The sequence below is a fragment of the Lygodium microphyllum genome, chromosome 26 (assembly GCF_053477565.2).
Source record: "Lygodium microphyllum isolate KBCC chromosome 26, Lygodium_microphyllum_v1.1.10, whole genome shotgun sequence".
Classification (NCBI taxonomy): Eukaryota; Viridiplantae; Streptophyta; class Polypodiopsida; order Schizaeales; family Lygodiaceae; genus Lygodium; species Lygodium microphyllum.
Window position 1 is genome coordinate 53,310,218 of NC_141160.1, and position 144,179 is coordinate 53,454,396.

The following is a 144,179-nucleotide window of genomic DNA, read 5'->3' on the forward strand; positions in this document are numbered from 1 at the left end:
GGTTCTTAAATTTAACTAGATATCTAGAATATCTTCGACCAGTTCTAGTGGTCATAAAGTCAGTATCTATAATAGCTTCTGGTTTAAGTATTTCAGTCTCTTCCTCTAACAAAGGTGGGTTTTCATAAACAGGGTGTACAGGTAATTGGCCTCTAAATGGTCTCAATAAACTAATGTGAAATGTGTTGTGAATTTTCCAATGAGGTGGTAATTCTAACTTGAATGCATTATCATTAATTTTATGAATGATCCTAAATGGTCCATAGAATCTGAAAGCTAATTTGACAACTGGATGTCTATCTACACTTTGTAGTCTACGTTTTTCTATTCTCAACCAAACATAATCATCAACTTTGAAATTCATTGCTTGTCTTTTCTTATTGGCCTGTTTGGTATATGATTGCTGGGCTTTAGCAATCATATCTTTAACCTCATGAAAAATAGTATTATGCATACTAGCAATATCATCAGCACTCTGAATTCTATTAGATAAAGATGCAACAGGTGTAGATAATCTATATCCATAAATAACTTCAAACGGTGCTTTCTTTGTAGATGTGTGGGGTGTATTGTTATATGCAAACTGTAATAAATGCAAATGAGTGTCCCATGTCTATGGTTTAGAAATAGTATATGCACATAAAAGATCTAAAATTGTGCTGTTAGTGGCTTCTGTTTGTCCATTAGTTTCTGGATGAAATGCAGATGAGAAATCAATCTTTGTGCCTAGGTTAGCAAACAAAGTAGTCCAAAAGTTATTACAAAATCTAGAATCACGATCTGAAATAATAACTTTTGGCAATCCATGGTTAGTAAAAACAGTTTTCAAAAATAATTGTGCTGCCTGTGATGCTGTTAAAGTTTTCTTACATGGAATGAAATATGCTTGTTTACTAAATCTATCTACAACTGTCCAAATCATATCATGGTTAGATTTAGTATTAGGTAAACCAGTAATGAAATCCATAGAAATTTGTTCCCAAGGTTTAGATGGAATAGACAAAGGCATAAGTAATCCATATTGTTTACCGTGATGTCTCTTAACTCTTTGACAAATCAAACATTCAGAAACAAAGTTAGATACATCAGCATCCATATGCGGCCAATAAAAATCTTCAGTTAATGTACGTAAAGTAGATATGATACCTCTATGACCTTGATATGGGGGACAATGAATTTCATTCAAAACAAAAGATCGGAATGGAATTGTAACACACAATCTCTTTTCATAAAACATAAATCCATCATTATATGACAATGAATCGACTGGAATCAAATTATTTTGAACCAATTTATTCCAATCAGCATGAAAATTAATATCCTAATGATATGTATCTTTCATAGCAATCAAAGAATCAAAAGATATGACAGAAATATTATGAATGGTAGGTCTTCTACTCAATGCATCAGCCACTACATTTTCTTTTCCAGGTTGGTATTGAATGATAGGATGAAAACTTTGAATAAAGGAAGCCCATTTGATATGTCGGTCAGAGATTTGAGGTTGGCTAAGTAAAATGTCTAATACTTTGCTGATCGGTCTTAATCATAAATTCTGAACCCATTAAGTAGTGTTTCCACTGTCTTAATGCTTGTATAACTGCTAATAGTTCTTTGTCATATGTGGAATATTTCAGTTTAGAGGGTTTCATCTTACAACTAGAATAGGCTATAGGATGATTGACTTGCATCGGTCACTACTAGAAAGAATGGTCTATTAAAATCAGGCAACTGTAGAACAGGAGCATGGGTTAATGCATGTTTCAGTAAGTCAAAGGATTTCTGTTGATTTTGGGTCCAATGATAAACAATTTCTTTCTTCAAAAGTTTGGTTAATGGTAAAGCAAGTAATGAAAAATTACATACAAACTTCCTATAGAAACTAGCAAGACCAAGGAATGAGCGTAACTCATGCATGTTTTTAGGTACAGGTCAATTCAATATTGCATCAATTTTCTTAGGATCAACTTTAATCCCATCAAATGATACAATATGACCTAAATACTCAATTTCTGTTTTAAAGATTTCACTCTTTTCAGGATTTGCATACAGTTGATTTTCTTTCAATAACTGAAAAACCAATGACAAATGCGCATAATGTTCTTTCTCATTTTGACTAAACACCAAAATATCATCAAAGAAGACAATTACACAATACTGATATTTCAGAAATATATGGTTCATCATTCTACTAAACGTAGCAGGTGCATTAGTCAATCCAAATGGCATGACTAAAAATTCATAATGACCAAACTGTGTTCTAAATGCAGTCTTGAATATGTCAGACTTATCTAGTCTCACCTGATGATAACCAGACTTAAGGTCGATTTTACTAAATATAGCAGATCCTTGCAGTTTGTCCATAAGGTCATCAACTCTAGGAATGGGATACCTATTCTTTACAGTGATCTTATTTAAAGCTCGATAATCAATGCACATACGATAGGTATTATTCTTTTTCTTGACTAACAGAACAGGTGCACCGAATGGAGAACTGCTAGGTCGAATCAATCCTCTATTTAGTAATTCCTTAACTTGACTCTGAATTTCTTTTTGCTCTATCTACTTATGCCTATATGGTGCTTTGCAAGGTGGTTGTGTGCCAGGGATCAAATCTATCTTATGGTCTTCTGGACGTGAAGGAGGTAAACCAAGTGGTAGGTCTTCTGCAAAACAGTCCTTAAAATATGCAAGAAATTCTTTATGCCTAGGATGCATATAATTTTCTTTTACTTGCAATTCATTCACCCAAATAAGATAAGATTTACTACTCTTGCGTAATGCACGTTTAGCTTGAGTATGCGAAAGCAGTGGAAAAACATTAGATGCATGCATACCATATAATGTAATAGATTTTCCTTGAAAATTAATATTCATTGAGCGTGTGGAATAATATATATCTGGGTTATGCTGGTGACGCCAGGGCATACCTAAAATAATGTCACTCGACTGTAATGGAACAACTAAGAAATTTCTTCTTTCAGTGTATGAACCAATTTGAATCTCTAAGTCTTGCACTTCCTGTGTACCATTATACCTAGTGCCTAAGAATGCAGCTTTGATGCGATAATGCGTAGGTACAGTCTGTAACTTCAATTCTTTTACCAATTTTGCTGAAATAAAATCATGAGTACTACCGTCATCATGCAAAATAGTCTTTTCCTTTCCATGCACCAAACATTTCATAGTCAATAATGAATGTGGAGTAGGCATACCTGGTAAAGTATCGAAAGTAGTAGTAGTGTCGTCCTCATCTTCAGTGAAGTCAGGCATATCTTCATGTTCGTCTTCGTCCATTGCTCTAAGGTAGTTGATATGAGCTGGTGGCTTCTTTGAATGACAATTTGCTGCTAGATGTCCAGGTTGGTGGCATTTATAGCATACTATTGGCTTGGCTTTGGTTACATTGTTTGCAATAGCGGGAAGTCTAGGTACATTAGGATTTGGCTGTGGAATAGGCTTAGGGTTTTGATTGACATTGGATGGTAATGCAGGTGATTTTGCCCAATTTTTGCGGAAAGATGATGAAGAGAAACAACCTAGATTAAATCTTCTAAAATTGAAATTGAATTGCTTAGATCCATAGTTACCATTGGCTTGGAATTGCTGTGGACGTTTGTCTCTACCTCGTAGCTTATCTTCAGTGTCGTGAGCTAGTGAAATGGCATCTTCAAGAGTAGCAGGCTTGAACATGTTAACTTCAGCGTAGTAATGCCCAAGGAGTCCAGACATATACTTGCGCTTATGTGTCGCTTCTGGTACGTCTTCAAGCATGCGTAGCTGGAGTAATGCATTCCAAAAACGCTCTGTATACTGAGGTATAGGCTCACGATCCCGTTGTTGGAGAAGATCCCATTGCTTAATAGCTTTCTCATAAAATTGTGGAGGAAGGAAATTCTACATGAAATTCTCCCAAGTATCAGGACAATCTATGCTCTTGCGTACTACAGTCCACCAAAGAGATGCTCTGTCTACTAAATGATTAGTGACACACTTGATTTTATCTTTTTCTGCATAGGTTTCCTCATGGAAATAGTCGTCAAACTGACTAATGAATGCTAGAACAGTTTTTCCTTCTCGTATGCCATTGAAAGTACGAAATTTGAAACTTCGTTTACTTATCTTTGATTCCTTGCGGATGGTTTGAGCTTCGAGAGTTGCGTCGATGGTACGTCGAATCAGATCTTCAGCTTGAGGTTCTTCTTTGTCGGTAGATGCTCTTTGTAATTTTGCCAGTTGCGCTTGCAATACTTGCCTAGCCCTTCGTTCTTCTTCCAATTGCATCATGATTAAGTCGAGCTTTTGCTCCATCGTAGGCTCAGGTAGGTTGCCTTCAGCCACATAAGATCATCCATATGCGGTTCCCTCATCCTGCAAAACTCAAAAGACCTTTCTCACTCAAAATCAAGTTAGCGGGATGAGCGTAGCTCAAGTTCGGGAATACAAGGCTTATGTATTTTTGGGTTTAGCTTTCTCAATCTTCGAAAAATCTGCGATTTATCATTCTTCGTATGTTGAAAATGGTTCAGCAAACCTACATATGGGTAGAATACCTTCCAATGAATAACTTTGCAGTTCGGAGTTTCTGCGCAGGAACAGTCCTTCTAGGAGTTTTGAGCACAAGTCTGTTCTGACTCCAGTTGACTTGTCTGACTTGCAGAGTTGCAGACTTATGTGACTTGCAGAGTTGCAGACTTGCAGAACTTATTCGATTTACGAAACTTGCAGAACTTGATAGACTTGCCAAATCTGACTAACTGTGTGTGACCTGGAGTTTATGACTTGCAGGATTGATAACTTAGGTAACTAAGCTTAATTGATTAAGCTTAGAGTTTAATAAGAATGAAAACGGCGTAGATCGAGGGGGGGGGGGCATTTTTTGTGCCGTCGCGCAAATTTCGGAGGTCTTTCGATACCTCACGATTAAATTCGAAGCTGAAAGCTTCTGCTAGGGTCTCTAAGCTTTAAAGCTTGAAGCTTGAAAAGTGAGAAATTGATGACTTATCTCTGGTTGTCCACGACTTGATGAAGGAGATGAAGGAGTGGTCCTCCACCTCTGTAGCCCGGTCCTTCGCGATCTAATGACAGAAACAGGGGTTCTTGATCGCCAGAAGTCTGCCTGTATCAACGGTTCGTGACGAGATTGACCGTAGAGCCCGATCATTCCAGGAGCTCCGCCTTCGCACGAGATGGATAGCGATTGGAAGCTCTTGATCTCAGCTCCGCTCTGATACCACTGGTGCGCAGATCGGACGCTGTATGCTCGCGTAGTGAATGCCGGAAGGTCCCCAAGAACAATGAACTCTACTTTTTGCACAAGTTACAAGGTAAAAAGCATGAACGACAAGAGCAAGAGACCAATTGGGTGCAATCTCCCCCCATGCCTTGTGTGAGCGCTTCATAAAGCATGTATTTTTATGTATATTTCATCTTCATGCTCAATAATAGCCCAATTTACAAAAATATCACAAGCTTTTAGCTTTTGAGTTTGCTTTTACAAAAATAGGAATAAAGCTAATGGACGGTGCCCAAAGAGTCTGGCACGCCCAATACAATGTCCAAATAGAAATAACATAACCGTGCGCCCATGCGCATACAAAATAATAATAAATAATCGATGCCTCAATAAATAGGCATGACAAAATATAGGTGTGGCGCCTATCAAAATATAATCCATAGATCGAATACTCGCTATCCTCCAATGCTTTCCTCCGCCACTGCTGCTATCTCTACACATCAACTGAAGCATTCACAATCGTTAGTAAAATAATACAATTAAACCAACAAAAGTGAATACCTAGTAGTCTTCTACTACATAAATAAATCAACTGGTTAGAAATAAATCCTAACCTTAATTTATTACGAGTGCGCACTCTAAACTCATAAACGTTTATTAATTTAATATGCATTTTGCGGAATCACCCGCTATGGAATCACCCATGTACACACTAAATTAATGAAATGCCCGAAAAGGACAGGCGTCCCCATCAACTTCTCGCACAAAGAATCCACTTTGTGTATGAGCCCCGGTCATCAAAGTTTACGGAATCCACCGTAAAACCTCACGGAATCCACCGTGGCACGGAATCCACCGTGAAATATGCCTCCTGGCATCAGTATGTATGTATTTATGTGTGTATATTAGAAGTCTTAACACATGCACACACACATGTACACACATATGATTAGTTCAAAGAACTATACTATATTTTATAGCATATGAATATTAATATTTCAACAACATTATGTCAACTTAGTAAAGACATGCACAATGAGAAACCAAGATGATGGTCTCTCTCTCTCTCTCTCTCTCTCTCTCTCTCTCTCTCTCTCTCTCTCTCTCTCTCTCTCTCTCTCTCTCTCTCTCTCTCTCTCTCTCTCATTAAGCATATTGACTAAGCATCGAATTTATACTTGTTTTCACCAATCAATATACCTTCTTGCCACCACAATAAATAATCCAAAATGTGCAAGCTTTAATAATGAGTATTTATTTTTTAAACAACATTTAATAAGGTTGCTAGAGCCATGTATAAAGAAAAATGTTTAGTGAGTATTTGGAATGGATGCAAATGTAGATATGCTTACACATAAACCCATGCTTACCAAAGAGAACTTACATATCATATTTGGAAAGAGAAGAACTTTTCCAACATTGCACATAGTGTGACCAACAAAGCAAAGACTTTGCTAATTCTTAGAGTAAATGCATTTTATTTTGTTGAGAAAATATAAACATATCTCGCTTTGGTTAGCTATGATTAAATTTATGATAATATTTTACTATCATTATCTATCAATTTCTGAAACAATAGCACACTTGCCAAAGGTCAATGTAATATGAATCTAGATTCGGATTACTTGCAAAAATTATTTTCTATTGTAAATGTGTGTGTGTGTGTGTGTGTGTGTGTGTGTGTGTGTGTGTGTGTGTGTGTGTGTGTGTGTGTGTGTGTGTGTGAGATAATTACAAGTAAAAAATGAACTATTTGTTGCAACACATGTCATAATCCAATGTAAAGCAAGTTCTATCAAACCTAGAGTACTCACACAAATACTTTTGTATGAGAGAGAGAGAGAGAGAGAGAGAGAGAGAGAGAGAGAGAGAGAGAGCTATATATCGGTAAAAAGAGAATTTTTCAGTGGAACACATGTCACAATCCAATAATGTAATACAAGTTTTATCGATTTGGAGTGCTTGCACAAATATTTCTATATTGCAAACATGAGAGAGAGAGAGAGAGAGAGAGAGAGAGAGAACTATTTGTTGAAACACCTTTCATAATATAATATAATATAGATACTATCAATCCAGAGTAGTAGCACAAATTATTTTCGGGTTGCAAAAGAGGGAGGGAGGGAGGGAGAGAGGGAGTTGTGATGGTGAGATCGGTGGCATAATTTGAGAGAGACAAAGATACACATACACACACACAAACATACTAAGAATGTGTATTGTGTGAGAGAAGAGAAAGAGAAAGAGAGAGAGAGACAAAGAGAATGAACTACTTACATGTAGAGAGAGAGAGAGAGAGAGTGTGTGTGTGTGTGAGTAAGTGAGTGAGTGATTGAGTGAGTGAAGGTAGTGATAGGGTGGTGGTGGTGGTGGTAGAGCTAGCAACTATGGCAGTGGTGGTGATGGTGGCAGTGGCAGCAGCGGCAATGGTGGTGGCAGTGGTGGTGGTGGTGGTGGTGGTGGTGGTGGTGGTGGTGGTGGTGGTGAAAGTGGAAGTGAAGGTGGATACATCTAAGGTTGGAATAAGTAAACTATGTGGAATAAGAATAGAGGGTTTACCAAAAAAACTCGCTCAAAAGCTCACTCAAAAAACTCGCTTCTTGCCCTTCCCCCCAGGAAAACACAAAAAGTGACAAGTGAAATAATAAACCCTACAATCAAATTTGTGTTTCACATGACAAAGCTTCAAAGCATATGCCAATGACTCAAATTGTGATGTTTTTCCTATCAAAAATAATGACTTGAGAGAAAATTTATGAAGCACGCATTTGTTACAGTGGAATTAGAAACTAGACAACAGTTCTTGCGTTTCATACAACATTGAGATCTAAAGCAAGTGACAATATGACACACAGAAAAAAATGTATAAAATGTGATTCTAGGTTAATGGAATTAAAAGAAATGTAACTAATCTCACATTTCATATAATATTAGAAGGTCAAGTAACAGAGGATCAAGACCAGGAAGAAAATGGATGAAACGCGAGTCTAGGTCAATGGAATCAGGAGGATAACTAATTTTGGATTTAATACGATATTGAATATCACATTCTAGCATAACAATGAAGATAAGTAGTCAAGAAGCATTTAGTATGATAATTTGTTAGAAAAGATTCCAAAAATGTAGATTTATGTATGCAAACCTATATGAATTACTGAAGATTTTTCTTTGGAGTATGAATTCCTTCCAATAGAAGTGGTTGATCTTGATAGAGTTCTCTTACTATATCTCACTAGCCCACCCTATTCCAAATGAAGTTGTCTTGCAATGGAAAGATGAAAATGATTCTTTACTGGAGGGGCTAGGTTTAAATCCTGAGTTAGCATGGTAATTATTGATTAACATGGTACTTGATAGAACATGGACTCATTAATCACCTTTTCTAGGCCTAAATAAGAGTTCTCATGTGTTAAAAGTAGCTTCAAAATAGCAAAAAGGTAAGCACACTCTCTTTTTAGATGAGAAATGTTCTTTTCAACACAAATTTTGAGAAAGATGATTATATTATTAAATACCTTTTTGGGAGTCCTCTAAAAGCAGCATCTTGCAATCATTAACCATTTTCACATGTAATCTCTTCTATCTCCATCAAAATGAAGCTAGGATCTCCTTGCTCTATTGAAGGAAAAGGAAACCATATACAACCAAATCAAACACTATAAGTGACTAAAACAACTCATTTTCACTCTCATAATAAATGTTGACTCCTACATGCTTATAAAATTGTATTTCCTATGTCAAGCCTCCAAATCCTGATTAAAAATTTGATTTCAATCACCTATGATTGTAATATCAAAATTTTCGTTTGCCACGCTATTGTCATATGAAATGTGAATTTAACTATTTTGGTGTCTCGTGCTTGCTACTTAACTCATGTTTCATATGTTAGGGATTAGGTTTTTGGCATACAATTTAGTTATTCAAATTGTTTTGCTTATTAGGGGTATGTGTTCATATTTTTTTCTTTTGCAAGGTTTAGGGATATCAAAGAGAAAGCTATCCCTTGAGGAAATGGAGCAAGAGGAGCTTAAGGATAATTGTGATAATAGACTTTTTTATATCCATGAGTAAGACATGAAACTCATTCAAATTTTTGTACATTAGGGAGATGGTCAATGTCCCTTTTGATTTGCAAAAGCTACTCAGAGATCTTAATGAGAAGCTTAGGTAGTATAGAGAGTTTTATTCTAGACATGCAAAGTCCTTAAAGAGTCTCTCTTAGTTGAAAATTATGTATATTTTAATGATGCAATCCAAGTAACCAATGCTTCAAGAAGAGCTTTGATTACCAAGTATTATCTTATTGATAAAGAGTTTAGAAGGCATGAAACAAACTGCTTTTTTCATAGGGATTAACAATAGTGGATTTTGATTCACAAAGACATAGGTTTTCTTGTGTTTCTCCAATATACGGGGCTTTTCCTTTAGAGAAAGGGCAAGAGAGCAAGGGTAAAGATGCTACATATATGGATAAGGAGGTTGAAGAGAAGGTAGACATGTTTCAAGAGGATGTTGAGAACCAGTTGTTGGTGCAAGGTTTTGATCCTACTAGTGTGTTCAAGAGTCAAAACATTACAAAGGTAGAAGAACAGGAGATGGAATTGAGTACAAAGATTGAAGAAGGCTCCATGGATTGTATCTCTATATTTCCTACGTACCTTATCAATCATATTCAACCTCTTTTTGATCTCATAAAAGATTAATACTTAGCCATACTAGCATCATGGGGCCAAATTGATAAGGATTTCATAAGCTATGAACCATGCCCATTAGCAGCTCCTTACTCCCATGTGGGAGATGCAAAATATTTGAAGCTTCTCTCAAGCTACCAAAAGCAAGAGTTTTTTAAATATAGAGATCTTATTGAGTGAAATGAATCCAAGGATTCCTTTGCAACAGAGATAAATTGAAAGATCCTAAAGAATTAAGGGTTTCTTGAAACCCATATTTTTCCTTCTCTTTGTTTATTTATAACCATTCTAAAAATCTTTGCTTTTCACAACAGTTTAAATATCTCACTTTCATTTTTTATATAACCATTCGTATGCCTTTTACCAAAGATGATGTATTTCATGATATGATTGTGTCTTTAAGCTTAAATTTATGCCAAATTTGTCTATAAAACCATTGAAAGATCTCTAATATTTTTTTTTATTTGACTCTTTCTCCTTCATGTCTTGTGTGACTAAAGTCTTTTGTTCTTGCTTGATATGTGAATTTTCCATGCCACCTTGGTTGATCAGATAGATAAACTTCTGTATTGTTTGATAAAATATGGAGCAAGTTGTATAAAATATGTTGCACAATTAAAAAACAAGGTTGGTTAAAGATCTTATATGAGTTAGACAATGAAGAAACATAGCAACTTTTTACTGTACAAACATAAGAATTTCTTACCATATGGTGAGTGAGATGTTGGTTACCCCAAGCTTCTGTCATTCCCTTTTTGAAAAGGTTCAATTGGCCTTTGAATTCTTTGAGACCACCATCTTTCCAATCAATCTTATTACAATAAAAGAAGATTTTATCTAGTGTTTTCCAAACTTTTGCTTTTCTGCTTCGAGCCTATCCATTATTAGCATGATCCTTAACTACATTATGTAGGCATTTCCATTGATTATATATAATGGTTGAACCCCCAATTCTAGAGTTAATATTGCCAAGCTTTCCAGGAAAGCCTAAGAACCTCCTAATCTTTACCCCACCAATAGATGGCTTTTTGGGGATACAATTTCTATCCTTGGACTTTTGAAGATCTGGTTCAATAACAACATTACCTCCATGTAAACCAATTGTATATAAAACTTGCTCAATCTTTGTTATAGCATTTTGTTTAGTTAATGAGGGTTTTAGGTTCCAAACAAACCCTATGTAAAGATGAATGAGCTTTTCAATTATTTTGTAGAGTGCCTAAAGTGTGCATATATGAGCATTAGCCAAAGGAATATCTAAAATTGGCTTGCATTGTGGATCTTTGATACGCTTGGAGTGGGCTCTATTCCAATTGCTTGAGCTCAATTGTATAGCTAGAGACATATAATATAGAGATGAGGAACATCTAGAGTTTGCTCCTTTAGACACATATTTTGCATGCATTTGAGTATCTTTAAGTCACTAGATATGTGCCATCTGACCTTATAGTTCCCAAATGCCTTGAAAAATAGCTCTTCTTCTACTTGTTGGCTCTTAATCATATCATGTATTGAAGTTTGATTTAAAAATCCAATACAATATATCAAAATCCTTTGTGTCTACTTCAAAAGCTCCTAACCACCAGATATTGTGTTCAGACTAAATACTAAATGACATTGAATCATTACAATAACTTGATGAAAGTGCTCTATTCATCAAAGTAATGGACACACTTTCTAATTTTTTATACTTTAAAATCTCACTTTCATCAAGTTTAATCACAAATTTGGCTACTCCTTGTGCATCTTCTAAAGACAAATCATAGAATATAATCATCAAACATTGCAAGGTAGGCATATCAAGGAAAGTGTTATTAAATTCATTGTAAACAACCTCTTTTTTTCTCTCTCTTAAAATTGTCCTTGATATAGAAAGTTTCATCCAAAACTTCCATCACCTTGCCATTGACTCTTTGTCTAATAGTCTTTCCACAAATTGCCTTAGAAGTAAAAAAATTCGTATTTGATTACATTTCATATTTGATTGTAATAGCTAGAAAAATGGTGTATATACACCCCAAATAATACTAATACCATTCAAAGTCTTCTACACCAGCTTAGAATCCAAAGAATGATACCTAATAAAAGAATCGAACTAGTGTTGTCTCTTTACTTTTTTGAACTTCTTCTTCCCAAGAATATTATTTGGCATTACTGAGAGTAAGAGATGATAATAAGATTGAGATACTTTTGAAGCATCTCTCTCTCTTATATTTGGTTGAAGAAGAGACCTAAACAATGTCAACATCATGACTCAGATAATATTGGAAGCAAAGTTATATTCAACATTGCTTGAGTAAAAAAATATACATTGCTACTTGGATTCTTTTACTACAACCACCTCCTTGTTTGAGATGCTCAATTTTCTTAAGAGATCTTTATCAATTTCGAAGGCCTAAAATAGTTTGTTTTCTTTGGTATGCTTTGATGCCTTTCTCAAATGAATTATTCTTATGTTGACAATCTTGTAGTTTTTGCAACAACTCATCTCTATGTTTTTAGCAAGTGATTCTCCAATTTAAGAACATTCTTCTTTGCAATAAGATTAAATGTATAGCCCAAAAAATCCATTATAACCATCACCAATAAACCACATTAGCGAAGAGCTATTATAAAAAGGAGTACTATTTTTTATAGGATCTTTAGGGCATAACCTTCCATCCAACTAAAGATCAAGATTTTTTTCCCTTCAAATCGAAATACATGTCTCATGGACTCTAAAAAAATGTTTTGTTTTTTTCTTTTTTTAATTGGTTCATTCATACTTACGTTCTTGCTCAACAAAAAGGTGATAGATAGCTCTTTTACCAATGTACAAGGATTATTGGATGACTAATCCATAGCTAAAGATGTAATTTGTAACTCTTAATAAGATTATTGTGTAAATTCAAAAAAGTCAAAGAATGAGTAAGTAACCAACAACAAGAAGAATAAGGTAAAGAAATAATGAGGATATATGGAGATAATGAGATGTAAAAAGAATTCAAATTGAATACTCACTTTCACTTGTATTAAGGCAAGTTAGGATCCTTATTAAATCAATCATCGTCATCTTTACGGTGGCCTATACTTTTAGATTCAATATGCAAGCCACAAGAATATTATGATACTGACCTTTTAACCATTTTAGATATGTCTATTTATCATAATATTAAAAAAATTAAAACATCATTTCCATCTTTGGGAACTCTTATAAGGCATTTTTGAGATCTCAAATCTCCCCTAATGTTTTCGACGGGGATTCCCTACACTTGATCATATCTTCACCTTGAGGAGAATGATTGAGCAAGTGAAAATGAGATAAACTATTACACGAGATAAACTATTACAAAGCCTTCGATACAGTTCCACGAGATAAACTATTACAAAGCCTACAAACATGGGGAATCCCATTGGACATGATTGGGGCATCTATACACTACATGAGAGGGCGGTAGGCCAAGTGAGATGCCTAGGAGGAATTTCAAGCATGGTCTCTAACACCATTGGAGTGAAGCAGGGATGTCCTCTCTCCACTACACTTTTGGTTTTGCATCGACAAGATAGAAGATCACATCACAAGAGGAGGAGGTAATGGGGTGGAGATAGTAGGTATACTAGTAGTCTCTATCATGCTTCATGATGATGATATTATTTTGGTCTCTGAATCAAAGGAGGGTCTACAACAACATCTCCATGCCCTTCATGATTTTTGTACACTATGTGGATTTATAGTTATTCTTGGGAAAACCAAGAGCTTGATATTCCACACATCAACCGTGGTAAGAGGAGATTGATCTTCACCCTAAGAGCTAGAAAAGAGGAGGTTGTGGACTCGTATATCTACTTAGAGATCACTTTCACTAAATCTGCTAGGAGACACAAGGATATGCAACATTGGCCATGGTGGAAAGACACTGCCACAAGCCAAACTAGCCAAAACGTCGCACATGGAGATGGTTATTTAACATACTAGTCACACTAGTCATGATGTATGGTGCACCCATGGCTTGGCTACATACCTATGGACACAGATTGAGAGACCACAAATCATCATGCTCTCATGGATGATCCACAACAAACCATCACTCCCATATGAGATTATTAGAGTCTAGTTTGCTACACCTCCCATGATGATGGATGCCCTTTTTCATGCCACCAACTTCATATATAGAGCATGTGACATCTACCTTGATAGACTACCTAGGAGAGCCTTTGAGCTCTCTAAGCAGTTAGCTCAAGCACGATAGAAAACTTCATGGTATGAACAAGTCGAGCATTGGCTTATAGGATATGGCATCAACATGGACCATCTACCCCCTTTCAGTATGACAATGACTCACCTTTTATGTACATCTCCCACACATAGTGGAACTTGGTCATGTAGCAGGACCTTTACCAATTGTGCATATAGCATACATGGATTTCACCCAAGTAGTCCCTTCCCTCAAAAGATATACTACAGAGATCACTCAAAGAAGACTGCCATGGATGGCTTCATTGAGAGACATTGATACCTAGATATATACATGCCACATAAGAGGCCAATAGCCATTGGCCAACTCTCAAGGTATCTCTCACTAGCTTGAGATCGAGATCGGGAGGGTAGTCCACATCACCAAAGTTGAGCGGATTTGCAAATTATGCTAGGAAGAGGTCAAGAGCGAGGAGCACTACATCTACACAACAGCTGCAGAGCCTATAGCATAGTTCAAGCTAGATAACTTGCACTATTTGGAGAAGACACCTTCCTGAAACTAGTCATGGAGTTTCCACACCAATGCCAATTGGGCCAGTTATTAGTTGAGATTTAGAGGCTCTACACATCAATACTATAGGTTGGCACCACATAGAGAGGGGGCGTTTGTCACAACTTATTGATTTCTTCCACATAGTGACACACAGATGTTATATCAGAGAGAGATGAGGGAGATCCACCACCAACATGAGAAGTACCTAACAGAGTTGAGGGCCCATCCATGGTACTATTTCATTTGAGATGTATGACATAATCTACCCCACCAATCCTGAGTGGGTGGAACTAGATATATGAATATCAGTCACACAACTAGACATATACCACTTCATCCTCACATTGCATTCATATATGGTCACTATTTTGTCATGTACACTGCATTAGCTTCTTTTACAATAATTTCATGAACCTTCTTTCAGCACACCACGCTTTTATGTCTAGTGACAATCAACAATGTACATGGTTTTGTCTCACATGGCAATTTTGGCCTTAGAAGATGTGTGTGTGTGGGTGTGTGCGTGTGTGTGTGCACACCCACACGTGTTGTTCATGGACACACACAAAGAACTATGCTCCTTTGTGTGTGTGTGTGTGTGTGTGTGTGTGTGTGTGTGTGTGTGTGTGTGTGTGTGTGTGCGTGTGCGTGCGTGCGTGCGTGCGTGCGTGCGTGCGTGCGTGCGTGCGTGCGTGTGCGTGCGTGCGTGCGTGCGTGCGTGCGTGCGTGTGCGTGTGTGTGTGTGTGTGTGTGTGTGTGTGTGTGTGTGTGTGTGTGTGTGTGTGTGTGTGTGTGTGTGTGTGTGTGTGTGTGAGAAGAAAATTATGTGCATAGGAGACCGGGGGGGGGGGGGATTATGGTGTTGTTGGAGGAGGAGGAGGAGGAGGAGGAGGAGGAGGAGGTACCAATGGTGGTGGTGGTGGTGGTGATAGTGGTGCTGCAACTTTAGGTGGAGGTGGTTGCATCTAAGGGTGGAAGAAATGAACTACGTGGGGGAGAACAACACAAGGGGTTTGCAAGAAAAAACTCACTCCAAAAACACACTCCTTGCCCTTCCCCATTCTTTCTTTTAAATCTCCAAACATAAAAAGAGTTAGATTTTTATTCCCCATGAGTAAAAATATTATTGAGAAACCCTGATAAATCATCCAAAACCTTAGTAACTAAGATGTCATCTAGAATTATAAGGTGCTTTCTAAATGTCCTAGGTTTTTATTAAGACTACATTGACTTATTCATATACTTGAAATCCAAATGTTCAAGCAAATATGCCATTTGTGTCTCAGTACACACCCAACGCAAATTAGCAATTGCATCTCAAACTCTCACTTTTGCATTATCGAAGTGTGAGACATAATATCTATTTTCATTTATAGAAGTAATTATGAGCATGCACTTTGTATTCCACATAGACTTTCTTAGTTGGCAAAATTTTTGTCAAAATTTCATATAGCCTAATCATCCACTCAACTTGAAAGAAGATAACAAGTGTCACGAGTGATTCTAAATGCTTCTAATTTTAACATCCATAACCCATTGATAATTAGCACATGTTACATCATGTAAGACTGCAAAACACGTGGTCCCATTAGGATTTATTTCAACTTATAACATGTTGAAAACATCATTATTCCCAAACTTCTTGAAATCTCAAATGCACCACTCAATTTCTCAAGCTTTACTTACATAGCAACCTAAAATCACAAAAGCAATGTATCTACCTTCAATTGTGAACAACCGTTGGATTGTTACACTTGTATCGCAAAATAAAAAATCTTATATAGAATAAAGAAAAAACTATCTATACTAATTTAAGATCCAAACAAATATTGGACTTTCATCTAATCTACATGGGAGTCAAAGGATGAACACCAATCCTATAAAATCATAGGACAAAAGAGGACACCTTTTTATTATGACATAGTATATTGTCAAAATTCACAAAAGCCCATGAGCTTGAACCCATCTGAATTTCAAAAATACTTGGATAGAAGGCCAATGCATTTTTCTTTTGAAGTATTGTATTTACAAAGGTAGTAGGTGAGAAGGTGGGTAGTTCATCTTTTGGAGCATTATTACATTAAATGTGGTTGGAGAATTCAAGGTGGTTGGAGGATGCCAAAAAATAGAGATCTTTTTAGGTCAATGGAAAGAGAAAGCAAGCGATATTTTGTAGCTTCTTTAACAAAAGGATCCATAAAATATAACCACCACCTACAAAGGTGGTGGTTATATATTGCAACCTCCTAGCCCAATGGTCACCTAGAGGTATTTGTAATGACCATTAGGCTAGGAGGATGCAACATATTTGTAATGACCATTGGGCTAGGAGGATGCAACATATAAGCTATATGCATGGCCTCACATTATGTGTGAGTGCTTCCGTTCGTCCCTTTTATGGTCCTTCTCAATTGCAAAGGTCGGCAGTCTGCTTCTATCGCATTCCGTGTCTTGTTTTATTTGCTCCATTTTGCTTTCCATGTCGTTTTTACATGTTCTGTCCCACACAATGAAAGGGATTTCTCGCTCAACCAAAAAGGACTGGAAATGTCTCCTTTCCATGAAACATGGAGGAAATCATGGTGCTGTAGTAGGAAAAAGAGTAGTGCCACAGCCAAGGACTAGAAGCAGAAAAATTTGGAGAGCAGAATTCAATCACATTGGCACATTCCTGACCATCCCTACACCTCTCTTAGGGGCTCGAATGTGCTACTTTGGGAGGTTGTGACCATAGCAACCCCTATACCCTACCAGTCCCCTCCCTTAGAGAGAGAGAGAGAGAGAGAGAGAGAGAGAGAGAGAGAGAGAGAGAGAGAGAGAGAGAGAGAGAGAGAGAGTGTGTGTGTGTGTGTGTGTGTGTGTGTGTGTGTGTGTGTGTGCGTGCGTGTGTGAGACAAAGAGAGAGACAGAGAAAATCAATATCCTCTAAGACAACTCAAAGGCATATAACATAAAGAGATATGCATCCAGATTTTATACATCATGACCCTAAAGAAACTCAATTCTTAGGTTTTATAAACTCCTCTATGATGGCTATGCTACCTCAAAAAACTACCTATCTATCCTTATTTCTAGTTATCTTCATCTAGGAAATTTTACATGGTCATTCTTGGAGTTGTAGTGTATCAAGCATCTCTGCCAAAGAATGTCACTACTAAAAAAATGGAATGACTATGTTACAAGAGCAAGGGTATCCATTTAGTTGACTTAGTTGGTCTTCAACTCTCACCATACATCATTGTGGTTGCAACATTCCTCACAATATTGCTTCAACTTGATTTTCTACCTTAATTATTTCACACTTTTGGATTTCGAATTCAAGTCAATGAGAATTTGTTCTCAAGAACTTAGTAAACTACTCATGTATCCATCTCCAACACATAATTTCGGTAATCACTATTCAAAATCATTGGACCCCTAATTATGTGTATGGATTGTGGATTACACATAAACATCATATATGTGCTTTATTATTCATGTGCGTGATTGTGTCAATTTTTCAAATGACATGAATTGTAGGTAAATTTGTTTCCCTTTTCTATTATTTCATCATATATGAAGGTAGGCAACTGAAATGTCAATGCTTGTGAAGTTAAAATGAATTGTGTTGTTCCAAAAACGATAACACAACCACTTATCTTCAATGTGAGATGCGACATGCCAATGCTTGGAAAGTTAAGATTGATTCTAGTCTTCAAGTCTTGTTTAATACTACTTCCAATGTACAAAGAAGCATTCATGAACTATTCCAACGTACAAGTTTTCACAAATGAAATAATTTAGAAGTATATAAGAGATGCTCTAGGGTGATGCGAGAAGGTTGCTAGATGGAGTTGCCAACTCCATGTTTAAAGGTACAGATTGACAAGATTCAAGATAGGGATCATTGACATCAAAGTATAACTAAGCCATCTTATATTGACATTGTATGATAGGTAATGAAGCTACTGGTATGATCAACAAAGCTATCACTCTTAGGTTAGTGAAATAGTGTTAGTCTTAGGGTTGGTAATCATATTGTTGGCCCTTCTAGAGTTTAACAATTCTCTCTCTCTCTCTCTCTCTCTCTCTCTCTCTCTCTCTCTCTCTCTCTCTCTCTCTCTCTCTCTCTCTCTCTCTCTCTCTCTCTCTCTCTCTCTCTCTCTCTCTCTCTCTCTCTCTCTCTCTCTCTCTCTCTCTCTCTCTCTCTCTCTCTCTCTCTCTCTCTCTACTAAACTTTGAACAATGTTATGCTTCAATCTTAAATATTTTTAAGTTACAAGACTAATAAATGCAAATATCAATGCATGAGGTTACTCCTCTTGAGTACAAGAAAATTGGTCTTTCAACCTAAAACTATATAAGATTGAAGCACGATGCAAAGATGTTTCTATTTTTGCATGGAATATGGTTTACCATTATAAAGTTAGTTGAAGTCACAATGCTAGATTTTGGCACAACATGCTAAGGCTTCATTGAGGTCTTCTTTCATATCTTAAGAAAATAAGAATGTTAAGTTTGATTAGGTAGGTTCTTCCTTTTATCTAATATTCTATATTCAAAATTATGCTTCCATTGTCACAATGAGTGACATGATTGTAACAAGTGATAGAAAGTATATTGTTACAAGTAATGCTATTAGAAAGCATATCAGTTTTCCATCCTTGTCCTGCATGATGTACATGCGGTCCAACCGCGACCATGTAGTTGCATACTGCGCCGAATGGAAAGTAAACCCTGTAAAAGAAGGGTGAAGCTAGGACCAGAGATCTTGCTTAAGTACAGCAAGAGCAAACGCATTCCACAGCCGACTTTCCGGAGCGTCCATCACCGAATGCCCTAATGTGGACTGTGAAGAATCAACACACATATTAAAATCCCCCATCAAAAAACCCCATCTGCCAAGTGACAAGGAGGTCTGCAAAGTATTCCAAAGATCCCGACGGGATAAAGGGTCATTCGGAGCATAGAGACCTAGCAACCATAAGATCTCTCCTTCAAATAAAACTTCAATTACCACAAAGCGGCCATGTACATCATTTTTAATAAAAACAGGCTGATATTTCTTGTGTACAATCATAAGCACACCATAATAATACATGGCATGTGTCCCTGCATAAAACAAGTGAAACCCATGGTAATCCACAACTTTTCATGCTTCTTCCCAAGATATATGTGTTAACTATTTCAACCTACCATGGCAATTATATGTAGCAAAGATAAACCTAACATTAGAGAAAAAAAAAGTGGGCTCGAAAATGAGCCCTTCAAGGAGTTCAACTCACTCTCTATTTGCAAAAATGGAATTTTGCAAACAAAATCAAAACTTATATGACCTTAGATAGTTTAAATACGCTCTTTAAGCTCTTCTATTGATCTATAGCACGCCACAACATTCATATTTCAAAATATTCATGATTTATGTGATCCTTAAGATAGCATCTATAACATAGATACTACATCAAGGGGTCACATCAAATCACATAGAAGTCCCATCAAGGAGTTGCAACAATTTGGAAGTTTGATTTACAAGAATCTCACTGCATACTATAGAACCTTAAATAATACATTCTAACTATCAAAGGCTTGACAAATTCTAGGTTTATTTGCAAAAAATTCACTATTTTTAAGGAGAGAGAAAGAGTATCAAACTCCTCAAAGACCCCACTTTTTAGTCACACTAGACATTTTTTCATTTCGACTGTCTTGAACAATCTTTGCTTCACAACTCCACATAGGAACGTAACATCCAACACACATTTTATTCATTCCTCCTAGATTATATACTTCTCGATCATGGCAACAATGATCTCTTACCTTCTCTTTACTAATATCTCTACTCTTTTTCAAATAATATTATAGAACTAGTTGCAAAATAGTTCCTTTACTATTCACAAAACTTCAAATAATTATTTTTCATCTCCATTTAGGATTATAATTAACTACGTTTGCAAAAACACAATGATTGACATGATTGTGCTCACTAACATCTACTAGAATTACTAAGCATCCAAAGATAGTGCTACATCTACTATTGGACTATTGTGTACAACCATTGTGACAACCTTAGCATCAACATCTTCAACAAGAGCAAAGGCAATGGTAGATGGCCTAGCCTTGAAATTATGACATCAAAATCATTGAGTAAACTATTTCCTAGATAACACTTCTCTATATATTATTCTTGACAAGTTTGATGCTCGAGAAAGGATGCCATGAAGTCCTAACAATTGATATGTGCTAATTTTCTTCTTTACGAGCTTGTCACTTATTTTTCAACATTTTTGCATGCACATATAAGTGGATCTTTGCAATCAAGACATTGCTATCATTTGTCACTCCAAAGTAAAACAAAAACAAAGTATGAAGCTTTGCAATCAACACCATAGTCATCAAGGATATCCCCCCAAGATTAAAGATGACACTTACATATCAATTATGACCAACTGTCAATCATTTTCTTTCCCATTCATTAAATAGCTTAAAAACTTGCGACAAATTGTTGTGCACCATGCACTGTTCATTCTCCATAGTATTGACCGCTCTATACCCTCTTTGTAGCCGTCTCCATAACAATGAGCTTGGACTTTGGACCAAACTTTGGACCAAGCACATATTCTCTCCATGTGTATTCCCCTCTAGCATTAAGCTTGGCATATACCCCTTCCTTCCACTTCATACTTAGTCACAAGGTCAAGCATGCAACCTACATCTCTAGCATTGAGCTTGGCCCTATGGCCAAGCATGCACCCTACATTCTCCATAGGAGTGCCAAGCAAACACCTTAGCCAACCACATTCTCTTCATACCTTCTTTATAGCATTCAGCTTAGCCTTGTGCTAAGCACACTATTGTTAAGCAGCACATCTCTATTGGAGCTAAGTCTATTTAGAGAACATAACAACCTTATGTTGTTCACACTAAGATGAAACAAGCTTGTAAAAGAGTTTGAAATAGCAACTCTACTATCCATGCTCACACCAATATGTTTCATGTAAAGTATGTCATCTTGCAAGATTCAACTTTTCAGTGTAAATAAAAGTCCCTTAACATTCTAGTCGGAGCTTCTCTTTCAAAAAGCTACAAACATATTTCTAATCAAATATCTTGTATCACTTAACTTTGACGCAAGTACATGGATAATTTGTATTTTTTACATTGACACATTTCCAAATACACTATTGCATTGTGAACTCATTTTATTTTAAAATATAAATATGATTTTAAATCAATATTCACATCAAGATTATCTCTTATATAGCAATATGAACTTTTTCATAGCACCACATTTATCACTCCAAATTAAACCCATTAATCACTTTTTAAAACGCGAAAATATATATGATGAATAAATAAATGACCACAATTACCAAAAACAAGCCTACCATAAAATGTGAAAATGTGACATTTTTCTAAGTTGATTGATCAATCGAGAGGTATAGATGATAGCTATACAATATTAACAAAATTAGGAAATAGTTTATCCTTCAAAAAATAAAAGTTCATTAAAAAATATGAACAAATTTGATATCTACATAGTAAAACTTTCAAAAGTGTGAAAATCCATTATATTCAATAATTCTTAACATCATAAGCATATGTAAGCAAAAAATCAACTCAATAAAATTCTTGTAAGATCCAACAACTGTAGAGAAACACTTGCACACGTCAAACAATTCTATCTAATTCAAAACAAACAAGGTCATGTCCTAACTTACTTTTTTTCATGTATAACTAGCAAAGGTGAATCCATTTGACGGTATATTTGAAATATGTCCCAAGTCACCAAAGTCAAGTTATTACCTCACCAAAGGAGGTGTATAAATTTACGAATATCCAAGGTATGGTACCTTGAGCATTTGATATCTATGTTGTACCTTGTAAGCCAAAATCTTTTGGCCAAGTAACATACAAATGGAAACCCCTAATTTAAGAGGCCTTACACATTTGATAACTTCGTTCTACCCTATAGGGCAAAACCTTTTGGGAGAGTAAAATACAGATTGAAACCTCTAAATTAAGAGGCAAATACAATGTTCAAAAGCATAAATAATGAATCCACTTAGTCTTGTATTTGTTGATGTTTCATATAAACTGTCATTTTGCAAGGTTTAACTTTTTAATATGAAATAAAAGTCGCTTAACTTTCTAGTTGGAGCTTCTCTTTCAAAAAGTTACAAACATCATCAAGGACCTGTTCAGAGGTAGTGTGCTCAAGTCTGCAATTTTCAAGACATATTTCTAATCAAATATCTTGTATCACACTCAACTTTGACACCCACAAGTACATGGATAATTGGTCTTTTTTACATTCATGCATTTCCAAACACAATATTGCATTGTGAACTCATTTTAAACATGGTAAATTTAGGAGGGTCATTAGAAGCAAGAAAACAATGGAATGAAGCTCTAACCTATAAATTTAAGGCATAAACAGCACTTTAAGCATCAAATAGTTAAAAACATTTTAGTTTCAAATCAAGCCAAATAAGAAAAAGAAGACCTTTAGCTAGCTATATAAAGTTTGTATTTACAAAGGTGAATTGGTAATACGTGTTAGATCCCTTTGTAGTTGCACCATTCAAGTAACCAAGCAAATGAAGATACATGCATGGTCGTTATACATACATACATGTATACAGCACACATGTATACATGTACATGTACATGTATTTATGTATGTGTGTGTAACTAGGGGTGTATGTATGCATATATACATGTATGGAGGATTTTATGGACGAATGGACCAATATGAAATTTGAATAAAAAGCTTAAAAGTATCTAGCTATATAGTAAAAATATATGCATGTGCGGATGTATAGCACTTGATGTGTGTGTGTGTGTGTGTGTGTGTGTGTGTGTGTGTGTGTGTGTTGAGAGAATATAAGGTTGTTTTGCAGTTTTTATTATCGCACATGGCAAGGATTCAAGGATAACTACTCCAGCAACTTTCTTCTTTTAAAGCAATTGGGGTGATTGAAAAAGAGAGAAACTTCAACCATGGTTTCATGAAAATGATGGTTTAACGACATCGTTTCCATGGGACTTGGATGTTGGCTAGATGGCTTTTTATGTAGCCTGTACTATATCAAATCTTATATGCTTCATTTTTACCAAACATAGAGTGTGTGTGTGAGAGAGAGATCAATACCCTTTGTAAGTCTTGAAGTTGAGTTTGCTGAATCCCAGAGACTGCAGTACCGTTGCAGACTGTTCACCAAACTTGTATAGTACAACATCATCCCCTGCAATCAACCCACAAGAACTTCAAGCACAGTCAGATACTTAGGAGAAATTGTATTCCCTCAATTAACACCTCTCTCTTGTACAAGAAGTTCACTTGCCTGTTCCATGACCGAGAAACACCGGCAGCTCTCGTGCCCGTTCCAACGCCTCCGCATTCCCATCCACACGATTCTTTACATCTCTATGCATCAGAAGAAAGGTTGAATATGCAAACAAAACAGTTTAGCTTCAGTGAGATTTTAGATATTGGATGAATTTAATAGCATGCATAGCAAGAGAGTTTTGTTACATACTTGGCAGCAGGAAGCCAACCACTAAGCACCACAACAACACTAAACTTGCACGGGAAGACAGATCCATCACTATGTCTCCTCACTATTGAGCAGATTGTAGAATACAATGTGGTGGCAGCACCTTGGCTGAAGCCCCCAATTCCCAGCTTTACTGCATGTGAAACAATATAGTCAGTACCCACCAAACTCCAGAAAACAGTCAAGATAGAAATGGATTGCAGTTATTGCCGTGCAAACACGTGTTAAGTCAAGGATATGCAAACAACTTAGTTCATCATCAAACTTTTTTACTTGAGAACTTCAACCATGCAACATTCTGATGTCGCTTGGGTACACTCTAGTGGGCTAAAAAATTTGTCGGAAGAATGAATTCCTCACCATGGACTGTTGCAAAGTGTTCTTGTAATGAGTACTTAAATCAAGGTACGCACTGACCACCTATTTTTAAGAACAATGATAATACACATGAACACACCACAGAGCCCCAAAATTCAAGAAGAACCCCTGGAAAAACAAATGAAACTATAAGGGACTCATCTGCCTGTCCACCTTAAAACTGTGATAACCTTCTTGACCAGAGGGCTGAACTTCACTGAGAATATAGCACTCTTGAGCTAGATAAGTACTTGAGAGTTTTGAGCTTTAACTGCCACCCGTTGAATATGCTCAAGCAGTATAAGCTGTCACTCAATGCACCGACTCAAGCACATATAAACTGTACATGAAAATATCTACACATGCAAAACAATGCAAGTACATTAGACTAATCCCAAGGATACAAAACCTATAGCTGGTCATGTGAAACCATGTCTTTGATAATGCATACTCATCTTCCCCTCAAGTGATGTCATCCAACATGCATGAGCAGTCATGTCCAGTGAAGTAAATAAATGTGCGCTCTCCATGAAGACCAGCTGGCAATGGGCCTTCCAAATATGCAACCCTGTCAAGCTCCCAAATCTCTTAAAAGAATGCTGATTGCATCAGCTGGGCGAGGCCTCTATTACCCAACCACTAATACATGACCTGGCCTCATGATTGAAACTGTCACGCATCTCAGCCTTGTAGAGCAAATGGCGCCCCTGCCAAGGGACTGCAAACAAAGAGCTCCCCAGATGATGCAATGTAGGTTCAGCTCCATGGGGTGTTGCGTGTGTGACCAGCAGGCTATGGTGGATGGAACTCCATGGAGAGAGAGAGACACAGAGAGAGAGAGAGAGAGAGAGAGAGAGAGAGAGAGAGAGAGAGAGTATATTAACGTCTCTAAAAGGCCAATGTGGCCTATGAGACCAAAGCAATACATACAATGACGGTGTGTTTCTCATCTGGAACAAGAAAAAGATGAAAAACACATGCCTATAAGACTGAAAAAAATGAAATAGTGTCCTATAAAAGGGAAACATGTCAGTGATCTGAAAGTGAGAGTAGAGAAAGGAGAACTCTCCATCAATGATATGTCTGTTCTCTAAGGAGGTGTATCTCTGCATGGCTGAGGCGTCTCGGCATCTGTCTCCTGTGGTGCTCAATGATGGCTTTAATTTGTCTGTGGTGTGGATGTCTAGGCCTTCGTCCGGGTGGACGTGGGCGCCTAGACCGGCTAAGTGCCACTGCTCTATCCAAAGGGACACCTACAGCAGATGAGGTCCAATGATGATGTACTCCTATAGGCTGTGTGGCAGTGGTAGTGGTATCTGCCATACTCTGTCGTGAATCAGTGAAAAAGTCAGTGACTGCTCTCTGTCTATGTGAGCCGAGCTGTGGGGGCCTCCTACTCCGTAGAATTGTTGCTCTGTGCCTCTGGAGCTCCAAGAGGAAGAATCCCAAGCATCTCTGATCCTCAAACTGCATGATCCATCTCAGGGGTCCAAAACCCTCTCGAAACAGACAATGGTATCTACCTCGTATGTCATAATATACAGTGCATCGGCAAATGTAGTGTTCCTCTGTCTCTGGCTCTCTGTCGCATAGTGGGCATATGCGTTCTTCTGTCTGTATACCCTCCCATCTGCCTGTCTCAATCCTCAGGTGGTGGGATGAGGTGCGGATCTGACCAATAACTGTGCATAGTCCATGAGACAGCTGTGTGTCCATGTAATTGGGTCGGGTGATGAAACCATCCTCAGATACCTAAAGGAAGTGGGTCTGGAAGTGTGCCATCCTCGTGCCATGGGGGGAGGGGGGCAGATCCAGGTCTTCTCCGTATCTAACTTCAGTATGTCTGCTCTGATCACATGGTTTAGCTCTGATCGGCTTAGGTCAAGTGTAGGGCAATCCAAGCTATAGTCAAAGGGGGGTAGTCTGTCAATTTGCAGCCCATGTAGACTCATCCATGTACTCATCTGAGCATACCAACAGTGTCTGTCACCGTCTGTTGCTAGTTGTCTAGAAGAGGCCAAGGCTAGCCGTGGGTATCTATCTTGGGGGAGCTCCCATAGTCTATGTATGAAAGTCACTGCCTGGACCAAGGCCTCAGCCACCATGGGTGATGCTCCCAACTCAGCTCTGATAATCTCATGTGGGGTCGAGCTCTTCGCTCGTATCATACGTGAGATCATCATGACCAGTGGTCTTTCCGTCATAGTATTCCTTCTTTGGTCCATCCTGGTCTCCCAAAGGCTGTCTCCTCGTGTGAAAGAGACTCGGACCCCAAATAGCTGCCCCATATAGGAGTGTGGGTGTAACCAGGGTGTCAAAAAGCCACAGTTTGGTGCATGGCTCATGAAATTGTATGTGAGCACATTGCCTCTCCAATGCACCTAAAGCTACATATGCTTTTGCCAAACGAGCCTCTGATGTCTCTCTCCAAGAGAACTGTGGTCCCTTCAAGGTGACCCCCAAATAGACATACTGCCTAACCATCTCCACTGGCTCTCCATCAAAAGTAAACTGGTGCTCAGCTCTTGTCACCCAAGCAGCTGAAGTGTTAAATACCATAACTTTAGTTTTCCCAAGGTTCACCTTAAGATCTCTATCTCTGCAAAAAAGCTAATAATGCATCCAAGTGTCTATTTAGTCCCTCAGGTGAATCAGATATAAGTACAATATCATCGGCATAAAGCAATAATGGTATCAGCACTCCAGCTAGGCTGGCTCCGGCCCCACCAGTCCTATCCACATATTCTGAAATTTCATCTATATACAGCCCAAATAGTGTCGGTGAAAGTGGACAGCCTTGTTTCACCCCAATGGTGCTATTGACTGTATCTAAGATGCCCTCAGGTGTTCGTACCCTGCCCGTCACTGTCTCATACAAGGCATAGATACTCCACTGTATCTCTACAGGCACATCAATGTTTTGCATTCTTCTCATGAGTCTAGCACGTGGCACTGTGTCAAAGGCCTTGACAGGTCCACAAAACAGCAATAGATCTTTTTCTTGAATGCCTTGCCTTCTTCGATGATTGCCCTCAATGTAAAGATATGGTCTAGAGTTGTATATCCCCTCCTGAAGCCAGCCTGGCCTTTTGATCTCAGGCCATGCATTTCGGACCATTCACTCAATGCTTGTTCCACGATAGAGCCATATATCTTGGCCAGCATGTGTCCAATCATGATAGTTCGGTAGTTACTAGGTAGCGCGGGGTCTCCACTCTTAAAGAGCGGCACAATAATATGGTCTGACCAACAGGTTGGAAATCCCTCACAAACTGCCCTATTAAAGATGTGAGCCAGTGTTGGTGCCAAAATATCACAGGCATGCGTGAAGTGTTCAGCCACTAAACCATCATGATCTTGGGCTCTTCCATTTTTCAGTTTCCATATGGCATTCCTCACTTTTTTTTCTGTGAAAAATCTGCAATTTGCTGGTCTTGAGGTTGAGGGGAGTGGCATAGGATCTTGGCCAAGAATATCATAGAGTGTGCAAGCATATCCATACCAATCATCCGGTCTAGTAATTTGTAGGGGTGGCTGGTTCTCATGCATCTTTTTCCATGTTCTCTTGCTGTCTTGCCCCAAGAACATGGAATACATTTCTGTTTCTAGTCTGCTCAGGTATTTCCACTTCTTTTTGCGTACCAACCGTCTGAAGAGTGTTCGAGCGTGCTTATGTGTACATATGCCAAGTGCCATCTCTTGCTGAAATCGTGCTCGTGTCTCTCTGCACTCATCATCATACCAGCCATTCTGTGGGGCATTACCTCGTGGAGGTTTATCTGACGGTGTAGTGTGTGGGAAAGCGTATGCTACTGAAGTGTGTATTATCTCGGCCAACTGTCCTGTAAACTCATCCAGAGAGGCCTGTGTATCTAGCTCCCTCAATGCATCTCGCACAATAGTGCTGTATATGTGTGAGGTCGCTTCCACAAAATCATAGTGTGATTGCATTCTGAAAGCTAGAATAGCATGGTCTGCTGCTAATCCAATTGGTCTGTCTGAGATTTCAAAGCTTTTTATGTCAAGTAGCAAGTTGGGTGATCCAATCAAATAGTCCACTATGCTTGACCCTTTCTTGTTATTCCAACATGTGAAGCCATTAGATCTTGGCCACTGTGGCAGCCCGTTAAGGATGGCCAAACCATGTGCACTTCCCAATGCCAGTAGGTGTGTTCCATATTCTGTTATCTCTCTATCTTGGGCTGATCTAACTAATCCCACTTCATCTAATGCAATATCTCTGAACATCTCATCACTAGTATCAAAGAAAGTAGATTGGTTGTTTCCTGTGCGTGCATTAAAGTCTCCTGCTAGTAGAGCATCCCCAATTCTCATGTATCTCATTATGTCCTCATATAGTGGTGTATACGGGGATGCCTCTTTAGGGGCAAACTTAGAGTATGCAAGGGGAAAATAGCATATGGCAATATACATGTCTCGAGTTCTGCTTGTACGTAACCTGATCCACATGTATCTTGCCTCTACATCTCTATGTACTACTTGGGCTGTATCTCAGAGCTCTTCTCTAAATAGAATTGCCACACCTCTTGATCCCCTCGTCCCTCCAGGCCGCCTAGGCTGAGGGCGATATACACTTTCCCATCTATATCCATATACATCAGGTAGACGGCTGTCTTTACATTGATGTGTCTTAGTATACATAGCAATGTCTATCCCTTTGAAAGTATCCTCAAAATAACCTGCATCTGTCTTAATGGAGCCATTGCAATTCCACAGTGTGAACTTCAGGGTCTCATAGGCCGCGCACCGTCATGCCGTCCTTTTCTCTGTGATGAAACTCTTCCATCTCTGTATACAGCCCATTTACCTGCTTTCCGTGCCTCTAGAACACGTGGCATATTTTCCCTCCTGTGGGCTAACTGGGCTGGGGTGAGGTCTTCATCTAGGTAGATCTTTTCTCCTTTGAGAGCAATCCTCTTGGAGAGGAAGGCTCTATTCTTTTCCAATTGATAATGATAGTTGAGTTATGTGTGATGAAAGTACAAGTGATAGGGCCTAAATATATAGGCTACGCTGTGTAGCTAACCCTTTGACCCTTATTCAATGCTAATTGGTCTAAAAGGTGTTCTCACCTAAACACGCAGTTACACAATAATGTGTATTCACACACGAGGATAAATAAAGCTAACAATTAAAGTTTTAAACTTCTTCATCAAGGGGCAGTTCACATGCATTTGGGGCTTTTTGATCTTCATCGAAATTTCTTCTTCGAAATTTGGGCTTTTCATGCTAGAGCCTTCGCCATCCAGTTGAGGCCTTCAATAACACATTAGAGAATGTTCGAGCACTTGCCTTTGATAGTGGGTGAAAAATGACCCACCAAGCATTTAGTGCTCGGCAATACAACTGCAAGCAGTGGACATCCATTGCATCGCCCTCAACATCAACATTGAGGGGGGATTTTTATCTCAACAAAATTTTTAAAAAGTAAAAATAACATTTAAAATTTTAAAAATAAAAGCTTAAAATGCTATACATACATACATATGTATGTATGTATGTATGTATACACACACACACACAGAGTACAGCACCATACGAAAAAACTAGCCTTGTTTGGCCACCGTGTCTATCGCATTCTGTTTACACGTGTGTCCTACATGGCACTTTTGGGCCGGGGGGGAAGCCTTGGATATCTCAGCTCACCCCCTTTTCCAGCTATGCACTCCTCCCCCAACCCCCCTTGGATTCCATCCAACTAGCAGCCATGTTTAACTCTTGACCCCTCTTTGATTGTTTAACCCTCTCATCTACAAAAGGTGCTCCTCTCCTCCATGCTTCCACACCAATTCAGCAAGCATTTGCCATTCTCATCTACCTCTCTTGGATCTTGAATTGATTTGTGATTCATGAATCGCTAGCCTCTCACTCTCTCCTCTTTCCCACACCCTATCAAGGCTCAAGGCTCATGCCTCTTCCATCCCCTCTCTCACTCCTGCTCTTGGAAAGGGGGGAAGGGGGGGGGGGGTGGTGGGGGAGGAGCTGGCAAGTTGCCCCATGCAAGGAAATCCCTCAGAACATCCAGATAAGATTCTTGCCAAGATGAGAGGGGGATCCACAAGAGGAGGAAGTGGCATATCAGCACCAACTCCTATACCTACTCATGAGGAAGCATCGAATGTGGGCGTATCTTCAACCGATGCGGGAGAGGCCTCTACCATTCGTAGTGTGGACTCCACATCCACATCCGACTCTAGCAAAAGACAAAGAGTGGAGACTCATGTAGCATCGGAGAGACAATTCTCTCTCTCTCAAGCTCCCGGTCATGTGTGTGGATCGGTTGCCTTTCTTAGAGAAAGGTAATGACTTGTGGACATTGAAATTGCACGCATGGTGCTTAAGTGCAATCTTGCATTCAATGTCCTAAAGCAAGAGCAATGGAAGAAGACGGTAAAATCCATTGCCAATGTGGGTCCATGTGAAGGACCTGTGTCACATACAACAACATGAGAATAAAAAAGATTGATGAAGAGGAGGAGAGGATTGATAAAGCCCTTGATCCTATTCGGGCCGCATGGATAAAATATGGTTACTCCATTCTCACCAACCGATGGAGTGATCGTAAGAAACAGGCCATCATTAACATACTTGTCTCATGTCCAGTCGGCCCTTACTTTTTGTAGGCCATAGATACCAGCAAGAGGGGAAGGAAAATGGCGGGCCCATTCATCTACCGCCACATTCGGCAAGAATCATTGCATATACATTGCCTTTTAAATTTGTTTCACTTTCTTTCACTATAATTTATGCATAACTATCTATCTCCATATTCTCTCTAATATCTATCTCGATTCTCTCTTTTCCCCCAGACCCCATATCTCTTCATTCTTGAATCTTGAAAGTTAAAACTTAAAAGGCTCAACTCTCTCTAACCTTCAAGTATTGTTACTTGTAATTTGTGGTTATAGATGGGCCCCTCGAATGTGGTGCAAGTTGTTACCGATAATGCATCGAATTGTTGGCACATGGGATATTTGCTTGAGGCCGAGTTTCCAACGATTGTGTGGAGTCCATGTGCAAGTCATTGTTAGGACTTGCTCATGGAGGACATTGGGAAAAGCTCAAGTGGATGAAGAGGGTGGTCTGCAAAGTAGATCAGTCGTCATCCTCTTCACGGTAAAGGTAAAGGTGCTTGCAATGTATCATGAGCATAGCACACTCGAGTTGAAGAAGCCTTCTTCGACTCAATTTGCTTACATGTGATTATTACTAGAGCACCTTGATGAGCTGCGATCTCCGCCTTACACCAAACAATGGTATCCACTCCATGGAATTAGTGAGATGAACATGAGACACAGGAGGCCAAAGCCATGCACCACTTGTGCCTTAATGAGAAGTTTTGGCAAAAATTCTGTATCATTGTCATTGTCATGACTCCCTTTTATAGGGTGTTACATATGAGTGATTGCCAGAGGTCCACCATGGGCCTTCTCGTTCACTTCTTTAGAGTGGCATTGGTGGAGGTATGTGCTTGTACAGTGATCATAGAGACACAACATGCACATATTCTAGAGATAGCAAAGAGGAGATGGGCATGGATACATAAGCCCATCTATGGTTTTGCCGCATCGGTACATCCAACCTATGAGTCATCGGCGGTCATGGATGATAGAGAGTTTCGTTCGGACCAGCTTGCTTATTTGACTCGTGTGATCCCTCTGGATGACCACAATGCAATGCTAGAGAAGCTAGGATGCTATGTAGATCATAGAAGCCATGTGGCTTTTTCTTCTCCCACTTGTTGGAGGAGAGAGTCACTAGTGAAGCCTTTATTTTGGTGGCAAAGCTTTGGATATGTATCGGAGACCCTTCAACCCTTAGCTATGAGGGTCCTTGCCCAAGATTGCTCTTCAAGTACATGTGAGAGAAATTGGAGTGCCTATTCTCTCATTCGCACAAAGATTCGCAATTGGCTTAGCACACGACAATTAGAGCAGCTAGTTTGTTGCCAAACTAACTTACGCATGATGAGGGCTATGATAAGCATGGGTAGTCCAAAGCAAGTAAACACTTTAGATTGTCATGGTTGCTACATGTTTTTGTTGCTTTTCCTCCTCTTTAAATAATAATTGAGGTTAAATTTTATTTCATACACATTTCTAATGTTTTAGTTGGACTTTGGGAGAAACCATAAAATTTAAATTTTGTTGTTTTAAACTTTAAAGTTTATACTTTACAATTTAGACTTTAGCATTTACAATCTTATGTGCATTGTGTAGGTGAATGTTGATACATTCAAGTTGACGGGTGACACTCTTCCGAGTATACTTTAGGAGGTGGACGAGGAGGAGATGATTTTTGCAGAGCTCTATAGAGAGCTCATAGCAAGAGAAACTCCTGACACTCCGCAATCAATGTGCCATGGGCCAAGAGTTCGAGTAGGTGGTAGCAAGGGCATGGTCATTCACCGCCCTCCAACATCAAGGAGGGGTGGTTTGAGTGGCTTGTAAACATATATAAGATGAGGCTCCACTAGCTCACATCTCATACCTCAAGATGACATATCCCCCTTGCCTACACAACCATCACCTAGGGAGCCATCATTTGATGATGATGGTAACCTCATCAGTGAGAATGAGTATGAGAGTGTCTCATCATCCAATGCCAAGGAGTCATCTTCAAACTCTCTTGATGAGTACTTAGATGGTTCTGATTATGATAATCATGATGATGATGATGATGATAGTGATGTCTCATCATAGATTCTAGGTCTCTCTCTTTTTTGTATCTACTATCATTGTATCCATATGCATGATGCCACTATGATGCATCATCCATGTTCGTATATATACTAGACTGTAGTTGTATCGCATGTCACAGCCCATGCAACCGGAATGGCCACCCTCATATATTCAACTTATTTTGTAATGAAATGGCTATTTTCACTTTAAACATGTATTCTATCATCTAATTATTATGTTTTTTTAAATCATGTTAATTTTTTTTCGTACTAATATCGCACCACATCTTATAAAATCATAAGGTACCATTTAGTACTATATTTTGTTGTACCGTACCATATCGTACCTTTCATACCTGACAATTATACAGACACACCCCCTTTTGATTGCACTATTGATGAACAAGTACCTTTGCTATTAGTACTTTTTCTAGTATTTTTTAGCTAATCTCTTATTGTCCCTGTGCATTAAGCTTAGGAATATGTTTATTTGTCAATATGATGGTGGGTTACAATTTGGTCAAGAGGAAACCGAGAGATACCTACTTGCTCTAGCCTCTTTTCAAAGCTAACTTTCTATCCATTCTTATGTAAGGCTTGCAATGGCAAGAATTGGAGCTTTTTTGTTTGTTTTTTACCTATGCCATTAAGCATTGGGGATATTTGGTAGTTCATTTAATGTGGAAACAAGAAGTAAACCTTTGTGAAATGAGGAAGTGAGAATGCTGACATAAGTAATGAAATATCATGTAAAAAGCAAGTCGCCTACTAGTTTCAAGGTTTCTGCATTCAGTCGATCTGCGCAGAGTGAATCGGTTCTTTAGCAGAATTAGACACTAGCCATGTATATATGCAGGCGCTTAGACCTCCATCACTTATTAAATAATTGCATGTATATATGCAGGCGCTTAGACCTCCATCACTTATTAAATAATTGTGCGGGATCCTTTGTTCAAATTTTAATCCAAAATGAGTTGTATTTCTTTTTTATTTTCTTTCCTTTCGATTCACAAAGGAGCTATATTTCAAGGGGGATTCTAACCCTTCCCACATCACCTCTAAGTTGATCCCAAAAGCTATACCCATTTATTTAACCTCTGGTCATGTGCCTAGTGCCTCTGAGCCACACTCACTTTTGATCAGCATCTAAACCATGTACATGCACCTCTGAACCATTCTTACTTCGGATCCCTAAGCTTCTCAATACACCACGGCATCCTCACGTTGCACCTCTCACTTATGTATCTCCTTTTCCAAAATCATTGTACGGGATTAGACACTGCCTCTTCCAAGTAAGACCTTTCCTTTTCCTTTTTCATGTGTTTCGTGTCACGAATTTAGTCACCCATATGTATAAACATATTTTACACCACTTAGCATTAAACACGGGTCAAAGGGTTAGCTACAAAGCTTAGCCTATATATTCAAGCCCTATCACTAGTATTTTCATCACACATATCTAAACTATCATTATCAATCTATTTCTTTTAGTTTGCATGTAGTTTTGCAAGTTCTCTCTTTCTCTCTCTTGTGGTGGCCAATGCGCAATGAAGGTTCGATATTCAGCAATGGCAATGGCGAAGAGAAAGAGAGAAAGAGTGAGCAACATAGAGAGTGAGAGAGAGTAAGATGCATGATTGGATACAAAAGAGTTGTACTACTTTTAGGTTTTTGAGATAGTTATATGTAAAATACAAGCGCTAAGGGTGTATTCACATCATATAACAAGGAATGGCTGTCCCGAGGCCCCAGAACATGGGACCACCGTTCCAAACGGATGGGCCGAATGGGGATGTCAAAATGGGACAGGGACGTCTCCTATCCCGTCCCCAACAGCCATCCCCCCGTCCCGGCCGTCCCCTATCCCATCCCCTTATCACATCCCTTGTTAGGATACGTTTTTTACTCCTTTTTTTTTTTTGAGTGGGTGTCTTTTAGGGGGTGATTTTTTTGTATGTTCTCTTTGGTAGTATATATTCACCTATACACATAGTAACATGGGACCGTTTTTGGGGATAGGGATGGGAATAGGGACAGGCCCACAAGGACAAGGATAATAAATTGACATCCCTTGTTACCATGAGAGGGGGCTCTAACATGGGGATGGGACTGGGACGGGAAGCTACAAAGTGAGCATCCCCTATTACTATGCCCATACATCCATCCACCACATCACATGCATACATTTTCAAATGCTATATATGTATACCGTTCCCTCCCGCGTTCCACCCCCCGTCCCCGTTCCTTGCTTTTAACCTCCCCTGTCCCCAACCCCGTCCCCGTCTCTGTTCCTATTCCCCGTTCCCGTTCCCCATTCCATGTTACTATGATTCACACCCAAGCCCGTATAAAAGGCATGGTGGCCCTTTATTCCCAACAATCTTCCACCTAAAAGCAATGTGTCTTAAGGTTGAGAAAAGAATTAGCTAAGTCTAAGTAAATCCAAAGCTGAAGCATATATACTATTCAACTCCCATCATCTGTCTCGACAATGAGCAAACCACTCTACTGGAAGACCCTTCATAAGAAGATCTCTAGGATTATCATCTATATGTACCTTGATAAGCTCAATGCTTTTGTTGTCAAGTACATCCCTGATAAAGTGATACTTCACTTGTATGTGCTTCATCTTTGCATGAATGACAGGATTTCGTAGTAGCATGATAGCACTCTGGCTATCACAATGGAGGATAGGTGTTTTGGTAATACCAAACTCTCCCACCAGACGTGAAAGCCATAAAGCCTCCTTGCATACCTTAGTGGCAGTCATATACTCTATCTCTATAGTGGACAATGCAACATACTTCTGTAGCCTAGAGATCCAAGAAACTGCTCCCCCTGTGAAGGTGAATACATATCCTGAAGTAGACTTCTTGCAGACAACATGACCAGCACAGTTTGCATTCGTAAAGCCAACGATAGATGCCTTCTGCTTTCCAAAGAAAATGCACAAATCCTTTCTGTCCTTAAGATATTTCATTGATACCTTTCATTGCTTCCCAATGCTTTCTACCAGGATGTGCCATGTACCTACTAACCACTCCCATTGCAAATACTATGTCAAGATGTGTAGCAACCATAGCATACATCAAGCTACCCACAACTGAAGCATACAAAATCTTGGCCATTTCAGCCTTTTCATTATCAGATGTAGAGCTGTCCTCTGCACAGAGTTTCACATGTGGAGACAATGGTACACCGATTGCTTTCCGCCCCTCCATATTGAAATGCTGCAAAACCTTGGATACATACTCCTATTGTGACAGATAAAGAAGGCCTTTCGATTTGTCCCTGAGTACACATGCCAAGGATGTAATTTGCTTCACCAAGATCCTTCATGTCAAAATTGCTATGTAGGTTATGTTTCAATGTGTCTAACGTATGAACATCTCTCCCACCAATCAACATGTCATACACATACAAAATCAGTACAATAAGGCCGCCGTTAGTTGCCTTCTTGGTATACAAGCAATGATCCACTTGAGTTCTTTTAAATCCTTGAGATTACATGAATGTATCAAACTTATGATACCATTCACACAGTGCCTGTTTCAGCCTATACAAGCTTGTTGAGTTTACATACCATCTTTTCTTGCCCCTTGGCCACAAAACCATCTAGTTGTTGCATATATAAGTCCTCATGCAGATCACCATGTCAAAAAGCAGTCTTTACATCCTTCTGTATGAGTTCCATATCCTCACATGCAACCAAGCCTAATATGGTTCGCAAAGTAGTCATCTTAACTACAGGAGAAAAGATCTTATCAAAGTCAATCCCATGTTCCTGCTTGTACGCTTTTGCAACAAGTCGTGCTTTGTACTTTGGCAAGGAACCAAAAGTGGCCTTCATCTTGTAAACCCATTTATGTATATCGGATGCTATAGTTATACGGATTACTGAATGCAGCTCCCTAAAGGATGCATGGAACATACTCATGAAGAATTATGGAAATGTAACACATGCAAGAAAGATTCAGCTAAAGCAACAATTCAATAGCATGTCTAGGAATAGCAGAAGCATTCAGGCCTACACTACAGAGATCAAGAACATAGCGGATCAGCTTGCCACCATTGGATCTTCAATGTCTGAGGATGATATGATTGCAATGACATTGAATGGACTTGGCAAAGAGTATAAAGCATTTGATACCTCTATTTCTGTGAAAGCTGAATCCCCTGATTGGGATGAGTTGATTGCTTTGCTGTTGCATGAGGAAGTTAAGCTTGGCACGTTCTAGTACGTCTCAAAGCAGAGACATTGTTCTTTACTCTAGCCAGTGTGGCAGAGGCGATAGAGGCCGTGGCTCTTTTCAAGGTCGAGGAGACACTCGAAACACTTATGGATAGCATCATCAGAATGCCTAGCATGGCATAAATACACAAGGCCAACGTGGATTTGGCGGCTTTAGAGGCAGGGGACTTTCTGCTCCTTGGGCAAATGTACCAAGTCCCAAGTACCATTCTTCTTTAGAGATTCCATCTCTGGCAACATACCTTTATGTCATTTCTTATTGTCCTCTCTATCCATTGCTTCCTTGAAGCATGATACTTCAGCACAATCTATCAGTATGACATAATCAGCAACATAATCTGCACTAGGAACAAACCTATTTGGCTGTTTGGTATTTATGGTCAACCTACGGACCCAATGATCAGTGTTTGCTGGTTGTTCAGTCTGCAAATCTGCATTAAGAGCTTGCTATTCAAATGGTTTAGCATGCTATCATACCTGTTCTAGTTGTTCCAATGGCACATTTTCTTGCTAAAATTGTGGTATATCATGGGCAACTTCTTGCTGATCAATTTCAGCGTTATTCCGTGCATTTATAGGGCCATTTATAGCAAGTATTTGTTGTTGTACAGAGGGCACCCTTTATTGTCCTACATGTATTTCTTCTTAGAACACAATCCTTATGACTTCCTCAGTCTGTTCAAGCTATTTATGCATCTGATCTTCCCAAAAGATAATATCATTGCCACGTATAATTTTCCTTTTCTCGGCATCCATAATTTATACCCCATTTCTCCCTCATCATCATATCCTAGGAAAATGCATTTACAAGACTTTAGCTCCAATTTGTTGCGTTGTTCCTTGCGTATGTGCGCAAATGCCTCACAGCCAAACCTCCTAGAATGTACATACGAAGGTGGCTTGCCCAACCACACTTCTTAAGGGCCTCCCCTTCCAAAGACCTATTCGGTGACCGATTTATCAAGTGTGCGGCTGTCATAACAACCTTTTCCTAAAATCCATCAGGTAATGCAGTATGAAACAACATGGTACAAACCTTCTCCTAAATAATCCTATTTATACTCCAAGTGACACCATTTTGGGACAGATTATGGGGAACAATGAGCTCAAACGAACTAACTATGCAAGTTCTAGCCTAGTATGTATCAACCAAAGTAGCTTTCCTACAAGGAAGCAATAGGTGTGAACACCAAAAGGCTCACCCAAGGTATCCTTATGCAAATAGACTGTGGAATCAAGAGGTATGGCCATTGGCCATGTCTCATTGGTGCAATAATGTTCCACCAGCTGTAAGGTGTACTTCTGTTGCAACACAAATATACTTCCCTCGCATTGACAATCTCCATCTCCAAGAAATAAGACAACAAACCTAATTCGGTCATCTCAAATGTAGTGCAAAGCTTTGCCTTAATTTCTACTATGGGCGCAGAATCTGAGCCAATGAGAAGTATGTCATCAACGTACAATAGGCTATAGGTGACCCCCATGCTTGTGACATGCACATATAGATTTGGATCATAGGGGGTAGAATGGTATCCATGAGTTCGTAAGAACTCGTCCATCTTGTGGTACGAAGACCTCGGTGCTTGCTTCAGTCCATAAAGAGCTTTGCGCTAGAAAAATACCTTGTCATTCTGATCAACGGAAGAAAAGCTAGGAGGCTGCTCCACATAGACTTTCCTCCTCCAAATAGCCATTCAAAAAGGTACTTTTAACATCCATCTAATAAATCAATCGTGGTGAGCGGCAAGCGCAACCAACAAACAAAATGATGTCAATCGAGTAGTAGGTGCAAAGGTTTCTTCATAGTCAATGCCATGCTTTTGCCTGAAACCTTGCACTACAAGGCGAGCCTTGTATTTGTCTGATGTACCATCAGCCTTTAGCTTGGTCCTGAAAATCCACTTTGTCTCAATGACTAGTTGGTCCACCAAGGTCCAAGTCCCATTTCAGTCGATACTATCCAACTCCTTCTCCATGGACTCACACTACAGAGTCCTGGAGGGCCGCTGACCAACTGTCCAACTCACAATGTGCAATGTAATCAGCTGTAAAGAGCGATGCATATGAAGCCTAAGGGGCAAGCTGAACAAACCTTCTAGGGCCCTCTAGAGTGGAATCAGGTGAAAAGATCCCTAAATCCTGCATGGTGTGCTAGTACCAGCAAGATAACGGGTCTCATGAAGGGAGTTTGGGAGCTAAAGTGTCTGCATGATCAAGAGCGGACAGTAGATCGAGCTTAGAAGGCACAATCTCATATGATGTGAGCAGAGATCAGGACACAGAGTCTAGTGCAAAAGACTGTACAATGTTCCTCTCATTAAAGATAACATCCCTTCTATCACCTTGTTTGTCCAAGGATCGAATAAATGGTAGGCTCTCTCTTCGGAAGAATAGCCTACAAAGATCAAGAGATCAGCTCGAGAGGTGAGCTTTCCTATCTTGTCATCGAGAGTGTGTATATAAATATGACTAGGGAAGACTCTGAAGTGAGAAACAATAGGCTGAGAGCCAAAAAATGCCTTGTACAAAGTCTTTTTTGGGACCACCCCAGTCGAACATCAATTAAGAATGTACACCGAAGTGTTAACAACCTCAATCCAAAGATACTCGGGCAGCTCTATTGCGAACAGCATAGAGCGTGCCATATTCATGATTGTCTGGTTCCTATACTCTACAACTCCATACTGTGCAAGGGAGTTGGTAGAGGTGAGCTAGCATGCAATGCCTTACTCCTGTAGAAACTTAGAGAACTCATAGGAGGTAAACTTGCCACCAAAATCACTATTGATAGTATCCACACGATGACCAATCTAAGTATAAACCAGCAACACCCAAGCACTAAAATAAGTGAAGGCATCTAACTTGTGCTTGAAAAAGTACACCCACATGTACCTAGAGAAATCATCCACTATCAAAAGGATCAACAGTGTATCATTCAAGGGAACAGTGGATATGGAACCACAAATATCTACATGAATGAGCCAAACTAGCAAGGGAAGGGTGTATGATGCTACTGACCTAGCTAACATGCTTTACAGGCATCTCAAGATAGTTTTAGGTGTGGAAGGCTCTCAACCATCCCTTGACACAACAACATATAAAGAGAGTCATAGCAAAGATATCCTAAGCGAAAATGCCAAAGACGCTCAGTATTACGTATCTGGTAGACTATCTTCTGACGACGGCCCTCTGTTTGTACAATGAAAATGGCACGAGATCCCTTTTTTTCACCACCTCGCCTAGAAGATTGCTGGCTCCTCTCCCTAATTCGACTACTAGCCATCCGCTTCAGGTGAGTCCTACTATTCTTAGACTCACTTACTCTCTAGGCTCCCCTTCACCCCGTTCGGGTGCCCAAGGCCGCCGGACGGTCATCCCTCGCGCCTGTCTCCCATAAGTTACATTTATTAATGTAGCATTTCCTTCCCCTTAAGAATCGGTTTTGTCCTCAAAAACGATACTTGGAAGGTCCAACTGTAAATTGGGAAACCTTTTCCTTAAAGTACTTACTCGCTCCCATGTTGAGCTTTCTTCTGAACAATCTTTCCATTTGACCAAATATTCTTGATAGATAGTATTCTTTGTTCGTCTGTTACGAACATTTAATATTCTTTCTGGTTCATGTGGATTAGATTGGTCATCTAATAGCTCCTCAATGTTATCATTTAAGATTAGATTATCCAAATCACCCAGCTTCTTCCTTAGCTTACTTACATGAAAAACTAGATGTATTTTACTACCAGCAGGTAGTTGGAGCTTGTAAGCCTCTTCTCCCACCCTTTTAAATATTGTGAAAGGACCACAATACCTGGGTGATAGCTTTGGACATCGTCCCGTTTTCATGGTTTTAGTTTGTTCAGGCACTTCAAGATAGACCAATTCCCCTTCTTCAAAGGAGATGTCTCTTCGATGAGGATCTGCATAAGCTCTAGCTCGATTTTGAGCTTTCTTAATATTTTCTTGAGCAAATCTTAACATATTATTCATATCCTCCAAAAAGTCATTAGTTGCCTGAACCTTTTTCTTATGCAATCCTACTACATGAGGAGCTCTGGGCTGAAACCCATACATTAGCATAAATGGACTATATCCAGTGGAAGAGCGCTTGGCACTATTATATGCAAACTCTGCTATCGATAGATACTCTTCCCAATTAGTTTGCCTTTTACTTACATATGCCCTGAGCATATCTTCAAGGATTTGGTTAACCCTTTCAGTTTGCCCATCAGTTTGCGGGTGGTCCGCGTACTCATGCTAAGTTTAGTATCCAACTTCTTAAATACAGCACGCCAAAATTGACTATCAAATTTTCTATCTTGATCAGAAACTATATTTACCGGAAGGCCATACAATCGGCATATGTTCTCTATGAACAATCTAGCCAATTCTGGTGTTTTAACATCAGTTGAAGTTGGAATAAGCCTAGCAAGCCTAGCCATTTTGGTTAATCTATCCACAATCACCCATACAGAGTCATGCCCCCTCTGTGTTCTGGGTAACGCAACAATAAAGTCCATGGAGATACTCTCCCATTTTCCCGAAGAAATCTCTAATGGGTGGAGAAGTCCTCCCATTTTCAATCTTTCAGCTTTATTAACCTGGCATTTATTGCCCTTGTAGATCCGGTTGGTCATTAAGCCACTTAATGCTTTCATGATCCGACAAGATCAAAAGTTTGGCACCGTGCAAATAGTGCCTCTGTTTCTTCATTGCATGTACTATTGCATACAACTCCCTCTCATAAACAGAATAATTCCATTTTGCACGGTCTAATTTCTTGCTTTCAAAAGCAACTGGTCGACCTTCTTGTAATAAGACCACACCTATCGCCTTATCATTGGCATCAGCTTCAACCACAAATGGTTTATTGGGATCCACAATTAATAGTACTGGAGCTGTAGCAATAGCTACCTTAAGTTTTTGAAAACTTTCATTTTGGTCTGTTCCCCAATTAAAGCTCTTCCCTTTCCCTTTAAGTTGGTCTGTCATTGAAACAGCTATTTTAGCATAATCTCGAATGAATCTACGATAAAATCCAGATAAACCTAGGAAGATCTGCAGCTCTTCCAGGTTTCTTAGAGATGGCCATTCAATAATTGCCCTTACTTTTTTTGGATCCATCTTGATTCCCTCTTTCGAGATAATATTCCCCAAATATTTGACCTCTTGTGCGAAGAATTCACATTTAGTTTTCTTCGCATAAAGGGAATGTGTTCTTAACAATTGGAATACTAATCGTAAGTGTTCCAAATGTTCTCCTCTTGATTTACTAAAGATCAAGATATAGGGGTGAGGTGGGGTGGGGGGGTGTGCCGTGTCGCGGGGGGGTGAGGTGGGGTGGGGCGGGTTGAGCGGGGTTTTTTGAGGTGTGGTGGGGTGGTGTGGATGGAGCGGGGTTTTTCGAGGTGGGGTGAGGTGGGATGGGAGGGATGTGCCGTGTCGTGGGGGGGTGAGGTGAGGTGGGGCGGGTTGAGCGGGGTTTTCTGAGGTGGGGTGGGGGGGGCGGATGCGCCATATCGTGGGGGGGTGAGGTGGGGTGGGGGGGTGTACCATGTCGCGGGGGGCTGAGGTGAGGTGGGGTGGTGTGGATGGAGCGGGGTTTTTCGAGGTGGGGGGGGGGGGGGGGGGGGGGGGGGGGGGGAGGGGGGGCGCGGAATGCGCCGTGTCGTGGGGGGGGTGAGGTGGTGTGCCGTGTTGCGGGGGACAAAGTTCAAAAAGCGAGATATGGTGGTGATCTTGCTAGAAGCCAAATGACAAGGGCAAGCAAGCAAACCAATCAAGGGACCCACCAAGGTCAAAGAGGTCAATTTAGCCAAGGAAGGGGAAGCCCCACGACCTGTCTTTATAGTTGATGACTTGGCTGAGAAAGATGAAGCAAGTCTCGTTACTCTCTTGCAAGAACATATAGACATCTTTGCTTGGTCCCTAGAAAAGCTCAAAGGGGTAGACCCAAGTGTGGTGACTCACAACATACCCATGACACTTAACGTAACAGCATCAACTGTATCCATAATCCAAAGCATGCCCATGTCGTCAAGGAAGAAATTGATAAGATAATGAGAGCAGGATTCATCTATGAAATTGAGCACATGGACTAGGTTTCCCCCATAGTCATCGTGTTAAAGAATAATGGAAAGATTAGAGTGTGTGTCAATTACAAGAAGGTAAATGCAGCTACGAAGAGAGATGATTACCTAGTGCCATACACTGAGCACATGCTCAAGAGAGTGGTTGGCAGAGAGGCCAAAAGGCATCACCAAAAAATCATAATGTCCATATCTAGTACGAAATGCTGTCTTAGGAACATCCTGTGCCTTAATTCTTACTTGGTGATAGCCTGATCTTAAGTCTATCTTTGTGAAGAATTTTGCCCCTTGTAATTGATCAAAAACATCTTCCATTCTGAGCATAGGAAATTTATTCTTCACCGTTATCTTATTAAGTGCTCTCTAATCAACACAAAGTCGCATAGAACCACTTAATTCATTACTTACATTCAGCTCACAAACATAAGAAAATTGTTGCTTAATATTACAGAAAGTAAAAGTGTTCTGTACAGGAAGGGACCATAACATATACACCTCACAAGCTTCCTTCTTTATCAACTTCTGAACTTCAGTGGAACACAACAAAGGGTTATCAGATACTTCATGTTCACCTTGAATCACAAAAGTCTTACCATCCCTTTCAAATTCCACTGTATTATGATGATAACTACGCTTTAAGGATGGTTCCAATTCCCATAGCCACTTCCTCCCTAAAGCAATATCGACTCTTTCCATATTCATAATTTGGAAATCAAGTTTATCTTTATATCCTTGGATCTCAATTTCCAAATTGGATACCATTCTATCCCATATTTTATTATCCTGACCTTGCATCATACAAACAACATATTGATGCCCACTCTTTTGTTGGGGAAGTTTTAATTTTTTAACAAGTGCATAATTTATGAAATTGTGGGTGGCAGAGTCATCAATCATGACTCTAACTCTCTTTCCAGCTATCAATCCATGCACTCTAACTAAATCATGTGGCCCAAAAGTAGGCTGCCATATAGAAGTTGACATACAACACCTGTGTTGTACATCCTTGTGCAAGACCTCTAAAGATTTATACTTTCCATGCCCCTTTAATTCCAGGGTCTGCACTACATGGATTTGTTTTTCTTTTCCCTTGCCCTTGTCCTTATCCTTTTCTTTATCTTCCTCCTTTTTCCTTTGAGGGCAATTCCAAGTAGCATGGTTAGGGGATAGGCAATTGAAACACAGCCTTTCTTTTTTGGCCTTATCAAAGTCATCTTGACTTAACTTTGGCCTTACATATTGTTTCTTTTCAAAAGGTTGTTTCTTGCCCTTAAGAAATGGCATTTTCCTTTTAAATTTGCTTACAAATTTTAAGGTTTCAAATTCCTTAGTCTTGGGCTCCGTATCAATGAGACTAGTGAGTGTACCTGGACGTGTATTATCTTCATTGATTAATGCAAATTTAATTGTCTCTTCAAGCGTCTTAGGTGAACTCCTTTTCACTTCCTTTTTACAAGTCTTATCTAGTCCCCTTATGAATCCTCTTGTCTTTTGAAATTCATCTATTCCTTCCAATTTGAGGATTATCTCATGATACTCCTCCAAATATATTAGCAGGGGTCTTCCCTTTTGTCTGACATAATCCCAATCTTCCCAATTTCTTTCCATTTCATTTTCAGGAAGGAATTCTTTCAAAAAGACCGATTCAAATTGAGCCCAAGTTTCAGGTATTTTATTTGCCTCCTTTAAAGTTCTCCACCATTTATATGCCTTTGGCCCCAAGGTTAAACTTGCCTCCAGTGCTTGGAGATGTGGTGGAGTATTCTAAAGTTTGTGCAAATCCTCCCATTTTTGGAGAAAATTAAAGATAGTGTCTTTATTTCTGTCTTTTTCCTCCCCGTGAAACTGAGGGGGTTCCATATCTTTTAACACTGGGTTATCCCTCAGCTTTTGGTGGGGTTCCCTAGGATCTCGCATAGTCACATCTAGATCTTTCGATGAAGATGGAATGTCTGAGATTTCTACCTTATTTTTATCCCTTTCTAGTAACAAGGCTAATTGAGATTTTATTTCTGTGAGTGGTTGAGTTAGCAACTCCATTTAAACCCCATGTGCTTGCACACGAGCAGTTAGATCATTAAATTGTTCTCGTGTGGCAAAAAATTCTTCCCATTGTTCTTCTTGTATTTCCGTTTCATGGGGATCTACCATAGGGTGGTCCCCGGAACTAGAGCCTTCGATTACCCCCTCTCTCTCTTTCCCCTCCTTCAATACACTGGAATTGGAAAGCAAATATAAGAAATTTGCGTACAAAGTTGAGGTACTTCCATGATTACAAAGATAAAACAAAAGTCAATGATCTCTGTAAGGTAGAGATGGCACGAAGAACGGAGCAGCTGGGAACACGGCTTGTCGGCAAGAGCGTTGGGTATGGGTGTAATTAAACACCCCCGTCAGGTTGCGTGGGAACACAGGCTGTGATCAGAAATATTAAGGCGGGACTTTGTCCCACCGTGATCGCCAGCATTATTGGCTCCTCTTCCTAATTCAACGACTGACGTGACCCGGCTGCAATTCTCGAGAAAACGACTACTTGACGTGACCCGGCTCTAATACCAGTATTACGTATCTGGTAGACTATCTTCTAACGATGGCCCTCTGTTCGTAGAATGAAAATGGCACGAGAGATCCCTTTTTTTCACCACCCAACCTTGCCTAGAAGATTATTGGCTCCTCTTCCTAATTCGACTGCCAGTCATCCGCTTCAGGTGAGTCCTACTATTCTTAGACTCACTTACTTTCTAGGCTCCCCTTGACCCTGTTCGGGTGCCCAAGGCCCTCGGACGGTCATCCCTCACGCCTGTCTCCCATAAGTTACATTTATTAATGTAACACTCAGAGTCCGTGGCCAAGGCCTAAAAGCGATGGAACTCTGAATCATTGACAATTAGCTAGAAAATGGGTCATATAGTAAGGCCATTAGGTTGTGTCTTGTCGCAAGCAATCACTAAACCTGTTTGAGAGTCTAGGACCTCAATTGTGGTCGCTATGAAAAAAAAAACTCGCCCCAACTAGCAAAGTTGTTGACCGGACAACAAGTTCACCCCAAGCTAGGAGACATAATAGACATCATCTAACAAAGCCAGATCCGGACCCTGGTCAGTAGCAAAATTGATGCAACCCTAGGCCTGAATCTTGACCAAGGAGTTATTTTCTACACAAACTCTCCCAATTGCAAGGGCTCGGAAAATGAAAATATCCCCTATAAAAGTCATGTGATGAAAATATCCTCTATAGGAGTCATGTGATGAGTGGCTCCACTATCCACAAGTTAAATAGGTGTTGATGTGCTCAACTATGACGAGTGAGCCTCTGCAGTCACCTCATCAGGACACAACTCACAGATGTGAACGAGACCCGTATCCAATGTCTCTAAGGAGACAATATGGGCCACTGCAAATCAAACAAACAAACCCTCTAGAGTTGAGTAGTTCGCCAACTGTGATGGCTGACCGGTGGCGGTGTGGGTCTAGCCTCACCAGTGCCCCTGCTAGGGGTTGCCATAGATGTGAGCAAGACTTGCATCCGACATCTCTAAGGAGATAATGTGAGTTGCCTCATCAGGAGGCAACTCACAGATGTGAACAAGACTCGCATCCGATGTCTCTAAGGAGACAATGTGAACCTCTACACAGACCAATCAGATAAACCCTCTAGAGTTGAGTAGTTCGCCAATTATGATGGCTGACCAGTAGCAATGTGGGTCTAGTCTCGCCACTGCCCCTGCTGGAGGTTGCCACCACCCTGCTTCCCTTGCTCAAGGTTACCAAACTAGGGTATAAAGATCTAATTCTTGGATTTTGGTTGTGTACCTCTTACCTTAGATTGACACTCATCACCATAATGGCCAGCCTTTTGACAATATTGACAATACCTATTTCTTAAGTACATTCTACCATCTAAGTTTTAGACTGGATTGTGTGATTCCTTGGGATTCACTAGCCTTGTTTCGATTTTCATTTTGATTTGAGTTTGAATTTTATTTGCCCTTGCCTCGATGCCCCATCTAAGAAGATGTAATGAGAGCCCCCTCTATCGAGGACGTATTATGAAATTGATCAAATAACTATACGTAACACAACTAACACTCAAACTCATAAAATGTGGGAATCCGAGGCTATGAAATCACCTACTACACAAAATGAAAATATTTTCTTGCCAACTTATTAAGGAACAGAGTAACCTAATCATCAAAGAACTTGGAAGCCCCAATGGTTGAGAACTCAACGAGGAGGCACCAATACTCAACCAACTTGACTTTCAAGTCACCCTTGTCTGTGATTTTAAAGTTTTGGAGCTCATGATCCAAATGGATGTGACAGGTCCTATCTTGAGCCACATAGCAATCAGTCAAGTGTGCCCAACGCTCGAATGTTAAGTCGAAATGTTGAAGCTAAGAGTGAAACTCAGTCAATAAGCCCTACATAAGCTCAACGATAGTGGAGGCATTACGAACCTTGCATGAGCGGACGACCTCATATGAAATAAGTGTGAAATTAAGTTGGGATTCCAACCCCTGCACTAAATCCCATAGGTTTTAAGAGTCTAAGACATGCCTCATCAAGTTTGACCAAGTGGTATAGTTCCACCCGTAGAAACAAATCTTGCTGTTAAAAGCATACTTAGCGGATGAGAAGTAGAACCATGAGGTATCTGTGAAGATGGGTAGGTGGGGTAGGGTGGAGGATAAGATGGCGGTGGTTGTGGTGGTGATAGATAAGAAGCAATAGGAGGTAATGGTGGATAGGTAGAAATAGGTTACTGATGTCCAATGAGTACCGATTGACACGCAGGTACCGAAACACACAGGTCCATATGGTACTGTAGATGGAGGTGGAGACACTAGGACGTGATAGCCCTGTCCAAATGTCAGTTGGGACACAACATAATGGCTAGATGGTTAATTAGGTAATGCCATAGAGACAAACTGTAGTACCAAACATCCACACTTGAGTATATCTAGGATGCTCCCAAAGGGATAACCCGAAAGTGTGTGTGGAAGGTCAAGTCTTCGTCACATGTACACCACACGGAAACGGGTATGTAGAGGTCCTAAACGTTGTGCTTAAGTGTGCAGAACACCCCAGTGTGGTGTGTGGTGGTAAATCTAGTGCACTTAATGAAAGCGGAAAGAAAGGTGCAACGAAAGATAAGGGAGGAATGGGTGGGAGCCCAAATGGATTAGTGATAGATATTGTTATGAAAAACATAGTTGGTTCCTTTTGTCCATTAAATGTATTAGATTGAGAATTGGATGGAGATGCACCTACTCCAAATTGACTATGAGAAACAAGTTATTCTTTCAGCTTCTTACCTAGTTTTAAGTTCATAAAGAAATACATATCTTCCTCATTACTCAAAAACCAACGATTATTTTGAAGAGTCCCTTCTTGATGACCATCCCCCAATCCAACAAAAAATACAAAATCAGTTGGCATAGAATTTGACATAGTAGGATTCGCACTTGGCATTGGAGAAAAGTACTATGGAAGTGTAGCTTGAGCCAGGTTCCACTTTTGGGAATGGCCAATCCGTAGTGGAGATTCCAAAGATCCTACAAGAACATTAGTTTTGTGCACCGAACCTAAAGGAGATAACTCAGCTAGCTTACCTTCAACCTTCTGCTGAGCCCTGTGTATAAGAATGCAATCATACTCAACGGCAAAAATTTGATATGGTCTTTGGACTCCATGGTAGTCTAATAGTTCTCTGCCTAGGTTGGTTTTCTGGTTCCTACCTTGACATTCTCTCACCATTGTCTACAGTGTTTGCACCTAACAACTATTGTGTAGATTTTCTCTCTCCTCAGGTACCTGCGTTTTTAGTCTCCCTCTCTCCTACACTGTCGTCTGCATCAAATCCAGCCTTCCTTGGTTGTGTTTACCGGTGTTCGACACTCAGAGACTGCCTTTGTTGCGATTCAGGATCCGTTCAAAGTACGACACTCTACAACTCATAGCCTCTGCCTTGATCCCAAAGATACAAGAGTTGAGTTCAATATTCATTGTATAGTGTGTTTACTGCATGAGCACTGTATATTCATTATTCATTCACTTTATTATTCATTGTGTTCATTGTCTTTGAGTTACCCCAAACCTAACTCTAGCTATGTTTTGAGTTTATCAATCTATGCTTTGTCATATAATTGGTTCCATGCTTTTTGCGTTTAGAGCACTTTTTCACAATTGCACCACCACCGGTGGATGTTTAAGAGACTTTAGCAAATGGTAGACGTAGAGGACAGATTTGGCCTCCTCCTCGTTGGCACCAAACACACTGTGATTCAAGGATTGAGGGAGTTCCCAAGGAGTGGCAGCCGCAAGATGGATCACGGCGATCGCGGAGAAACCAAGCACATGCTATCAAGCTTGTTTGTACTAACTATTGTTTGATGACCTGTGCCATACAGGATAGGGAACCCAACTCTGTGAACGAGGCTTTGTCGTCACAGTATTGGAAGATGGCTATGGAGCAAGAGTTGGATGCTATTGAGCAGAATCGCACTTGGGATCTTGTGCCTCATCCCATTCATAAGAAGATGATCGGTGTGAAATGGGTCTTCAAGACCAAATATCACAGTGATGGTACTCTGGATAAGCACAAGGCACGGCTCGTTGCAAAGGGCTTCTCACAATGGCCAAGGGTGGATTTTCAAGACACCTTTGCACCTACACCTCGGATGGCTACCATAAGGGTCATTCTTGCCTTAGCTAGTCTCATAGGAGATGGTCAGTTTATCAACTTGATGTGAAGTCTTTCTTTCTCAATGGTGATGTGAAGGAGGAAATCTATGTTTAGCGACCTCTTAGCTTTTCCTCATCAAATGGACACATGTATAGGTTGAAAAATGCCCTTTACAACCTCAAATAGGCTCTACGTGCTTGGAACAAAAAGATAGACTCATTCCTCCAAGGGAACCTGGGGTATTGACATTCTTCTTCCAATCCCCAATTGTATGTTCACACCTTTGTTGGAGGGCATACGTTGTTCATGCTTTATGTGGATTATCTTATTTTGACAGGTGACCATGCCCAAAAGGTCAAAGAGACTAAGATTGTCATGAGGTGTTCGAGATGACAGATATGGACATTCTTCATTTCTTTGTAGGCCATGAGATTTACCAGACTCCAATGGGGATTTTTATCTCCCAACAACCATATGTACTGGAACTTTTGGCCACGTTTGAGATGGAGGGATGTAAGGCCATTTCTAATCCTATGGATCTGAACTGGAAGGCAATAGCCCATGCAGATTCTTCGGTGACAGATGCTACAAGCTACAGGCAATTGATTGGGTCCTTGATTTGGCTTCTTAACACTCGAGTTAATTTGTGCTATCCTGTAGGTCTATTGGCCAAATTCATAAGTGAATCCAAGATGATACGTTGGCAAGCTGCTATGAGGATTTTGTAGTTCTTGAGGGGGACCCCGATCTTAATATTCATTATGCACCAAGTACTCGAGATTCACCTTTGGTTCTTACAAGCTGGATGGGTCCCGTGCCTCAAGGTGGAATAAGCCTCAATTTAGGCGTATTTGTCAGTACTTCCAAGTTCCTCGTAGATATAGTAACATTTGGTCATCCATACAGGACTAACTTCAGAGGTTCACTCCCTTGCCTACATTACAGCCATAGCAACCATGGTGTAACTGGATGTTTGTGCTTCCTGATGATTTCGAGAAGAGGTCAGCTAATCAAATATATCATCAAATGGTGGAGGTCAAGAAATGGGTCACTGAGAAGGTTAATAAACTATGGCATATTCGGGATAGTAAAAAGAAATGGCAAGAAAGATTTATACAACTTTGGAAATCTAAGGTTCCTTATCAGGGTAAAGTGTTCATGTGGAGGTTGCTCATTGGGGGTCTTCCAACTAGGGATTTGCTAAGTGCCCAAAAGATTTCTGCTAGTCGTTGTGTTTTTTGCACTAGATGTGATGAGACATTGCTTCATCTCTTTGTCTCTTGCCTTGTTGCTTGACAGATTTGGAGTTTTATTTCCCGCGTGTGATCTTTGGCGACTCAGCAACGGATGCTTCCTCGTTCGTGGATTATGGGAAACATGCTGCCTTCAGATCATTCCTGCCTTTTCCATTTCCTTAGGTGGACAGCCCTGTGGCATATTTGGCACACTTGTAATGCCTTTATTTTTTATTCGGTATCGGGCATTCATGGTCATGTGGCCTGTGTTCGTGGTTTAGTGCTATGGCAGATCTCTTCTATGATATCAGCTGACCTGGTTCTTCCTGACATTGTTGTGCCCTGGCTGGCCATTGTTCGCTCTACTCCTGTTGTCCTTCCAGTGTGACCTCTTAGTGGTACTCATGTAAAATGGTTGTTCTGATAGCCTGATGGCTTCATTATTGTTGTTTTCCTTTTTGTTTGGTTGGCCTGAAGGCCTGATGTAAATATTTCCATACATTAATATACTCTCATTCACAAAAAAAAAAAGGCTGAAGAATGAAATCTGAAAGCAGAGTATGTACATGGTGATTAATAGAAGTATGCACTCAGCCTGACCTCACTCTCTCTGACAACAATATACATGACCACATTGGCTAGGTGGCTATATATAGCCAGCAATATGCTGGCCTGGAAATCACCCCCGCCGCACTGCCCAACTGCACTGCCTGCCACACTACCCAACCCCTACCCCATGTCTAACTGCCATCTACCTGTCTGCTGCCCATCAAGAGGATGATCCTCTAACAAACTCCAGGTGGCTGACCCAGGAAAGGTGGTTGACCCAATAGAAGGCAGATGCCCCACTAGGCATTAGTAATTGAGCAAATTATGGCACCCCTTGAATGATATGAGAGGCTTGATACACACACGATGGATATCCTTGTGTGTAGGCACCCATGGATGCTTGGTTTACAGGTGTAACTCCCACCATGGGTGCATCTCCACCGCACAGTTGAGCAATAGACATGAAACCTATGGGATATTAGCCTAATGCAAGAGTAACCCCCAGGGTGGTGAAATAAGGAATAGGTATGTGAGTGAATGGAGCAATGGAAGTAGAGATAATTTGTGTATAGGGTGGGATGGATGGTTTGTATGATTAGGTGGTGTACCAAAAGAAAAATCATCAAAATAAGCATGTGACATAGATGTATTACGTGGATCTTTTCCTCCATACCCACCTCTTCTGAGATTCACATACTCATATAGGTTTGGATCTCAATGGTTACTTACACGCATATCTTGCACATCAATAAGAGTAACAAAGAAAGGACTAACAGAATGAAAAACATATGTACCTTCCATTGATTTTGATGGGAGTGAATTCATTGGATAAGACATTATACCCATATCGGTGTGTCCCCTTTCAACTAATAGTTTCAGCTTCTCACCAGCTTTTAACTCTGATTATTGTGAACCTCCCTTTGGGTTGTAGACTTGGTCATAAAAATTGTATGCCAAAGATATTTGAGGAGTAAACCAGAAGGGTTTGAGGCAGAGGATTACTTGGACCTACTTCTTTTGACTATCTATGCTTTCTCCATCTCAAGATTTCACGATATTTTTCACGAGAGTTTAACAATCATTCTCATCCAGATATTCCCTTGTATTCCTAGAAGGGGAATCAAGGTACCACTCTCTCAAAGCCTACAGTGAGAGGGAAATGTGCACCAAAGAAATAGGCCCTGATGACTACTTTGATAAAGATGGTTGAGATATCTCCAAGAGTGTTCTTGTGTGCTCTTGAATGCCTCACTTTCTTGATCAAGGCTCAAGTGTAAACCAAGAGCAATCAACTCTAATACCATCTTAAGAAATGCCAGGCAAACACAGAGAAATGCAAACAATACGATAATGCAATGAACACAATCTCATTAATTCTCAATAATAGTGGAGATGTAAATGATCCAAAGGGGCCTCAAACATTTGTGTCTCAAGGACTAAGACAGAGATGAGCTCATGGTGGTCAAGGACTAAGAAAAAAACTCCCAAGGGTGTATACTCAAGACAGATCTTAAAAACACAGCACCAGCAGTCCGTCAGAGCTGATGATGTAGGTAGCAGTGAAAGGAGGGAAACCAGTCCTCAGGGCAGCAGGATGTCAATGAAGACTCCAGCAACAAAACACAATGCGTGCAGTCTGAAAACATAGCCCAGTCAGGCAGCAGCTGATGGCATGATGATGATATCAGTTGGCTGTCCACCAGAAGCAGAAAGCACAGTCAAGAACACAGGCTGCAACTGATTGGAATGATGGGAAAGAGCAAGCAATGGTATAGAGTGGCTGAGCGACAGCTGACGATGATCTCCAATGGCTGGTGATGTCCTCCAGAGCAGGGCAGCAGCATCCAGCAGATGGGCAGCAGGCTGGACAACAGGGCACCACCTCCCAACAGCAAGGTGGCACCTCCTCAGGCTGAGTGGCAGCTCCTCCAAGGAGTACGGGTAGCAGAAGAATCAGCAATGGCTGTAGCCTGGTGAAGATAATGATGATGGATGATCAGGCATAGGACAAGATGCCCACCACATGTTCTTTTATAGGGAACTTTAGGCATTTGTGCTACCGAATTAAAATAAAGCTATTTCCATGAATAAATCTTTTTTGAGTTGTTCTAATGCAGAAAACAATACATGATAACTTTGTGTTGATGCATGCCTTTAAATTTTAGTGCCTCAACATACAAATAGTGCTCTTCTTTTTTGAGGTATGCACGCCCATACTAACAAAAGATACACCTCTACAACTTGACAGCAATTTGCATTCACAGATAAATAGTCATTCTAGTTTGAAATTTGCATTTGTTCATTAAACACCTAAATGGACAATCCGACATAGAAACCCAATAATAATGATCAGAAAGATAACTAGACATTAGAATTGAGCAAGTCTTGAGACATCTTAGTCGCCATGGTGTTGCAAAATTAGAAAGGAGAGAAATTTGGCCCCATGTGGTGGTGGCAATGGTGGTAGTGGTGGTAGTGATGGTGGGGGGGGGGGGGGTGTGTGTGTGTGTGTGTGTGACATGTGCATTGGGGCATGGTTGTGTTTGTCTGTTTGTGTGGCAATGTTTGTGAGTGTGCATGCACGTGTGTGTGGTGTGGGTCTAGGTGCGTTTTAGGCGTGCAGCAGTGAAGTTTTTTTTCAGGTGTGTGTGTGTGTGTTGGGGTGGGGGTGAGTGTTTAGGTTGGTGAGACTGACTTTCTGGAGATTCTTCAGACAATAGTCCAGCGATATGGGCTGCTGCAGAATCCATCCCATCCAAATCATTCGGCTCAGTTTCATTCAATGATCCCACATCAAACCCTGAAAGCCAAACACTAGAATTGGCAATTGAAGATAATAAGCATGACAAACTGCAAGCTAGTGAGAAAGAGGTCCAAGTTGATATGCATACTAAGACTGCAGACTAGGAAAGACAATATAAGCTAACAGATCAAATTATGGAGAAGTACATAAAGCTAGAACACATAGGGAATATCACACAGATTCATGTTTTGACTTACGCCATTTTTGTTCTATTCAAACTTTGTGTGTGTAGTGCTGAGCCATGAATTTAAAACTAAGGACCCTGAGATGTGCATGGCGGCTCATTCAAATCAGTCATTGAATCCTTCATGCCTTTTTTTTAGTAAATGTGTATAATAGCTAGCCTAACTGTGTCAATGATGTTGGTTTCCTACACAACTATCATAAATCTGTACAGCAACTAGCTGAGTCATATCCATGAGCATTTTTCCTCGTATGGCAGCAAACCAAAAGGCATAAAACGTACATGGACTCCCCTCATTCACATAGATTTTCTACAACTGTAAAACCTGTCGTTGTGGTCGCAGAAATTTGCAAACTATGATTATTCACAAAACATGATATGGTTAAACAGGCCTAGAAATGGGAACACCTAATATTGAACCAAGTCTGCTGATCATTCAATTCATAGTCCTCAATCAACAAAATTAATGTGGACCAAACTGAAATCACTCTCCAGGCAGAAGATGTTCTTCAAAAGCTAAAATGTCCTCGTGAGAATCTCCACTAGCTTTTCACTCAGTGTTTCTCCTTCCTAATATATTACATCATCAAGGCTTGTAAATCCCATCACACAACTTTGGAGCACTACCCGTTTTTTACTATAATTGGAATTTGATTACACTTAAATGTATTGAGAAAACACACTTACATGCATTGCAAGGAAACCCTCCAAAGACAGCCACAGATTGGACAGGGGCAGTAGGAACTATCCATTTTATCTGCACTTTATCTCAAAGCCATCATTACCACTCAAAAAATAGAATGTTAAATTTAAAGCTAGTGCTTCTAAGACACCTTTCAACTACTCAAATTAAATAGAAAGTAACTTGGCATGAAAAGATGGGGTAAACAACTTCATACATTACGTAGTGGAAGCGTCTCCAGTACTTCTGCCCAACTACACACAAGACAAGTTGAACAAAAACAATAAGCAACAACGGCTTTGCAGACTGCTGAAGATAATGGCAGTAACAACTTCCAAAATCAACACACCAGATTCAAGCATAGCAGGTACTAATAAGTCCATAATATGCAAAAAGTAGACCACAAAAGCAAGGAGCATGTTCACAGCATGCTAAATGTAGGTTACAGTGGTAAGTAGAATGTTCGCAAAATGGAATGTATGGTTTACAAAAATAGATGCTTACTGAATCATTCTTAAACACAATTTCTGTCACTGGAGCAGTAAGCTAATTATTCAACTTAAAGCATACACTAGTGAGACATTCAGACCCTAGACAATCTCTTTTACTGGAACAATAGGCTAATTATTCAACTTAAAGCAGACTCTAGTAAAACATTTGGTGAAAATTACCAGAAGAATGGGGGATAGGATTTGGCAAAGCCTTAAAACTTGGTTTGAATCATGGAAAAAAAAGTCTGGGAACCCTTTTTTTTCAGAAAAAGAGGTTTATTTGTATGCAAGTTTTGATCACTACTTACAGAATAGGAAAAACCAGCAGAGACCCACACACTTTATCACAGCAGTGCTGAAGGAGATAACTCCATAGCCAATGTCAAGGGAGTAGGCGAGTCTGTAAGCCTCTTTGACCCTAGACAATCATGTTGAATATTGTGTGTGACTTCAAAGCCTCAAGATGAGGTTTAAGGTTAGAAAAGTTCCCCCCTCTTTTTTCCTATTATTTCCATATGGATAAACTTGCGAGTGTTGCAAAAAGGGGCCTAAAGCAATTAATTCAAATGTAGATCAATGTTTTTCTTTTAGTTATTAATACTTGGCTAGCTAAAGGAGACATGCTGTAAAGCCGTAAAGGGTAAGGTGCACCAAAACAGAAATTTGGGCAGTCCTATATCTTAAGAACCAGGATCCTGTATTTTAAGAACCTCCTGGTGGCACAAGCACATGTGCCATGTGGCAAACAAAAGAGGAAATGATGGAGATTCCAAGTAATATGTACATGATGCATGTATATGACATGGAATGTGATGGACTGAAGGGACATGCTTGTGTGTAGGTGCAATTTATGCGTGTGGAGGACCCAAGTCTCTGACCACATGCACATCCTAAAAGCAAGTGATTAACAAATGCACTAAGAGGACAAACTTGCTGCCAAAAACAAGAAAGAGCAATCTCTTTGAACACCCCTCCTTTAAGCACAATTGGTGTGTTAGCATTCCATCAGAGTCTAATGGACATATAGAAGCTCTGACTGTTCATGCAGTTCAATTTCCAGCCCTAGCATTTTAGTGCATTTCAGGTTTTTGTGTGTTTTAGAGTTCACACTACCAAACAGTGAACTAGTTCCACTACATTTCAGTTTCAATGGGTTCAGGGCTGTGTTCTCACACAAGTGGCTGGGTAAGGGGCTGATGACTTGCTTTATGCAGGTCAGCTGCATTAATTGCAACCACCTGCATCAGGTCAGCTGCAATTAATGCAGCCGACTGGCCACCATTTTTGGGGGCAGCTGCTATAAATAGCAGCCCCACCCCACCTCACCCAGCCAATTGACAAATGATCTCTTTTGCAACCAGCCACTCTCTTTGTTCAGCCTGCCAATTTTCTGTCATGAGCCATATCGAATGCCTTCACTGATGCCTTAGGCTGTGTGCAGGACTGATCAGTCTGCTGTATATTCAGCTTTCACTTTCAATTCTCTGCAGTCTATTCCTTTTCTTCTCTGCGTCCATATCAGTCTCTCTCTTCCCTGCTCTCTCCATGTTTGTGGTTCTCTTCCATTGCACACTTTCACATAGTACTATTGCCAAAGGAGAGGACTCAAAGCTTCTATGAAGAGAAGACCACACATATCTTGGTGTAATTGTACAGGTTTTCACGTTTTCCAGCCATCTACAAGTGAGCAAATACCATCAAAATCTGGCTAACAGTTTTTCAAACTGCCGCAACCTGAAAACACAAACTTTTTTTGCAGTGTTCGTGCTTCTTCCAGTGAGTTGGAGCATCTACAAGCTGCCTTGCGATAGTGTAGCTGGCCAATCCTCTTTCGAAAGCCTGACATCAAAACATAGCACATTCTCTCGTGTGTCTATGCAAATATTTTGAAAGATAGATGGATTACCCCTTCAATTGGTTGGATAACACTGATGAGGACCATCAAAGCGCAAAAGACTGAAAATCTCATCGGTCAGACCGCCGTGAAGACTAAAACCAGCCTTCCTTTTAGGATAGGGTGGTAATAACCTGATTTAACACAATTTGCAGCAAGCATAAAACCCACAAATCTGATATAAACACTTTACCACTTAAGTTTTGGACAGCCGAAACCCAATTGACCCCAACAACTGGCACCCCTTGCCGTATTTCTTTACCTTGTATTGCTTCAATTTATAATACACAAAGATGTAGGCTAATCTATCTACAAATTTCAATTAGTCATGCTATTACAAATGACTAGAAGCATCAAGATTCGATTTGCCCCTTGATTTGGCTACAACTTGGGTATAGATTGAATCAACTTATCAAGAACACTTGCCTACATGCCAAATAAAATGTAGATGAGCATTCCCTTTAAATCAGCTGCAAATTCTTCTATTACAACTACTACTCTAATCACTAGGTCGTCAATTAATGAGCATGGCCTCCGAGGTGGCTGAGAAACCCTAAATTCAGCAAAAAATTAAAGTCTTGAAAACAAATGCACTATTGTCCACCTTCACTAAAGAGAGAATCTTTTGAACGGTAGCTCTAATGGCGATTCTAATGGTGCCAAAGGGGGTAAAAACCCAATGCAACTAAAAAGCCCTCCTCCTCTATCACCACCTCTCACTAAGGTGGAGAAGGAAACCTCCTGCCCCTATCATGTCATGTATGCACGATTTGTTGTCACATGGTTCTAGCAACCTCCAACCTACTAGAAACCTCTCTCTCCACTATCCCCTAGTTGGAATAGCCTTCCCTCAGCCTCCACCAGCAAGTTCCCTCCCTATCTACCAAGTGGTACACCTTCTAAACTTCTGACTTAATTTCCAGCATTTAATGATTGGCTAGAAAGTAAAAATCCTCTTGTCCCTACCCATTAAATAGCCTTTGCCCATCCACATTTAATGTGCTAAGCCTTTTGAGCTTAAAAGTTCTAACTTTCACTTGGCCTTAGTCTAGCATTACATGTTTAATTTTTGCAAAGCCCAAATGACATCACAAGTCTTTTCTAGAGCCCATTGAATGCTCTAAGCCAAAATTGACACTAGGCACCCACAAGTACCTAACTAACATAACTTGTCACAACTTTTGCCAATGTCCCCAACTGCATAACTTAGGTTTTGGACTTGTCATCATGCCAAAATTAATCTACATTTCACATGTGTACACCTCACATGTGCACAACTTAATTATGACAAAGCAAAGCAATAAAAATGCACATCCATGTGAGACACACCTCCCCTTAAATCCTTGCAATCATTCTCTATCAGAGTGTACCGAATGCAAAAGCATATGACCAAACTAAAAGAAAATGAACATGGAGAGAAGAGGGAGAGAGAAAGAGTTAGTAGAACAAAGAAATCTGCAATGAACAATTGCTAAAATGAAGGATGCAGATATGTCCAACAGACTGTCGAGTGTATCTCTACCAGAAGATCTCTCTCCACTTGAAAAACAAGTGAAAATGACCCAGGCAATGTGAGATTCAACTGGCTATGGAGAAGAGAGAAACGAGAAATACTAAATAGCAAACAGTGAGAGCTCAAGAGAGTGTATTAGCTCAAGATTGCATGACACAAATAAAGCACAAAGTACAACTAAGGTCTAAGGTTGACCTAACCACACTCCCACACTCTAACTAGAGTTGGATTAACTTAACTCTAATAAGGTAAAATGTGTTAAAGAATGGCCTACTCCTACGAATGCAACCTCTTTGAGAGGATTCCTTGGGTTATCATCCTTCTATAGAAGGTTCATCAAGAATTATGCTCATGTGGCGGCTCCATTGACGGATAGACTCAAAAAGAAGGCTTTCTTTTGGGACTCCATCGCCGATCAAAGTTTCAATGAGCTGAAAACTCTTCTAATTTCAGCACCCATCCTTGTATGCCCAGATTTCTCTGAGGAGTTTATCATATGTGCGGATGCTAGCGGAAGAGGAATTGGGGTTGTTTTATGTCAAGATCATGGAGTCATAGCTTATGAGAGCCGAAAGCTTGATGACAAGGAGCATCAATTACATGTTTATGAGCAAGAGATGTTAGCAATATTGCATGCTATCAAAAAGTGGCATCATTACATCTATGGTAGCCATTTCCAGGTCAAAAGCGATCATCATACATTTAAAGTCCTAGACACACCACAATTTGAAACTTTAATAAGTATCCACACCACACAAATTACATTGGGCACTCCTTAAAATTACCAAGTTCTAACACCCCCCTACAATGCCAATGTGATGAAGTACAAGGATCATCAATCACCAAAGGGTAGTAAGTTCAAGGACTTGCGGAAGTCTCAAACTTCTCACGTGGTAAGACTTGGTGAAATTGTATGCAACATTTTCTTGTGTGGGAACATACATCAAGCCAATCTCTCCTACATAAGATCTCTCTCTAACATAGTTGTAGTAAATCTCAATGTATTTCGTGCGAGCATGAAACACAAGATTTTGTGCCATTACAATAGCACTTTGAGCATCTAAGAGAATGGATGTTGAAACCAGCCTTCCTTCTTGGAATGGGTGGTGATAACCTGATTTAAGAGTTAATTACACCAATAAATAAATGCACGTAAAATGAAATACGCACTTTACCATAACATTCTTGGACAGTAGGCACCCTATTGGCCCCAAAATTGGCGCCCCTTGCGGTATTTCTTTAGCTTTCATTCAATTGGAAGGAGTACAACTTGAGATTCTTCAATCTCCTCCTGCTAACCCATTGCTCTTACTGGCATAAATGGCCAGCAAGCCTTTTGGGTCATTTGCCCCTTGATTCACCCATAACTTCTTCTCCAATTTGACCCTTGGCTGGCCAAATGCTGCCCCAAATCAATTCAGATGGGCTGGCTCCTGAAATCCCTTGATAACCTTCAATTATCAGCTGCTGATTTCAGTCCCTTGAGCCTTCAATCTCTGGCATGGATCCCAAGGTGGCTGCTAAACCCTAATTTCTGCTGTAAATTAGGGTTTACTGCAGAAATTACAGATCAGCCCACCAAAAATGACTGAGATCTCCTCTGAATGGCTGAGAATTGCTGAGAATGGCTGAGCATAGGCTGAAGGAGATGAGAGAATGCTGTAAAGAGAGAAAATTTTGAGATTTGTCACGAAGAACTAATCAAAATCAGCTGCTGCCCTGCTGTACCAGCCCCAAACGGATGCACCAACAACGATAGGAGCATCAGAGATTGTGATCTTCAGGAGAAAGTGTATCAACAGCAATTGCCAGCTTCCCAAGGTCAAGAATATGCAATCTCCATCACCAAAATGGTCTCCAATGGCTGGGAAATGACCCCAAAAGCTGGCAGCAACAGTCCAACACCTCTTTCCAATAGCTACAAAATGAGAAAACGAGATTTCCCTCTCCCTTCAGCCCTATTTAGCCTTTCTCCCACTTGCATGGGAAAGTTTTGCCAAGTGGCAGCTTTCTTGATCCATTTTCTGCAATTTCCAGTCATTTAATTAATTTTGAATTAATTAATTCTGAAAATTAATTCAGCCCTTAATCCATGCCCAAAAAATTGACCTTGCCCATCCAAAAATTAATTGGCTAGGCCATTTGCAACCCAAAGTGGTCCCATGCATTAATTGACCCTTGGACAAGCATTAACCCATTAATTAATGCCTAGTCTCTAGTGTCACCACTAACACTTAATGGCCAATTAATGGTCCTAGGGACAAACTGACATCAAAATTGACCTAGAATCTAACAAGTGTAACTTATTACAACTTTTGTCTTTGACACCCATCTTTTTCACAGGGTCCTTCGGCCTTCAACTGTGAAAAAGTAGCTTGCATCTCACATGTGCATCTTTTAATTGCACATTTGATTAGTCCTTTAATCAAATGTCAATTAAACATAAGCAAAGCATCAAATTTTCACGTCCTCGTGACAGATGTAGAACCCGCCAACAAAACCTATAGATCAGCTAGCAATCTATGCAACCATACACGTTCAACTGTTGCTGTGAAGGCTACCATGTACTCAATCTCACAAGACAAAGTAGCCACTATAGGTTGTTTCTTACTAAGCCATGAAATGCATGAACGGCCCAAAAAGAAACAATATCCACTTGTAGATTGTGGAGTGTCTAAGTCTCAAATCCAATCTAAATCACTATAAGTCTATAACTGCAAGTCTCCCACCCTAGAAAGTATGAAGGCGTGTGTCTGAGTACTTTGCAACTAATGGAAGATCCACTTAACAGTGCCAATGGACTACATGTGGGTTGTGCATACCTGCTCACCTATGAGCTACTAACTATATGTCATGGCGTCTGTTGCAAAGATGGATAAGGCATCCAACAACCTAGTTGTAAATTGCAACATCAATCATCCCACTACCAACATGCATAACTTTAGTCGTGGCTCCACAAGAGTACCCACATGTTTACAATCTTGCATGTTAAACCTATGTAGAAGCTTGTCCACATACTGTGATTGTGATATGATGATACCATATTGATTTTGGGTAAACTAAATCCCTAAATAGTAATGTAAGAGGCCCATATCTAACATAGCAAATATATCCTTCAACTTGGCCTTGAAACTTGCAATTTTATCCTCTTTAGGTCCAATGAGCAGCATATCATCTACATAAAGAATGATGACTAGCAAGTCCCCCCCTTCATTCTTAATGTATAGAGTAGAAACAGTTGGATTGTTTTTGAAGCTTTAGTTGTTCAAATAAGCATCTATGCAGCCAATGCCATGCCCCAAATCCTTGCTGAAAAAGCGCCAAATTTGGGGCAATGCTTGATCTGAAATACTCCAAAATTGGGGACATTGCAAGCAAGTCCAATGCCCCACATCTTTGCTGAAAAATCCCCAAATTTTGGGCAATCCTTTAGGGGATATTACAGCCAATTCCATGCCCCAAATCCTTGCTCAAAAAGCCCCAAATTTGGGGCAATGCTTGATCTGAAATGCCCTAAAATTGGGGACATTGCAACCAAGACCGATGCCACAAATCCTTGCTGAAAAAGCCCCAAATTTGGGACAATCCCTAATCTGAAATGCCCCAAATTTGGGGACAGTGCATTCTGATTCCAGGGAATGGCCGTTCCAAACAGGGAACGGCTGCTGGAACGGCCCGGAACAAGGTTGGAACGGGCAAGAACGGGGCTTGGAACGGGCAGGAATGTTCCATGGGCGTTTCGCTGGTAGACACATGTCGAAACACGTTAATCCATTCCTAAGGCCCGGAACGGGCATTCCCAGTTTCTATACTTATTTTGCCTTGAAGGACTTGCATCTTGTCCAACAGCAACATTTTCACTTTGCTACCATCATGTGAGCCTTGTACAAGATCACGTAATGCATTTCCGTCTTCCCCATGTGAATGTCCATACTGAGAGGCATCATCACTGCTTGATTCCATCTCACTATAAGAAGACATATTACTTTAATTTCTCAGCTGACCACAAAAATCAGCACTAGCACAAACCTTTGGCTTGTAATCAGATGCCTCGGGCCCACCAAATCAAAGGATTGAGTAGTTTATCCCAGTAATGAAATGATGAAACCAACGTTCCTTCTTGGATAAGATGGTAATACCTAATTAAGCACTTAATTACAACAATCAATAAATAAGCATAAACTGAAATTCACACTCTACCTTAATAATCTTGGACAATAGATACTCTGCTGGCTCCAAAACTAACACTCCTTTCTGTATTTCTTTAACTTATATTGCCAATAGATTGTGTACAAGCTGAGATTTCACAATCCCCTTTGCTAATCTAGAAGTCCCTTATTGTACAAACAATCAGTAAACCAATTGGGCAAATTGCCCCTTGATTTGCACCTAGGACTTGCTCTAATGGAACCCCAACTGACCAAATGCTACCCAAGTTCACAATGGATGAGCTGCCATTTGAAATCCCTAACAATTCCTTGAATTCCAAGTGCTGATTTCAATGTACAATGCCCTTGACTGATAGCACACATCCCAAGGTGGCTGCTAAATCCTAATTATTGCTGTAAATTAGGGTTTACAGCAAAATTTCTCATGTTGTCCACCAAATCTGGCTATGATCTTCTCCAAATAGCTGAGAATTATCAAGATAACCTACGAATGGGCTAGAGAATGTGAGAGAATGCCACACAGAGAAAGAGAGAGAGAGAGAGAGAATCCCCTAATTTTCCACACGGGAAATGATTGAAATTGGAATGCTACCTATACCAAACTGCATTAAATGCAGTTGCTTGCTGCCAAGAGGCTCATAAATGCTGTCACTAGCCTACAACTGCTAGGTTGGCAAGCCTAGATGGTGGTCTCCTTGTTGTTGCCTACATCTTGAAGCCCCCTGTTGGCTATCGCCTACAGCAATTTGTTGTTCTCTGCTTGGAAAATGACCAACAACTCCTCTCTCTCACAGGCTGAAAGCCCACTAAATGGCTCAAACTAGGCCCAAAAAACGTTTTTTCTCAATTGCATGGGTATTTGTGCCAAGTGGCAACCTTCTAAACCCATTTTTTCAGCATTATCCAACCATTAAATTAAATTATTTTTGAAAATTAATTTCAGCACTTCTGACCCTACCCAAAATCAAATGTGCCCATCCATAATTAAATTGGCTTGGCATTTGCAACCTGGAGTGGTCCCCAAGTTCCAACCTCTATTGACTGTTTGACTAGCATTAATTAAACTTAACGGCCAGACAACTATCTAGGGTTAAAACTGACACCAACCAACAACCAAAACCTTGCCTTTGACACCCATTGCATCCTTGGGGTCCTTGGCCTATTACCGTGAAATAACTACCATGTGCAACACGTGCTTAACAACTTACACATTTGATTATTAAGTTAATCAAATGTTACTAGCAAGATTAAACCATCTAGTGAATTTACCTTGGATGCCTTATTTACAAAAGGGATTGTTTGGATAAACCTCTCTTCCGACCTTTGTTAATATTTTTTCCCTCTTCAACAATGCATGCTGATTTTTGGAAGAAAGAAAGTAATGACAAGATGGAGAGCACAGTGTCAATATTCTCTCTCCCCTTATTGGCTGCATCCTTAAGAAGAACAGATGGGCTGTCTAGAATCAAGAAGAAGAAGACAAGGGCTTTATCATTGAGAAGATGGAGAAGAGATGGTAGTTAAGTCCGTGTTTCTTACTGCTCAAAACATAAAAAGAAAAAAAACTTTCCTATCCTCTCCACTTAAGGTCACTGTTGTAGTCTCCCTTTCTCCTTCCTCATTTCCACAAATTTCACATCCCCGTGACAGCCATGGCCCATTGCAATCACATTGTTCCTTCTCTCACCTGTGTTTTCTCTCTATCTCCTCTCTGTGTTTGCTTTCATTGTGCACTCTCATAATTTTTTACTTATAACCTTAGGATTGGATGAAATGTCACCTTGGGATGAATACTAACAGCAACCAGTAATTGGACTGCACCTAGGGATGCGTGTTGGACCCAAAAATCACAAAAGCCCCAAATTTCTCACATAAATGTTAAAGAAATTGCTCAATATTGGCAATTTTGATTGAGATTCCTTTAAATTTTTGGGTGGTTATACCTCCTCGAAAAGCATGTCCACATTGTTTGAGAGCTGCAACAATGGTAGCACAGTCGGGAAAGCAGGCAGTGGACTATGCTGTGGTGACAGAGGGCATCGGTAGTTGGATCTGGCATGTGCACCACTGCAGAGTGGTGGCAGAGGGCAGCAGTGGTGGTGGCAGACTCGATAGGACCACGCAAGGCTGGTGAACAGGGTGGCGCAGAGTGGCAACTGCAAACAGAGATACAAAGAAAATGAACTAAGGCAAGGGAAAGTGATGGATAGGTGGGTGCCAAGATGACAGGCTCACAACAATTTCAAGAGTTCAAGCAGCCCATAGAGAAGGGATCAACAGTACACAAAGCGTAGTAGATGGAACACAACAACTAGATACACAAGAAGCCTCTCTAAAGTTAAGCAGTGAATCACAGGAACGATGATCAAAAAACAAGACTACTGTTGCACAAAGAAAGGAAACAGGAAAGAATGGACCAAAACACAGCCAGAAAAGGGCAAACAATGACCCAGCCCTGCACAGGAGCAGAAAACAGAAAATGCAGACACTGATGACAAAAACTCAGGTTAGGAAGCCATTAAATGAAGTTCTTCTACCTGCAAAAGAAGCAGATCAGCAAAACACAGATGGGTGCAGTAAAAATGCAGGATTCTAGGGCTGAAAACAGGCTGAAAATCTGCAGTAGGTGGTCACCAAGGCAGTAAAACAATCGCAGCAGGTCAAAACCGGTCCAATCAGCAGTGGTACAGGTAAAACAACCAAAATATTTGTACTTCACTTTTATGCAACCTCTAAAAATCTGGAAACAGGAGAAACAACCAACTTGTCAAACATCTATCACATAGAGATCAACAAGCCAAGATCAGAAGCTTTACCTTGAAACAGCTTTGGCTTCCATTAAAAGCCTACCTGTAATCTGCTCCTCTCCCACCAGGATTTGAGATCCAGGAGAGAGGTGGAGTTAGTGGCTTGATGTCTCATTAGCTTCCTCAAGAAGGCAGCTGCCAGACCTGCATTTCTAAATGTATTCCCTTATTGCGTTGTTTTGCTCCCTTCAGTTGTCTTGTGTTTCGTTCAATTTCTCTTATGGTTTGTGCATAGACTGCTTCTTTCTTGACAATGGCTTCTGAGGGTCTAACTATGACTTCAGAGGGTCTAACTATGACCCCAATCTCTATTTCAAATTGTCCAATGGGATGGCAACATGTATAATTTCGTATAGCGATGATTTGATCATTACTCAGAGTTGTGAGCACATTGCACACACTAGAGATGCTGAGCACTGAGTTTGAGATGGCACGTCTTGAACTTCTTCACTTTTTCCTTGGGCTAGAGGTGTTTCAGATGCCCACTGGCATTTTCATCTCATAGCACAGATATGTGGTTGAGTTGTTGACAGCCTTTATCATGAATGCTTGTAGGCTCATCTCATGCCCCATGGACCCATGGTCCAAGTTGTTCCAACCTTCTCCCATGTAGTGGCAAATGTCACTAGGTACACGTGCTTGGTTGGGTCCTTGATATAGCTCATTTATACCCGACTAGATGTTTCTTTTGCAGCTATCACCTTGAGTTCATTCGTGCAAAGACCTTTTTAGCCCCATTGACACGCCGTTTTGCATATTTTGCAATACTTACAAGGCACCATGACCACCAATGGGATCTTGTATGGAGAGAGGGTCTCACTAAGAGGTTGGACAAATTTAGATTGGGCCAGTGATGGGATATTTTGCTAGCCTAAAACAGGCTTTTGTGTATGATGTACAATATTCTTTCTACCAGAAATAGTGTGTACAAGTGGCTAGGAACACAATGATAAGCATTGTTAGAAACACTTGAAAAAACTATAGCACTTGGTGTTGGTTTCAAGTCGTACTTGTTTTTGTTATTAATCTAAATTATCATGTGACGCTCTAATTACAAGGACTAATGAGGCATGAGCACTTAGCTCCTTCAGATGAATTGACACACCATAGACTCCTAGAGCTCTATAAGCAATGAAAGTGAGAGGAAGAGAAGGAACAACGTTTGACAATGTTTGGAGAAGAGAGACATATGGAGATATTAGCATGATACCTGGAGTAAGGATAAAAATTCAAGGCAATGGACACGAAACTCTTGATCATCTATATGCTACCATGAAAACTCATCCTTATACCAAAAAAAAGCCAACACTTTGATAACATGGAAATAAACACGAAGGAATGGTAAAATGTAAATATCCAAAATTTCAATTAGAAGGTTGGTGGGCTTCTATCCAGCACAATCAAGGACACATCTCGTAAAGGAATAATGGAGGGTGATGGTGCTGAAAATAGGAAGAACATGGAGACCATACACTCTTATGAAGTCCACACTAAATCTGCATTGTTGATAGACATAGAAAACTACTATGATTTCTTTTTGTTTTGAGAAGCCAGTATGATCAACATCAACATCAAGTTCTCTCCACGGCACCTTGGTGGTGGCTACACACCCACTACTGGGTATCCATGGTCCTATCTGAGTGTCATTGTTGTATCTACTATGATGAGTCATTGTTATTGTGTGTTGTACTATACTAGACTACTCATGATCTAAGAGAGGGCATTAGCAGACATTGTCAACAAATGACTGAAACTAGTCATGACCTAGTGGGCTCGGTGTGAAGATATGCTAGGGTTTGCACTAAGGAAACACAGCATGTATGACCAAGATTAAAACACAAAGACTCAAACAAAGACAAGCAAAACTCAAACCCTAAACGCAAAATGCAAAAAGTAAAAACTCAAAACTCAAACACAGAGACAAACATGCAAAAAGTAAAAACTCAAAACTCAAACACAGAGACAAACATAGAGAGAAGAAATTCTAAAGTGAATGAATGTTGTAAATGAATGTGAGAGTGTACAGAATGCCGAAGGGCAGAGCAATGTAGTGTCGGAGAGTGACATCCACCGGAAACGAATCTCAAGTGCAGTAACCACCGGTCGGAGATGAGAGAGTGCTCAATAATGAAGGGCAACAGGCTGGTCACTAGAACACGGCAGTTGGAGGCTGAAATCTAGTAAACGCAATAGTGTACCACCAGAGGAAGGCTGAAAACTGATCACCCGAGGTTGAGAACTGTCAGGCAATAACAAGAGAGGTGTTTCCTGATATAGACGGCCTATTGGACAACAAAAATGCAGGTATTGCAGCAATCGCACAGTGTAAGAGATAGCAGCAGCCTATTGCCTGGCACCAAATGCTAAAAATGCAAGCTGATCAAGTTCTATGATGGCACAGCATATGGAGACCTCCAACCATTACAGCAATGGCTGAAAACATGACGCCTAGGGCTGGATAGTGATGGGCTGTAGTCGGTGATGGTTGGACAGCAAATGGTAAGTGGCTGATAGCTGAAATCTGCACGGCAAAGTGAGAAACCTGCACACAAGGATGAGGCTAGCCTGTCTATTTATAGAGGTTGAAGGGTGCCCCAAAAAATTAGGGTTTTGGGGGACCGTTGAAACTCTCTCGAACCGCGCACCAAATTTGTGTTTTTCATTAATTAAGCATGTTTTGGGGTTGTTTAAAAATGCTAATCAGCTACTATAAAGCCTATTTTAGCTCAACACCCCCTCTTAGGCCCAAAATTGAACCTAAAAGGAAAGAACGGCAATGTTGACCCCAAGGCGTCTCACCCCAAAGTAGCCAAGGCATCGGACAAAGGGTGCATATTGGCTATCCAATGGCCTACCAAGACTACAAAGGCGATGATTATCTTACCAAGGGAGTCCAAGTAATCACCCCAAAGAGGACAGGGCATCGGACAAAGGGTACTCGTCGACTGCCCAATGGCCTTCCAAGCCCTATAAAGGCAGATGGAATCACATTGAACTTTTTTTTTAAATTGGTGGTGGAAAGTTAATTTTAGGGGTACAAGCCAATTAAGTAATAGGAACCTAGAAGACGGGAGTAGGGATGGTGCACTCAACACACCAAAAAACACTACAAGCTTATCCAACCACTCGAGGATGTCGATGACAAGTGAAAGGATGATAAAGTATCATAGGAAAAAGGATGGTGTTGTAATCCACCAATGGAAACAACTTAGGATCCATGCAGTGGTGCTCTGCACAATGAGATGCATAGTATGCTACATGTTGAAGAATACTCATGCAACAGGTGCCACTTGGACAATGTCCCTCGTGGAAAATTTATTCACTTGCCCAAGTGCCCTAGTACAAAGATAATGAAATCAAGCAATGCATAGCGAAAGATACAACGGGGGGGAAGACTAATGTCAAAGACAAGTGCCAAAACTTATAGAATACCAAGAAGGGTAGGAATCCCCTCTCAACCTAGATATCAATGCCAAAGAAGGAAGATAAGCTTGAGGATGTCGATCTTCGTGTGGTGCCAAGAACCATGTGGATAAAGATGATAAAGTATCCCTACTAAAAGAGCACGAATAGAAGTCACCGCCATGATAGCATCAAGAGAGATTATGTATCATCCGCCGCGAGAGATAAAGCCTCCATACTGGTAGAAGAGCAAATCTCCAAGTAGATGGAACCATGAAAGGAACAGTACACATCTCCTCTCTCTACCTCGAGAAGGATTGGTGCAAGCCTGCATGTTAGCCCTACACTGAGATACAAAACCTTGCAAAAGAGATTAAAAATCTGCAAGCACAAATGTGAGTAATGAGATACTCCAAAAAACAAAACTGAAAATAAAAGAAAGCAATGATAAGTGCAATGCTATGAGTATGTAAGTATGCAGCGAAAGTCTAAAAAAGGAAAGGCCAAGTGTGTGGCCACCATCGCATAGGGCGAGGTGGGAAAGTATTCCTAGAAGGTGCAATGGATGTTCTAGGAATGGATGCGTAAAGTGCAATAGGTAAGCCACTAGCAAACCAATCAACCAATCCTTTAGGAGTAGTGAAGAAGATAGGTTGTTGAGATTGTCAACGTGCCACATATCCAATAGCCGCTTTGGTAGATGGAATAGATAGTGCAGCAACAGAAGGCATAACCCCACTGGACTAGCCAGCCGGAGTGGAGACAGTCGCAGCAATCTGCGATGGTTTTCTAGAAGAAAGACCTTGGGCCTTGGTACAACACTCCTCATTCACATGGCCTGACCTCCAACAGTATGTGCAAAACCTATTTTTCTTAGAGATTTACTGCCAAAGGAGTCGTGTTTCTTTGGTTCCATCGAAGAAAGTGGTGTCACCCTTGTTTTGGCTTGCCTTCGTATCTTGCAAGTTTTTTGTCATGGTTGGTTTTCCCTCTCAAAAAAGAGGCAACCAATCCTCACTCCTCTGAATGGATATATCCTGTAGCAACCTTATAGGAGATTTCAAATGCCCAGATTGAGCAAAGGATACGGTTGGTAACTTCAACTTAGCCATTGGCTCTAGGATAGTAGGGTGTGGACTTATGATGGCATATCTTATAAAGATCTGTCAGCTCTTCCATAATCTTGTTTAGAAAGTAAGTGCCTCTGTCATTGACTAGCTCTAGGGGACTACCAAAGCAAGTGATGATATTCTCATACAAAAACAGGGCCACGTTGTTACCATCATCTCGTTTGAGAGCTTTGGCTTCATGCCATTTCGTCACATAGTCCGTACATACTAAGTATTCTCTATTGGAGATGGCTCCTAAGTGCAATAATCACTAGTTGGAGAAGAAGCTAATGAGGAAAAATACTGAAAACACATAAATGAGTTATTATAGATGAAAACATAGATCGAGATGATGCCCAAAACTACGAAACGCAACAGCTAGAGACTGGAGTAGGAAAAATGTTGAAAACACATAAATTAGTTGCTATAGATGAAAACATTGTGAGAGTGCGCTGCGGAAGAAGGAATACAAACACGGAGGGAGAGAGAGAGAGAAAGCAGAAAATAAGGAACAGAAATCTGCACTGACTGAAATGAATGCTGAATACAAACGGAAAGCCGGAAGGAGACTGATCAATCCCTGCACGCAGCCCACAGCGTCAGTGAGGGCACCAGATCAGGCTGATGATGATGGCAGCACCACCACGGGGGAGAAGGAGTGTCGGAATCTGCAAGAAGACAAGTGATCAAGTGGGGAGGGGGGCTGCCTATAAATAGGCAAAAGAACAAACCCTAAAAATGCCCTAAAATGGGCGCCCCACATCAGTGACCAAAAAAGTGGCCGGGCACCAAGTGGGCTGCCCACTAAAAGAGGCCAAAAAGAAATGCACATCCTAAGACAGCCAATCGAGAGTGACTAGCCTCCCCCATCATAACACATGACAGACATGTCAGAGCTCCTAATGTCCTCGTCTGACTCAGACTGAGGCTCACAGGCAGGAGATGACAAGGCATGACAAACATGACTGCTAACACCCCCTCTCAGATCCTGGATGTGGCTGAAGGCCAAGGGAGAAACAGATCCTGGGGTGGCAAGAGAAATGCCAAGGTCGATGAAGTCCGTCGATGTAGACTGCCGCTGAAGGAGCTCCTCACGATCCTGGGAATCCCCCCTCTAAAACTCTAGGGGCCAGGGAATCCACCGCTAAAAGGGATGGGGGGTACGAGGGAACCACCGGAGGAGAAGGTGGGGGATGGGAAGGAGCCTGTGGAATAGAAGGTGCATAAGCGGGAACGGGTGTAGCAATAGACTGCCTCGGAGGACCCTGCATCAAAGAAGGGGAATGGAGCCTGTAAAGCCCGCTTTCCTGCCAACCTGTAGATAATACAGCTCCTGTAAAAGAATCCTCAATAACAACGGCATGCTCGGTGAAGATCACTCGTGTGCCAAGCCTCCTAAGGCCATAAACTGAGAGGAGGGGAAGGCCCAAATCCGGAACATGTAGGGCCTGTGAAAAGGAGCTCGAAGGTCGGTCGGTAAACAAAGGCAAGGTGCCAACACCACTAATAGGCACCGAGAAAATGTCACCAACAGTGACTGAACCCTCTTAGGGACGGAGATCCTGTAACAAATCACCTCGGGGAGTCATATGACTCGAAGCACCACTGTCCACTAACCAAGGCTGCGCAGAAGACACTGCAGCCACGGAAGAAGGATCCTCCTCCAAAGCATGGATATAAAGGAACACTGACTCATGGGTAACAGCTGGTGTAGAGGTAGAAGAAGGCTCCGATGTAGATCCACCCTTCGCTCCCGGACAAAGGTGAGGGTACTTCTCCCAGCATTTCTCCTCGGGATGTGTCCCTTTCCCACAGTGTGGGCACTTCGGTCTCTCTGAATCTGAGTCAGAGCCTGAAGAACTGTCCTTCTTCTTAGCCTTTGACTTCTTATTCTTCTTCTGCCCTCCCGAACCTGCAACAAAGGCTCTAGTGGAGTCGGATCCACTAGCACTGACCTCTCTGAGTCGTTCGTCATGCTCCAAGACAAGCTAGGCACGGGTCCTCGAGGTAAGAAGGCTGGTGTAGAAGACATCAAACCGAGGCGATGGCACCTGAGTCAAGAGAATCATAGCCATGTCTTCAGAAGATATCGTCCGACCGAGGGATGCAAGCTCATCCCTCATATCCTGTAATCTGTTGATGTGGTCCTTCATGGAAGGACTATCATCAATAGCGAGCATCCGCAACTTCTTTTCGAGAGATATCCGGTGGACAAACGTCTTCTATTGATAGAGAGACGCGAGCTTTCTCCACACATCTGCTGCAGTCTTCAACCTGTGAACATGAACAAGGACAGAATCTTGCAAACTCAGAAAGAGGAAAGATCTGCCTCTAGAATTGAGCCGATCCCATAAGGCTGCACGATCCATAGATGTCCCATCTGTAGGATCCACCTTAGGCCGGGGAATAGGAACAGAAACAAGCTCCCAAAGATCGAAGGAGTCCAAGATACACTCCACCTTGCAGGACCATAGAGAAAAGTTGGAGCCATCCAACTGGTCCTCTTTGGGCAGCTGAGGAAGTACGGGTACCTGTACAAGGGGTACCAAAGGCTGCATCTTCGGCCCACTGGAAGGGGCTCGCTGAGGTACATAAATAGAAGGGGAACGGGAAAAGGGAATAGACTCCGGACGACGGTCCTCGTGATAGAAATCATGCCTCCGTTCAGATGAGTGTCGAGACAAAAGCTCGTCATCTGAGTCATCAAAGCCCGTAAACCGATGAGAAGACATCTTCGATATCTACAAACACCAAAACACAACAAGGGAAGGTTGCCGGTGCCGAAACACAAACACCAAAAGCTCCTGAGCTGGCCGCCTTGCACAGAACGCAAGGATGATGTCAAACGCAAGTACTAACGATGCAATCACCACAGAAAAACAACCGCCTGCCTCAAAATGCAAGTAGGAATGAGGTCGCCAGCTTGGAGAAGTGCCGCCAGAGGTTGAACGCAGCCACAGAAGCTGAAAACGCAGCTTGGTGGAGTGTCGCCCAGCTAGAGGAGGACCGCCCAGGCTGAAAACGCAGATTTGGGGATGACGCTAGCAGCAAACACAAATAGGTTGACACCAAAACAGGCCGCCTTGATCAAGGAGATGGTGCAGAAGGTGACGCCTCAGCTGTTGGAGACGTCTTGACCAGCAAACGCAAGGTTGTGGGTGTTCTCCCGCGTAGATCTTAGCTCCGTGTACTCTCCTTCGGCTCTGATACCATGTGAGAGTGCGCTGCGGAAGAAGGAATACGAACACGGAGGGAGAGAGAGAGAGAGAAAGCAGAAAATAAGGAACAGAAATCTGCACTGACTGAAATGAATGCTGAATACAAACGGGAAGCCGGAAGGAGACTGATCAATCCCTGCACGCAGCCCACAGCGTCAGTGAGGGCACCAGATCAGGCTGATGATGATGGCAGCACCACCACGGGGGAGAAGGAGTGTCGGAATCTGCAAGAAGATAAGTGATCAAGTGGGGAGGGGGGCTGCCTATAAATAGGCAAAAGAACAAACCCTAAAAATGCCCTAAAATGGGCGCCCCACATCAGTGACCAAAAAAGTGGCCGGGCAGCCAGTGGCTGCCCACTAAAAGAGGCCAAAAAGAAATGCACATCCTAAGACAACCAGTCGAGAGTGACTAGCCTCCCCCATCATAACACATGACAGACATGTCAGAGCTCCTAATGTCCTCGTCTGACTCAGACTGAGGCTCACAGGCAGGAGATGACAAGGCATGACAAACATGACTGCTAACAAACATAGATCAAGATGATGCCCAAAACTACAAAACGCAACAGCTAGAGACTGGAGTAGGTATCATGATATGGTAGTTAGGGTGGCCCAATAGCAATCCCTCAAAGTGAACCGGTCCGGTGGCTAGGCAATGATGAGGCATAGCGCAACTTGCAACAGTGATGGTGTTAGGTAGTAGTTATGACTAGTGGGTTGGGTCATACCAAGAAGATGGAAACGCTAATGAAGCTCTCTAGAAGCTAGCAACAATAAATTGGCTTGCTTGAATAACAAACATAGTAGTTTGGATGAAGACAACAATTGGAGTGCCTCGAATAGGTACTAAAAAAGTCATGGAGGCTGAAGATGAAAATGATGGAGAATGATAACAATTGAAGACTCATTGGGTGGAATGTGTGGGATAGTAAAAGCAATGACAAACTTTGTTATTAGAGATGGGAATGCTAATGAAGTTCTCTAGAAGCTGGTAACAATAGGTTGGCTTGCTTGGATAGCAAACATAGTGGTTTGGATGAAGATGACAATAATTGGAGTGCCTCGAGTAGGTATTGTAGTCATGGAGGCTGAAGATGATGATGATGGAGAATGATAACAACTGAAGACTCGTTGAGTGGAATGTGTGGGATGGCACAAAGGATGACACTCTATTTTTAGAGATGGAACCAACCGAAGTTTTAGATTTTGCTTATGGAACATTGAAACACACTCAATACATTTGAGTTTTGGGATCGTTTAATGAGCTTAATAAAAGGTTTAATGTTAATGCACCTTCTTTGTCTCAATTACCCCTATTAAGCTTGAAGCTTGAACCAAGAGGGACTCCTAAGAAAAGCTCACCCCTTCTACCCTAAGTTTTACTCCAAAGCTCACAAATCACAAAACAGAGAGCATATATATAGCCATCCACGTGTTGATGATGAACTAACGATGAAGAGATACATGGGTGACTGGACTGTAGGTGGAGATATACTCGGGATTTAAAGTGAGCAAGGTGCTCATGGGTGTCCTATGCAATGAAATATGTAGAATGTTGATGTCAAGGGCAAGAAGACAATGCTAAAACTTGTATGTACCAAATGATGTGTAGGAACCCCCTCTCAACCATGGATTACAATATTGAAGGAGCTTGATGTTGGTCTTCGTGTTAGTGTTCATGGTCATCTCTTGATCTACATTGAGTTAGTGAGGGACATTAGGAGCTCTGTTCAAATCCATTCATTTTGGTCAATTTTGGTCTTATTGTCCTTTGTTCCTATTTTTGGGCATTATCCATCTTTTTGGTGTGGGGTGCCACCCAAGAGTATTTTGAGTGTCTCTTTACGGTTACACCACCCAAGCGTACGTTAAGAGTTTCTTTCCTAAATATAAGCACACTTTTTAGTTGGTCATTATCAGAAAAGTATGCAACAAGAGAAGCAAAGAGACATTATTGTAATAAATTGTAGGAACATGAAGAACAAAGAAGAACACTGCAAGAACACCAAAACTCAAAGAGAATATACTTGGAAAATGAAATCCATAACCAAGGCTCAAGAACAATACAAAGACTTAGGTATTGAGTCACCGGCAATGTGCAAAGTCTCCCTTTGTCCACTTGGAAGCAATTGTGGTGAAGGACATCTATTTAATGACTTTTTGACAGATGGAGAAGGATAGTCTATAAATAGGCCAAAAAATTGTTAGATAGGATGACTAATTGGCCAGCAAAAGAAACACCCAAAAACATGGGTCGGTCAGCTACAAAATACTATGGTATAAAAATAGAAATGTAATTGACTACATAGACTCGTACACCCATGCGATATATTGCTATTCTTACCTTCTCACTTCTAGCACCCTCATTGTAGCTACACATTGTAGCACGTGGAGGGGTTGATCATTGTACTCAGCTTTGATATAGTATTAAGTTGAGTACTCTCTTTATTGTCCTCATTGTCTCTTCTTGCTGGAGTGTTCCTCTTCTGCTACAACCTCTCACATGGTATCATCTATTGTGCTAAGAAATTCACTTAGTCACTTAAACAACCCCAAAACATGCTTATTTTAGGCTTATTTTAGCCAAAACCCTAAAATGGGGAGCGGATCGAGAGAGTTAAGTGGAAGAGGATCTAGAACCCTAATTTTCTATAAATTGGCAACCAGCCCTCCACTCTTCCCTCAATCTCATTTTTGCAGATTTCAGGTGTTTCAACGTGCTGCCCACACCCCGTTCGCGGAAAACATCTTAGCCGAAGCTGTCCATTGCTGTCTCCATCAGTTGGCACCTGATTTCCAGCCCTCTTCACGCAGTTTGGAGCTGATTTCAATCAGGCGACTACTGTTCCTGTGCAAACCTGCTGCCGTACACCCTGCCACGTCATCACAGTCCTGTTGCCTACGTTTTCAGTCTTTCTCTCTCCTGCAGGCTGTCATGCCTGCGTTTTTAGTCTTTCTCTAACCTGCTGCCTACTTTTTTAGTCTTTCTCTCTCCTGCAGGCTGTCTTGCCTGTGTTTTAATTATTTCTCACCTGCTGCCTACGTTTTTAGTCTTTCTCTCTCCTACAAGTTGTCCTACCTGCGTTTTTAGTCTTTCTCTCACCTGCTGCCTGCGTTTTTAGTCTTTCTCTCTCCTCACTGCTATCTGCATCAAATCCAGCTTCTCACTGCAGCATTTGCTGGTGTTCGACATCCGGAGGCTGCCTTGCTGCGATTCGGGATCCATTCGGAGTACGACACACTCTCCAGCTCATTGCCCCTGCCCTGATCCTTGAGATACAAGAGTTCGAGGTTCAGTATTCATTCACTGCATAGTGTATTTGCTGCATGAGCATCATATTATTTAGTAGTTATATCACTTCATTCATTCACTGTGTTCATTGTCTCTGAGTTACCCTAACCCTAACTGTGTTCTTTTATCAGTCTGTGCTTTGTCGTACGGTTTCTGTTTATATTTCTGTGTTAGGGTATTTCTTAACATGGTATCAAAGCCTAGTACTCTCTGAGAAACCTAGGCCTTTTATCTGAAAGCTCTTCACGAGAAGCAAGAACAACAGTAGGTTCAAATGACTTTGAACACAACAACACCGATTCAGTCTCCAAAACCAACTATGCTGAGAACCGAGCGAGAGTAGGCCGATCAGCTTGCTCCACAACGTTCTGACATCGTGGAAGACACTTCTAATTACATGAAAGAAAAGCTAGGCAAGCTGTCCAATGAAGAATTCAAACTAATCACAGCTTATCGACGAATGAAGATGAAGGAGATCGACCGACGGATTGCCCTTCAAGAAAATCTCCTAAATGAAGGTATGCATGAATTTCTCTTCAGATTTTGCGTATAAGTCTGATGATGTTGTAGGGCCGTTGAGATCTCTATCAGGGATGAGCCCCCCTATTGGAAAACAAGACCCGGAGTATGTTCATTCATTTCATCCACTTCCATCCACTCCAATACAAGGTACGTTAGATTCATCTTTTGTGCCTTCTTCTTTCTCTTCTTCTGCTTTGCAATATTCTGGTAAAGATCACGTGGAAGAAAGAGTATAGTCTGTTGACTACGGAAAAGGTCCTCTTGAGGACCAATTCTTGTATGTTAACACACGTCGTGGGGATTATAAGAAAAAGCCAGGTACCTCTTCTTCTAACCTTCCTTCTTTTCAGTCTACTTCACAAAATCAGAATGAATTTGGTGTTCCTTTTTCTTCATTGCATGGTACATCATCTTCACATTTTCATTTCCAATCATTAAATGATAAAAATGAACAAACACCTCATTTTCAAAACCCACCCATCCCACCACATTCATCCGTTGCTTCTCCACTTTCATTCACTTTTCCATTTCAGACATCTTATATCGCACCGCACATCACACTAGGGGGTTATGGAAACATAGGCACATCCTTTAGGACCTCATCCTTACCTCTGTCGGGTGGTGTTCCACCTACTTCACACACACTTTCGAGATCGTTGCAGCTTGGGTACCCCCCCCAGTCTCTCCCGAGTGTGGATGAGTTGACTCCACAGTTTGCCTCCATGGCTTTCCCTGGTGGGCCTTCTAGTCATACTATTATACCCCAGCCTCACTTTGGACAAGGCTTCTGTGTCCCAGTGCCTTCACATACACCGGCACCTTATGAAAACATTCATGTTCCACTGCCTCCGCCTCAATCGGCACTCATTGGACACTCACAACCTATTTCTGCCTACCCATCTTTTCCCTCTCCTTCTTCTTATCGGACACATCTACCTCCACCATCTTACCCTTCACAATCTTATTCCCCACATCCATCTTACTCTACCTACTCGACACCTCATGGTTCTAGCTCGTCTTCTGCCAAGCATGCATTCAATGACAAGACTCATTTTAGCGGGTCAGACTTTACTACTTGGTCGAACTTGATGAGACATGTCTTGACTCCCAGAACCTATGGGATCTTGTACAGGGGTTGGAACCCCAACCCGATCCCACACTTATTCCATGTGAGGTTGTCCGCTCATGGAAGGCTAGGAATGCCTCCACTATTGTCGAGCTCATGCACGACTTGATGCCTGAGTTTCATTCTCAGCTTCAGCATTTGACTTAGCGCCAGAGCGATGGGCACACTTGACCGATCGCTATGCGACTCGGGATAGGACCCGTCGTATTAATCTTGACCATGAGCTTCAGCTTTTCAAAATCACTGACTGGGATGACTTGAAAGTCAAGTTGGCTGAGTTTCGGCGTCTCCGAGCTGAATTCTCCACTACGGGGACTCCTGGGTCCTCTGATGATCAGGTCACATTGTTCCTAAACAAACTCCCTAGGAAATACTTCAATTTTGTGGAAGGTATACTTTCAAAACCTACCATACCTACATTCTATGAATTTGAGTATCAGCTGTTGCATTACGCACGATTGTTCGATCAATTTCATATGAATTCTTCTTTAGCAGGGGCTCTTGTTGCTCATTCTTAGAAAGGGCAACAAGGGAAGGGAAAACAAAACCAAACCTCCACTCAAAATCAAAATCAAAATCAAAAGCAAAATCAATCCGGGGAATCATAAGGAGCATCCCAATATCTCAAACCTGGGTGGTAGAATGTACCTAAAAAGAATAGGTATTGTCAACGTTGTCAAAAGGCTGTGGCCATTTTGATGACGAGTGTCAATCAAAGGCAAGGTACACAGCACCAAAACCTAAGTCTCAGACCCCCGCCCCTCAGTCGGGCAACCCCCTGCAAGGGAGGCAAGGTGATGGCAAGGGGCAATTTACAGGTCAGACTCACACTGCCACCACACACAGCCATCTCAGTCGACAACGTTCTCAACTCTAGAGGGCTTGTCTGACTGGTCTACAGAGGCCCACATCATCTCCATAGAGACATCAAATGCGAGTCTCGTCCATATTTGTGAGTTGCCTCTTGACAAGGTTACCACAGAGGCCCACTCAACACAGCCAAGCACTTCATCTCCTGTTTGGATCGTGGACAGTGGAGCTACACATCACATGACTCCTATAGAGGACATCTTTCATACTCAAGCCCCTGCAGCTGAGCAGATCCGCATAGAAAACAACTCCTCGGTCAAGATTTAGGCACAAGGTTGCGTCAGTTTTGGCACTGATAAGGGTCTAGATCTGGCTACACTGGATAATGTATATCATGCCTTTGAGCACCTTTGGGTCGAGGCTGTTAATACTTCGGTATACATCCTTAACCGATGCTCGACTGAGCTCTTCCTCAGAAGACCTTGTATGAGGCATTATTTGGCTCTCGACTTCTTATTTCCCACTTTAGAGTCTTCGAGTGTCATGCATGCACACACACGCCTAATGACAAGGCAGGAAAGCTCACTCCCCGAGCTGATCTTATTTTTGTGGGATATTCCTCTAAGGCGAAAGCCTATCGTTTGTTCAATCCTCAAACAAACAAGGTGATAGTTAGGCGGGATGCCATCTTTGACGAGAGGGATATTGTGCAATATTCTGCACCGGATTCCGATCCGATTCCTTCTTCCACATCATTGGAGATCGTGCCTACTGAGCCTAGTCTACTTTTCGCTCCTAAACTTCTCGCGGATTCTTTAGTTCTTAGGCCCCCTTCGCGCGACCTGTTACCTCGCTGGTACCAGCAGACCTTGCGGGATTCGGGGATCCTACCACCAAATTTCACTACGGAGGAACCTAGAAGATCTGACCAGCTTGCTTCTCAAGCATCATTTGCGTCGCTATTTACAGCTGATTACATAGCGCATTCTGAGCCGGATACATGGCAAAAGGCTCTTCAGCACCCTCAATGGCGAGCGACCATGGAGAAGGAGCTCAAGAGTATTGACCGAAATGAGACTTGGACATTGGAAGATCGTCCGAGCCACAAGAAAGTCATCCGAACAAAGTGGATTTTTAGGACTAAGCTAAAAGCTGATGGGACTTTAGACAAGTACAACGCTCGCCTTGTAGTGCAAGGGTTTCGACAAAAGCATGGCATTGATTATGAAGAGAACTCCCCAGCACCATGAAGATCCACCAGTCTTCTATGTTTTCTTGCTTGAGCCATACCATAGCTCACCACTAGAGGGAGGAGATCTAATCCCCCACCACATGTCTAGATTGAAGATCATGAAGAATTTGGGGTTGAACATATCTTAGACTCAAGGACCTCCTAAGGTCGATTGGAATACCTTGTTCACTAGAAAGGATATGACACTAATGATCGCACTTGGAAACCTACATAATATCTCCAAAGAGCACCTCTCGTTTCACAAGAGAAATCCAACAAAACTTGGACCAAACCACCAAGCCGCTCCTCGTGGAACTCGTCATTAGAGGAGAGGGTGATGTGACGGACATGTAATGATCAAGTGTATGGATTAACTCTTACTCATGCCATATGAATCCACACCCCATGCAAACGCACCTTTAATAGGGCATCCTTGTGCCAACCATTCGAAACCACCCTTGCCATGTCATCATAGAACCTTCGAAAAGATATGCCATGTCATCACATGCATCATCGATGATGTCATCATGGAACATTTTAGAATATCTTTAGCCGCTCTCCAACACCTATAAAAGGAGAGACTTGCTATAGAGCTCCTCAATCTTGCTAATGCCAATCTTAGGAGCTCAAGGAATTGAGACCTCTAAGTAAGTAACTTTGAGTTCCAGTTCTAGTTCTTGTCTAGTTATAGTATCTAGTATTGTCTTGTCTTTCATTATACTCATGTTGTCTTATCACCTTCTTATAATCTCATTGTACAAGATCTTGTCTAGTACTGTCTTGTATCTTGTTCATCCCTGTCGAGGAAAATCTTGTAATTCTAATAACTTGTATCCATATCTACGGTCCTGGGTTGTGGAATCCTTCATATCCTATCGAGTCTTATTGTCTACATCTATGGTTCCAAGTTATGGGATTTTCTATATCTTGTTAAGTTATCATTATACCTTATGTCCCTACGTGGGATTATCTTGAAATCAGAATTATTGTAAAGAATCTTGCATATAGTCTAGTCTCTCAAGCACAGTCTAGTGCTTCCACAATAGTCGATGCATCGTTAGGGAGAATACCGCTCTTTAACACTGTACCTTCCACATATCCCCACTTTACTACATTCTTCCACTTTGGATCGGTTATGATAGACATCCCCCTCACTACCCCCGAACACTCACAAAGTCCCCCACACGATCTTTTCAATACAACGATATCCGTTCTCTGCCTTTAAACTATCGTCACACATTCCTTGGATCACTTCTATACAAGAATTTCCATCTACTATTCCCTGTGTCCCTATCCCTCCACCTTAGGCTCCTTACGCAATTACCATACCCATACCCAATCCACCCATACCCACCTTTGGAGCCACTGTGTATACTTCTCGGATACATAGTGTGAGCACTCTAGGATACTCCGATTCCCCACCCTATCCCCCCCTATTCACCCTACCCCCATTACACACCTTTTCCATCTCCTAGCACTACCACTCTTGTTGCAATGGCCAAAAATACCTTCACAGATAAGACTCCTTTTAATGGTTCAAATTTCACCACTTGGTCGAACTTAATGCAAAAAGTACTTGAATCTCACGGACTTTGAGACCTCGACGTTGGTACCAAGCCTATGCTAGACCCTCGATTTGGCTCACCCTGATCACATCCATCAATGGAGAGCCGCAATGCCACAGCCAATATTGAGTTAATGCAAAGGTTACTTTCTGAGTTCCACTCTCAATTATAGTATTTTTCCCTTGCATCTAAGCATTGGACTCATCTCATTAACCGCTATGCAACATGAGATCACACTCGACATATCAATCTCGATTTTGAGCTTCAAGAGTTTTCCACGAAGCATCGCGCTCCAACACCTCCCTCAACCCACTCCCACAAGAGTCATCTAATCTACCTTGGAGCTTTGTGTGCATTTAGCATTTATTCTGTTTTATCAAATTCTCTTCTACCTTAATTTTTTGTTTTCTTACTTTGGTGTAAGTTATTTTGTTTTAGTCACGTCCATACATTCTATGCTTTCTCACTCAAAGGCCTAGCATATCTTTGCATCAGCCCCCTCAGTCAGTCCCTTATGTTCTCTCTCCCTCCATCCCCCCCCCCCCCCCCCCACACACACACACACACACACACACACACACTCTCTCTCTCTCTCTCTCTCTCTCTCTCTCTCTCTCGTGTCACAAATCTGATCTTTGCTCCATCATCCCACCACATGTACCTGCCACCAACGTCTCCAAGGCCATGTAGCCAAACGACAGTAGCCCGGTGCTCTCCTTTCGGTGGAATCACGTGAGTCCTTCCATACTGCAGCTTCTTCTTCGAGCGGAAGCCTGCATGTTTCCGAACAGTGGCTGAGGAACGCAAACAATCAGAAGGAGCTAAAAACTGTGAAGTTCTTCGACGACAACATACTTGTTGTGCTTGAAGAGGCTCTGGCAGCGGAAGAAGGAACCGAGTCCATGTGAAGGTAGCGTGCGTTAGGCCTGTTTTTATGCAGGTAGACAAATGAGCTATGGCGATGGAAGGCAGAGAGAGCAGTACGAGCTGAAAGCGGGGCGATCATTTGGGGAAGCTCGCTGGCCAACCAAGATGCTTGCCATTCACTCTTGTGTCATTATTACCTGAAACCTTTTCCTTCCAAACCTTTTCCTTCCAGGGACGCACCGGGCAGTCCTCACGACTAGGCCATTTCAAGGGAAACCGCCCCAGCGGAATAAGGGCAGGCCTTTGCATTTGAAAAAGTAATCTCCGTGTGATAAGTTTTACTATTACATTATTTTCGTTGTAGGTTTAGAAAGCTCCGAACTTTTAGAAGGTTTCTCAAATCTACTTCTTTTTCAAACCTTTTTTTAATTAAAATCTCCTCCTTTTCCATCCCCTCTTTCTCACTTGCAATGTTTCATTTTCTCTTCCCCCTCTCATGTGTAGAGCTTAGGTTCTCTCTCTCTCTCTCTCTCTCTCTCTCTCTCTCTCTCTCTCTCTCTCTCTCACAAAAATTAATTTAATGTCTTTTTACATAGTTTTTCGCACACTTTGAGAGAGACATAAAAGAAGAAGAAGAAGGAGAAGGATAGAAGAGAGAGGGGGAAAAGAGAAAAGAGAATAGTCTTTTTTAAATTAAACCATTTTTATATAGTTTTTTACTTAGGAAGAAAGACATAGAGGAAATATATAATTTGCAAGAGAGAGAAAATAGGGGGAGAGAAAGGAAAAGAGAGAAAATAGAAAAATAGAGAGAGAAGAAAATATATAGAGAGAGAAAAGAGAGCAAGAGAAAAAAACTTGAACAAGAAAGAGAGGAAAGGAAAAATAAGGGGGAGAGAGAGAGAGAGAGAGAGAGAGAGAGAGGGGGGGGGAGGGAGGGAGAGAAACCAATAGAAATGTTTAAAGAGCAAAAAAGAAAAGAGAGAGAGAGAGAGAGAGAGAAGGGGGGGAGGGAGCGAGGGAGAGAAACCAATAGAAATGTTTAAAGAGCAAAAAAGAAAGAAGAAGAGAGGGGGAACAGAGAGAAAGATAATTATTATAGAGATGAGAAATATAAAATTTAAGAGAGAGAAAGAGAGAGAGAGGAAAAGAAAAAAGGAAAAGAGAGGAGAGAGGGGGGAGAGAGATTGAAAGAAGAAAATGAGAGAGAAAAGAATAAGAAGAGAGAGAATTATAGAGAAAAGAAAAAAATTTAAAGAGAGAAGAAGAAAAAAAATGGAAAAAATAGGAGAAAGCAAGAAAAGAGAGAAGAGGGGGGAGAGAGAATAAAAGCAGGGAGAAATGAAATGATATATTAACGTCTACAAAAGGCCAAAATGACCTATGAAACCATGAGTTACAATCATGTATATGATGGTACAAACTGTCTGGGCAAAATATGTAGTACAAAGCAAAATAAGAACGGAAACTAACTATGGCTATGTGTAAAACATAGAGCTCTATCTAGTAACAATGAGCTCCAAATGGTACAATCTCATGTGGGTATGGAGGGCCTAGCTCTAGCTCGAGCAATAATCCCCTGTATCTGCCTATGAAGGTGTCGTCAGTGTCTATGTCGAAGCCTAGGACGTCTGGATTGGCTAAACTGAACGGCTCAATCAATCAGTACTCCTTGTCTGTGTGTGGACTGTGACGGTGAGAGAGGCTTTCATGTGGACTGTAGTTGTAACTGTATTGAAGTCTTATGAGTCTCCTTTGCAAAGAAGTCTGTGAGCTGCCTTTGTGAAGGACCTCGGTGTCCTGGAGAGCAGCTGCACTCCTGAGACGTATGTCACGAAGCTGTTATATCTCAAGAAGAAAGAGGCCAAGGCATCGCTGATGATCAGTAAAATCCATGACTCTGGATAGTGGTCCAAATCCGTCTCTAAAGAGATAGTGGAAATGACCACAGACCTCATAATACACTAGGCAGCGGGCAAATATAATGCTCCTCTGTCTCTAGTTCTAATTGGCATATCTGGCATATGCGCTCCTTTGGTGGGGTGGATCTATATCTGCAAGTCTCAATCTCTAGTTGATGAGAGGAGGTGCGCAACTGGCCAATAGTACATCTGATCCCATGGAAAAGGTGGGTGTCCATGTATCTCGGGCGAACAATAAATCCATCATTTGTAGTATGAAGGAAATGCTCGCGGTAGAAAGCCATCTTTGTCCCTAGCTCCTGCCCTGGCATCAACCATGTCCGCCTAATATCCAATTGAGTAAGATCCATTCCGATGATCTTGTGAATCTCTAACCTGCTCAGATCAAGAGATGGTGCATCAAGGGAGTATTGGAAGGGGGGTAACTTGTCCATGCTAAAGCCATGCAACTCAAACCAAGTCGACATCTGTACATACCAACATGAAGTATAACCCTCTCTGGTAAGCTACTTGGAGGACTCAAGGGCCAACCATGCATATTTGTGTCTGGCTAAGTCCATAGGCTATGTATGTATGCAACCGATTAGGTGAGGGCCTCTACCACAATTGATATAGCTGCTAGCTCGGCTTTGATGATCTCATGTGGCACTGAGGCCTTACATATGATCATCCTGGATAACATGGACACTAGGGGTTTCTCCATTGACCTCCATTCATCATAAGTGCGCCCTGATTTGCTACAGTGGTCAAGACTGGGCCCCCATATCTATACTCCATAAAGTAGTGTGGATGTGACCAATGTATCGAAGAGCCATAGCTTGGTGCGGGGTTCTTGGAATTGCACTTGTGAGCATATCCTCTCAAAACCACCTAGTGTTGTGTATTCGTGAGTCAGTCTAGTGTCTCCTACCTCTCGCATAGAAAAGGTGGGCCCTGTGAATAAGACTTCCATGTATGTATAAGAATCTGAAAGGGAAGTGGAACACAGGAGGAAGAAGCTTAGCGGTGAGAGCTATGGCGGATGGAGAGCAAGAGAAAGAGAGAGTGTGAAACTCAAAGTGGGAACTCCAACAACCACAATGTGTGGTCGGGCCTTCTATTCAAACTGTCACTAAAAGAATAAAGAATAAGTGACTGTGACGGGCGCCCGCCACATGCAGTGTGCAGTGGCGAGTACTGTCAGTGTAGTAATACACGAGCAGCTAGATGGAGGCACCTTTACCCCCAACAACCTCCCACTTAAAAGCGAAAATGCCCCAGTGAGAGAGAAAAAAGAAAAGACAGTACAACATGTACACATGTACAATAGGATGAGGAAAAAGACGTCATCTCATTCAATGCCCATCAATCTCCTGAGGAAGGCAAAGCACTCGGTAGCGAGGCTCTTCATGAGCAAGTTTACAGGATTTTGCTCTGTTGGAATCTTAACAAGATCAACAGACCTGTCCTCAATGACCTCATGAATGAAGTGATACCTCACCTCAATATGTTTCATCTTCACATGGAAGACCGACGGATTCTTGGCCAACTGAATAACACTCATAGAATCCGAATATAGTGTAGGCACAGCATCTGTCATACCAAGGTTTGCAATCAAACGATCTAACCAAATAGCCTCCTTGCAATATGCCCCTCGAGCATAAGTGAACACATAGCTAGAAGTGGACTTCCTACTATCTGCATGTCCTGCATAATCGGAGTCAGTGTACCCCATGACTCCTATATCCTGGCTGCCATAGCAAAGACACATATATGCTATACCCTTTAGGTACGTCATGATATCCTTCACAGCATCCCAATGTTTCTTGCCAAGAGTAGGCATATAACGTGCCACAACCCCAACTGCAAAAGCTATATTTGGACGGGTGGCTATCATGGCATATATAAGACTGCCCATGGCTGATGCATAGGAAATCTTGGCCATCTCAGCCCTCTGCTCATCTGTCTGCGAACAATCGACCTGTGAAACCTTCACATGAGAAGGTAATGGACAGCCAATAGGCTTAACATCCTGCATGTTGAAGCACTCAAGGACTTTATGAATGTACTCCCTCTATGATGACAGATAGAGTAGTCCCTGAGATCTATCGCACGTAATGCACATACCAAGTATATGAGAGGCCTGTCTCAGATCTTTCATCTCAAAGCTCTTCTTGAGCTGAGCCTTAAGAGCATCTAGCTCCTCGTGAGCTATCCCTGCTAAAAGCATGTCATCCACATAGAGTACCAAAATCAGTAAAGAACTGTCACGGGCTTTCTTCGTGTACAAGTACGGATCCATAGCACTGCGACTGTAGTCCTGTGCATGAATGCATCAAACTTATGGTACCATTCCTTAGGTGCATGTTTCAAGCCATATGGAATCTTCTTTAGCTTGCACACTAGGTGTTCCCTGCCAGGGTCTACAAAGCCCTTAGGCTGCTCCATATAAATCTCATCGTGCAAGTCCCTATGTAAAAAAGTCGTCTTGACATCCATCTGGTACAAGTCCAAGTCAAGTTGTATAACCAAGGCCAAGACTAAGCATAGGGTGGTCATCTTAACCATAGGAGAAAAGACTTCATCAAAGTCAACATCATGCTCCTGCTTAAAATCCTTAGCAACCAATCGAGCCTTGTATGCCGGTTTGGGGTGTCCAGGGGTACTTTTCAGCTTGTACACCCACTTGCATGGCAAAGACTTCTTATCCTAAGGCAAGGAAACCAAATCCAAAGTTTGATTCTTATGCTATGAGTCAACCTCAGACTGCATAGCCCTCTCCCAAGAGTAACAGTCACCCCTGTGCATAGCCTCCTCATAAGTGAGAGGCTCTCTTGCATCTGTAACTAGTACATAATTCATAGAGGGCGCAAAATGGTTAGGAGGACGTCTATCTCTAGTAGAGCGCCTCAACCCATGCTCTGCTGCCTGACCGACATCATGTCTAACATCTAGGCCATGAGCATCATGTGATGCTGCACGCTGTCTAGCTGGTCATGGAGCAGGCTGAACAGAAGTAGGTGGCTCCTTCTGAAAGTTAACTCTATGTACCTCAACCACTTTCTCTGGCTACATATGCATTTTTTCCTCATGAAAGATGACATCATGGCTGTGGATCACTTTCCACACCTGCGAATCCCATAGACGGTAACCCATCTCTTCTACATCTCCATAGCCAATGAATATGCATTTGACACTTTTAGGATCTGGCTTATTGTGTTTGTCCTTGGGCACATGGCAGAATGCCTCACATCCAAAGACACGCAAATGATCATAAGAGGGGGGCTTGCCTGCCCATACCTCCTCTGCAACTTGAAAGTCGATGCCACTGCTAGGCAACCTGTTAATGAGATGCACTGCAGTAGTAACTGCCTCAGTCCAAAAGCGTTGTGGTAAGCCAGTCTGGCTAAGCATGCTACGGACCCTTTCTTGAATGGTCCTATTTATGCGTTTAGCCATACCATTTTGGGGAGGGGTGTAAGGGGCGGTAAACTAATACTTAATACCCCACTCATCACAAAATTGCTCAAAAGCATGTGATACATACTCACCCCCATTATCTGACCTTAGGCATTTTAGCCTTTTCCCAGACTGGTTCTCTGCCAATGCAAGCCAACGCTGAAATGTGTTTAAGACATCAGATTTTCTCTTTATGGGATAAGACCAAACCTTACATGAGTAATCATCTATGAAAGTAACAAAGTACTTTGCCCCATCGAGTGACTAACAGGGCATGGGCCCACATACATCTGAGTGCACAAGAGCCAAGGGCTCACCCATGCATTTCTTACCAAAATTTTTATGTGTATTTCTAGTCTGCCTGCCATACAAACAATGATCACAAGAATCAAAATGCGAAAAGAGTCAAAAGGCGGAACATACTGCAAAGCACAGAGCATTTTCATTCCTTTAACGGACATATGCCCCAAACGAGCATGCCAAAGGGATACATGGGGAATAGAACCCACAGACAAAATATGATCTAAGGTAGCTCTAGATACAAGTAAGGGATAGAGGCGGCCAGACTTGGCACCTCTTGCAAGCACAAGCCTGCCCCACGAGTAATCTTCCATACAGAGTCTCCAAAAGACACAAAATACCCTGCATCATCAAGTTGTCCAGCTGACATAAAGCTATGAGTCAATGCATGTACATGGCGTACATCATGTAAAACAAAAGAACTGCCAGAAGGAAACTGTAGTCTAATATCTCCAATGCCCACAATGTCAAGAGACCTGTCATCACCAAGACACATAGAACCAGAGATGGTACGATAGGTATGAAACCAATCTCTACAGCGTCACATGAAATGATGCACCCGAATCCAGAGAGCTAGCACTGTGCATACATAAAATGTATCTCAGAAGCCTGTAAGGCATCGCATGAAGAAGCTACAAGCATGTAATCGTCATTTGAATCAGTGGCTTGCATGACATTAACCTCTTCTATCTTCACACTGGACTTTGCAGGTACAATACTGTGCTTAGAAGACTTTTCTTGCACTTTCTCTTTTCCCTTTTCCTTGCGCTTATCATCGCGCATCTTATGGCATTGCGGCCCAATATGTCCTGCTTTCCCACAATAATGATATGTAAGATCAGACTTCCGTCCACAGGACTTACTATGACCACATGACTTGAACCTGGACTTTTGAGAGTCCCTTCCCTTATGATCATTATCATGCATGCTATGTCTGCCACCTCTAATGGTCAATGCATGTAAAGAGCGGGAAGCATCATTGTTTCTCCTATTGATTTTCTCAGTCAATAAAGCACTCTCAACATCTTTGATTTTCAGCCCATCAAGCTTGTTCGTGCATATGGTAGTACGGAAAACATCCCATGATTCAAGCAAGGTGCCAAGCAGAAACAACAGGTGCAAGTTGTCTTTGAACTCAATATCCTATGACAACAGACTCTTCATGATAGCATGAAACTGACTGAAATGAGATGATAGGGAGGTCCCTTTCTTCATGCGAAGGTCCATTAACTGCTTCAACCAATACATCTGTGACGCAAGACTCTACTGCGCATAGAGCTCTTGAATCTTCTCCCATAAATCCCATGCACTTTGATTCTCATCTTCAACACCATTATAATTGACCTCTTCTAAGAGTGACACAATAATGGTAGACTTGCATAGCTCATCAACTTCAATCCAAACATCATCATCCATATCCTTGAGTTTAACACCCTTGAAACGCAAGGGTTTAATCTGTAACTTCTACACCAAAACTTGCCATATTTGGAACTTCCAATATCCATAGTTGGTACCATCCAACTTGGCAATGTTAAAGAGAGCTGTGTCTTTTAGATGACCAGCCATACTGTTCCAAATCAAAGAAAAAAAGCAAAATTGCAAGTTGCTGTAATTAGCAGAAAATGCACTAAAACCACTGCTAAAACTGACTGAAAGAGTGGATATCACCAAGAGAAGCACCTGTCCATCAAATATGACCAAGATAATATCAAATAGTAAGCATTACCCTTATAGAGGTGCTCAAAATCGACAGATTTCAGCTTGCTGTAATAAATGATAGCAGTATGTAAAATTGTCCCAAAATGAAGCAATCACTAATACATATGTCACTGCAATTGCCAGGTAGCAAGATACATCTAACACTGAGTGTCAAGGGGCAAGAAGGTACCGAGAATTGTCAAACCAATAACCTGCCAGGCAAGAGACATTTCATAGTTCTAGAAGTCATGCATGTAATGGGTCTCGAGGTAAGAGAAGAGACCAAGCGCAAGCACAAATGATAGAGCAAGAAGCTCAATGCATAACCATCCAAGATGCATACAAAACTGACAAACCTGTGACAGAGATAGGTGCCTATCCCAATAGGTGTATCAAATCAGCCCACTACAGACTAATTGTAGACATAAAGCTCTCAAGAGAGCAAATGCATGTAATTGTCCTACAAGCTCAAGCTTAAGTGTAAATAAGACTCTATGTACATCCAAATATACCAAGAGGCTCCCACTAGAAGTAAAGTCAGATGCAAAGAGAGCAAGCAACGCTCTAATACATCGAATACATAGCATCAGACATGCAAAATCCCAGTAGGGTACATCCGGAGCATAAATCCCAAGCTACCTCAGTCCCGTAAAGCATAAGCCTGAAAGCATTCAAAGAGCATGTAATTGACAACCAAATGTAATGCCCAGTAGGTCCAAAATGCTCAAATACATTTGAAGACGAAACTCCAAGTAACTGTCAAGCATGGGCAAACCAAGTGGCATCCATATTTGACCAAAGCATAAATGCAAGAAGCCTAAATGTCAAGCAGTGACAATAGACATAAACCGGTCCAAAGCATGCCAACTAAAGCCAAATGCCAGTGAAGGATGACCAAGTCGGAACCTAATCCAAGCTCAAAAGCATTCCAAAACCGAAAAGAAGCATTTGACAATCTCCAAATACATTGGTATGATCATTCAAACCTCCAGTAAGTACCCTGTATATCTAAGAACCAATGCATACATCAAGTAAATGAGCTTCAGTCCACTGTATTATAACAGCATATTTACTATTAAATGAAGCTCAAAGGATGCCCAAATCTACTCCAAATCAGTCCCAAAGCATAGACATAGCATCCCATACATCCGGGCATCACCGAGCATCAATAGCATCAAACGGACAATGCCAAGAAGCATCAAACAGTAAATGTCAAGTGCTGCCCTGTTTTAATAGTCATGGGACTGTGTATATAACAAGGGCTGAAGGGGAAAGCACTCGAATTAATCACCGGGAGCCAAGCACTAGTGCCAGGGAGTCCAACAATGAGAAGGTTGCCAAGAGTGCCGGGAAGCCGGGGAAGAGTCGAAAAATGCCAGGAGATTAGGTCAGCCCAGCGCCCTAAAAATACGCTGCATTTTGTGCTAGCTGTTTCTAGGGGCTGGGGGGTGTAGGGGGTGGTCAACTGACACTTAATACCCCTCTCATCACATAATTGCTCAAAAGCACGTGAGACATACTCACCCCCATTATTTGTCCTTAGGCATTTTAGCCTATACCCAGACTGGTTCTCAACCAATGCAAGCCATCTCTGAAACACAGCCAAGACATCGAATTTCAGCTTAATGGGATAAGCCCAAACTTTTGGTGAAAAATCATCTATGAAAGTAACAAAATACTTGGCACCACCCATAGACTGGCAAGGCATGGGCCCACAGACATCCGAATGTACCAATGCCAAGGGCTCACTCATGCGTGGCCTACCAAACTTTTTATGCGTAGACCTAGTCTGCCTGCCATAAAGACAATGCTCATTTGAATCAAAACATGTATAATCAAGGGGCGGTAAGTATTGCAAACCAGAAAGCATTTTCATTCCCTTCAAAGACATATGGCCCAAACATGCATGCCAAAGAGATACATGTGGGATAGAACCCACAGACAAAACATGATCAAGGGAAGAAGCTGATATAATCAAGGGATAAAGGCTGCCAGCCTTGGCACCTCTTGCAATCACAAGTTTGCCCACCACCAGTGATCTTCTATGCAGAGTCTCCAAAAGATACATGATAACCTACGTCATCAAGCTGTCCAGCTGACATAAGACTGCATGTCAAAGCAGGGACATGATGTACATCCTGCATAACAAAATTGCTGCCAGAGGGAAATTGCAGCCTAACATCACCAATGCCCACAATATCAAGAGAGTTGTCATCACCCAAGCACACAGAACCCGAAACAGTACGATATGAATGAAACCACTCTCGGCAAGGTGTCACATGAAAGGACACACCTGAGTCCAAGAGCCAACACTGTGCATACATAGAGTGTATCTCTGTCATCTGCGAAGCACTAGAAGAAGCTGCAAGGATATAATTATCATCATCAATATCCTCACGCTGCATAACATTGATCTCTTCAATTTTAACACTGGACTTTGTAGGCATTATGTTGTGATCAGAAGACTTATCCTGCACTTTGTCTTTCCCCTTATCTTTGTGCCTTTCATTGCACAGTTCATGGCATTGTGGCCTAATATGGCCCTTTTTCCCACAATGGTGACAAGTAACATCTGCATTCCTGCCATAGGATTTGTTACGTGACTTCCCATGAGACTTGGACCAAGATTTCTAAGAATCCCGTCCACGGCCACTACCACTGCCGCTGCCATGCTTTCCATATCCATCATTCCTGCCTCTAGCTGTCATAGCATGCGACACACGAGAGGCATCCAAATTCTTACCGCTAACCTCTTCCTGTAGAAGAGTACTCTCAACATCAGATAATTTCAAGGTAGTAGTAGAGGCACATAATGCAGTGCAGAATACATCCCATGACTCATTAAGAGTACCAAGCAAGAAAAGAGGAGTGACATCCTTTGCAAAAGTGATGTCCTGCGAAGTCAAATTCTTGAGTATAGCATGGAATGGGCTCAAGTGAGCAGATATAGTCACATTCTCCTTCATGCGCAGATCCATAAGCTGCTTCAGCCAATACATCTGACTCGCTGGACTTTTCTTGTCATAGAGATTCTTGATTTTATCCCACAACTGCCATGCACTCTGTTCTTCCTCAAATACATTGTAATGAACCTGTTTTGTGAGAGATAATACAATAGTGGACTTGCATAACTCATCAAACTCAAGCCATTCCTCATCTAGCATAGTTGCACGCGGATGCCCGCTCAACCTCAAAGGTTTGATCTGCGATTTCTGCACCAATACCTACCAAATCTGACTCTTCCAATAAGAGTAATTCATACCATCAAGCTTAGTGATGTTGAAAATAGCATGATCAGTGGGACGAACTCGCCATAATGCAGGCTGGAAGACTGTAGACAGTTTAATTCATACCATCAAGCTTAGTGATGTTGAAAATAGCATGATCAGTGGACGAACTCGCCATAATGCAGGCTGGAAGACTGTAGACAGTTTAAAACTACTTGCTGTTTATTGTAGAAAATGACCAAAAAATCACCAAAATCGAGAGAAAATAGCGAGAAAAGTGTAACCAAAGCTGTTGCCCACCAAGTACTAGTGAAAGTACATCATTTCAGAACATTTCAGCATGAAAAATCCATGTCAGTCCATACATATATGCTTGCTGTAATAAATTACAGATTTTAGTAAATGAGAGCTAATAGTGTCAAAATCGGATCCCAAGTCAATCAGATACTACCAAGACCAAAGCCATCATCATGCAGGCATAACATAGGCATATGACAGTCGATAAGCATGAATCCAATACCCAAACATGTCATACAAACATCTGTCAATGAGTAGGCACACCTCCCAGTCAACGGGGCAAACTGTTCCTGCCACTACCAAGACTTGACACAAGTAGGTGTCAGCTCATAAAGAGAGGGACCCAAAGCAAAGAGTCGGCTCATAAGCATCAGAGGAACCAAGACATATGAACCATGCATCATCCTGAAGGGTAAAAGATCCCAAATAGTCTTAAAAGCTCAAAGAGCATAGACCGCATGCTCAATGGTTGTCAAGCATCCAAAGACGCTCCCACTGTGGAGCTCAGATCGGATGCTGTACGCTCGCGTAGTGAATGCCGGAAGGTCCCCAAGAACAATAGAACTCTACTTTTTGCACAAAATTCAATGTAAAAAGCATGAACGACATGAACAAGAGACCAATTGGGTGCAATCTCCCCCATGCCTTGTGTGAGCACTCCACAAAGTATGTATTTAATGTATTAATCATCTTCAAGCTCAAATAATAGCCCAAATTACAAAATAGCAAGCTTTTAGCTTTTGAGTTTGCTTTAGCACAAAATAGGAATAAAGCTAGTGGGCGGTGCCTAAAGAGTCTGGCATGCCCAATACAATGTCCAAATAGAAATAACATAATCGTGCGCCCATGCGCATACAAAATAATAATAAATATCAAACGCCTCAATAAATAGGCGTGACAAAATATAGGCGCCATGCCTAAGGTATGCGCCCATCAAAATATAATCAATAAATCGAATACTCGCTATCCTCCAATGCTTTCCTCCGCCACTGCTGCTATCTCTACACATCAACTGAAGCATTCACAATCGTTAGTAAAATAATACAATTAAACCAACAAAAGTGAATACCTAGCAGTCTTCAGCTACATAAATAAATCAACTGGTTAGAAATCAATCCTAACCTTAATTTATTACGAGTGCGCACTCTAAACTCATAAACGTTTATTAATTTAATATGCATTTTGCGGAATCACCCGCTATGGAATCACCCATGTACACACTAAATTAATGAAACGCCCGAAAAGGACAGGCGTCCCCATCAACTTCTCGCACAAAGAATCCACTTTGTGTATGAGCCCCGGTCATCAAAGTTTACGGAATCCACCGTAAAACCTCACGGAATCCACCGTGAAATATGCCTCTTGGCATCACACTGGCACAAAAGCCATAAATATCAAGCAATAAAGCTCGAACAAAGCATGTACAAGCACTAGTGACAAGTGTCCAAGATCAAGCATCAATGGTACATCCCGGACATGTAGGCGGTAGAGCATCCGTATGTAGCATCCATAAGCATGTAAGACATCAAGTATATCCCAAGTTACAACTCTGGTAAGCCAATAAATAGCTCAAGTAAGCTCCGGGAATCCAAGGTCAGGCTAAGACCGAGCCCCAATAGCAATAGGCTCCAAACAATGTAACTAGCATGTAGTAATGGCATAGGCTAAGCATGTCAAGACCGGTTAGACATAAGCAATATACATGCCATAAGTACATCCAAGATAGAGCATCCAAATGCTTTGCAAAGCGAGCTCAAGCTCAACCAACGATCCCGAATCAAAACCAAGCTCTATGTTGAGCCCCAAGTGTCAATACATCACCATATATGTCCGAAATATGGCCCGAAAAGCATAGGCATAAGCATACATGAGTAAAATGACTTCAATCCAACTATGTACAACAATGATTTACTATTCAAAACTGAGAATTTCAGCACCAAAATCAGCTCCAAATGGTTGCCAAACAATAGGCATACATTCCCCTAACATCCGGGCATCAAATGGGACCAACCGGGCATCAAATGACAATGCCAAACAAGCTATATCATCAAATGCCAGTGTAACACTGTCATAAATTGCCTATGGACTGTTATGACAGTCCCAAAATAGTGTTAAATCAATCCAAATGCTATGCCAACACATCAACCATCAAAACCAAGCATCAAAGCATGTTCATATGCCTGAAATGGAGCCTTTCCAAGTGCCAATGGAGGGGGAGAGCTGCTGTTGTGACTGTCAATGCTGAAGACACATATGGGAGGGCTGCGTGATTGTGCCAACTGTAAATGCTAGTCCTGGGGCTGCAAAAAATGGTGGCCAAGCTTCGGAGGGGTCCAGTTAAAGCCAAGGAAGGCCTCAAACAAGCTCAAGCAAGGGGAGAGCAGCCCATATATGAAATGAGAGCTGGGAGTGTAATGGCTGCCTTGTTTCAAGAGGGCTGAAAACTGAGGTAAACCTTGTAAAAAGTGAAGCAATACCTATGTGTGAATGCCTTGAGGGTGCCCAAAGGGGCCAGGAAGGTGCTCGGGAAGCCGGGGAGTGATGGGAGCTCGAAGGAGTCGGATATGGCTGTCGGGAAGGAGACCCAATGCGAGTGGGGAGTCGATGGGAAGTTGAGAATGCCACGAACCAAGCTCAAGTGTTGGAAAGTCGAGCTCTGATACCAGTTGAAAGGTGAGAAGGATCGAGGCTTGCACTCAAGAGCTATGGCGGGAGAGCAAGAGCAAGAAAGAGAGAGGCAAGAAATGGGAACTGCAACAGTCACAATGTGTGATCGGGCCTTTCTTTATTCAAACTGTCACTAAAAGAATAAAGAATAAAGTGACAGTGATGGGCGCCCGCCACCTGCAGTGTGCAGTGGCGGTGACTGTCAGTGTAGTAATACACGGGTGGCTAGGCAGAGGTGCCTTTACCCCCAACAGAGAGAGAAAGATGAGAAATGGATTTGGATTGTTTAGCGAAGCGCACGACAACTTCGCTTGCCACTTTGGGGCAGCGCAACTACCGCGAAGTGGCCTATATTATTTTTGATGTAGGTTCGGAAAGCCTCGAATGTTTTGAGGGCTCCCTGAACCTCCCCCCTTTTCCAAACCTCTCTTTTTCAATCAAAACCTCTTTTCCTTCCCTCCCCGCTTTCTCACGTGCAATCTCTCCTTTTCTCTTCCCCCTTCCTTTTTTTATTAAAGTCCCCCCCCTCCCCCCCACTCCCTTTTTTAAATTAAAACCCCCTCCCCTTTCTCTCACTTATAATCTAGGTGAGTACTTTGTTGTTCATATTTATGCCTAGGTACATGTTTTAAGTACAATGTTTTAGATGTTCATAATTACATTCATGCAAGGAAAGGGTAATGAATGCATTTGAGGAGAAATATTGAACCATAAATTATAAACCCTTTCCTTCCAATGTTGTGTGCACTAAAAGTAGTTCTAAATGTGGATATACCCTTTGGGGCCATTTAATGCATCAACTCTAACATGGACAATCAAATTAGGTCCAATAAGACAATACCATGTTCAAACATATACATATATTTATTGGGATTAAGTGCGTGACTACATTCTAGGAAGAATAGTTTGGAAAGCACAACCATAATTAGAGCCGAAGTGATTCTTATATATCATTTGCTCCTTTTGTTTAGGTTTTGCATTTAGTTGGTTGTAGATGTCATTTCTGTGTGTACAAGATTTATTTATGGCCAAATATAGCTCGAATAAATTATGTGAAGCACAATCATATGAATTTGGAAGGCCATATTTGTGAGAGTGCGCAACAGAAAGAGGAAAGTGAACACAAAGAGAAGAACGAGACAAAGAGAGAATGCAGGAGAGAGAAGGAACAATGTGACTGCAATCTGAAGGTACAAGATTGCAATGGTAAGCCCCAACATGTAGATCTATGCATCACTGTGGGTGCCAGATGGTAGCAGGGGGATGAGAGAATGAGGAGGGTTGGCAAATCATGAAGGATCCAATGATAGATATTGGATAATGAAAGTGGGAGGGCAGGATATCTATATATAGGCAAAAAAGAGAAAAACCCCTAAATGTGGTCAAACCCCTAAAAAATAGCCAAAAATACACAAAAAGAAATGCACTAATGCGCCCTCCATCTAAAGTGTCTAAAACACATAAAATGACATACAAATACAATGTTAGAGCTTCTAATGTCCTCATCTAACTTAGATTAAGTGTGACGTACCAGCCTTGATTTCTTGACGGATAACATTTTAGTAGTCGCTCAGAGTTTACCTTCCATTCGTCGCCATCCGTACTCTAACTAGAATGATCGAATTTTGTTTGGTTGGTTAACCCTAGGTCTACTCCGCAGTGGAAGCATCCTGCCGTTACCCACGAAGGACCGACCTGAAGGTTCCTAATTGATCTAATGGTCACCTATCAACAACTAGCTTACATTCGAAGGTGTCCTTCGAGAGGCTTCTTGTTTGGAAGGAGCGACTACTATTACCCTTGGTTCATGGAGTACAACACTTTTTTCCAGTAGATAGCAGACTAAGGATTTATGAAATCCCTTACAATGCTCTGGCACAGCCATCGTACCTTCCCCTAAGATAATTTATAGTTTGGGTTCTGAGACCAAACCCTAGGTAAGTCAATGAATCGGCCCTTCCTAGAGTTTCTTCCTAGCGTTTGTTTTTGGGAAAACCTCTCGGCTAACTGAGACCACCCTGTCATAGGACTGGATTCATCGAGAATCCATCCACCTGCTTCACTCTATGTAAGTTCTTAGTTATCTAATTACCTACCAAATTATGTGAAACATATAAAAACAGCTTCATTAATTAAAATCCTTTTATGCACAGTTGTTCGTTTACATAATTTACTCATGGACATACAATTAGAATAAAACAAATTCATTGATTATATTCCATAATGTGTGTTCTCCTGCCCATACAGGAGAAAAGAAAAAATTACAATTTCGTGTGCTGCCTCATCTGGTGCATCTGCACGTCACCAAGATCAAATCCACCTATAGCTAGCATTTATAGGTGTCCCAAGTAGACGGGCCATATAAGGGACCAAGTAGTTCCTAGGTGCAAAAAGGGATTTACTAGCCAGAGCCCCACCCTATTCACCTCCTACTTAATATGATCCCTGTTAGGAGACCTCTCGCCATCGGAGCCGGTTCATGCCTCTGTGGCGGTAAAAAAAAATCCCCTCTTGGTATGGGGATTCATAACCTATCCTTGGGGGAGGTATAGGGTTCCTCAATTTTTATATGTTCCAACACTTAATTCAATCAGGATCTAATCTAGAAGATCACAAACAAGATTGATGTCTGCAACAAGTAGTTATGACTTCAATCAATCATACAACTTTCAAGTGATGCTTAATTCTAGTAGAAGATTCTGGTCTAAAGCAACTAGACTACTACCAACAAAATGCCATCGACTATAGTAAAAGCTCAGGATAAAATTTTGAGTAGCAATCATATATTTACAAGCTATAGAGTCTTGATCTATCTTACATATAATTTTTCCTTCTGTCCTTATATCCCATCCTTCATCAAAAAATTGTATGATATGATCATATGTTAGTCTCTTCACTGAAAGCATGGTTTTTGTTATTCTTATCTCCATATTAGAGAAGAAATCAATAAATATATTAATAGGTATAAACAAAGTAACTTTGCTTAGCCTACTTGAGATATTAGATTTTAGTGCTTTCTGGATCTCAAAAAATATCTTACATCTATAGCCCTCACTAGTAGCTGGACTTGGCAAAGGCCACTCAAAGCTTGAAAAATCTGGCAAAGGAAGGAGGTTTATTGATCTCCATTGGCAACGCCGCATAGGAATAACATAAGAATGGTCATAAAAGAATATTCCATTCTCTGCAAGCTCTGTCTTCTTTCTGCCTCTATACATTTCTTCTCCGATTGAACCATGTATAACATCAATAACATCAATAATAGACTCCACTGGTTGCCATTCCTCAAGATTAGAGGGATAGACATCTACAAGACAAACAAATATTATAATGGAAAAACCTAAACCATGTTTAAGAAATGAAAAACTTTAAGAATCAAATTCTTACAATTTGGTCTATGCATTGGAAGCTTTGAAGATCCAGGTTTCAAACACAGCTCTCTATGCATAAACACATGTTGCACTAGTACCTCTTTGATGCTATTCTTATTTGCTCCAAGCTTAAAATCTCAGATTCTTCCCTTCCAAGCAGAGATAAATGAGCTCTCATGTCTTTGCCTTTTTCCACGTTTTGCTTGTTGCATGTGATCCAACTACCTTTGCTAATGATAGTAGGAATCCATCTTCCATCAGTTTGGAATGAGTTAAACACTGATATGGATGTGATTTGGGAGCTTGGACGCCTTGTTGAAGGTTGAATTTCTGTATCCATGGTAGAAGAGAGAGAGAGATGCACAGAGAGAGAGAGAGAGAGAGAGAGAGAGAGAGAGAGAGAGAGAGAGAGAGAGAGAGAGAGAGAGAGAGAGAGAGAGAGAGAGAGAGAGAAGACTAGGCTATCATAACGGAGGGAAAAACAATAGAGGAATAAAAGAAAGGAGGGAAAAAACTGAGTGCCGTGCTTTTCCCTAATTTAAATTTCGATTACATCAGTCATTATCATTAATCTAGAAACATCATTAAATAAAAGTAGCCGAGACTCTATGTCATTAATGCAAAAGATGTCATAATCACGAATATAAGAGACTAAAAATAGATAATAAAAATACAAATTTGTAATATTATTATATTTATATATTTTTGTAAAATGATTTTTTATTTTTTAAAAAATAGAAGTTCCGTTACTGAGGCTTTGCTCTTATTGGTCTAGAGCACTCTCTCTCCATATCCTAAAAGGCATTTTCGAGACCTCAAAACTCCCCTAATGGAAGTATACCTTTAAAAAAGTGCAATTAGTTCTGTACTACGATGCGCGTAGGGAGCTGTTTCTAGGGAAGTTGGAACCTAGATGGGATGGCCCCTACAAGATTGTCAGGATAGGGAAAAATAGGTCTACGGCTCTACTAGCTGATCTGCGCAGGGAGTAGAATTTAAAAATAAGATTAATCTTAATAAGATTAAACCTTATTATTTCTAAGTATGCTAACACGGAAAAATGAATTGCAGGTCCATGCTGGAGCTGATTGGAGACCTGCAAAAGAGCTTAAAGCTGGTTGATGGGGCGGTTAATTCCTTATTTGGAGCACCCATATCTAGAGCAGAGATACCATCAGGGGAAACTTATCTGGTGGAGCAAAGGATACAAAGTGATTGAGCAAGAAGACAGAACCTTTGTGTGGGAGATCAAAGTCTTCTGCCATCACTGCTTACGAATGTTGACAAGTATCCTTGTTGAGTTCAATGAAGAAGGCGGGATGGAGCCGTCAGCTCATCTTCTAAACATGCTAAATTTTGACTATCATAATTATGAATAGAGGAGTTCGTGATGGCAACTTGTGTAAACCCATTGTGGACGTACACATTATATTTTGACAGAGCGTCCAGGGGCCCTAATAAAAAAGGGAATGTTGGAGTAGTAATCCGAGATTCTCGACGTAGAGTTACGATGAAGTTAGCTGCTTATCTCGGGGTAGGATTCACTAACAACATGGAGGAGTATAAAGCCTTGATTATGGGACTGCATATTGCCAAACAAGGTGGTATTTGGCGGTTGTTAGTAAAAGGGGATTCCCAGTTGATCTTGAATCAGCTAGATGGGACATACACAGTGGGGAATCCCATTCTTTGTATGTATCATCGAACTGCTATGACCCTACTTGAGGAGTTTGAGAGAGTGTCTCTTCAGCTGATTCCATGTTACTGGAATCAGTTTGCGGATTCACTGGCAAACCTTGCTTATGAAGAAGACCTTTTCTTCAACTGTAGTCCTAGTTTGGATATTGCTATCAATAATGAGACAGGACCCGGTCGCTTGTGGGGAATGTTATCAGAGCATGCAATATATGGTAGGCGATGGTTGATATGGGTGATGCAAAGAGTAGCCGAGACCCATTTACCGTTGTTATCCTGGACCCATAGGCTGATTAGACAACATGTTATGCGTACGCCTCTTGCTATATATGCAGGAGGGATGGTCATAATCTTATGCATTTAGCTTAGGGCTGCGAGCCCTATTTTTCCTCCTTGGAAAGGAGCATATTATTATATATCTGTACTATTTCGGGGAGGGATGTGTAGATGCTATTCTATTTGATCTCGTTAGGCCAAGAGGGCTGATCAGTTTTTGTAGTGAAATGCTTTATTTCATTAGGCCAAGAGGGGCCGATCGTCTGTTTAGTACGGGTGCGGTTAATGGTTTCTTGTTTTAGTCCTGTGCTAGACAGGTTCAAAGAAGAGCCTGGCAGGAGCTGATGTCGCGCGGAGACTTCTCGTGGTCCTATCCAGGTGATATCTCTCCTTTACGAGTAACGTGTTTTTATGCTATATGTGTCTGTGTACTTGTAGGGGATTTTCTTTTCTTGTTGGGGACCGGCGTCCAAGGCATGAAGTGCCAGGTTTAGGTTAGACATGTTTGAGGGAGGTCAGAGTGGTCATTGCCTCCTGTAAAGACATTGCCAGGCATTGAAAGACTTGTTTCAGAAAGTAGTCCTAGTGACCCTGTTTTGCTAGCTTGCTAGGCAACCGTTCTAGGAGTTCTTGTTAGTTGTGAGGCAATTAGAGAAGCCTGCTAGAGGAAAAAGATGATGATGATATCTCAAAGACAATAAATATATACAAAGATGTGTAAAAAGGGATTCTAACCCCTCTAGAAACGAAAAGAAAGGAAAATTTATAATCAGTTTCTCATCGCCTTGCGAAGGCCTGGTAGGTTCCTGGGGACGAGTCAGACCCGGGCCGATGCCTTGTCTTCCTAGGGGTGGCGTCTCGCTAGAAAAGAAGACAGTAAGGAAGGTTGGAGCGAAAATAAAAGTGAGCGTCAGAAAAGGATTAAGTGTCGCCTCGCGAGGGCTTGGTAGGTTCTTGGGTACCGAGACAGGACCCGAGGCCAATGCCCTGTTCTCCTTGGATTACTACGCTCAGCTCTCTCCTTTTTACACGCCCGAGTATGGGGGAATAGAAACCTAAAAGATGAAATGTGCTAAAAAAAATACTTCTTGACCAGGCTATAGGAGTCCTTGCCTAGTAGGAGCTCCTAGTTGTGTTGTCCTTGGTTAGGTAAGTAGTTCAGACCGCCACTTCGGATGACTTCTTTAATAGTTCTTTTTAGTTTGGCCGTGTTGGAGCAGCCGGTTAGTGACTAGCTTTGGACCTTCTATCAGATTATGCTGGGCCTACTCCTCGTGGATTTCATGCCTTGGTATTGTCAAGGGGTAGGGTGAGCATTGTGCTGTGTTTTAATATGTATCTATTTTGTATCAGCTTGATGCTTCCTTTGGTTGTTTTGTGCAGATTTGTTGTGGGATTCGACGGGTTGAGTTGCCCTATCCCGTGGTCGCCAATGAGAGTGGAGTTTTGAGCTCGGGATGTGCCTAAAATTTGCCAAAAAAATCCGAAATTTAGGGAAAAAATATTCGACATCGAAGGTGGTGCTGCAGCTAGGACGATTTTAAGCACCAAGTGAAAGACGGCTTTTAAAAGGCGCCCGAGTGACACTTGTGGATTTTTGATAATTTTTCCAACTGCCGTCCGGGATGCCGGGAGCTGCCAGTCAGTGCGGGATGTCGAGACGGACGTGCAGGATTTTTCAGAGGTTAAAACGGAGCCCAAACGCGAAAGACGCCAAAAATTGGCCAAGATTTGAAAAGGTGGATAAAAAGATTAGGACCAAAGGGGGGTGCCCTTTGGGACTTTAACCCCCCCCCCCCTCATTTTTTTCATGGAGATATGGCGGCATGTCTTGATCAGCAACGCGGCGCAAAAATCGCTACCCCCCTCCACAAATCGAATTTTGGGCTGTAAAGAACCCATGGAACAGGCATTGGCCACCAACTTCTCCCTCTTTCCTGATTCTATCGCCGGTCTTCACACGAGATATGGCTATCTGGATGAAGACATCAAAATCTAGTCTTTTTCTCTCCTCCCTCTCTCTCCTCTCTATGGGCTGTTCATGTGCACTATCTTGAAGGAGGAATCTGGTGGGAGATTGAAGCAAACGGTGATGGAGATTGATGGAGATGCTGAAGATTGATATGCAGCATTGGATTGAGAGCAATGGAGGCTCCGTCCACTGGTCATGTAGTCATTTAATGCGTCTCGGATTTCGTGAAAACATGGTATGACCATTTTTATGAAGCAAAATGAAGTTTTTTGATAGTTTATGATAGTAATGATGTTCTTATTGGATGAAATTTTTTTTGAGTGCTGGTTGCATCATGATTAATTACTGTTTATCAAAAAATCTTGATTTTGCAATGATTTACATGCTCTATTTAATTCCCGTAAACCGGAAATGTGGTTTTTAAGCGGTAAAATGATAGTTTTGTCGTTTCGGATGGGTGAAATGTGTTCCTAGGGGAAAAAATGGAAGATAAATTGAATGTTAGTATGCTGAAGTGATTGGAATAAGAAAAATCAGAAAATAACATATTTTATTGACAAATAAATCAAGAAAATAGAGAAAATAAGGAAAAAAATAAAAATACGGTTCACAAAAATAAAGAAAAATATAATGATTGTTTGTGGATGTATGGTAGTGGCAAAGCATGAGGTTTAGCCTCAGTTTGCCCTATCTCCTTGTCAAAGTTTGTGATTTATTGCTTTTCATACATCAAAACATGACAAAATGAACCTCTACACCTATGCAATGAAAGCAATACCTAAACGTAGGGGGTCGGGATGTTTGAATGGTGTGATTTGCGTGCTGATTATTACTGATTTGTTGATGCATATCATGACATAGAGTTCATTGTATTTTAATTAAGAGGATAGTAGCACGGGTGTTGTCTCGGTGCTATCCTTACATCACCGCAACGAGTTAGTGAATGAGCATTGGAAAGCCTGATTGTGCACCACATGTTTCTGATTGAAAATTATGTTTGAGCACTTTAGGATCATCCACCTTTGCATGTGCATATCAACCATGGTATCAGAATACAAAGGACTGGATGCATAGCACCTGTTTTCGATGATGATGACCCATGCTTGAGTGTGGAAAGGCAACCTAAGCCGTAGGATAGACGTTCATTTCTTGGGAGATTATTTGGTAAGGACACATGGTATCTCCTGGAATGCGTTCAAGATGAAAGAGTGGAGTTTGTTTGTTTGTTCTATATGTTGAGCAGCGCATCAAGGGGCCAATCCCTGCAATGTAGGAGAGTTGCAGTGAGGCCGCGGTGATTCCACTAAAAGGTTGCCTCCCATGTATGTGATTATCGTGGCATTATTGCCAATGTGTAAGGGTTCTCCCTCTGTGGAGTTTATAGAAAGGGAAACGTTGGACTACAAAACTATAAATGCATAGATTAGGCTTTAGGACAGTTCGTCCTTTAGCAGCAGATATAAACTCCTGGCCCGCGAGGCCGTGAGGGTGTGTTTGTCTGTTATGAGCATGAGGTCTCTGGCTAGTGCCATAGCTAGTGCCGGCCCATTTGAGGTCCCATCAAGCACTTAGAGTAACAAAAACCCTACGACTTGTTCTTATTCCATGGATGTAGCTAACCCTTTCATCTCTTCCACAAGAAATAATACATAATTAGTTATAACACTTAAAGAACTTGGGTTTGATTCGTGTTTGTAGGGGTGTTTATTGCGTTGGTCACTCCGCTTGCCTCTCCTGCATTGCCGATACCAACGGTAGCTTTGGCACCTACGCTTCCTGCGATTTTCTTCTTGGGTGCCATCTCTAATCGGGGTTTGGGAAGTCCAGGCCTTAGAAGCCTTCAGGATGATTGGTTCGGGAGGGAAAGGTCGCGGAAAGGAAATCCTTTGTCAATGAGGGGGTAACTTGTCTCCAACTCTCTTCCTCCTTCTCTCTCTCTCTCTCTCTTCTTCCTCTTCTCTTCTCCTTCTTTCTCTCTCTCCTTCCTCTTCTTCCTTTTTCTACTTCTCTCTTCCCTCCTTCTACCTCTTCTACTTCTCCTTCACTTCTTCTTCTCCTTCTTTCTCTCTCCTCTTTCTCTCCCTCTTCTTCTTTTCTCTTATTCTCCTACTCTCTCTCCCTCCTCTTCTTCTTCTTCTCCTCCTCCTCTTCTTCTTCTACTTCTCTCTCTCCTTCTCTTCTCTCCTTCTCCTTCTCTTCTCTCTCCCACTCCTTCTCTCCCTCTCCTTCTTCTTCTCTCCCTCTTCTTCCCTTCTCTCTCCCACTCCTTCTTCTTCTCTCCTTCTCCTTCTCTCCCTCTTCTTCTTTTCTCTCTCCCTCTCCTTCTTCTTCTCTTCTCTCTCCCTCTCTTCTTCTCTCCCTCTTCTTCCCTTCTCTCTCCCACTCCTTCTTCTTCTCTCCTTTTTCTTCCCTTCTCTCTCCCACTCCTTCTTCTTCTCTCCTTCTCCTTCTCTCCCTCTTCTTCTCTTCTCTCTCTCTCTCTCTCTCTCTCTCTCTCTTCTTCTCTCCTTCTCTTTCTCTACTCTCTCCTCATGGGCCCACAACTGGTTGGCAAACAGGGGGTGGCTTGAGTCGTGGGTCCAGGGGCCACCATTGCAGCAGGTCCGGAGGGGGGGAGAACTTCAATCGGAAGGCCCAGGGGGGGTGCAGCTGCCGCACAAGCGAGGAGGGGGGGAAGAGCCAACCGTCAGAGCTGCAGGGCTACTGCTGCTGCTAGAGGAAGGAGGTGATGATGCAAGGGAAGGGTGGGGCGCAGTCTCCTGTCTAGACGAGGGAGGGGAGGAGCCTCCCCTTATATAGGAGGGGGAGGAGGTGGGTGGCATGGTCCCGCCTCCCATCTGGGGGGCTGCATGCCCCCTAGCACCACCACATCACTCCCTCTCTCTCTCTCTCTCTCTCCCCGACGTGCTGTTGGCGGGGAGATTGATAGGGAAATTTTTTTTGAACTAACCATAATTTTTTTTTTGAAATTAAGGGGAGTTCCTATGGGGGGAGAAGACGTCATGTTACATCCTCTACCTCTTCGAGGAATCGAGATGTCCTCATCTCGAGAGGACCTGGGGGTATTGTTGGTTGGTGGTTGCAATTTCCTAGGCATTTTGACATGTTCTGCCTTAATGCGTTGACAAGACTTACATTCCGTGATATATTTGAGAACATCACCCTTGAGCCTATCCCAATAATAGCTTTTCCTGACCTCATTAAGGGTCTTGGCATAGCCAGGATGTCCTGAGAAAGGGGAGTCATGGGCTTCCCAAAGTATCTTCTGCTTGAGCGTTTGGCTTGCATGGATACATAATCTTGTCCTAAAGTAGACAAGTCCACTACTGGACAGAGAATTCTTGATACTTCATCTTTAGCTTCGAGTCTTGATCTTTGATGGGGATCTCCCTTAGCAATTTCTGATAGACTGGGTCATGAGATGCCTCTTCTTTAGCTAGCTCAAGAATAGGGTTGTTTGGCACTGATATCTTTGTGGCTAGAGATCTTGCTATTGATGGGTCTTGCAAAATAAGAGAATTTAGAAATGCCTTGTGAGACTGAGTGCATCGGCAACTACATTCTCTTTTCCAAGCCTATATTTGATTTCAAAATCATATTCTTCCAGCACTTCGATCCATCAACGTTGCCTCATATTGAGCTCATTCTGGGTGAAGTTCCATTTAAGACGCTTGTGGTCCGTCACTAAGGAAAATTTATTACCTAGTAAGTAATGTCTCCAAAGTCTGAGGGCATGGATGACAGCCAATAGCTCCAAATCATGAGTAGCATAATTCCTTTCATGGCTCTTCAATTTCCTTGAAGAGTATGCTACGGGATGACCTTCTTACATAAGCACACATCCTAAAGCAAGTGCGTTGGCATCAGTTACCACTTCAAACTCCTTACTAAGATCAGGAAGTTTAAGGATGGGTGCTGATACTAAGCTTTTCTTTAGTTTGTCAAAGCTGGTCTGTTCGGCAAAGTGACCATACAATTGCTACTTGCTTCTTTAGTAGATCAGTCAAAGGTGCTGCAATCAAAGCATAATCTTTGATGAAAATCCTGTACCATCCTGTCAATCCAAGAAAGCTATGCATTTCTTTGATAGAAGTTGGTGTTGGCCATTCCAGAATGTCTCTAACCTTGGCTAGATCAATTGAAATTCCTTCTGTTGATACAATGAATCCTAGATATTCAATCTGTCACTTGAAAAGGCACACTTCTTCTTCTTGGCATAAAGCTTGTGTGCTCTCATTGTTTCAAGAACAATGCAAAGATGGGGTTCATGATCTTTTTCCTGTTTAGAGTAGACTAGGGTATTGTCAAAGAAGACGAGTACGGTGGAGGTTCTCTCTATGGCCATGACGGTGGTTCCTTGGCCATGGGGGGCTCCTTGGAATTGCCCTTGGTGATGCCCTCTACTAAGCTTGGGACACTGCCTCTTGAAGTATCCGAGCTCGTTGCAATGGAAGCAACGTAGATTGAGGTCATTACCTTGTGTAGGAACAAAGTTGTTGACAGCATTGGTCCTAGCTTTCTTCCTTTGACCCTGATTCTGACCCTGCGCTCTCTTAGTCTAAGCCCTAAACATTCCCTTGTTCTGATCTCTGTAAGGCCAAGTCCTATTGTTCCTTGGTTTCGTCTGCACCTCCTGTATTATTGGAGCAGCTCGAATGAGTGCATCTTGTAGGTCCGTTGGGCGCATTGTTTCCAAGCGGGTGTTTATGGGTGGATTTAACCCAGCACAAAACTTTGACACCTGTTGTGTCATATCCATTGGAGGCACGTACTTTAAGAGAGAAACAGACTTTGAATAATGTGCATCAAGGGATAGTCCAAGCTACTTCAATTCATAGAATTCATTCATCTTCTGTGTGCGATAGGCAGGTGGCAAATACCTCCCTCGCACATCTTCCTTAAGCTTCTCCCAAGTGATTGTCCCTTCCGAGATCGCTTGGTCTCTGCACCACTATTTCCACCAAAGTCTCGCTTCGCCTGTAAGCTTAAGTTTGGCGAGCATGGCTTGGTTAGCAGGTGCAGTTCCTGCTGCCTCAAAGTAGTCCTCCATGGACTCAATCCAGATCTCGGCATCGGCTCTGAATAGTCCTTCCCTTGCCATCAAACTTGGGAGGCTTATTGCTTGAGATATTCCGTATGCACAGCCATCTTAATGTTTATGGTTACCCTATTGGTTGGGATATATATATGTACCTGATATCTTTGGGTCTCTGACAACTTGGTGGTTTATGCTATTTCTTGACACTGCTAGTTGCATTGTATATCTGGTTGCTACCCTGATTTACTTGAAAATGGAAGCTTGTGATTTTGGAAATTTGCCTACAATTATATACTCTTTTACTACAACCTTATGGTTAGCAATGCTGAAATTCAATTTTGAGTTAGTTTGTTGAGAGTAGACACTTGGTTTGAGCATTCTAGTGCATTTATTTTATGGACGAACATACATTCTATTGCACCCCCTCTCTGCATTCAATCTTTGATTGATTTTGGGACTAATTTGTGTTATTATAGTAATCCATTCATTCTTTACTTTACAGTTATCATAGCATTTGATTTTGGGGATAGTACCATTTTCAACATAGATAAGTTGTATGGGAATAACTTCAATTAGTGGAAGCTCCAGATTCAAATTTAACCATTGAAATACAAAGGCATAAAGCTTGAATAGTACCATTTTCAACATAGATAAGTTGTATGGGAATAACTTCAATTAGTGGAAGCTCCAGATTCAAATTTAACCATTGAAATACAAAGGCATAAAGCTTGAAGAGTTTGATGTAGAGGCATGGGCTGATCTTGATGAGTTATGCAAGTCCACCATTATCTTGTCTTTGTCAAATCAAGTTTTCTTTAATGTCATTGAGACAAGGGAGGGTAGTGCTTGAGAGCTATGGGAGGAAATATGTGGTCTGTATGATAAGCAAAGCCCTATCTCTTACTTATATTAGGTTAATAAACTCATGGACCTTTGTATAAAGAAAGGAAATGCTATGTCAACTCACTTCAATGAGTTTCATTCAATTTCTAGTCAGCCCACTTTGTAAGGGATTAACTTTGAGGAGAATCCCAAGGCTATATTCTTACTTGTTCCTCTCCTTGAGTCTCGAGACGTTTTTTTCACTGCCATAAGTATTAATGCTCCTGTAGATGGTTTTATGGCTCAAAGATGTAGAGACTTCCTTGCTTACTGGAAAAGCAAATATGAAGAATATTGATGTAGCGTGAACCTCTTACATAATCACCATTGAAATACAAAGGCATAAAGCTTGAAGAGTTTGATGTAGAGGCATGGCCTGATCTTGATGAGTTATGCAAGTCCACCATTATCTTGTCTTTGTCAAATCAAGTTTTCTTTAATGTCATTGAGACAACGAAGGGTAGTGCTTGAGAGCTATGGGAGGAAATATGTGGTCTCTATGATAAGCAAAGCCCTATCTCTTACTTATGTTAGCTTAACAAACTCATGGACCTTTGTATAAAGAAAGAAAATGCTATCTCAACTCACTTCAATGAGTTTCATTCAATTTCTAGTCAGCCCACTTTGTAAGGGATTAACTTTGAGGAGAATCCCAAGGCTATATTCTTACTTGTTCCTCTCCTTGAGTCTCGAGACGTTTTTTTCACTGCCATAAGTATTAATGCTCCTGCAGATGGTTTTATGGCTCAAAGATGTAGAGACTTCCTTGCTTACTGGAAAAGCAAATATGAAGAATATTGATGTAGCCTGAACCTCTTACATAGTCACTATCAAAGGCTATAATGATGGTAGATATGGTAATGACTATCATGGTAGAGATACATAGCTAGGTAGGCCAAAATTTAGATCTCATGAGCAAGGTTGCAATAACTTCTATGGCCCCAAGTTATCTCTTACATGTCATTATTATAGGTAGTAGGGTCTTATTCGGCCATAGTGTTAGAAATGTGCGAAGGTAAGTGAGATAATGACAAGGAAAACGTGCAAGATAATTCTAAGACTTTAGATGGTCATAGCATCACAAATTTTCCTGATAAGATTGAGGAGATAAGTGCATTGGAGTACAATTCTAATGAGTACATTTTGGTTACTTCTTCTCCTGATGTCTAGCTAATTGATACTCAGTTATTTTTCTCTCAATGTTGGTTGTTTGATTTGGGGACTTTCTTTCATGTGACCTTGCATCATGCTTGGTCCTACACCTATCATCCTATGAGATGTTTTGTGAGATTGGGGGATCATCATGTGTGCTAGCATCATAGATATTTGTTTGTAGTTTGTGACTAGTGCTTCATTTGTATCACATGATGTATGGCACATGCCACCTTTGACTAAAATCCTTATCTCTGTAGGACAATTACATGATAATGGGTATCATGTTTTCTTTGGTGATTTTGCATGGAAAATTACTTGTGGAAACCTCATTTTGGCTAGAGGTGTCCCAAGACAAAAAATCTTTTCCCTTGTATTTGTTACCATCTGATCATGTCTTGACTGTGACTGATATTTCATATGTATCTCTTTGATGTTAATGTCTTGGGAATATAAAAATAATAAAAGTGTTAACTAGTTTACAATATCTCCTAGACTTTTCATGTTTTGATTCATGTGATCATTATTTATATGGTAGGTAGACACATAACACACATGACAAGTCTAGCACGATGTGCACGAGTGAGAGTTTGGCTCTAGGTCATTCAAATGTTTGTGGTCCCATGCTCTATTAGTACTTGGGTGGTGCAAAGTATTTCATTACATTCCTTGATGATTATTCACATAAGGTTTGGCCTTATCCCATGAAGTAGAAGTCAAGTTTTGCCTATGTCTCAACACTTTCTTGTTATCGTTGAGAACTAGTCTAGGCATAAACTAAAGTGCCTACAATATGATAATGGGGATGAATATGCCTCTAAGGCATTTGACCCATTTTTGTGATGAGAGGGGTATTAAGTGTCACTTGACCACCCCTTATATCCCACTCCATAATAGTATTGTAGAGTACATGAATAGGACTATTCAAGAAAGAGTTCATAGTATGCTTAGTCAGACATGTTTACCACATGCATTTTCGATTGAGGCAATTATTATTGCTATTCACTTCATTAATAGATCCCCATGCACTACTCTTGGCAGTTGAGTTGTAGAAGAGGTATGGTTTGAAAAACCTCACTCACATGCCCAATCATGTCTTTGGATGTGGGGCATTATGCCATATTTCCAAAGACAAATGCAATAAGATGGATCCAAAGTCCATCAAATGTATCTTTCTCGATTATGGTGATGTAGGTGAGATGGCCTATTTCTTTGGTATCCACATGCTCAAAAGCTTATCCACAACCATGATGTTGTCTTTCATGAAGGCAAGATGCATAAGAAACTAGATTTAGTCATGGAGGTGTGTAAGGTGATCTTTCAAGAGGAGCCTTCTATTACCATACAACCCACCCTAGCTACATAACTTGTAGTTGTTGATGATATAGTGGCCTATGATTGCTTATTGTGAGGATCATGATGTTGGATAGAGAGGATAGGATGTATAGGTCTCCTAACTATTTTTAAGATACTTTACTAGAGCCTCACATCATGAGCTCTTTATGTCAAGAATCGCGTGGTGGAGGGGGTTGCTCAAGATGCTGCGCCGAACACACACAGAATGCACAAGGAGAAGCTCACTCAAGAGACAAGAAGAGAGATGGAGGCCAAAACGTTTTCTTGCTAATTTCTTCTTCTTCTTCCACACTCTTTACAATGTACACAAAGTATAGATAAGATACAACATAAAAGGAAAGTGGCCTACTAAGTCAAACAATGCATAACCGACTACACTAGTCGACTGGCGCTATAACTATGCCAGCTGTAAATAGGTGTAACAACCTGAATATAATAAGTAATGAGTCAGTGGCCATGTGAGAGTCATAATGACCACCGACGTGCTAAGTGTAGACGTGTGGACCCATCTAACCAGGCGGTCCATCATCCATGTCCACATGTGTTGAGCTTGCCATCTCAACACTCCCCCTCAAGCTCAACTGCATCTCTGTAACTCCAAGTAAGCTTCGAAACTTTTGAAGCTTCTCTGTACCCAATGCCTTCGTGAAGATATCAGCTATCTGATCCTGTGTGCTGACATACACCAAGTCAATCTCACCTGCTAGTACCTTCTCTCTCACAAAGTGGTAGTGTACCTCAATATGTTTTGTCCTGGCATGGAACACAGGGTTCCTAGCCAATTGTATACTGCTCATGTTGTCACAATAAATGACAACTGGACCTTCCACCTGCACATCCAAATCAGCCAGTAACTTTTGCAGCCATACTACCTCACATGCTGCAACAGCAGCACCTCTATACTCAGCCTCTGTACTCGACAAAGCAACTGTAGATTGCTTTTTGCTGCTCCAAGCAACTGCTGAACTACCAAGAGAGAACATGTATCCGCTGGTAGATCGTCTATCAGACATACTACCAGCCCAATCTGCATCTGTGTATCCAAACACCTGTACGTCTGTACCTGCCTCATAGAAAAGCCCATAATGTAATGTGGACTTCACATATCTCAATATGCGTCTCACTGCATCCAAATGTGGCTTTCTAGGTACTTGCATAAACTGACTCACAAGACCAACAGCATAGCTCAAGTCTGGCCTTGTAATGGTCATGTAGATCAAACTCCCCACTATCCTCCTGAACATAGTAGGGTCTTCTATCTCATCCCCAACATCAGCACTCAGCTTTACATTCTGCTCCAACGGGACTGAAAGTGGTTTGCATGCAGTCATACCATACTTGGACAACATATCCAAGCCATACTGTCTTTGGAACAGCCATATACCATCATCACATCTGATCACCTCAATGCCAAGGAAGTACCTTAGCTCACCTAAATCCTTCATCTCAAACTTCATCTTCAAATAGCCCTTGACTTCAGCAATCCCACTATCACTATCACCTGTAATAATCAAGTCATCCACATAGATGACTATGATGACCAAACCTGCATCTCCCTTTCTCACATAAAGTGAGTGATCAGCATCAGAAACATAAAAGCCAATATTGACAAGATACTCTCTGATCTTGTCAGACCATGCTCTTGGTGCTTGCTTGAGCCCATAGAGTGCCTTCTTCAACCTGCACACATACGTGGGATGCTCTAAATCTTCATAACCTGCTGGCTGATCCATATACACTTCTTCCTGCAAATCACCATGCAAGAAGGCATTCTTTACATCCATTTGCTGCAACCTCCAACCTTTGGCTGCTGCCAAAGCAATCACACATCTGACAGTTGCCATCCTAGCAACTGGACTGAAGGTTTCATCATAATCTATGCCATATGTTTGGGCATAGCCTTTTGCAACCAGCCTAGCTTTGTACCTGCTAATAGAACCATCTGCATTGTGCTTAATCTTATAAACCCACTTACATCCAATAGCTTTCTTTCCCTTTGGCAATGATACTAGATCCCAAGTCTTATTGGCCTCTAATGCAGCCATCTCCTCATCCATTGCTGCATCCCAATGAACATGACCAACAGCCTCCTCAAAACATGTGGGCTCAACATCCTCAACTAGTTTCACCATATAAGCATAATGGTGAGCTGCATAACCCTCAAAACCAAATCTTTTAACAGGGTATCTCACCCTGCTAGACTTGCGTACCACTGGATCACTCAATGGAGTCTTTGCATTAACACGTGCTCTCTGCACACCTGGAGTCCTCACTGAAGGAATGCCAAGCTCATCATCCAAGCTCTCTGAGCCACTGGAGTCTCCATCAAGAACTGCATCAATGCCTTCTGACACTTTATTCTTTCCTTTGTCTTTACCTGTAGTGCTACTAGATGCACTCGAAGATGTAGAGGTACTCCTTAGTCTCCCAGACCAAGGACTACCAGATGATGCCTCTGGTCCACTAAGAGTCCGTGATTCTTGCCTTTCAGCCTGCACATGAGTGTCATGATCATCATCAACATCCAATGCATCACCACTAGATGCATACCAACTGCTCATTTCATCAAAGATGACATCCCTGCTCACTCTGAACTTACATGTGACAGGGTTGTAACAGCGATACCCTTTTTGCTCTAAAGAGTATCCAATAAAGATACACTTTTCAGCCTTTGGATCCAGTTTCTTCCGCAACTCATCTGGCACATGAACATACGCAATGCAGCCAAATACTTTCAAGTGTGAAACATCAGGCTTCTTACCTGTAAAACATTCTTCGGGGGTCATACCATGAACTGCAGCTGTGGGAGTTCTGTTCATAATATAAACAGCAGTATGAACAGCCTCAGACCAAAAAAGCTTAGGCATATTCTTTTCAGCCATCAAGGCGCGTGCAACTTCTGCAATATGCCTGTTTTTCCTTTCTGCAACCCCATTTTGCTGTGGGGTATACCTGCATGTGAACTGTCTCTTTATCCCATGAGACCTCAGAAAATCACTGAACTCATTTGAGAGGTACTCTCCCCCTCCATCTGACCTCAGGCACTTTACTTTCAAGCCTGTTTCTCTTTCAACTGCAGCCTTGAAAGTTCTAAAGTGCTCAAAAGCTTCACTCTTTTCCTTCATAAAATATACCCACAGCTTTCTAGAACAATCATCAATGAATGTGACAAAGTATGAACTGCCTCCAAGAGATACATTTTGTGTAGGCCCCCAAATGTCTGTATGCACAACATCAAGGATATTTCTGCTTACATCTCTGTCATGTGAAAAGGGTTGTCTTGCCTGCTTACCAAACTGACATGCTTCACATACCTTCTGAAATTCTGCAACTTTAAATGTAGGCAAACCTGTAACCAACCCTTTGGACTGCATTAATTTCAGCCTTTGTACATTTGCATGTCCAATGCGTTTGTGCCAAATTTCAATGTCTGCAACAACACCTTTTCCTTTGGCATACATAGCCGCATTCATAGTAGGAATTCCAGCATCTAGAGTGAACATACGTCCAACTCTACTTCCCTTTGCTACCAACCTGCACTTGTCATTGAAGTCTTCTACAAAGCAGCCCTTTGCATTAAATCTGACTTGCAGCCCTTGCTCTACCATTTGACCGACTGACACCAAGTTCTTTGTAATAGATGGTACATGTAATACATCTGAAAGACTCTTTGTCTTACCATCATGCAAGGACAAGGGAACTTTTCCAATGTGTGAAATTGGGTGGCATGAGTCATCACCCGTCTGCACATAACCTGCATTCTGCAAATCCTGCATCTCTCCAAACCATTCTGCATGGCTGGTCATATGATTGGATGCACCTGAATCAACATACCAAACATCTTCATGTGTTCCCTTTCCTGTAACAGCATTCAACATATGCTGCATAACGAACAAACGTTCATTTTTGTCTTCATTCTGTCGTGAAGACGATGCATAGTTTCCTTGCTGCAACTTACCACTGCGGATATCATCTCTCTTAGCATAACATTGGGCTGCAATATGACCTGTTTTGCCACAGTAGTGGCACACAATACCAGAGTTGTTAGAACCTCTGTTCTGCCATCCACCTCTTCCTCTAAAGCTCCCCCTGCCTCTAAAGTTACCACGACCTCCTGAAACCTGCATATCGCCAAATTGCTGATTCAATCTGTTTTGCTGGTTGTCACTACCACGTCCTGTACCACGGCCTCTTGAAGAGAACCTGCCACGTCCCCTTCCAGAACTGGAGTAGAAAGCTTGGACCTGTTCACCACTTCTTTCAGATGTCTCACTCTGCATGTTGATCTCTTCAGTGATCATAAGGGAGACCAATTCATCGAAATCTGGAAATGGCTTTCTGACATATACGGAAGTTACAAAAGACTTCCAAGCCTTTTCATTGTTAAGTCCACCCAAGGTAGACGACACCAAATCATCATCATCGGGCATTGCATCAATCGCTGCCAATGCATCTGCAATGCTTCTTACTTTCAGTGCATACTCATTGATAGACATCTTCCCTTTCTTCAATGTATTCAACTCTTGCTTGAGTTGAATCTTTCGTGCCTTTGTATTTACAGAAAACATACTTTCAAGTATGGTCCAAGCTGCATATGCATTCTCTGCATTTCTAATGTGTCCCAGCATGTTGTTGTCAATTACTGCAGACAACCAATACATGACCTTCTTGTCTTTTGCATTCCATTCCTTTCGTGCCTTTGTCTCTTCTATAGTTGGAGGATCACTCACCTCCGGCTCCTTTTCTTCACCTGAAACGAACTCGTAGAGGCCTTTTCCAATAAGGAAGTTCGTGACACGAAACTTCCATGATGGGTAGTTGTTCTTGTCGAGCTTCTCAATGATGGGGCTTCCACTGTTCTCTGCCATTATCACAAAACTAATACCAAACAGCAAGCAAATATTCTGCAACCCTTGACCTGTAGTGCACAGCAATACACCAGACAGCCTTTTTTACTGTCTGCTCAACAATACATGCAATCTGCAACCAGTTTGCAGATAAACCTTGTGTTTACTCACTGATAAACACCTTTGAACTTACAGATCTGAAATCTGTAACCTGCGCACCCACGTTCGGTCAATACAGTCGAAGTCACAGTGTACCCCGAAACTGCTGTCCGCAACCTTGCGGCTCTAAAACGGGCCCTGAAACGGCCTCAAATGCCCAAAATCTCTGTGGGCAAGCCCTAAAGGGCTTATCTGCAGAATACACAGCGCTCTTCGCGCACACCAAATCTCACTGTAATCTGAGATTTTTGCTCTGCCCTGCTTCCGGTGCCTCCACAGGCACTATCCAAGAGAAGGAGTGGAAGAATGGGAGAGATTCTTACCCGTAGCTTTCTTGCTCGAACCTTGCTTCTTCTCCTTCACTTCAACCTTCGAAATCAGCCTCTCTCAATGGCGCGGCTCTGATACCATGTCAAGAATCGCGTGGTGGAGGGGGTTGCTCAAGATGCTGCGCCGAACACACACAGAATGCACAAGGAGAAGCTCACTCAAGAGACAAGAAGAGAGATGGAGGCCAAAACGTTTTCTTGCTAATTTCTTCTTCTTCTTCCACACTCTTTACAATGTACACAAAGTATAGATAAGATACAACATAAAAGGAAAGTGGCCTACTAAGTCAAACAATGCATAACCGACTACACTAGTCGACTGGCGCTATAACTATGCCAGCTGTAAATAGGTGTAACAACCTGAATATAATAAGTAATGAGTCAGTGGCCATGTGAGAGTCATAATGACCACCGACGTGCTAAGTGTAGACGTGTGGACCCATCTAACCAGGCGGTCCATCATCCATGTCCACATGTGTTGAGCTTGCCATCTCAACACTTTATGCATTATGTCATGGTCACAAATTTAGATGATTGTCTTACTTATGAGGAGGTATGCATAGAGTTGATAGACACTCTTAGAAGAGGGCCATTCGGTCTAAGTTTGATTCATTGCATAAGAATTATATGTGGGATTTGGTTCCTTTACCTAGTGAAAAATATTCATTATCATGCATGTGGGCATATAAGTTGAAGATCATTCCTAGTCACCCTAAGCCAACATACAAGGCATGTGTAGTTGCTAAGGGTTTTGGTGAGAAAAAGGAAGTTAACTTTGATGAGATATTCTTCCTTGTGGTCAAGATGCAAACCCCTTTCTTTGATTTTGTCCTTGGTTGCATAGATGGATTTGGATAGATGGATGTTAAGACAGCTTTGTCACATGGGGACATGTAAGAGAATATTTTTGTGAAAAAGGGTAGGGAGCACCTAGTGTGCAAGTTGAGGAAGAGTCTTTATGGACTAAAGTAGGAACCTTAGGAGTGGTATATAGGTTTGATGCCTTTATGCATTCACAGGGTTATTCCCCTAGTGATATAGATTTGTGCCTTTAGACAAAAAAGGCCCGTGATGGTAGCCTTATCATTGTGGCACTATACGTTGATGACATTTTGATTGGTGTGGGAGTTCTTATGATGAGTTGGATGCTTTGAAGAGTTAGCTCAAGAAGAGATTTTAGATGAAGGAAATGGGGCATGCCTCACACACACTTGGTATAAACATTACTCACAATTGATCTAAGGGACTTCTCTACCTCTCATGAGTACATTTACAAAGTACTTGAGTAGTTTCTATGTAGGGTGGTAAGTTGGTTAGCACCCTTTTACCTTCTCATATGAAGATGAGTCAGGAAAATTATCCCCATTTAGATGGTGAGAGGGCTGAGATGGCCAAGTTCTCATATGCATCCATGGTGGGAAACTTAATGTATGCCATGATAGCTATTGGACCTAACATAGAATTTGTAGTGGGAGTTGTGGCTCATTATATGGTGACACCTATTAGCCACACTGGGACATTGTGAAGAGTACCATGAGATATGTTTGTTGGGGGTAAAGGCACTTGTGTCTAACTGCTTGCGCATTTATTACACTGATAGTGTCCACACACTTATACACTATAGGTGGCGAGTACCCATCACTCTCACTTCAATTTTTATTCTTTCACTAACATTTGAATAAGGGAAGGCTAGTCACACATTGTGACTAATGGAGTTTCCACATATGATATCTCTCTCTCTTGCTCTCTTACTCCATCCACCATAGCTCTCACTTTACTCTTACTTTCCCTTATGTGCTTCCACTTGCTCCACATTTTAAGTACTATCAAAGACAACCATTTGAAGAGCTTCTTTATCCTTTATTTCAATCTAGATTCAAAGTTTCAACTCAAGGTCTCATGGTAACCATTATTTCTTCCTCTCGAGGTATGCATTTCGGCTTGTTCTAGCTTGCTCTACACTTGTTAAGGAGCTTCCCAAGGCTTAGCTAAGCCTTGTTGAGTAATCAACCACTATATCCATTTTGAGTGGATAGAGAGTATGCTTCATGCATATTGATTGGATACTAAGACGTCATGTGCTTGATGTTTTGAGCTTGCATTGCTCATTTGGTGTTTGATTTTGTTCTATGGGAGTCTTATGCTACTTAATACTTTGAATTTATACAACTGACCTTAATTTAGTGAGGCCATGGGACTTAGTTGTGTTATGGTCAGGCTCTTTGGATGTAGTTGTTGCCTAGTGGACTGATTTGATTCATGCATAGAGCCAATACTTATCTTTATCAGGTTGTTATCAATTATGTATTCATCTTGCTCAGCTATGTATTGAGCTTCTTTACACTTGTTTAGTTAGTTGTGTATGTGGTAGTTCTCTTCCATTATCTCTAAGACCTAATGTATACATGATAATAATGCCTATTGGATGTATCACTTTGACACATTGAGTTGGATAGTTCTTGATATCAGTTGCATACTCACTGATTGCTAGTGGTTTGTACATATCCCACTTCTTGTAGAATATACTTGGAAATTATAAATTGGATTTTGTTGGTTGATTGCTCACACATGACTGGAGGACCCTGCCACGGCTATAATATCGAACACAAACTAGGGCAAAAGAACCTTCAAATTCTATGAGTGAGCTGATCCCATGATTCCAAAATTTCAAACATCTCTCTTAAAAGAAACCATATCCACAGTAATAGAAAACAACACTGTCATCTTCATCACTTTCATCATTATCCTCCATAGCTTTTAGAAATAAGGAATGAAGAGAGAGAGAGAGAGAGAGAGAAAGAAAGAGGAAGAGAGCCAAATACAAATATTTTTTTACAACCAGAAGAAGAGAATGTGTGATCTAAGGGAAGAGAGGGAGAGAAAGAGACACACAACCACTCGTGTCCTCAATCCACCCTCTCACCCAAAAACCACACTCTCCATATTTTATTTCCTTTAATTTTCCTTTTGATACATTTTCTTTCTTTTTCAAAGGCTTTGAGCCTTTCAGTTCTCGTCTCTTTTTAAATGTACACATACTTTGTATTTTAGTGGGAGATAGTGAGTATGAACCCTCCCATGTTCTATCTCTCTTTTACAAATAAAGTGATTATTTTGTGATGAAAAATATAGATGACATAGAAACATGTTGCTTTTAGAGACCATCTTTGTTCCTTGCTTTTGCACATTTTTGAGTGTCATCATTTTCTCCCACACTGAAATGTGAAGCGTCCTCGCGAACCTTGTCAAAGAAGAACCACTGTCTAACACAAAACACATCCAAAATTGTTAGCAAAACAACATCAATCACAAGGCCTAGCCATGGTAGGGTATGGGACTCCAAAGCCATGACCACTAGAGTAAGGGAACCCCTGCCTCAGTTACTCCACACTGAAAAATTTGCATACTTGTTCAAGGATAGGGTTCTGTCTTCAATAAGGGATCATGAGCACAAATTCTCCATTCCACAATGGAGGAAATAAGGATGGCTTCCTCCATCATGTAGCTTCAAAGGGCACCTCATCAAAATAAAGCTCTCACTTGTATTACTGAAAAAGAGGAGAGCATGGGAATATGCCCTTGGATTTTCTATAGGATATGTTCCTAGTGTAATTGGTGTAAGCTTGATTTAAAAGGTCAATGTGTTTGTATTGTATGTTCATAATGATTAAAGAAGAGGGGAAAAACAAGAGGGGGCCACATAAGCAATTAGTGGTGCTGATAAGGGGGTGAATGGGAAACTTTGGGGAGTGGGTGAGGCTAATGGGGAAGTTATGTAGGGAGAGAGGGTAGAGCATATGAATAACCACTTTCATTGTACATTTTTAATGTATTGCTTTTAGATTTTTCTTAATTATTAGATTTGAGAAATGTTCTTTTAAATATTTTAGAAAAATTCTTATTTGTCCTTTGTGATATCTGTTGTGACTTGCCACCCTAAGATGAGATAAAGTTGAATTGGAATTGGAGGACTAAAAATAATATTCAAGGGGTAAATGGGGTGTATGAGAGGGGCTAATGAAGGAGAGGCATATGAATAACCTATTGAACAAGGGGTTTATGGAATTAAACATGGAAAATGCTGAAGTGGACAAGGGATAGGGGAGGGATGGCAAAGGAGAAGAGACCCATGGGACAAAGGCAAGGGCCAACAAAAGGATGGGTCTACGGAAATTAGGGAGACCACCTCTCTCACTTTCTATGGCCTCATGTTGGGCTCCATCTTTTCTCTTGTTCTCTTCTGATTTGATGCATTTTTTTTTATTTCTTTCTTTCCTCGATGCCATGTCGGTTGGCCAAGCTCATTGCACGGCTTCTCCTTCTCTGCAAATCAAGGAACCATATGGAGTCAAGGGCCACACAGAGGCCATCATTAAGCTGGTGGTGATTGTATAGAGGGAGTAGCGAGGGGGACACGGTCCTTTGCTTGTGGTGCAGGTTCCACTTTTGCATCTCACAAATTGGCTTGCTGGTGATCAATCTAGGGAGGGTATCATCATGCCTCAATCTAGAGTATCGAGGACCCATCTCCATCCATCCCTCTCTCTCTCTCTTGCGCTGAACTTGCCTCACTGCTTCATCATTTTGTTGGCAAGATGGGTACCTCCATGAGGAAGAGTTACCCTTTAATTCAACCTCTTTCTCTCTCTCTCTCATAGAAAGGGGAAAACAGTAGGGAATCGATGCTCTCGTGCTCTCTTTGCCTTCTGATGCAACTTCTTCTTCTTCTTCTCCTTCCTCCTCTCTCCTCCAACGGATGCCAGATTGCATTTCAGAATTTGTAGATTGTCTGTCTGAAAATGCAACCTTTGACAGCATAAGGTTTTATATGGTTCAAACTGCAGCGCCTGCTCTTCTCCTTCTCCTGCTTCATCCTCTTCCTCTTCTTCTTCTGCTTGTGTTCTCAAACTTAGCCAGTGTGCTTGTTTGCCTACTTTCTAATTTTAAATGGATGAGAGCAAATTTTTTATTTTGACGCATCTTTTATTGATGCATTAGGCGGTGGCGAGATGCATCTTTTATTGATGCATCTGCTTTTGCCTGATTTTTAAGGGATGAGATAGATTTCGGTACAGATCTGGAGACATTCTCTATCCCAAAGTGCATGTAGCCTATCGTCAATGCTCCTCGTGCTTTAGCAAAGCCACTTGAGATGGAAAATGTATGTTGCAAGAAGGTGAATTTCTTTGGCTATGGCATGATTTCTGTCACGCCGTGTTCTTGTCAATCATGTCTTCTGTCTCTCTCACTCTCTGTATCTCTGTGTGTCCATCCACAGCGCACATTGATTGATTTAATGTATGACCCAGGGCCTCTTTTTCCCAAGATCATAGGAACATATCGAGAAGTGCATCGTTTCGGCTATCATGAGTGCTTCTTCAATATTGAATATATCTAGGGAACCTTGCAGATAGTCGACGAGGCTATGATGGAACAGTTGATGAGCTTCAAGAGCAGGGGGAGCAAGAAATCTTGTTATATTGTATTGCTGGAGAGAAATTGCTATCGATAGCCATCCAGATGGCCCATCCTACGATGCGCAGCACGATCATGTAGAGCATCAAATTCAGGAAGACAAGAGGAAGGGTGACCTAGTGGGTGTAGTACGGAAGGCCATATCTCTCTATTCCTCTCTCTCTTCTCTCTGTGGATCTCTGTCCCCTTCTCTTTCTTCTTCTTTTTCATTGTCTTCTTCTTTCTTTGAACCCTTTGGAACTTGATGAAGAGGAAGGGTTTCTCTCTCTTTGTTCTTCCTTTGTAGCAGGTCCTCTCGTCTTATTGTTCTTCTTGTAGTTCCTCTTCTTTTGCTCCCAGGCTATTATAGGAATTGATCAAGTTGGGTTGCTTCTTCTCTTGTTCTCTATTTCCCTTCGAATGAGTGAAGGTACACCCTCTATGCAGAGTGTCTCCTCTTTTGCCTTTCAATGCCTCTATTTGCAGCTTCAAAGATCAATTCTTTCTCGACCAGTGCACCAAAAATGAAGGACCCTGCCACGGCTATAATATCAAGCACAAACTAGGGCAAAAGAACCTTCAAATTTTATGAATGAGCTGAGCCCATGATCCCAAAACTGCAAACATCTCTCTTAAAAGAAACCATATCCACAATAATAGAAAATAACACTATCATCTTCATCACTTTCATCATTATCCTCCATAGCTTTTAGAAATAAGGAATGAAGAGAGAGAGAGAGAAATAAAGAGGAAGAGAGCCAAATACAAATACTTTTTTATAACCAGAAGAAGAGAACGTGTGATCTGAGGGAAGAGAGGGAGAGAAAGAGAATGTGTGATTTGAGGGAAGAGAGAAAGAGACACACAACCACTCGTGTCCTCAATCCACCCTCTCACCCAAAAAGTACACCTCTCCATATTTTATTTCCTTTAATTTTCCTTTTGATACATTTTCTTTCTTTTTCAAAGGCTTTGAGCCTTTCAGTTCTCTTCTCTTTTTAAATGTACACATACTTTGTATTTTAGTGGGAGATAGTGAGTATGAACCCTCCCATGTTCTATCTCTCTTTTACAAATAAAATGATTATTTTGTGATGAAAAATATAGATGACATAGAAACATGGTTCTTTTAGAGACCATCTTTGTTCCTTATTTTCGCACATTTTTGAGTGTCATCAATGGCTTTGGGTGGGTTTTACTGTTGTCATTATTTTCAATTTGTTGTAATTGCATGTTTATGCATCCTTTATGAGGGAAAATGCTTTGACTTGACAATCATCTATATTGGCAATTAGTGGATATCCCTACTCTTTGCTATTTCTCCTTTGTTAGACATTGTATTGGCTTTTTGATTTTCGATTTTTTTACTATCATATACCACAACTTGTTTGTCTTGGATTGTGCTTTTATTTCTTGCATTATGGTTAGTGGGTTGAATGACAATGCTATCTTTAACAATGAGAGGTTAGATGGCACAAATTACAGCTATTGAAAACACAAATTTGGTAAGTTCTAGTGTAAAAATTGCAGATTAAGCCATTGAGACATGAGGGTGTAAAGCTCACAACAAACACTTTGATGCATATGATTGGGATAAATGGGATGAGGTATGTAAATCTACAATCATTTTATCACTCTCTTTGCAATGTCTATGACAAGCAGAGCCCTACCTCTTAGATCTATTGGGGCTGAAGCAACTCATGAACCTTTGTATGAAGGAAGGGACCTCCATGTCCACCCACTTGAATGAATTTTATTCTATGTTCAGCCACTTGTCTTCTCAAGGAATTGAATTAAAGGAAATATTTCTCCCTTGTTCTTGTTGGTTACATAGCTTAAGTCATGGGACACGTTTTGTACTACTATGTGTGCATATATACCTACTAATGGGCTGAAATTGCAAGGTGTAGAGGGTGCACTCTTGAATAAAGAGGTTAATAGAAAGATTATTGATACTTCCCGTACCACAATCAATAATGGTAGGAGAGGTAATGATGGTCACGGGAGAGACTCTCGAAAGTCTCATTCTTGGTTATGTGGACAGTCTCACAGTAAATTCTATGGTTGTAAGTCCATATTGACTTGTCACTATTATGGGAAGCATGGTCATATTTGGCCATAGTGCCACACAATGTGTAATAGAAAAGGAATATGATAAAGTGCAGGAAAAGAATGATGACTGTAGCATTGTCCCTAGCAAGCCCAATGTCAAGAAGATTGAAGAGATTATTGTTGTGTAGACTAATTCTAATGATGACTATATACTTGCAGCTTCTTCTCTTGATGCTTTGCAGTTGACTGATGCCTTGTCTACCTATGCTTAGTATTGGCTTCTTGATTTAAGGGCTTCATTTTGTGTCCCCTCATCGAGAGTGGTTCCACTCGTATCATTGCATGATAGATTTATTAGATTGGTGGGTAATGACACTGCCTTGGATATTGTTGGTATTGGAGATGTTCAGTTGTAGTTTCATTCAGGCAATATGTTTACTTCTAGCTTTGACCAAAAACCTGCTTTTGACTAGATAGTTAATGATGCAGGTTATGTTGTAAATTTTGATGATTTCTCATGGAAGCTTATCTATGAGAATCTTGTCTTGGCATGAGGTGCCAAGTTTGGAACTCTTTATCCCTTACGTGTATTTGGGTCTATCAACCATGTTTTGGCAGTGGTTGCCATACCACATGTATTGTTATGGCATCATTGCCTTGGGTACATGTCCTTAAAGTGAATAAAAATACTTATTTATTTATAGTATCTTTTGCCCCTTGACTATAAGTGTTTTGATTTTTATGATCAGTGTCTTTATGGTAGGTACACTTGCAGTTCACATAAGAAGTCTAGCATTATGTGCATGGGCAAGCCTTTGGCTCTTGTTCATTTTGATGTTTGTGGACCTATGCCCTACAAGTCTTTAGTAGATGGCATGATTTGTTTCATTAATTTCATTGATGATCACTCACACAAGATCTAGGCATACCCCATAAAGCAGAAATCGAAAGTCTTGGCTACATTTCAGTATTGGCTTATTTTTGTTGAAAACTAGTATGGGTATAGACTAAAATATCTATTTGATAATCAAGAAGAGTATTTATCTAGATTCCTTGGGTAGTTTTGTGATGAGAGGGGTATTAAGTGTCAATTGGCTACCCCATACATCCCAACCCAGAATGGTATGGCTAAGCATATGAATAGGATGATTCTAGAGTGAGTATGTAAATATCTTAACTGAGCAAGCTTACTACAACACTTTTAGATTGAGGAAATTACTCCTACTATATATTTGATTAATTGATCCCCATATACTACTCTTGACTATCAGTTTACAAAGAAAATATGGTGTGAAAAGTTTCCATTATATGCTCATTTACATGTCTTTGGTTGTGAGGCTTTCTACCATGTTTCCAAGGACAAGCGCAATAAGCTAGATTCCAAGTTGTGAAATGTATCTTTCTTGGTTATAGGGATGCAAGTGAGATAGGCTATCACCTATGGGATCCACAAGCTTAGGAGGTCATCCACAGCCATGATGTCATTTTCCATGAAGAGAAAATGCATAAGCAACTTGAGCAAGTCATTGAGGTATGCAAGGTGATATTTCAAGAGGAACCTCATATTACTATATAGGTTGCTAAATAGCCTTTAATAGTCAATGCACCACTAGATCAAGACCATGATGTTAGATAGGAGGTATAAGCTCCATAATCTATTTTGCAATGGTCTACTAGAGATAGATATTAGCCTATTCCATTTACACCCTCTTGAATTATGTTATGGTGACAGAGATGCTAGTGAGTCTCTTATGTATGATGAGGCCATGCATAGAGGTGATAGTCACTCTTGAGAGATGACCATGCACTCTCAAGAGGACTTAGTGTTAAAGAATCATATGTGGAAATTGGTTCCTTTTCCTAGTAGAAAACTCGGGGGGCTTACTATATATATATCCTCTATATAGCGTGCGTTCATGGCCTATTTATAAATATCCTAATCTGTGATTTTTTCTTGAATAAAACACAACCCTTTTCTATTCAATCTGTAAGTAACCCCTTTACATGACACCTTCTGTATGTAAAAAATGTATCAAAATGGTGTTTTAAAAACCCCTTATTTTGAACTCATGTTATATATACATATATTTATGAGTGACCCCCCCGAGGTAAAAAATGTGCTTGGCCATGCAAGTGGATGTACAGGTTGAAGAGTACCCCTAGATGCCCCAAGCCAAACTATAAGGACAGATTGGTTACTAAGGATTTTAAGAAAGAGCATGGTATTGACTTTAATGAGGTCTTCTCTCCTATCATTAAGATGACTACCCTACAGTTGGTTTTGGCTTTAGTTGCATAGCTCGATCTAGACCTCTATCAGATGGATGTCAAAACATTTTTCTTACATGGAGACTTGCATGATGAGATTTATATGCAATCATCTAAGGGCTTTGCGAAAAAAGATATGGAACACTAGTGTGCAAGTTGAGAAAGAGCCTTTATGGCCTTAATCATGCACCTAGGGAATGATAACACAAGTTTGATACCTTCATGCATTCTTAGGGATATACATGTAGTGATATGAATATGTGTTTATATAGGAAGAAGGCTCGTGATGGCGGCCTTATGATTTTGGTACTCTATGTTGATTGCTAGGAGTGCTTATGATGAGCTCAATGCCCTGAAAGGTCAGCTCAAGAAAATCTTTGAGATGAAAAACATGGGACATACCTTGCATATTCTTGGGATGCATATCGTGTGCAATCCCTCTAAGGGACTCCTTTTACATGTCGCAGATGGAGTACATCTAGAATATCCTTGAGAAATTTTATATGTAGGGTGTTAAACCTATTGGATATTCTTTACATTCTCATGTGAAGGTTAGTGAGGCTAATTTTCCATAGTTTGATGAATAGAAGGCTAAGATGGTAACAATCACTTAAGCATATGTAGTGGACAGTTTGATGTATGCCATGATAACCACTCGTCTTGACATAGCATTTGTAGTGGGAGTTGTGGCACGCTATATAGCTACAACTAGTATGTAGTATTGTGATTCTGTGAAGGATATCGTGAGGTACCTTAAGGGCACTGCAAATATATGCATATGTTATGGTGGCCAGGATACAAGAGTCCTTGGGTACACTAACTCTGATTATGTAGGATATGTAGATAATAGGAAATTCACCTCTGGTTATGTCTTCACCTTTCCTGGAGGTGTCATTTCTTGGATGTCCATGGTACAAAAATGCATGGCCCTATCTACTACTATAGAGGCACAATATATTGCAACTAGTGAGGCTTGCAAAGAGGCTCTCTAGTCAGGCCGTCTGATAGACCTTGGTATTACTAATGTGGTCCCTACATTGTATTTAGATTCTACGAGTGATATTTAATTTGCCAAGAATCTAGTCTTCCATGCAAAGATAAAGCATATTGAGATGTGCTATCACTTTATCCAAGAGGTTATTGAGGAAAAGTCCATTGAGCATGGCAAGATCTTTATTAACCAAAATCCTGTAGATCTACTCACTAAAAGTCTCTCAATGGATCATTTTCCCCTCATTAGGAAGTTGATAGGTGTTAGATAAGATGACATCTTTCCTCATCCTATTGTACTTTATGTACAGTTGTCCTTTGTCACTTTTTTCTTATTCTCTCCTCACTAGGGGCACATTTGCCTTTAAGTGGGAGATTGTTCAGGATAAATGCACTTGTGTCTAACCATTCGTGTATTAATTACAAGGACAATACTTGCACACCTGTACGCTGTAGATGGCAAGTGGCCATCACTACCACTTCATTCTTTATTTTTTAAACGACATTTGAATAAGGGAAGGTCAATCACACATTGCGAGTCTTGGAGTTTCCACATACAATGTCTCTCTCTCTTGCTCTCTTGCTTCATCTACCACAGCTCTTGATTATGCTTGTGTGCTTCCACTCAGGCTCTACCTTTCAATGTTAAGGGCACTACAGACTTGTGCCTTTGTTATGGCATCTAAAATACTAGAGTCATGGATTACACAGACTTTGATTATACAAGACAGATAGATAGGAGGAAGTTCACTTCTAGCTATATCTTTATCTTTGCTAGATGTGTTGTTTCTTGGATGTCTAGGGTGCAGAAATGCACTAGCTTGTCTATACCGAGGATGAGTATATTATAGCCATTGAGGCTTGCAAGGAGGCCCTATGGTTAGGCCACTTAGTTTTAAACCTTGGTATCAAAGATATGACTGGCACATTGCAATCATAATCTATGAGTGCCATCTAGTTGGCACATAATTTAGTCTTTCATGGAAAGGCTAAGCATATTGAGGTCCATTGCCACTTTACGAGAGAGGTGGTTGAGAACAAGCATATAGAACTTGTTAATATCTCTATAGATGAGAATCATGTAGATGTGCTCACTAAGAGCATCCTAGTGCAATTTTATGCTTTCCTTAGGAAGACAATGGGTGTAGGATGAGATAAGCTCTATTCCTCGTCCTATTATACTTAAATGCACACTTTGTACTTTGTCACTTGTTTCTTGTTTTCTCCTTACTCAGGTAGACTGACCATTAAGTGGGCATTGGGAGGTTATTGAGGTTTAAAGGCCACCTATGCCTAGTTCCCTACTTTATTATTTATTCTTATTATGTTAATAGAATAAGGGAAGGAAGGTCACACATTGTGATGGTTGGATTTCCCACATATCATCTCACTCTCTCTTGCACCAACCTCCATAGCTCTTGTTTTCACTTGTGCTCTCACTCTTGCTCAAGCCTTCAACCTTTAGTGAGTGTCGTTAGGAGGGCAGGATGCTCAAATTGTGTGAGGTCTGTATATGTCAACTAGCTCATGTTTGAAAAAGAAAGCAGTGGGCGAGATATGGCAATGGATGGAATATGTGGGTGTGAGGCTCAGGGGGTCACTATGTATAAATCTTATATATGACGTGTGTTCATGGCATGTTTTATATATCCCTATGTAACCTTTTTTGAGATTTTTTTGAACTCTTCTATAACTTCTTACCATAATTTATAAATCCCTTACTCTAAATTTATTTTTTAAAGAAAAGAATTTAGCAAATCCTTATGTAATAAATACAAAACACTATTTTTATCATAGAATTGATCACAACTAGCCCTTCAGGGTTCATAAAAGAGTTTAGCTTTTTAGTGATGATGATGATTTGCAAAATATATTCATGATATGTAACATCCAATGGTAAAATTTAGATTTTTATGAATAAAGATAGGGTTTTGAAAAAAAATTCAAATAGAGACATAGATGTACAATGCACACATACTAGTAAGCTAGTTGCTCAACTCTATCATAGAGTGAGTCTTGTGGTCTTTAATCACAAAAATTGAAATAGAAGTGTTAGAATACACATCTTGACCATCCTTTACTATATTAGGGCTCTCTTAATTGCAACATTTATCTTGGTACTGCCCTATTGTGATAGCAATGGGCTATCATTACATCTTTTGCATCTAATTCATCATAAATTATTTTCTCCACCATTCCTACAAAGCATATCATGTGCATGTATTACATACAAACATACACATAAATTTTAGAGATAACAAGAAACAAATACTCTAAATTTTCCACCTAGTTGTAATATTATCAAGCCATAAAATAAGACAATGAATATGAGCTTGATTTGTAGTCAGAGAAGGTAGCTATATTAAACGAAAAAACATATTATCTTTCTATGGCACGACTAAATTCCAAAATTATTTGCATGATGATGTAATTAAAAGTATGATTTTACCTAGTTTCTTTTATAAAGTGGATATAGCTATACAAATAAGGTGAATATACAAAATTTTCATTTACCCCATAAATGTGTTCTACTTAGCACCCCAACATTGTTAATGATCCAGACTCCATCCTCGTTCTCACATTTGTAGATGCATCATCATAGTCCATTAGTCATGTTCCTAAAGCAAATATAAAAATACAAGCAATTAACATCAAGGAAAATTCCAAAAAAGACATTGACAAGACATTTTTAAAAGTCATTTTACATAGCAAGCAATACTGAAGAAGAGAAAAAATAATGTTTCTTTACCTATTTTGAATGGTCCTTTACAAATCATGTTCCAATCATGTTCGTCAAGTTCATATTTGTTATTGTTGCAATCATATGTGAGATTTGCAAGGGCAATGATACTTTCAATATCTACCATATCAAGGTCTGTCAAATCATATGTAAAATTCCTTAGTCCCTTTGATTTTTGATACCATCCGAGTTGAACCTCTACCCTGGATGGCCTATCTGAGAGGCTAAACCCTCTCTTATAGTCCACACAAGCACCTCCAACTTTTCTTCTCATCTTTTAAACTCATCCCAAGTACCATACAATTTGGCTTTTGTATGGTCTCATACTTCTTGAAGAGCTTGCCTTTGATGACCTTGTGATCGTTCCATTGGTATTCTCCTCTTGGAAGAACACATCAGAATCGGAACCAATACCAAAAAAATTATCATTTGTTTGAGTTTGATACTTCTCCTCCTTACTATAGTATACTCCTTATCGCACCCTTGTAAGCCTATCCTTGGACAATGTGGGATTGCCATTGAGTTGGCTTACCAATGTAGACGTAAAAAGAAACCTACTATTCTCAAGCTCCACTACTAGGCTCACTTCATTTGTTTCATCCAACATAGAGTCTACCACATGTCTTATCTCACTTGTAGATACCTCCTCCTCTACATCCACTCCATCATTGACAAGAACTAAAGATTCCTCATATGTATCAGAAACTTGTAGATTTGAATTGGCATAAGCCTCAAATAAAACTTTAGACCAAGGCTCTAGCCACCATTTCTTATCCTCTTACCTTTTGGCTTCATTTGCAAATCTTCACAAATCTATTGAGCACTTTGTAGTCCCATTTTCAAGGCATTGATGATCTTCTCATAAGTTGAAACACATTTGTAATCACCTAAATCTGATTTCTTCATGGTCTCTTTGAGATTTAACTCTCTCCATACATGTTCTTGCTTCTTATGGACCCGTCCAAATTTCACACCATTCTCCTTGCATTCAAAATATGAAAGACAATTTAAGATCCCTATACTGTGCAACATGTCCATCAAGTCATAAGTATGCTCTTGTCCAACCATGCTGCCAACCTTGCTAAAAAAGATATCAATTACATAAGATCTTGTGAGATGTATTGGAAGTATACTATTTGGATGAAAGTCTCAAAAATATTTTATGAGCAATACAATGAAGTGACATGAGAGTTGCACGTCTAAGAATGCCTCCTTACTAATAAAATTCTTTAATAGTGTATGGGAGGCATGTTTTACAATCCAAGATCTCCAGATTTGGAAGAAGAATGCCACTTTTGTTGCTAAATGGACTCTCTCCACCAAGCTCAAGTGCGGGGACAAGAAAATATCAATGTAGTCTCCAGAAATTTCAAGATAAGCCTTTGTTCCTATCATGCCCCACTCTTTTCTATGTTTTCCATTAATTGCTAACTCTCCCAAACACCATTGGACTTGCCTACTACATATCCTTTGTGATGTAGCCCAATTTTGACAATCGTCTCGTCTAATATCTCCTTCCTTAAGCATATGCTTATCAACACAAAAAGAATCATAGACAATGGTAACATGATTCAAAGTAACCCAGACATCACCAAGAGCCAATTAACGCTTTGTGGTTTGTCAAGAATGTTGACTAGCTTTTTTCCATTGTGTATAAAATCTTGATCATGCATGCTTGAAACCTCTCCATTTGATAAGCTAGTTGAAAGAGGCCATCCATCCCATTTGATCTTGTATCTAATAGTACCATGCTTATTTACAGAATTAGCCAAAATCAATTTTATTCGTGACTATCTCCATCTGATGTATGTACAATAATCAGAACTACTATCCGTTTGAGCTTCTCATTCCACAATGCTAGAATTTCAATCCATTGTTTGTGAACAAAACTTGCATCAAATCGATTACAAGTGCAATGAGCAACCACGACTAAGCGTGAACATTTTTCATGAAGTGGATTTGCAACAAAGATTCTTGTATAACCACCAATTATACAAGTCTCAAATGCTTCAACAGTCACATCATATCCGGCTTTTCCTTCTCCAACTTTTATCATGGATGAAGTCCCACACTCGTGGTTTGAAGACTTGTATCCATCAAACCCAATAAGAGTATCATCTTTAGGGTTCCACCTACAATGAAAATAGTAAATGTTATAAATCTAAAAGTTAAATCAGTAATACTCTTTACGTGCCAAAAGAGCAAATATTATACATTTACCTTATTTGCTTCTTTATGGTTGTCTCATCTTTCACTAGAATAAATGGAATAATTTCTATGATGCCATTTTTTCTTTCTCCTTTTGATATATTTCAGCAATGGCATCAAATATATACCCATGTATCCTTGGTATAAAGTGGGTAGCTTGCCTATGGCCCCTCTTTGTTGTTCAAAGTGAAGGGCCATTTAGGTTATTGCCAAGAAACTCATGCAGCCTTGGTCCACTCCACATCTTCGTAACCTCAAACAAAGACTTTGTATTTGCACTATATCGTTGACCTTCCTTTGATCGTACCGTGTTTGTAGATATATATTATAAAAAGTCCCACCAAGCAGGCTTTCCACCAAATTTTCCTAATCTATGGGCTTCTATTATACTGTTACTAAATCTTTGGACACCCTCAATGTGGCTTGGAAAATGCCTTTCTCTTCTCTGAGAAATCCAAATATGTGCCCCGATCTATAATCCCCACATGACAAACATCACCAAAAAAATCTAATACAATATTGCTAGGATGTAGATCTTTGTGTAACCACCTTGCTTTGTGCAAACGACACATTCCCAAAATTAATGCATGTATAATAGATGTGATACATTTGCAAAATACATTTATTTGCACTATTTTATCACTTTTCAATTGAGTTTCTTCATCACGCATTCTTTTACTTGTACCCCAAGCATGAAATAACCTTGTAAATCGACCACAAGATGTATGCATTTGAGTCATGAAACTTAAAAGATTTCCACCATTAAAATATGGTGTTATGGTCCATAGAGGCTCTTCTACAGTTGCTGCAATCACACGTACTAACACTGGATGTTTGATTTGCATCACTATCTCTCTTCGTTGCTCTACTTGCCTTATATAGTATTTTCCTCTATAACACTTTCTTGCATAGATCTTGTTGTGATTAAATCTTGCTATTCCTACAACCTTTACTTTGAATACCACACCACAAGCACCCTTTCCTAGTTTATCCCCTAGAACTATCTCATCTTCACTCACATATGTCATAGAGTACACATGAGATATACGTGCATAGTTACTTTGAAGGGCATGTACTTTAGATATTGCCATTGAAGTGCTAAAATTTTGTTCCATAGAAAAATATGCAGACCACATCTTTTTATCTAATGAAATTGACTTGTTTAAGCTTTGATCAAATTTTGATTCTACAACTTGTGCTTCCGCATACAATGCATCCCATGCATGTATTTTTCCAACATCAAAATCTTGTTGGAAGCTAGGCTTACTAGTGTTCCAAATTTCTAAAAGATTTCCAATTATGCTAGAGATCCGTCTCGTGGCAACAGCATCCAAATCCATACTTTCAATTGAACATGCAATCCTTGGGTTTTCTACATCTTTTTTTATTTGTGAAATCACATTACATCTTAGTATGTCTCTTTTTCCGATATTCCAACAAGCATCTCTCATCTCTTCTTCTTTCATAGAGCATATTTCTCTAAATAGCCCATATCTACATTTTTCCAAAAGTATCTTTCTATCCAATTTACTCGTATTACCTTGGACACTTGTTTTTCCCTCAACATCCATACCTAAAAGGTGAAACCAATAGAGCATAGTGATAAGATTTGTGTGTGTGTGTGTGTGTGTGTTTCCATCTTATGTAGTTAAAAAATCACTCTCAAATTTTTTAGCTTAAGATAGATACTAATGTAGATTATAAGGTACTTGCTTTCAAATGAGTATATTAATAATTATGTAGTGTTAAGAAGCACAAATATAAAATCTACTAGCATTTTTTAACATTAGTTATATTTTTCCATATATAAATTAAACACACTAGATATGATATCCGTTAGTGCCAAAATCATAAAGACATGGGACATATATACCATATTTAGTGCAAGTCATCACTAGCTATTCTTCCTAAACTCCATAAATTGATCAATCTCATGGTTTATCAATAATCTTTATATCTCTTTAGTAATATTCTTTGTTGGATCCTACATTAGAGTCCTATTAGATTATGAGTAGTTTATGTATAGTTACTACATTGGGTAATACGTTGCATAGTAAGATTATGCAAACTTTATGTCTCTTTAGATGTGAAAATAATGACACTAAATATAGTATCATGTAGTACCAAACCAAATGGACTTCGAACATGGATACCATGTTTAGTGTAATCCATTTGCAAAAGCCATAGTGTAAAGTACTCTGTAGCCATAGTATAAAGGATATATTCTCTCCTGAGAATGAATGCCATTTGAAAGTTCCAAAAAGGTTCTGAACTATATACAAGGTCACGTCATATGTTAGACCTTGGTACTCCAATCAAGGATCATGTATGATTTAGACTATCATGATGGGTTATGTATTGGTTTAATTAACATCCAATGGTCTTATATACAATATTTTCAAAAGTTAAACACCTTCAAAAGATAATTGAAGAGAAAGAATCTCACTAATGAGTCCGATGAGAGAGAGAGAGAGAGAGAGAGAGAGAGAGAGAGAGAGAGAGAGAGAGAGAGAGAGAGAGAGAGAGAGAGAGAGAGAGAGAGAGAGAGAGAGAGAGAGAGAGAGAGAGAGAGAGAGAGAGAGAGAGAGAGAGAGAGAGAGAGAGAGAGAGAGTTAGTCTAATGTTTGAAACACTCTCCTTATTGTGAATGAATCTACAAGCACACATACAAACCAAGTATACTAGACAATAACTAATGTTTAGATACAAGAAAAATGTGAGCTTTGTATGGGGGATAGAAAAGTACTCCTAAATAGTATGATGACCAATATTAAATATTTCTAAGATGTGCATGTGATCAGTTGTGCATCAAAATGATGTTAACAATGGCATGCACAAAGCAAGTACACTAGGTGAGAACTATGGCCTCTTAACTTGTGCTAAGTGCAATCATATAAACATGTATTGCTCATATGAAAATAGTAGATTTACACATGCAATAAATCCTACAATGAAAGTATTAACCCTAAAAAGTTTATCGATCAAACAGTTTATTTAACATTACCTAAGCAAACTCTTGTAAAATATATTATACCTTTGTAAATTTCCCTACTATCCAGTAGTGCAAGGCTTTTAGTTTTTTCACTTTACTTCCACTCAACCATTTCACTTTGTAGGGTAGAGGTGCCAATCATATTACATGTAACTCTTTGTGGCTTGATGTGTGTACATCAAGGAAAAGGTCGAGAACTTCATAATGATGTTGATGTGTATTGCTAATGAAAGGGGTGGATGATTGAGAAAATGATCTAGTAAACAAATGGATTGTGTAGAATTGTCATACGCCAACTTATGAACAACCAAAAAATATGTTAGACTTTCAAATTTTTAGCCTATACTTGTTTTCCTCTTTGAATGCACACACATTTGGAAGAACTATAAGATGGGAAGCTTAAACATCCACTCTAAGATTTAATCTAAAAGCACCAATAACCATCAATTATTGGGCTATTTTTCTACACTTGTTTTCTTTAAAAACATATACATATGAAAGGATTTGGAGATGGGAAACTTAAATATAAAGTCTAACATTTATCTAAGGTCAGTAGCAATAACTAATTATTGGAATATTGGTTTGAAATGGAGAAACTTATTTGAAAGGGAAGTAAAACCCAGGAGGAAGACGCTTGACGGTGAAAGCTATGGCGGATGGAGAGCAAGAGCCGAGAGAGAGAGAGACTCAAAAGTGGGAACTCCAACAACCATAATGTGTGGCTGGGCCTTCCTTGATTCAAAATGTCACTAAAAGAATAAAGAATAAGTGACTGTGACGGGTGTTTGGCACCTGCAGTGTGCAATGGCGGGTACTGTCATTGTAGTAATACATGGGCGGCTAGGCGGAGGCGCCTTTATCCCCAACAACCTCCCACTTAAAGGAAAATCTACCCCAATGAGAGAGAAAAAAGAAAAGATAGTACAACATGTACACATGTACAATAGGATGAGGAAAAAGACATCATCTCATCCAATGCCCATCAATCTCCTGAGGAAGGCAAAGCGCTTGGTAGTGAGGTTCTTCATGAGCAAGTCTACAAATTTTGCTCAGTCGGAATCTTGACAAGGTCAACAGACATGTCCTCAACGACCTCATGAATGAAGTGATACCTCACCTCAATATGTTTTGTCTTCGCATGAAAGATCGGAATCTTAGCCAATTGAATGGCACTCATAGAATCCGAATGCAGTGTAGGCATAGTATCTGTCATACCAAGGTCTGCAATCAAATGGCCTAACCAGATAGCCTCCTTGCAAGCCTTTGTGGCTACAATATACTCGGCCTTTGTAGTAGAAAGAGCTGTACACTTCTATGCCCTAGACATCCAAGAGATAGCCCCTCCAGCATAAGTGAACACATAGCCAGAAGTGGACTTCCTACTATCTACATGTCCTGCATAATTAGAGTCAGTGTACCCCACCACTCCTATATCCTAGCTGCCATAGCAAAGGCACATATTTGCTGTGCCCTTCAGGTACCTCATGATACCCTTCATGGCATCCCAATGTTTCTTGTTGCCAAGTGTAGCCATATAACGTGCCACAACCCCAACTGCAAAAGCTATATCTAGACGGGTGGCTATCATGGCATACATAAAATTGCCCATGGTTGATGCATAGGGAATCCTGGCCATCTCGGCCCTCTGCTCATCTATCTGTAGACAATCGACCTATGAAACCTTCACATGAGAAGGTAATGGACAGCCAATAGGGTTAACATCCTGCATGCGGAAGTGCTCAAGGACTTTATGAGTGTACTCCCCCTGTGACAGATGGAGGAATCCCTGAGATCTATCACGCGTAATGTGCATACCAAGTATATGAGAGGCATGTCCAAGATCTTTCATCTCAAAGCTCTTCTTGAGCTAAGCCTTAAGAGCATCTAGCTCCTCATGAGCTATCCCTGCTAAAAGCATGTCATAGTACCAAAATCAGTAAAGAACCACCGTCACAGGCTCTCTTCGTGTACAAGCACAGATCCATAGCATTGTGGTTGTAGCCCTGTGACTGCATGAATGCTTCAAACTTATGGTACCATTCCCTAGGTGCCTGCTTCAAGCCATATAGACTCTTCTTTAGCTTGCACACTAGGTGGTCCTTGCCAGGGTATGCAAAGCCCTTAGGCTGCTCCATGTAAATCTCATCATGCAAGTCGCCATGTAAAAAAGCCGTCTTGACATCCATCTGGTACAAGTCCAGGTCAAGCTGTGCAACCAAGGCCAAGACTAAGTGTAGGGTGGTCATCTTGACCATAGGAGAAAATACTTTATCAAAGTCAATACCATGATCTTTCTTAAAACCCTTACCAACTAATCAAGCCTTGTATGCCGGCTTGGTGTGTCCAAGGGTACGTTTCAGCTTGTACACCCACTTGCATGGCAAAGCCTTCTTACCCTAAGGCAAGGAAACCAAATCCCAAGTCTGATTCTTATGCAATGAGTCAAGCTCAAACTGCATGGCCCTCTCCCAAGAGTGACAATCACCCCTAGGCATAGCCTCATCATAAGTGAGAGGCTCTCCTGCATCTGTAACCATCTATAACCAGTACTACATAATCCATAGAGGACACAAAATAGTCAGGAGGTCGTCTATCTCTAGTAGAACGCCTCAATCTAGGCTCTGCTACCTGAGTGACATCATGTCTAACATCAGCATGTCTAACATCTGGGCCATGAGCATCAGGTGATGCTGAACGTTGTCTAGCTGGCTGTGGAGCGGGCTGAACGGGAGCAGGTGGCTCCTCTTGAAAGATAACTCTGCATACCTCAACCACTTTCTTAGGCTGCATATGCATTTTGTCCTCATGAAAGATGACATCATGGCTGCAGATTACTTTCCGCGCCTGCGGATCCCATAGATGGTAACCTATCTCTCCTGCATCTCCATAGCCAATGAAAATGCATTTGACACTTTTAGCATCCAGCTTATTGCGTTTGTCCTTGGGCACGTGGAAGAATGCCTCACATCCAAAGACATGCAAATGATCATAAGAGGGGGGCTTGCCTATCCATACCTCCTCTGCATCTGCAACCTGAAAGTCAATGCCACTGCTAGGTGACCTATTAATGAGATGCAGTGCAGTAGTAACTGCCTCAGCCCAAAAGTGTTGTGGTAAGCTAGCCTGGCTAAGCATGCTATGGACCCTTTCCTGAATGGTCCTATTCATGCGTTCAGCCATACCATTCTAGGGAGGGGTGTAAGGGGCGGTCAACTGACGCTTAATACATCTCTCATCACAAAACTGCTCAAAAGCACGTGATACATACTCACCCCCATTATCTGACTTTAGGCATTTTAGCCTTTTGCCAAACTGATTCTCTGCCAATGCAAGCCAACGCTGAAATGTATCTAAGACATCGAATTTTCTCTTTATGGGATAAGCCCATACCTTACGTGAGTAACCATCTATGAAAGTAACAAAGTACCTTGCTCCATCGAGTGACTAACAGGGCATGGGCCCATATACATCTGAGTGCATAAGAGCCAAGGGCTCACCCATGCGTTTCTTACTAGACTTTTTATGTGTAGTTCTAGTCTTCCTGCCATACAAACAATGATCACAAGAATCAAAATGCAAAGAGTCAAAAGGCAGAAGATACTGCAAAGCATAGAGCATTTTCATTCCTTTAAGGGACATATGCCCCAAACGAGCATGCCAAAGGGATACATGAGGGATATAACCTACAAACGAGCATGCCAAAGGGACATTAAGGGACATATGCCCCAAATGAGCATGCCAAAGGGATACATGAGGGATATAACCCACATACAAAACATGATCCAAGGTAGCTCCAGATACAAGGGATAGAGGCTGCCAGACTTGGCACCTCTTGCAAGCACAAGCCTACCACGAGTAATCTTCCATGCTTGCAGAGTCTCCAAAAGACAAAAAATTCCCCGCATCATCAAGCAGTCTAGTTGACATAAGGCTGCGAGTCAACACAGGTACATGGTGTATATCATGCAAAACAAAAGAATTGTCAGAAGGAAACTGCAACCTAACATCTCCAATGCCCACAATGTCAAGATATCTGTCATCACCAAGACGCACAGAACTAGACATGGTATAGCAGGTATGAAACCAATCTCTACAGGAGGGTGTCACATGAAATGACGCACCCGAATCCAAGAGCTAGCACTGCGCATACATAGAATGTATCTTGGAAGCCTGTAAGACATCACACGAAGAAGCTGCAAGTATGTAATCATCATCTGAATCAGTGGCCTGTATGACATTAACCTCTTGTATCTTCACACTAGACTTTTGCAGGTATAATACTGCACTCATAAGACTTTTCATGCACTTTCTCTTTTCCTTTTTCCTTGCGCTTGTCATCACGCATCTTATGGCACTGTGGCCTAATATGTCCTGCTTTCCCACAATAACGACAGGAAAGATCAGACTTTCATCCACATGACTTACTGTGACCACATGACTTGGATGTGGACTTCTAAGAGTCCCTGCCCTTATGATCATTATCATGCCTGCCATGTTTGCCACCTCTAACAGTCAATGCATGTGACGAGAGGGAAGCATCATTAATTCTCCTATTGATTTCCTCAGCCAATAAAGCACTCTCAACATCTTTGATTTTCAGCCCATCAAGCTTATTCGTGCATATGGCAGTACGGAAGACATCCCATGATTCATGCAAGGTGCCAAGCAAAAACAACGAGTGCAAGTTGTCTTTGAACTCAATACCCTGTGACAACAGACTCTTCATGATAGCATGAAACTGATTGAAATGATATGATAGGGAGGTCCCTCCTTCATGCGAAGGTCCATTAACTACTTCAGCCAATACATATGTGACATTGGACTCTTTTGTGCATAAAGCTCCTAAATCTTCTCCCATAAATCCCATGTACTCTGATTTTTATATTCAACAACATTATGATGGACCTCTTTTGAGAGTGACAAGATAATGATAGACTTGCATAGCTCATCAACTTCCATCCAAACATCATCATCCATATCCTCGGGTTTAACACCCTTGAAATGCAAGGGTTTAATCTGCAACTTCTACACCAAAACCTGCCATATTTGGGACTTCCAATATCCATAGTTGGTACCATTCAACTTGGCAATGTTAAAGAGAGCTATGCCTTTCAGATGACCAGCCATATTGTCCCAAATCAAAGCAAAAAGGAAAAATTGCAGGTTGTTGTAATTAGTAGAAAATGCACTAAAACCATTGCTAAAACTAGTTGAAAGAGTAGATATCACCAAAAGAAGCACCTGTCCACCAAATATGACCAAGATAACATCAAATAGTAAGCATTACCCTCATAGAAGTGCTCAAAATCTGCAAATTTCAGCTTGCTATAATAAATGACAGCAGTATGTAAAACTGTCCCAAAGTGAAGCAATCACTGATACATATGTCACTGTAGCTACCAGGTAGCAAGATACATCCAATAGTGAGTATCAAGGGGCAAGAAGGTACCAAGAACTGTCAAAATAACTTGTCAAGCAAGAGACCTCTCATAGGTCTAGAAGTCATGCATGTAATGGGTCTTGGGGTAAGAGAAGAGACCAAGCACAAGCAAAACTGATAGAGCAAGAAGCTCAATACAGAACCATCAAAGATGCATACAAAACTGACAAAATTGTGATAGGTGCCTGCCCCGATAGGCATATCAAATCAGCCCACTACATACTAACTATAGACATAAAGCTCTCAAGAGAGCAAATGCATGTAACTGTCCCACAAGCTCAAGCTCGTGTAAATAAGACTCTGTGTACATCCGAATATACCAAGAGGCTCCCATTGGAAGTAAAGTCAGATGCAAAGAGAGCAAGCAACACTTGAATACATTGAATACATAGCATCAGACATGTGAAATTCTAGTAGGGTACATTCGGAGCATAAATCCCAAGCTATCTCTCAGACCCGTAAAGCATAAGCCTGAAAGCATTCAAAGAACATGTAATTAACAACCAAATGTAATTCCCAGTAGGTCCAAAATGCTCAAATACATATGAAGATGAAGCTCCAAGTAACTGTTAAGCATGGGCCCATATCTGACCAAAGCATAGATGCAAGAAGCCTAAATGTCAAGCAGTGACAATAGGCATAAACCGGTCCAAAGCATGCCAACTAAATCTAAAAGTCAGTGAAGGATGACCAAATCTGAGCCTAATCCAAGCTCAAAAGCATTCTGGAACCAAAATGAAGCATTTGAAAATCTCCAAATACATCGGTGTGATCATTCAAACCTCTAGTGAGCACCCCGTATCCAAGAACCAATGCATACACCAAGTAAATGAGCTTCAGCCCAGTGTATTACAACAACATATTTACTATTAAATGAAGCTCAAACGGTGCCCAAATCTTCTCCAAATCAGTCCCAAGTCATCGACATAGCATCCCATAACATTCAGGCATCACCGGGCATCAATAGACATCAAATGGGCAATGCCAAGAAGCATCAAATAGTAAATGTCAAGTGCTGCCTTATTTTGACAGTCCTGGGACTGTGTATACAGCAAGGCCTGAAGGGGCAAGCACTCAAATTGATCATCGGGACCCAAGCACTAATTCCGAGGAGTCCAACAATGATCGGAAAGTTTTCCAAGAGTGCGAGGAAGCTGAGGAAGAGCGGGGAAATGCCAAGAGCAGGTCGTCCAACCCCCTAAAATCCCACCGCAATTTGCGTTGGTTGTTCCTAGGGGCTGGGGGGTCTTCAACAATGCTCAAGGGCACTTGGCAATGTCAAGAGGGCTCCAATGCAGCCCTAGAAAAAGCTAATGAAGGTTTGGAAGCTCGGGGAGGAGGCGTGAGATCAAAACATACTTGCAAATGAAGGTGCCATGGCTGCCCCATTGAAGCTTGAGTTGAGGCTCTTCAAATCTAGGCTGAAGAGAATGCCAGGCAAGCTCCAATGCCTTTGCTTTGATACCAGTTTAAAGGGAAGTGGAACCCAGGAGGAAGAAGCTTGGCGGTGAGAGCTATGGCAGATGGAGAGCAAGAGCCAAGAGAGAAAGAGACTCAAAAGTGGAAACTCCAACAACCACAATGTGTGGCCGGGCCTTCCTTTATTCAAACTATCACTAAAAGAATAAAGAATAAGTGACTGTGATGGGCGCGTACCACTTG

General features: G+C 41.0%; 1 protein-coding gene across 3 annotated transcripts; it reads right to left on the bottom strand.

The window, feature by feature from the left end:
- Nucleotides 1-22,342: 22,342 nt before the first annotated feature.
- LOC148013277 (alpha/beta-Hydrolases superfamily protein) lies at nt 22,343-83,985 on the bottom strand. Of its 3 annotated transcripts, none has more exons than XM_087668281.1 (9): nt 83,736-83,985; nt 83,542-83,653; nt 55,947-55,983; nt 55,735-55,804; nt 54,756-54,860; nt 24,176-24,326; nt 23,981-24,063; nt 23,788-23,881; nt 22,343-22,830 (listed from the first exon to the last, which is right to left on the bottom strand). In XM_087668281.1, exons 1-9 carry the CDS (start codon nt 83,884-83,886, stop codon nt 22,803-22,805), a joined length of 831 nt encoding a protein of 276 aa, XP_087524407.1. In that variant the 5' UTR covers nt 83,887-83,985; the 3' UTR covers nt 22,343-22,802. The 3 variants fall into 3 exon arrangements, with proteins under 3 accessions (XP_087524407.1, XP_087524408.1, XP_087524406.1); XM_087668280.1 differs by having other exon boundaries at nt 22,346-22,855; nt 83,736-83,984; XM_087668282.1 differs by lacking the exons at nt 83,542-83,653; nt 83,736-83,985 and adding an exon at nt 65,740-65,911 and having other exon boundaries at nt 22,343-22,855.
- Between the last annotated feature and the right edge of the window lie 60,194 nt (nt 83,986-144,179).

Coding starts and splice junctions, on each gene's coding strand:
- LOC148013277 (XM_087668280.1), bottom strand. CDS start 83,886: ATGATCGCCCCGCTTTCAGCTCGTACTGCTCTCTCTGCCTTCCATCGC. Junction 55,984..83,541: donor CTTGGAGACGTTGGTGGCAG/GTACATGTGGTG, acceptor TCTTGTGTGTAG/TTGGGCAGAAGTACTGGAGA. Junction 24,064..24,175: donor GGTTGGCTTCCTGCTGCCAA/GTATGTAACAAA, acceptor TCTGATGCATAG/AGATGTAAAGAATCGTGTGG.